The sequence below is a fragment of the Meles meles genome, chromosome X, assembly GCF_922984935.1.
Source record: "Meles meles chromosome X, mMelMel3.1 paternal haplotype, whole genome shotgun sequence".
NCBI classification, from domain to species: Eukaryota; Metazoa; Chordata; class Mammalia; order Carnivora; family Mustelidae; genus Meles; species Meles meles.
The window spans coordinates 113302793-113446971 of NC_060087.1; the positions used below are offsets into that span (position 1 = coordinate 113302793).

At 42.3% G+C, this 144179-nt stretch overlaps 2 protein-coding genes and 1 pseudogene across 2 annotated transcripts; 1 reads left to right on the top strand and 2 right to left on the bottom strand.

Moving 5' to 3' along the window:
- Positions 1-12397: 12397 nt before the first annotated feature.
- Positions 12398-65136, top strand: STK26 (serine/threonine kinase 26). The gene is made up of 12 exons (XM_045996517.1): positions 12398-12575; positions 12676-12826; positions 44680-44910; positions 52756-52812; positions 57298-57406; positions 57490-57647; positions 58847-59032; positions 60158-60306; positions 61373-61466; positions 61903-61965; positions 62048-62184; positions 63332-65136. Exons 2-12 carry the CDS (start codon positions 12785-12787, stop codon positions 63354-63356), a joined length of 1251 nt encoding a protein of 416 aa, XP_045852473.1. The 5' UTR covers positions 12398-12575; positions 12676-12784; the 3' UTR covers positions 63357-65136.
- Positions 65137-67388: 2252 nt separating this feature from the next.
- FRMD7 (FERM domain containing 7) lies at positions 67389-92395 on the bottom strand. The gene is made up of 12 exons (XM_045995585.1): positions 92292-92395; positions 92097-92201; positions 91244-91286; positions 86486-86519; positions 83895-83992; positions 76091-76205; positions 75753-75900; positions 72930-73025; positions 71398-71561; positions 69973-70041; positions 69786-69861; positions 67389-68526 (listed from the first exon to the last, which is right to left on the bottom strand). The coding sequence occupies exons 1-12, from the start codon at positions 92376-92378 to the stop codon at positions 67444-67446; spliced, it is 2118 nt and encodes a 705-aa protein (XP_045851541.1). The 5' UTR covers positions 92379-92395; the 3' UTR covers positions 67389-67443.
- Positions 92396-127901: 35506 nt separating this feature from the next.
- Positions 127902-128095, bottom strand: LOC123935609 (annotated as a pseudogene).
- Between the last annotated feature and the right edge of the window lie 16084 nt (positions 128096-144179).

The following is a 144179-nucleotide window of genomic DNA, read 5'->3' on the forward strand; positions in this document are numbered from 1 at the left end:
CTTTTTAAGAATTTTTTTTTATACATAATCATGAAATGTCAGTACTGGAAAGAACCTTACAGATGGCCCAGTTGTCTTCCGTTTACAGTGAGGAAACTGAGGCCTAAAAAACTTCTGCCAGATGCATTTTCCCTTTCTTGGTCTCTTAACAATTTGAGTAAAAATTCTTACTTTGGCTCACACTAATATGTTTGGGGCTCAACCACAGCTGGGGCTCAATCTCACAACTGAAGCCAAAACCGAGAGTCCGTGGCTTGAGTGACTGCACCATCCAGGCACACCTCCACAGTCCACGTTCTTAATAAGCACACTCTCTCTACCACCTTGCAGAACTGATTGTTTTCGGCAGCAATGTCAGTGGCTTCCTGATGGTGACTTTGTATTTGACCCTAACTGCACTTATTTTTGTATTTTTCCCTCATTATATATCACCCCTTGCTCTAATACATATACACATGCGCGCATGTATACACAGGAAAATGCATTGATGACATAATTTCCCTGCCCTTGCCATCTCTTTTTAATGCCCCTCTGTGTCCGTCAGAGATGTCCATGGTGAATTTCCCCATGAGACTAAAGTATATAAACCCTAACCTGAAACTCGAAGAATATTCTCATCATTAAAGGAAAAAAAACACCCTAAAAATCCTTGCAATTAATCTCTAAGGGCAGAAATCACACTGGAGGGGGCCTGGGTGGCTCAGTCGGTTGGGCAACAGACTCTTGATTTTGGCTCAGGTCAGGATCTCTTGGTTTTGGAATGAAGACCCTCACAGGGCACCGGAGTCTGCTTGAGATTCTCTCCAACTCCCTCTGCCCCTCCCCCAGCTTGTGTTCTTGGTCTCTCTCTGTCTCTCTGGGTCTCTCTAAATAAAGAAATAAAATCTTTAGAAAATCACACTGTAATTTTTTGTTATAACCTAAACATTTTAGGGGTTCAAAAAAAAATCATGGAATGAAAGAAAACCTTTTAGGCACTGGATTCCAGCTGACTCAACCACTGATTGCTATGCAACTTCTGAGTGAGGGAAGACACTTTTGTACATAAGCATTAGATTTTCAAAGATTCGCGGGGGTTGCTGAGCACAGTGGGGGCTCTGGGGAAGAGGCAAATGGACAGGAGAACAGAAGTACCACTATTCATGGACCATCAGTTCTGTAAAGCAGTTTATGTTCATCATCTCATTTAATCCTGTCAGCATTCGAAAGAAGGATTAATAACTCCCATTTTGCAGATGAAGAAAAGGAGGCTCAGATATCAAGTTCACAAAGTTAATAAGGTCTGTGCTCCAAAGCCCATGTTTATTTTTCCCATTAAATTCCCATGTTTATTTTTCCCCCATTAAATTGTACTATCTTTCAAAAAGTAGATGCCACTTACTCTGTTTTAGAGTAAAAATTTCAAAGTAGGAAGACAATGGTGGGACACGGCGGTGGTTCAGTAGGTTAAGCATCCACCTCCGGCTCAGGTCATGATCCCTCCCAGCTTGGTAGATCCCGCATCTGGCTCCTTGCTCAGCAGGGAGCCTGCTTCTCTCTCTGCCTCTGCCTGCGGCTCCTCCTGCCTGCCCCGGAGCGCTGCTCGCTCGCTCTCTCGCTCTCTCTCTCTCTCGCTCTCTCAATCTCTCTCTCATAAATAAATAAATAAAATTTTAAAAAAGAAAAGAAGAAAATGGTGTGAGTAAATTATCCTGTATTTTTCTTTTAGAAAGCTCTTACTCTTTATAAACATAAAGCTGCTTTGTGAAGGAAGAAAAATGGGTTTTGAACAACAGTACTTATCAGTTAATTCCATTTGTTGTAGCGAAGCACACTTTTTTTTAACCTCTCCTACTGGAGAGCATGGAAGGAAAAATTACCACTTTAAGAACAAAAATTCCCATTAAAAATGCTGTGCCCAAATGATATCAACAATCAGAATAAATTAAAAGAAATTCAAACTTGTAGACCTGTGATCGTGCCTGTGATATATTCATTAGTCATGATTTTTTTTCAATATTCCACATAGAGAAAATGAAGCTCTCTACCCCCCATTTCTCATAATCAGTAGAAGCATAGTGGTTAAAAGCATAAATTCTGATGTCACAGTCCCTTGGTTCAAATTCCAGCTCTACCCCTTAAGAACTATATGACCTTGGCCTGAAGAGTTGTCAGACTGAGCAAGTAAAAATATGGGATGGCCAGTTAAATTTGAATTTTAGATAAATGATGTTTTTCAGTATAAGTATGTCTCATGCATGACTATTCATTACTTATCTAAAATTCAAGTTTAGGGGGAGCCTGGGTGGCTCAGTTGGTCCGGCATCTGCCTTCGGCTCAGGTCATGATCCCAGGGTCGAGGGATCAAGCCCCGCACTGGGCTCCCTGTTCAGCAGGGAGCCTGCTTCTCCCTCTCCCTCTGCTGCTCCCCCTGCTTGTGCTCCCTCTGTTCAATAAATAAACAGAATCTTTTAAATAAAATTCAAATTTGACTGGGCAACCTGTATTTTATCTGGCACTCCTACCTTGGATGAGCTACTTCATCTTCCTGTGCCTCAGTTTTGTCACTATAAAATGGGAATGATGTTACAATCGTAGTACCAAGCCCATGGCGTTGTGAGAATGACATGGAAATATATGTAAATTGGAACCATGCCTGACACAGAGCAAGCATTACATGAATGATAGCTCTTATAATTACCTAATGTTCTAGTTACCTTAATACAAGTTGGGCTTGGGCTCCTGCTTTAAAAAGGACAATGAAAGAATAACTTTATATCTCATTTACTAGGTGCAGAGCCAGAGTGGAAGAGCAATACTGAAGTGTATTGTTATGCATACTCACATCGAATACCTTACTTTTTTACTAGGAAACGTATTCAATAACTCAGCATTTTACAACCAAGACACTGTTTCTTCTGTTATTGTTCACATAAATGACTTTCCAAACAGCAATAACCTTTTTATGTTTGAGAGTCTGGAAAAAAAATAAGAACATGTCTTTTTTTTTTAGTATATACTTCATGAATTAAATCCATCCTTCACAACATACTAAGCACCCAATTCTCTGAATTTGCGTAGCAGGAATCTGTAAATCGTCAGATGCAAAAGAAACATTAAAATTTAAGAGCTGGTATGTTTCAGTTTCTTGTAACACCTGAGAAAAACCCAAACACATAATAAAATGCATTGTACAAAACATTTAGAATATAATCTATTTGTATCTGCTTTCATGATTTCAGACTGTAAATGTCTACCGCTATTTTCCCAATTTATATGAAAAGCATGATTTATCTATGTTAATTTCAAGTTCGCATTTAGCCACTTGAATGCTTACCTTCACATATGGTAAACTACAGGGATGTGTGAAGTTTCACAAAAGGTCAATAGCACAGAAAGAATGGAAGAACCAGAATAGTATGAATGATTCTGAAAAATTGGAGAAATATTAACTAAAGTTGCTGCGCACTTCCACAGCAGGCAAATAACATGGCTTTGCCAGTAATCTGCGCTTTAGATTGCAATAAATTCTTCCTGTTTTTCTTTCCACTGTAGAAGACACTAACTTGGCTTCACGAAACGAGGCATGCATGTCATCTCCCACCTCATTTTCGTTTGAGTGTAGGAGGAGAAATCTAATACAAACTGCTCTGGTGCACAATAATCTGTTTTACAGTTGCATGCAAGAAAACTGTCCCAGAAAACCTGGCAACGTAGCATTCAGATCTCTTCATGTCACTGCTGTCCTTTACTCCACTCTTTTTTTAGCTGTCATTATCATGCATTCAAAGGGTTATCTAGGTATGCAGGGACACAGCAGAAAAATTTAGTAGCATAATCTTATAGAGATGAGATTAATAATCACTGCTCTGAAGAAAATGGTATGCTTTCTGCAGATAGATCTGATGTCAGTTGGCACAGGCAGCATCTCACTGGACCAAAACATGGGACAATTATTCAAGAAGTGACTCTCTAAATAGGAAGTGAATGATTCCAACTTGGCTTCTACTTTTTATGTCCCTTATTGACAACTTGCCATCAGGTTACAAAGGATTCTTCTCTGCAATTCTTGATCTATATTTGCAATCTGACCTCTTTGTTATTTTTGACGAGCTTCTGGACATCCACGCTTGGATATCACACAGGCACTTCGAACTCAGCGCACCCAAACTGAACTCCTTATCTTTTCCCCAAACCTGGTCCTCCTCCTGTATTCCCTGGCTCAGCTCCAGGAATCAACATTTACCCATTTCCCTAAGCTAGATGTCTCTGGCATTTTATTTATTTATTTTTTAAACCTCTCCCTCTGGTCCTGGCCACTTGCAATCAATTGAATGCTGTTGATTCCACCCCCAAATTGTTTCTGGAATCTATCCCCTGCTCTTAATCCTCATAGCCATAAATTTAACTCAGTCCTTCCTCTGTACTATTACAATGGCCTCCTAATGGCCTCTTAATAGGTCCCTCTGCTTCCAGGCTCTCCCATATCGAATCTATCCTTTATGTACTAACCAGAGGGGCGTTTTGTTTTTGCTTTTTGAACATTCAAATCTGGAGCAAATTCCTCTCTTCCTTAAAACGACTCAGTACCCCTAGGAGCTTACAGGATCAAGTCCAAAGTCTTTAGCATGGCACACAAGGCTCGCTGTCTGCCCCTCACTTCCCCTTCCAACCTCATTACTAGGATGCTTCATGTACTCTGTATTTTTGCCTGTTAAACCAAACTACCAGCTAGTCCTCAAAGAAAGCTTGTCATTTCTCTAAGCTAGTGATTCATAACCAAGAGGACACATCATAATCACCCAAGGATTTTTTTTAAGATTTATTTATTTATTTATTTATTTGGGGGGGGGGGAGGGGCAGAGGGAGAGAACCTTTCAAGCAGAATCGTCGTGGGGCTCCATCCCGCAACCCATGAGATCATGACCTGAGCTGAAACCAAGAGTTATACACTCAACTTACTGAACCACTCAGGAGCACTCCTCTCCCGCTCTTTTTCTGTGTTTTGTTTTGTTTTGTTTTGTTAATAAAATACACACAAGCCCTTTCTCCACCTCAGATCTACAAAACCAGAATCTCTACAAATGGAGCAGAGTACGTAGATTTTAACTAGATCATAAGGTGATGGGGGATACACATGCCTGGCTTAGGCATTTGTTTGTGCTATTCTTTCTATCTGGAATGTTCTCTCTACTCCCTCTCCCCAGGGCTTGTCCTGGCCACTTTTCAAGGCTTAGTTCAAATGTCACCTTTTTTGTGAAGCCTTCCAGGATCTACACAGGTCAAATGTACTTCCCTCTGGTGCCTACTGCGGTAACATTCAAATGTAGTGTTATTATAATCATGTATCACTTTGAGTGCTCCTTGTTTTTTATGGTGTTCTCCTGCAAGAAAGCGAACTCCTTGCGTTTCTTTGTATTCTCAGCACTTAGCACAGTTCCTAGCACTGTGCTCAAGAGATATGTGAGAAAGAGAAGAACAGAGGAGAAAGAAAAGGAAAAAGGGAAGGGTGGTGTGGCCTTGGCTGGCTCTGGAGCCCAAGTGCAAACATAAAAAGACATCCTGTCTTCTATTTCTCAGCAAAAACCCCGTTACAGTCTACAGTTGGGCCCTGTGGTGGGCCTCATGGGATAACATACTGACTTTTTACTAATTTTCAACTTTCAATTTGGCACAGGAAAGAAACAATGAGTAGGGTGGAAGCTTTGCTTGTCTACAATGTCGAGTTTCTGCCCCCAGAAACTTCTGGTAGTCCCTGATAATAGTCCTGCAAGGGCTGCCTGTTATTCCGCGGCTCTGTTCATGTCCTCTTGAGAACAGCAGTAACAAAACCATGGGAGCTTTTACCACAGGGTGACAGAACCTCACGGAGCAAGCTGAAGGGCGGTAATTTGACACAACTGCCTTTCTTAGAGGTCCTGGCGACAACTTCCTTTTCCTCAGTGAGAGCTGATGGCATAGTCACTTCCTATTTGGTCTCAACTGCCAGTTTTTTTTTTCCTGTTTTTAACTGCCACCTTTGACTAGAACTGTTTTCTTGAGGAGCCTCCAAATTCAAGAACAAGGGGTCAATTCATTCCATCCTAAGAAGTTAACTCAGAGGGGAAAGTATCACCCCGATTGGTTGTTCAGCGTCATTTCATGGTAACACATGAAGGGTTCTCCTGTGGCTAAAACCAGCATCTGAAGTGCACAGAGAAGTTACCTGACTCCATTACAAAGAGCCCAGTCTCCCAAAGACTCCCTCCTAAGAAACTCGCCAGTCTTCAGGTTCCCAGTGGCACCACAAAACCCTCATTATGGGATGACTGGTGTGGAAGCAGTGTCTCTGTCACCCCCACGGAGGCTGGGAGGGAGGGCATGCTGGGTTCTGAGGCCTTTGCTTTAGGTCCAAGGCCCATAAGGATCCCCAGGGGAACTGTGTGAGAGAATTCTAGCACCCAGCACAACTGGAACCAGGAGGAAACCTCTTCTTGTTCCATCTTTTGACTCCTACCTCGACATGGGAAGGACACTGTCTGGGCCGCACTTACCTCTCGGCTCTCTAACTCATCAGTGAGGCCAAGAGGTAACGAGCTCAATTCTTTTGGTACCTAAATGCAAATATTTCGAAGTGAGTGTGTGTACATGTAAAGAGATATTACAAGCAGGAAACCACTGAAGCAGCGTCTGCCTCCACCCACCTCCTCTGCGGCTCTCTTCCCCTCAGTAGCATCAGGAAGTAAATCTAGCAAGACCAATTCGGCCGGACCGGGTCTTAGACACTAGTGTTTGTTATAAATGATACTGTGCTAGAGTCCTGTGCAAGTCCCCAAAGGCTTAACGCTCCTTGACCGAGAACTGATTCTCTAGGCTTTTCTCCGGATACTTTGCTGGAACAATAGCGAGGCTGCAACCTCTACAAGAACTGTTATGTCATGGTTTCCAGCCTGAGGCCCGCAGACAGTAAAGAGGAGACTGGAGGCATCACATATGTTTTTACGTATTTTTAAAAAAGGACCCTTGACCATCGTCCTTCCAAATATCAGTACGGAGTCTGGCAGCTTGAATCCAAATCTTCCTACCCCTGGACGGTGAGCTTCTGGAATTACCAAAATAATTCCCTTTCATTCCCAATATTTGGATAATTGAAAGAAATTCAGATAACTGAAACACTCTGTCCTTGCGCTTCATACATTGACACACATCATACATTTCAATGTAGTTCTTAAGGAAGGCTCAAACGGTTAGAAGTCCCAAATGTGAAACCCTACCTCTAAATTTTGTCAAGTGGAGTAAGAGGTCAAATTTACCTCAGCGAAGTCATATATTTGAAGGTTCCTAGGTAACGCCTAGTGCACTACAACCTGCTCCATGATGAAATATTTTTTTAATACGTGGTTCCCACTTTATTATTTTTTAAGATTTTATTTATTTATTTGACAGACAGACATCACAAGTAGGCAGAGAGGCAGGCAGAGAGAGGGGGGGGAAGCAGGCTCCCTGCTTTGCGGAGAGCCCAATGTGGGGCCTGATCCCAGGACCCTGAGATCATGACCTGGGGCGAAGGCAGAGGCTTAACCCTCTGAGCCACCCAGGTGGTGGCTCATCACCCCATGATGAAATATTTTTAAGTCAATCATTAAATTTTTCTTAAAGTTATTCTCTGTTCAGTATTACTTTTTACTAAGTAGTATTCACTCTTTGGGGGTAGATGATCTAGGGTTTCATACGGAGGTGACATAAAAATGACTGCTTTGTTTCCAGTACTCTCCCTTGATGGGGCCCAATACCTTTTGGAGTATTTTTTGTTGGTGGTGGCTTTTCGGGCTGTTTTTTTGGCCTTTGTTTTTGTTTTTTTGCCCCAGCCACCACACTGAACTGCAATGCTCAGGGAACAGTGTTTCCCAAGTCTGTTTCTTGGTTAGTAACCCTCAATGCAAAGAGTACAGAGCATGGTTCTCAAAGTTTGGCACCACTGACATTTTGGGCTGGGCAGTCCCTTGTTGTGAGGGCTGTCTTGCCCACTGGAGTATGGATAGCAGCATCCCTGGCCTTTACCCACTCCCGATGGCATCCTCTCTTCCCCATTTGTGACAACCAAAACATCTCTAACAGGCAAAACTGCCCCTGGTTGAGAACCAGAGCCCTAATACATCATTACGTCACCACTGCCTACATCAAAGTTTGTCTGGCCATTTCTATCTCCCTACACTGTAGCCATGAACCAATTCACTCAGTAAATATTTATAAACATGGGTAAAGTTAAATATTTAATATTGAGGGTATGACACATGTCAGGAAATTGAAACCACAGATTGTAAATTTAAATTATTAAGTTTTGGTGGGCTCAAAGATAACGTCTAACTTCACTGATTTTGCTTAATCTGTATACGATCTTACTTTATTTATACAGTTATTAAGTATTCATAGCCACTCAGGTCCCAATGAACAAGCAGGTAGCAAATCCAATCTGAGGCACAATCTTGCATTCTATGGGGCTACCAAAGAGCATACGATGTGGTGTCTCCCCTCAAGGAAATTCTTCCATCGAGTTGTGGAAATACATGTAACATATCACTGGACTCTGGGCTGACATTTTGAAGTATTCAAGTGTCCTTTTTGGTGTGGGGTAACAAAAGCACACACGAATTTCTTTTTATTTTATTTATTTATTTATTTTTATTTATGTCATTTTATTTAAATTAAGAAATATAGGGCACCTGGGTGGCTCAGTTGGTTGAGCGACTGCCTTCAGCTCAGGTCAGGATCCTGGAGTCCCGGGATTGAGTCCTGCATCAGGCTCCCTGCTCAGCAGGGAGTCTGCTTCTTCCTTTGACCTTCCCCCCTCGTGCTATCTTATTCTCTCTCTCTCTCAAATAAATAAAATCTTTAAATTAAGAAATATATATATGTATATATGAAAAAGCATAACCAAACCACAAGGAACTCCATGTCACAACTCAAGCGATCACGATCAAGTATAATTACGACAACAGATTATAGTTTATTTAATAGCAGTGGACCTAAATAAGGGTCGGAAAGTTTACTAAGATTTCAAAAGCAGTGTTTTTAAGGAAATGTCTCATAGTTCAGGTCTCAAAATTTAGCATTCAGTCTTCCACAGTTTGGCTCAGAAGGACGTCAGGGAAAGTCCCTTCGTAGATGGGTGTAATTCACTTATTTATTAAAATTACACAACTCACTCTTAGGCAGTTGGGAAATTAAAGTAACTGGAAAGAATTTATAGTAACATATAGTAAAGTGACATATAGTAAAGTGAACAATTTAAAGATTCAACAAGAGCAGTGACCAGGAGGTTAGCCAAGCATCAATTAAAAATACAGTGTACCCATTACTAGCCTAGCACTATACTAACCTCAGTGAGCAATTCAAAGGAATAAATCATTCATTCATGCATTCATCACTCATTCATTCAACAAATATCTCCTGAAGGCTTATTATGTGCCACACACTCTTCTCGGCTCTGAGGATACAGCACGGAACAACCCCGACAAAAATCTTGCCCTCAGAAAGCTGACGTTCTACCTGAAAAATTTCTAGGTAAGAGAAGCTGGATCTCTGGCCTCAGGGAGTTAATCACCTTGCTGGGCAGACCAAACAAATCAAACCCATGAAATAAGAAGAAAGGACTACAATGTTGAGCACTACTTCCACCGATACGCAAGAGGAGGAGTATTGAAGGAGGATCTGGAACAATGAGGACGGTTCAGAAGGGCTGGGACTTGAGATTTAGACCACTGCTACTCAAAGCATCACCTGAGAATCACCAGTATTGGCACCACTTGGGAAACATTTAGCAATGCAGAATCTTGGGCCCATTCCAGACGTGCTAGATCAAACTCTGCAGTTTAAAAAGAATCCTAGGGAACTTCTTCTTTTTTTTTCTTTAAGATTTTATTTATTTAGGGGCACCTGGGTGGCTCAGTGGGTTAAAGCCTCTGCCTTCGGCTCAGGTCATGATCCCAGAGTCCTGGGATCGAGCCCCACATTCTGCTCTCTGCTCAGCAGGGAGCCTGCCTCCTCCTCTCTCTCTCTCTCTCTCTGCCTGCCTCTCTGCCTACCTGTGACCTCTGTCTGCCAAATAAATAAATAAAATCTTTTTAAAAATATTTTATTTATTTATTTGACAGAGAGAGAGGTCACAAGTAGGCAGAGAGGCAGGCAGAGAGAGAGAGAAACAGGCTCCCCACTGAGCAGAGAGCCCGATGCGGGGCTCGATCCCAGGACCCTGAGATAATGACCTGAGCCAAAGGCAGAGGCTTAAACCACTGAGCCACCCAGGCGCCCCTAAATAAAATCTTTTTTTAAATAAAATCTTTTTTTAAAAGATTTTATTTATTTGACAGAGAGAGAGAGAGCACAAGCTGAGGGTGAGGCAGAGGGAGAGGGAGAAGCAGACTCTCTGCTGAGCAGGGAGCAGGATGCAGGGGCTCCATCCCAGGACCCTGGGATCATGAACCAAGCCCAAGGCAGACGCCTAGGGCAGAGCCACACAGGCGCCCTCAAAGGCAGATCCTTAACCAACTGAGCCACCCAGGTGCCCCAAGAATTCTAGGGAACCTATAAGGACATTAAAGTTTAGGTGGCACTACAGATTTCTGGCCAGGCTGGCATTGTTAAGTGTGAGCTAGGCTGGTGGAAAATGGAGAGTGGACTGGGGCCTATCATCAGGTAAGAAGTTGGGAGGGCCTGGACATGGGGAACTAGGAGTAAGGAGAATGCAATTATATCCTTTATCATCTGAATGGATAATGAAATGTGATGGCTCTACATGCAATGGAATATTATTCAACCTTGAAAAGGAAGGAAATCCTGCCATTTGTGACAATATGGATGGACTTCGAGGGCATTATGCTAAGGGAAAGAAGTCAGAGACCGAGAGAGAGAGAGAGAGAGAGAGCCTAAATACTGAATGATCTGAAAAATACCAAACTTACAGAGAGTAGACTGTTGGTTGGCAGGGGCAGGTGAGAGGGGACACAAGTCAAGGTGGTCACAGGGTACAAACTTCCACTTAGAAGATGAGTAAGTTCTGGGGATGTCATGTACAGCATGGTGGCTAGAGTTTACAACAATCTATTGTATCCTTGACAGTTGCTAAGAGAGTAAATCTTAAAAGTTAGAGGGACTTGTGTTTGGATTCTCAGCTCTACCACTTAACTGTGTGATATTTGGATCAAATTATTTAACCCCACCGAGGCCTTTTCATCACCTGTAAAATGGTGAGGGAGGCAATATGACCTCAGAGGACCCTTGTAACGATTCAATCTGGTTACGCGTATCTAGCACTTGGCAGTCCCGGCACAAAGAAAATGACACCCATTAATAATAATTACACTGATAACAATAAGATGCTATCTTTTGAGAAAGATTCAAAAGCATCAAAACCACAACAACAACAAAAGAAACTTTTAGCGAGTGTCTACTAGAGCCCCAACACTGTGTTGGGTATAGACCTATAATAACCTGCAATGTAAGGAACTTCATCCTCGTCTTAAATTGGCACTTGGATATGACATTTTTAAATGTAATTAACCCCTGTTGGTCCGCAAAGGTGCCTTCATGATGAGATTTCTGTAATTGTTACTATTATCATTGTTAACTGTTATTATCATTGGGGTAGTCTCAAAAGGCCTCCTCTCCCTGCTGGAGTGGAATTTAAGAGCGCACAGAGGCAGGGAATTGCTGAAACCACGGCTGCGTATCTGTCAAGTTTGGTAAGGCGTACTACTAATGATCCAGTCTCATTTTCCATGCCTCTGTCATCCTCATTAATTTTCTGTTGATGTACTATCTCTTTTCCAATCCTCCCCCCCTTCCACGTGCAAACTTGGGAAGAGAAGCCCCAGTCTGGCCGCCGTCCACGAACTGACAGCCCAAGAGGCAGGGGTAGCCTCAGGTTCAAGTCACCTGAAGCATGTCTGGGGGCGGGGAATCCAGAATGCGAGCGAGCCGCTAGGGATCCCTCCAGAGGCGCCGCCCCACCCGAAGGGGTGGGGGGCAGGGACCCGACTGCGAGAATGAGTCCACCGACTCGGTGGTTTTCCGTGCCTCCACCCTCAACTAGATCCGGGAACCTAGAGGGACTTCCAACACTCGCCAACTTTCAACTCAAGTCGTCTCTGAAGCTGCGTGTGCCCCAGCTTCGAACGCTTGCCTGCAACGTGGCCGCGTCTGGGACGCCCTCCTACCCCCAGGGTCACCCAGACTCCTCCATTCCCTTCCCAGGCCGAGCCGGGTGCCGGGTCCCCCAGTCCCTGGCTTCTCCTCTCCGTGTGCGCGGGGGGAGCCCGCCCCTCCGCCGGCTAGCCCAGCCACAGCCCTGCACCGCGAGGAGCCCCGGAGCTCCTGACACCGCCCGGCCGCAGGGCGGGGGCAGGGCCAACAGCGGAACCGCCCCCAACCGCCTCCCGGGCCCGGCGGGCGGGCGGCTTGCTGGGGCTCCTCCACCTCCTCTTCCTAAAGCGGCGAGGCGCAGACGGGCGGCATCACTCGAGCCCAGGTCCCGGCCACCGCCACACGCTGCGCCCCGCGTTCAGGAGGAGGAGCGGCGGCGGAGGCGGCGGCAACAGCGGCGGGCGGGCGCCAGAAAGGTAGACTGAGTCCCGGGCAGCCGCGCCGCCAACCGCCCACCCCCCAGCCCAGGGCTACGTGCCACCAGCCCCTTCACCCCACTTATGTGTGTCCTTCCAGGCCCCGGTCGAAAAGCCTGGGAGGGCCGCCGAGCTACCCCCGGAGGAGGAGCCAGTCCGAGCCCCAGGCGCCGCCGCCGCAGGAGCAGTGCGAAGCAGCAGTCGCCTTCATGGCCCACTCACCGGTGGCTGTCCAAGTTCCCGGGATGCAGGTGAGGAAGCCCAGGCAGCCTCTGCCGACCACGTGACTGCCTCGGAGCCCCGTGCGTGGTCCCCGGCCACCCGAGGCGGCCCCGGGACTCTCCTGAAGGCAGGGTCGAGCGCAGGGGCCAGGTGACCCTGGAGTAGGGCTCGAAGCGTTTCCCGGCGTTTAGGCTGGCTGGTGCACTGCGCGGGGAGGGCGGGGAGGGACGCGGCGCGCGGCGCGGTGCGGGGGGAGGGGGCGGGGGAGCGTAAAAATAGGCCAGATCCAGACACCTGCGCGTTCAGAGCTTGGTCCGGCTGGAGAGTGGAGGTGGGAGGTCTGAACCTGGGAGAGATGGAGGTGTTTCGGAATTTGTGGGGTAAAACGCAAGTCGTCCCCCCCCCCCCCCGCACACACACAAGTTGGGGCGGAGCAAGACAAGGGGGTGTCGGTGGCGGCGGCATTGAATTGGGCTCTTCCTGTGTTCGTAGAGCGAAGAGCGAGGTGGCTTCTTTTCCCTTTTTGCTGTTGCTTCTTAAGGGCGAAGTTCTGTCTCGCTCGCCCCACCTGGCCCATCCCATGGTGTGGCGTGAGAAATGCAGGGTTCTGTGTCGGAGTGGCCAAGGTGATGACTCCCCAGTAGCCCCCCCCCCCCCGCCTTTCCCACAAGAGACTGTTGCATGTGGTTAAAGGAAGTTTTTTGTCCTGGACAAGGGACTAATGATTGGGACCCATCTCCTTACTCCAGATTAACCCAGACCCCTCCCCTTCGTTATGTTTTTATTTTTATTCAAGAAGAAATAAGCGATGTGTCCCTACACTTTTTACATGGTTGGGTTTTTAAATTGGTTCATTTCAAGCTATCTGCTGAATGTTACTCAGATGTACTAACTTTTAAGCGTTCACTTTTTTTTCCTTTGCTAGTCTAAACAACCCATTTGTAGCTTCAGTCCTTCATTATCTTCTAAAAATGTGAAAGCAGACTTTTTCAAGTTAAGAAAACACGATTAGAGTAGTAAATAGACACCTTATGTTTCTAGTAAAAATCAAGCGCTGTGGATTGGGGACTCAATTTACTAATTGATGCATGGAGTTCATCTTTTTTTTTAAGCAATAGGTCATATTTTATGCATGATCACAAAAAAGGAATTTTAAAAATACTTTATCACAAAAGGACCATTTGTGTGGGACATACATCAATCCTAGGACTCCCGTGTGTACTAAGCACCAGGCCTTTTAGCTGAGTATAGAGTATGTCTGTGTTGAGTCCCAGGAAGTCGGTGTGTATTTTATAAAAAGAGAGAGAGGGAGGGAGGGAGGAAGAAAAAGGGAAATGAGAAATATTGGGGCTTTTTAAAAGGTTAATCCATTCAGGCTTTACAGAATGCTTCAAACTTTTTTCTGAGACCACCCCCCTCCCTGCCTCGCTCATTCCCCCATCCACCCTGCCCCACACCCCATTCATTCAGTCTGCCTTTGGTTGTCGCCAGAGATCCGTCGTTTGCAATACTAACTCCCAATTTTGCGCCGTCTGATGTGGAAGAAGTGCGAAAACTTCTCACTCTGCTCTGCTTTCCTTTATGTGGAGAGTAGAACGGTACAGATGGAAAGTTTGTCTCTGGGGGTCTCCATGCTTGTCTCCATTGTGTGCGCCTGCGTCAGCACAGAGAGTGCCTCGCGTTCATCAAGTTTGCGATTCTGGGGAACTCTGTGTGCTAAGGAGAAAATGGTTTCTGGTCCTTATTTGATTTGTGTTTATTTGATTTATATGGTTTAGTACCTTCGTGCTGTTCAGTATTTCTTACTGTTCCCTGCTTTGTTTCATTATCCGAGTTCCCTGTGTCTTGAATTTTAAAATCTTAAGGTAGTTTAGAATGTGAATCACATCTTTTAATTTATAAGTTCTGCCGTTCACTGTGCGCCTTCTCAAGGTTGTGGTTACTTAGTCCCACATTATTTGGGGAGGGCAGTCATCTCCATATTAGCAAAGAAGAGAGGGAAATTTGTCACTTTCTCCTTTGTGATGAAATGGTAAATTCTTAACTGCTTATTTCTACTTTATTTATAGATGTAGTTCTTAAGCATTTGATGCAACACAAAAGTTTTCTGCTGTTAAAGTTGTACAGTACCCTAAAAATAAATTTGATGGCATTCAGAGTGACCCTTGAGCCTAGACTACTTTGACTATTCTTTTGTTCCAAAATACTGCAGATGAGATGCAGAAATATATCATGAGCTTGTAAAATTCTCCTGGACTTTTGTTCAAGAGTTAGGAGCAACTTTTAAACCCTTAGAGTAGTAAGAAAACTTGAGTAAGCCATGTGTTCTTGAAATTAATGTATAGTATTTCCACAAGTCAGGGTGAAGTGGTTGACCGGCCTATAACTTTTTAACAGTTTATTTTAGAGAATTATGAAGATTGATGGAAAAAATGATTTTTCCAGAAATGAAAACAAAATTACTTTATCCGCAGTGTTTTTCTCCCCGAGGAGAGACGTGAAGTAGAGGCCGAGCTACCTGTTCTATCACTTAAGACTTCCAGCATTCCTGACTTTCGAACAAAGAAATTTCTGTTGCCACTAGGTTTAAAATAGAAAAGAAACTTGGAGTGACGAAAGAAAATCCAGGATTTGGTCCAGTTCAAACTCTTCCTTATGAATTAGTTATTCAAACTCATATTGTTGATGTTTCTTAATATTGTGGGAATGAACATTTTTGCCCTATTACGCCAAATGTTGAGGGTATGAATTTGTTTTGTACTTAATTTGTGCTTACTTTGTTAGTGTATACCTAAAGGAATTTTCCATACCAGGAGCTAAACTCTTGAAAAACATTTAAAGCACAACTTTAAAAAAAAAAATAAACCAATAAACTTGTTTCTTTCCACTCAAATATTTACTCTTTAATGATTTAAAACATATTTTTCTTTGAAGTTTTCAGTTACAAGTTATACTTAAGTTTAAGATATTTTCCCTTAGAACCTGCATTAGTATTTATTAGGCAAGTATTCTAAATTGGTTGTTAAATCTTCCATAAAATGTAGGTGGGAGAATAAAGTTAAGTGTTGACTTGGAGTACTCAGTGGTATTATGTTATGCTTTATGTTAGGTCTCTTGTGAAAGCTTTTTAAAGTTTCTATTAAAGAATTTAAAAAGTAGCCTTCATCTATCCTTATATATGATAAAGGTGGTATGGTTTTGGTTTTTGGTTTTGGTGTTTTTTGCTTTGTTTTAAGTCCTTTCCACACCCAACGTGGAGCCCAGTGTAGGACTTGAAGTCAATGACCCTGAGATCAACAGAGTCTTAACTGCCTGAGCTACCCAGGCACCCCTAGGTGGGACAGTTTTTAAGCTGTTATTAATTGAGATGTGAAATGGAAATGAAGTTTAAGAATTAATGAACACTTTATTAAAGACTTTTGTCTACAAGGTGGAAGTTACTGTCTTGCATTGCTGAACCTCATCATTGGGTTCTGGGAAGGACACAATCATACTACATGATCTCTAGCCCTTGAAGGTCTTACGATATTGAGGAGTTAATTCTAGTACATGAAATATAAAATAATATAAAAATCTATAAGGCTTATTCTAGAATAGAACTTACTGAGTGGAGGAGTTGAAGGCTTACAGAAGATAAACTAACCGCTAAGGATTATTGGGGTCCATATTAGGGAGGGTGTTTCCAGGCAGGGACGTACCCTGAGCAAAGGCATGTAGGCAGGGAAAAGCACACCCCCCCACAAGTGTGCATGCACACACAGTCTTTGAGAGGGAGATAAAATCATTTGGATTATGATGAATTCCTCTAGAATAAGAGTTGAGATTGGAAAACGTGGTTAGGTCTAGATCATGGTGGTTCTTAAAGGCTAAGGAAGGACTCTGGCCTTTGGACTGGCTGTGGAACATCTCTAAGTGAAGGAGGCTCAGGGAACAGTTATATATAGAAAGAGATATCCCAAGATGGGGTGAACTGATGACATGGAGGTTTGAGAGTCTTGAGGTAGTTGGATCTGCTGAGGCTATTTCAGTGGGATGATCATAATCTGTACAGAGGCAATGGACCTTGCATTGAGTGATTGCTTTCCATATGCCTAGTACTATGAAGAAAAAAAATATGATTACTAGACTTAATAATTAGCTAATTACAGAAGGAGGCTTCAAAGGTGTTGTGGTGTTGAATATGGGAAACTGGGAGTTACAGTACATATATGAAAGAAATTGGAAAATCAAGAGGAAGAACCAGGTCCGGTAGGAAGTTAATGATTTCCGTTCTACAGTTGGGAAGTTGGAGGTAACAATGAGATGAGGAAGTGAAAATGTGAAACAGTAGTCTATTACCTTGATTGTCGTGATGGTTTCACAGGTGTATATGTATGTCCAAACTCATCAAATTGTATGCATTAAATATGTACAATTTTTTGGTACAACAATATACCTTAATAAGGCTGTTTTTTAAAAAAATGTCCCGGGGCACCTGGGTGGCTCTATTGGTTAAGCAGTCGACTCTTGATTTCTGCTCAGGTCATGATCTTGGGGTTCTGGGATTGAACCCCGCATCTGGCTCCACAGTCAGCGGGGAGTCTGCTTGAAATGTTCTCTCCCCCTCCCTCTGCCCCTCCCCCCAATAAATAAATAAATCTTTTTTTTAATGTCCAAAAAATATTTGAAGATACAGATCTGGAGCTTTAGTCATTCATCGGGCATTTACTGAGCATTTACTATATGCCTGTCTCTTTACTTGAAACTGAAGAGGAGCCACCAAGAAGGGAGAAGTTGCTAATGCCAGAGAGAATATGTGGCGGTTGTGGGCCCTCACGGGACAGGAAGCGTAAGTGGGGGACTAGCTTGTAAGAAAAGGAGGGGTGACTTCAAGATGCATGGGAGGATGAGAAAATGTGTCAGCACCAAGAAGGGGTTAACTGGGGGCAATCCTTTAACTAACTCTTATCTTGAAGAAAATTGGAGAGGAATTCAGCTTGGTGCCACAGTCTAGTATGTGTAGTTCTTACCTCCCTCACACCTTCCAAAGGTGTAATTTGAGCTTTGCAGTTTGAGGTGGAAAGAGTTTTCGAAAGCATTGGCTTGGATTGATAAAGCCATACCATTGTCCTTATTGATGAGTGGTTGATACAGAAAAGTTGAATATGCTAATGATAATGGCTAAGACCAACTGGAACAGAATAATCAGAAACAGCTATTAGCTGGGAGAGTTGGAGGTGGGTGAAAGGTGTAGAGTTAGAGGGCCAGGGGCTAGAGGGAGAGTAACAGGAATGGGGATGGTTGGATACGTGTCTTGAACACTAATGAGGGTCTGGAAATGGTACTTGAGGACAGAGATCCATCATGTACATCCCTTGCTTGAGTCATAGTAAATAAGAGAACATAATTTAACTGGTACTTAGGAACCTATGGACATCATGATACTGTGGTTTTTATTCTGCCTTTTATTTATTCAGTGACCTTGAGCAAATCATCTCCAAAATGGGGAATAATAAAAGCTGCCTTTCCTTTGCTTCAATGAGCTGTTATTAGGATGAATTAACCGTCATCTGTGGGGTATATTTCCAGCCCCTTTATAAAAGGTGTTATGATGTATATGGGCTGTTCATCCTGCAAAACAATGCTAGACTAATCACATGAAAACACTCTCATCACTCTCATTATCTTATCTCTCTCCTACTTGATAACCCACATTTTTCTGTTGAAATCCTGTCTTCCTCTTCTCTCCCCCACACTACCAGTACCATACCCAAAGTCTTCTGCTCAACTTTCCAGACTTTTCTGTTATCTGGCTCTGGTCTACAGATGCAAACTTTGCATTATCACTATTTCCCCGGCAAGAAATCCCTTTTGTTCCACCATGCCACTTACCTTTTAGCAATTACTGGCTGACCAGATCCTACCTGATTCTCAAAGTCTGCAAACTTACTATCTCCATGAACTTTGCCTGAGTGGTCCAGGCTACAGAAATTTCTGGTATTTCCAGGCACCCATTATATCTCTTGTCAGTAGTAGGCAGTTCAGTCCTTGATTCATACACTGCCTTAGATTTTCTCTAACATACTTGTCTTCCAAATGGGGTTGTAAATTTCTTGAATTTTACTTTTTTATACTTTATTTATATTATACTTTACTATATTTATATTTTACTTTTATTTATACCACTAGGCATGAATTGTATGTAAAAGTTTTGGCTAATGAGTCCCATGTAGACTAGACTTTCCTAACTTTTTTTCCATTCTGTGTCTTTGAGTATATCGTGTAATGCTTGAATTTTTAACAGATCATGGAGGTTGATTTATGTGTACACGATGTAGACTTTTTATACTTACTAAAATGATTTTAATACATTATATGTAACATGTCTAACAACCTATACTTATAACTAATAAGCTGTCCACACAAGGAAATTCTCATTTCTCTTTACCTTCCAGGGCCTTTGAGCGAAAAAGGAGACTCATTGCTTTTCTTGTAACTTGGTCTGATTGCAGACAAATTTGTGTCTTTATGAGAAATTAACCATTTGTCTCTTCTCTCTGTTCCTCCCCCCACCCCACCATCCTCAAAAGGCAAACAAATAAAAGAAATTGTTTCGCTTCTCTGTCCCAGCTGTCACATTAGAAAGAATCTGATAAATTTCATATTAAGGTATTTTTGATTAATGGCTCAGTGAATGACCTCTCCCATGGATTTTCACATTTTACAGGGAATAATGTCTAAAAAATTTAAAAAAGGAAATCCAGTAGTAGAACTTTAGATAGCTTGATAGCTGTTTTTGACTGAACTGTGTCTTCTGAATGAGTGATGGTTTTATTCATTTTATTCGTTGCTAGAAAATGGAATTAGGAGAACAAAATTAACAGCAGTAAACTGCTTTTTATTTCTTGTCACTAAGACCCAAACAATTTTCACCACAGGTACATGTAAAGAAATTTCTCTGGAAGAAAGCCGTGAGGTAATTTCGCTTTTAAGAGAACAAAAATCAGTAAAATAGGCACTACTAAAATTTGGACTCCATCTTATGTATGTTTCTCATTTTGTCATCTGCCATTTTAGACTACAGTGTTACATGGTCATCTTTGAATTAATGCTTGTGAAATCAAACATTTAAAAAAATATATTGACTAATCTGGGGCGCCTGGGTGGCTCAGTTTTCTGCCTTCAGCTCCAAATCATGATCTTGGGGTCCTGGGATAGAGCACCGTGTCGGGCTCCCTGCTCATTGGGGTGTCTGCTTCTCCCTCTCCCTCTGCTGCTTGTACTCTGTCTCTCTCAAATAAATAAATAAAATCTTTTAAAAATATATATATTGAGGAGCGCCTGGGTGGCTCAGTGGGTTAAAGCCTCTGCCTTCGGCTCAGGTCATGATCCCAGGGTCCTGGGATCGAGCCCCACATCTGGCTCTCTGCTCCTCGGAGAGCCTGCTTCCTCCTCTCTCTGTCTACCTCCCTGCCTACCTGTGATCTCTCTCTCTCTCTCTGTCAAATAAATAAAATCTTTAAATTAAAAAATATACATATATATTGACTAATTCCTCTCAATAGTCCTGTGAGCTAGGAAGAGCTATCCAATCGGAAAATGCCTTTATATTTGGATTTTAAAATAAAACACATCGCTAGCCAGCTCTACCCATCATCCTCTTTGATGTCACTCCCCCAGATCCCATGTAATTCAGGCGGTTTACTTGACATGCCCATTCAGAGAAGCCAGGAAACCTAGTGCAGCCTGATCCCGTCCTTCTCTATTTTGCCTGTGTCTCCCCACCACCTGTCACCAGCATTTACCTAACTGGGGATGGAGCTACACACCCCCCTCAGCCTGTTCTGGACTTGGTCCAGCATTTCCCTGACTGTACCCTGCTGGCTTTTCTTTTCCCTCATTTATCATGCATACCATCATGGATTAAAAATGATGCATGTCCTGAAATATCAGATTCGTCATTGGTATGGCAGAGCTTCGGCCCTTCTAGCAAAATGAGAACAGAATTGTGGTTCATACTTCCTGAGAAACTAACGTAAGCAAAATTGCAGACAGCTTTAGGTGAAAGAGTTGAAAATACTCTCTTTAAAGATTTTATTTATTCATTTGAGAGGAAAAGAGATGGAAAGAACATAAGCACGGGGAGAGGTGAAGGGAGAAGGAGAAGCAGACTCCTATCTGAGCTGGGAGCTCAGTGCACAGGACTCGATCCCTGGACCTGGAGCTCATGACCTGAGCTGAAGGCAGATGCTCAACCATCTGAGCCACCCAGGTGCCCAGAAATACTCTTTTGTTAAAGTGGCTACTTTCCTCCTCTTCGGTCAAGTCACTTCGAAAATGTGCTGCTGAGGAAATGGAAGACATTGTATTTTTGTCTTTTTCTCATGAAAAAATGTTTACAGAAAAACTTTTCAGTCTCTTTGTCATCCTGGTAACAGATTGTGTGTTTTTTGTGGTCTTTTTATGCCCTCTCCTCCTTTCACCTGTTTAAAAAAAATAAGTAGGGAAGAGAAATCTGTGTAAAACCCTATCAATTTTAAATGCAAAGGACAGAGAAAAGCAGTGTTCAAATCAGCCACCATTGGAATTTTCAGTTTGTCCATTACAGAACAATAGGGTGTCTAGCTGAAGAGTAACAGTTGCTTTGAATTATAGAAACAGCTCACCAGTACCAACTTAATGAAGTTTTACTGGATTTGAAATCCATACCACACTAGATATGTTAAGGAATTTCAAAGCACACTAGTGAATTACTCTACCAGGTTTCAGTAGTGCCTGGTAACACAATCCTAGGAGTGAATTTTTGGCAGGTGGAGGAAATACTTAAAGGACATCTAGACGCATCCAGATTTTTTCTTTGAAAATGCATTTTTGAGTTGCTCTGTTAGTGCCCGTTTTATCCCCCTCCCCTCGGCTTTCCATTAAACCTTTGGCTTTGCAACATATCACTTTACGGTATGTTATATTAAGCTAGGACTTCACCGCTTGATGCGGTGTCGTATGAATAACACAGCAGTGGGTGACGGGGAAGGGATGGACAACACAGATCATCAAATGGGGCATAAGTTGTTTTTATAAATGCAAGAAAATGTGGGGAAGCCAAGCCAGTAGAAACCATAAAGTCATTATTTCTTCCCAGAGCCTCTGCCGCCTCGGTGTCACTGCCCACTAGACCTGGGAAAGTTTCTGGACTCCCTGGTCTCAATTTCCTGCTGCCTGCCTTCACTCTGAGCAGAAACACAAAAGAAACCAATCAGCAAAGCATGCACACATGCTACCAAGTATGGTGACAGAAAATAGAACTTTGACCTCTTGTGGTTAAGGAGACTACCGTCAGTGTGTCTGGCGGCCTCAGGGAAAGAAGCATTTTTCAAATATATGCTTTTAAAGTGCTGCTGACCCCGTGGGAAGAACAGTTAGCAAGCTCATTAATTAGGGTCCTGTTTGTTTCTGTAGTTTTAGTTGAAATCCTTTGTTCGAACTTTTTAACTCTGAGCTTTCCTGTGTGTTAATGGTAACATAGTAGACTTTCCCAAGCTGGACACTGGTGATCCAGGTTTAATGTTTTTCCGCCCTTAGTTGTCGTGAAACAGCTGGGTGTGATTTAAGTTCGAAAATTATCAGCAACAAAGTTTGGAAGGCCTCCTTTGTGTAGGACATGGTACTTGAAGCCTATCCTTGAGGTACAGAGAGTATAAAAAAGAGTCCCTGGCCTGGAGAAGTTTTTGCCGTACCTGGAGAGACTAAGACACCTACACATTTAGAAAGCTGGCAGTGTGGGACAGTGGCGATGAATCGCGGACGGGATAGAAACTGATTTAGGAGCATTCCAGGGTAGAGCAGACTGAGGAAGGGAACAGTTATTTATAGGATGCCATTAAAGGAGAACAGGAGATAATGCAAGGGAAGAGGTACAAAGGGAGAATGCACCAGGTTCCCTCCATCACAGATTTGAGGTAGGTGCCACTGGCATGAACGCTTAGGGCAAAACTGTGATAGGCCTTGAATGCCAGACTGAAACAGTTTGTTTTTTTTTTTTTTTAAAAACTCAGTCTACAACAAGGACGTTTTCAGCAAGAAAGTGAAGTGATGAAAGCAGTGGTTATTTCGTTTGTTCTTTGTTTTTGGAAAGTTGCGTTAAGCTTCCAGCCCAATGGGATGGTTCGGAGAGGGGGAAGGTTGGATAGAATCGGCAGATGTTGAAGTAGCCCAGGCTCTCGTTAGCAAGGGTTTGACTTAGGGCCGTGATGGTGCCACTTGAGCATGCATCAGAACCACCTGGAGGGTTTGCTAGACTGCCAGGCCCAATGGCCAGAATTTCTGATTCCGTAGGTCTGCACTGGGGCCTGTGTGTTTGCATTTCCTTTTTTTTTTTTTTTTTAATTTTTATTTATTTGACAGAGATCATAAGTAGGCAGAGAAACAGGCAAGGGGGTGGGGGAAGTAGGCTCCCCGCTAAGCAGAGAGCCCAACGCGGGGCTCAATCCCAGGACCCTGAGATCATGACCCAAGCGGAAGGCGGAGGCTTTACCCACTGAGCCACCCAGGCGCCCTGTGTTTGCATTTCTAATGCATTCCTAGTTGCTCCGGTGATCTGGCGACCACTCTGAGCACCACTCAAGACGGGCAGACCTTGATGAGTAATTTGGTAGGGAAAGGAGAGAAACATGATGGGAGGAGCTGAAAGCAACTTTGTGTTGGAAGTGCTACAACTTAGCGAAATCTCAGTGTCACCCATCACTTCTGTTTTCCTTGATCCAGGTAGATCAAGGTAGAAGTACTCTTATCTTCAAATGCGAATACATTTATCAAGAACAGGAAACCTATTTATGCTTGTAGTTGTGAAAATGCATCTTGTCTGAAGTGAAATAAAATGCCAGTTTCCCAAATGCTAGCAAATGGTGATATTCCCCCCCCCCCAAAGATTTATATTCTTAAGAATATTGATGCAGGGGCGCCTGGATGGCTCAGTGGGTTACAAGCCTCTGCCTTCAGCTCAGGTCATGGTCCCAGGGTCCTGGGATCCAGCCCCACATCGGCCTCTCTGCTCAGCGGGGAGCCTGCTTCCTCCTCCCCCTCTCTGCCTGCCTCTCCTCTGTGATCTCTCTGTCAAATGAATAAATAAAATTTTAAAAAAAGAATATTGATGCATCATATCAATTTTTTTTTAGATTTTTAAAATTTATTTATTTGATAGAGAGAGATCACAAGTAGATAGAGAGGCAGGCAGAGAGAGAGAGAGGGAAGCAGGCTCTCTGTGAGCAGAGAGCCCGATGTGGGACTCGATCCCAGGACCCTGAGATCATGACCTGAGCCGAAGGCAGCGGCTTAACCCACTGAGCCACCCAGGCGCCCCTCATATCAATTTTTATTGTTCAGAATCCCCCGTTTTTTTTTTCCGCCCTGCTATTGCCCCCTCCCCTCCCCAAAAATACCCTGCTGGATGTAATAACTCTGGGCTGCTATTATGTCAAAAAATGCCCATCCGTGGTCATGACAGTCCAAAGCCAACTTGTGCTTACATATGTAAATTCCTGGGGTGGGGAGAGGAAGTTACTTCTGAATCGTTAAGGAAATACCAATTCCTAAATGGCCTTTCTGGGTCCAGCTGTTGCTCTCTAAATTGTTCTCTGTACCTGTCAGATTAATATATTCCCATTTGCCAACAGGTACCATGTAGAGAAGCTCAGAGCTTAGTTCAAACAAAGGATTAGGAATGAAAATAAGAGAGGCAAATAGGGCCTGCTTAATGAGTTTGCCAACACCAAACAATGTGAGCAAACTTGATTGTGCACCTCATTCCCCGGCCTTGGATCTAAATCACTTTTCAATTTCTAAAATGAACACAAAACCAACAGAAACAAAATTATCCTTCAGAATCAAAGATTTGCCCCCAATGACCATGTTCAAAAGCATGTACAGAAGTGTACCTCTGAACACATTTAAAGCAATGATTATCATGAAGATAAATTCCTTGGGTCGCTAGGTAACTTGCTCCTCCTTGAGGGAATTCAGTTTCTTTGGGTGTAAAAATTCTGATATTTTTACCCTATACTTCTTACCTCTTTATGTGCTGTCTCTTTTCCAGGATACTTAGTTACTCTTGTGACCCATTTTTTCCATTGTTCTGGGTAGTAGATTAACTTTTTGTTGAAGAAAATTGATAGGGGTTGTATATATGCACTCACAATTTGTATTGTGCACAAAGTGTATTTTGTGTTTGATAACACTTGTGCTCTCTTCAAGAAGATGAGGCTCAATGCTTGCCATGGAATTTTTAATCAGCGATATCAATTTTAGACATAACTGTTTTTAGAAGGTAGAAAAGTGGGGTACCCGGGTGGCTCAGTTGGTTAAGCATCTGACTTCTGACTCAGGTCACAATCTCAGGGCCCTGGGATGGAGCCCTGCCTCAGACTCCCCACTCAGCAGGGAATCTGCTTGTCCCTCTCCCTCTGCCCCTTGTCCGCCCCGCTCTTCCATATAAATAAGTAAAATCTTTTTAGAGGGTATGTGCTATGGTGAGTGCTGTGAAGTGTGTAAGTCTGATGATTCACACATCTGTACCCCTGGGGCTAATAATACATTATATGTTAATTTATTTTTTTTAAGATTTTATTTATTTATTTGACAGAGAGAGATCACAAGTAGATAGAGAGGCAGGCAGAGAGAAAGGGGGAAGCAGGCTCCCTGCTGAGCAGAGAGCCCGATGCGGAGCTTGATCCCAGGACCCTGAGATCATGACCTGAGCCGAAGGCAGCGGCTTAACCCACTGAGCCACCCAGGCACCCCCATTATATGTTAATTTAAAAAAGGAAAAAAAAATAGGCAATAAATTTTAAAACATAAAAAGTAGAAAAGTGCATTGTTGAAATAAAAAAATGAATAAATGTTAGGATGGTCACTAAGGTCAAAAAGCAGGAAATTATTATTTGGCAATATCATTTAAGAGGGTCTGTGTATGGGGCACCTGGCTGGCTCAGTTGGTAGAATGTGCAACTCTTGATCTGAGGGTTGTAAGTTCGAGCCCCACGTTGGGTATAGAGATTACCTAAAACAATTTCTTTGAAGAATTAAAAAAGTTTTGTGTATAAGGGGAATTCAGTAAAATACATGTAAAAATTATGTGTTCAGTAACATTATGATATCCATGGATTTGCTAAATATTTTTATTAGATAGAGAATACATAGAATTCTTGGCTTTCAAAATATTTACTCTAAGGTAAATACGTATGTATATGTGGGCTTTTGTCTAAATATATAACAGGGTTATCAGGATGTAACACATACTACATTTTTATCATGGCTACTTCTTCTTTCTGCCTTTATGGCTTAAACTATTACTATTCCTGAAGAAATTGGGCTCACAGCAGTCCATTCCATACAGGATACAGATCATGGGAAGTGACTTTTTTTTTTTAAAGATTTTATTTATTTATTTGACAGATTTCAAGTAGGCAGAGAGGCAGGCAGAGAGAGAGAGAGGAGCAAGCAGGTTCCCTGCTGAGCAGAGAACCCGATGCGGGGTTGGATCCCAGGACCCTGGGATCATGACCTGAGCCGAAGGCAGAGGCTTTAACCCACTGTGCCACCCAGGCGCCCCGGGAAGTGACTTTTAATGAAATCCAATACCAGTGTTAAGCTGTTTTGGTGAATTAGGGTTGAATTGAACATTACAAAGGATTTCAAGATTCTCAGTTCTCTGCTTATTTCTCCCGTAGAATAGTTGTACAGAGCATCATTGCATCAAAGGAATTGCTTAGGATACATAAATACCAGTTGATTTACCTGTGAGGCATGTGGGTAGTACGCAGATGACTTCTGGTTAACAGAAACTTGTGATCATTGTGTGTAAATTCTTATTTTGAAGCTAAAATTGCTATAAGTACTTTACACTATAGATTCTGAGGTGATAGAGAACGGAGGAGATGGGACATCTGATTCTGTTTCAGGGACCAATAAAATCTTGTACCCAGAGAGCTGCTTTTTTTTTTTTTTTTTTTTTTAAAAAAACTATTTATCTCTTCATGAAAAATGTGGCTGTCACTGAAAGATCTTTTTTCCTCTGTCAAAGCTTTCCAAAGGGCACATAAAATGAAAATGCGGGATTTAACTAGTTAAATAATGAATCGGTTTCGAGGATTTTGCATAAGTGACACTCCATGGTCGTCCTTTTGGACTGTGATTTCTGGTAATGGCAAGTGGAGAAAAAAAAACAAAACTATTAACTGCTGTTGCTATGGCTTTATCTGCTGAGTTTCAGGCATCATTTTGGAGGCTGCAGTGCAAACCCTGCTTGAGGAAGGTAGAATTTCATAATACCAGAGGCTTCTGCTGCCTCACGAGCAGACAGAAAATGTAGGTGAGGGGAAAGGTGCGGGCTCTGGAAGAAGAGAAAGACAGTATTTCCAAGGAAGGGGAAAAAAAGTAGCCTCTCGCTTTAAAGATCGCGAATTCTCTGTTTTTGAGAATGGGAAATTTCTCTACTTTCTGCAGAGAGGAGAAAGAGCTAACAGAAAAGGAAGTTGGGGAGGTAATAGTCATTCATTTCTTTCTTGTTGCTTATGACTTCTGTGATAAAAGTTACATTTACATAATTGATTTGCTGTGGCAAGGGACCTTTTGTAAAGAGTCTTTTGGGTCGGGAGAAAGCTTGTGAAGGATCTGGGTGGGGGAAGAGCTGACATTGTAGGGATGGGGAGTTCAGCTGCTTTTCTGTTTAAGATGTGCAATTTTGGTGGCATGTGTACTGGGCCAATAAATTGTTTCTAGACACTTGGAGTCGTTTTGCGTGGCCTTTTACTTTTTTCCTTCTGTAGGCAAAATGAATACCTTTCATTAACAAGGAAAAGCGCTAGATTATCACTGGGTTATATTTGGCTCATTTGGACTGTTATTTGGGTGGGGCGGGGAGCAAGGCTAAAGAGAAGGAAGCTTGCTTTCAAATGACTGGGTTTAATATTAATGTTACTTTTCCAGTAGGTGCTGGCCTTAAAAGTCTCCTTCAGGGAATGATTAAAACTGTTCTTTGGAGCATTGCAAGGCTGAATGGCATCTCAGATTTACTTTAAAATAAGTTTGCTTAATGACTTTTTAGCACTACTTGATTTATGTCTTGGCTCAGAGAAGAGTTCTAAGTGGTATGTAGTTCAGTTGCTTTTTTTCTAAGAACACTTACCGGTACTGAATACCGTGTGTTTCTATTGTTGGCTTTTAACTTCTCAGGAGTTTAAAAGGTATAAATGTCCTCATACCTAAAAATCCAACAAAGATTGTTTTCTGCTCAGGGATTACAGCCTCCCCCCACCCCAGGTTCCCTGGTTCACTCACATGCCAAGGTTCTTTGGGAGAGTCCCATCTGTATAACTAGGAGCGTTTTCATTTCTCTTGTGTGTCTTTTTTGAGCGCAGTGTATCACACGGTGATGGTGTAAGTACGATCCTGATTGAAAGACGAAGCACGGTTTTAGACAATTTTTTAAAAACTCCTCTAACTGGAAAGATGATCTCTATGTTGTGAAAGAATATTTTTATTTAATATGGGCAAGTGGTTCCAGAGCTTGAGAATTTAATGATTTTTTTTTTCCTGGTAAGACACTAGATCATTTCCTCCTGGCTACTAGAATGAGGAATGTAGTGTATTCTGTTCCTCTATACTATGAAACCATGCCTGCATGCCTGTCCTCGAATGTAAAGTGAGATCTGAAACTGTGAATGTGGGGGATTCTGCTCAGGAGACTGGACTAGGTTATTGTTTACAAAGATAAAACATGTATGACTGTGTATATATGGAAAGGATCAGGTACCTGTTCAAACACATTTTGAATTAGATGTAATTAATTTTCTACTGAGGCAATTAATGTATAATTACTTCGCTTCTGTATGTAATTATAGTGAGGCTGTAGTGTTTGGCTTATGCTTTGGACAAAAGTTTCTAGAAACTTTTGGATTTTAACTTCCCCGCATTAAATATTTTGGAATGCCTGTGTTTTGTTTTGTTTTTTAAGATTTTATTTATTTGACAGACAGAGATCACAAGTAGGCAGAGAGGCAGGCAGAGAGAGGAGGAAGCAGGCTCCCTGCTGAGCAGAAAGCCCAATGCGGGGCTCGATCCCAGGACTCGGGGATCATGACCTGAGCCGAAGGCAGAGGCTTTAACCACTGAGCCACCCAGGCGCCCCTGAATGCCTGTGTCTTTTGAAAATAATAACGATCATCTTCTTCGGACCAGTAGTGTTTTTGGACCTTTGTTAATCTAATGCAGCCTTTCTCAACCAGGGTTGTCATCTGAACCACAAAGCCGAGAAGAGGATTTAAGTTAATGTTTTCTCAAGCTAAGACCATTCTAGATGTATCAGAGCAGAGTTTATGTATTACATACACCCGGTGGATTCCTTAAAGCAGCTGTTGGAGAACTGTAGCCAAGGGCCAAGCCCCGCCTGCAGCCTGTTTGTGTGTAGCCTCCAAGCTAAAAAATATTTTTTCATGTTTTTAAAGAGTCATTGAACGAGAAGAGGCATATATGACGGGGGCCACAAAATGTACCTGGCCGGCAGAGCTTGAGACATTTACTGTTTGGCCCTTTACAGAATAGTTCACTGACCGCTGTCTTAGGTTATGGGACCACACTGAAATTGCTGATCTAAATAAAGGAAACGTTTTATGGCATTTGCTCGGAGGTTAGGGATACAGTAAGATAATGGGAAAGTTGCTCTTTATGAAAGTAACTGACTTACGTATTGGTCCCATTACGGTGATGCTGAATAGGTAGACATTTTTGTTTTCTAGGCAGAAACTTTCGTGGTTGAATTATATGGAAAGTTGTGTTGGTAATGATAATACAAATTATATATGTGTATGTATACAGGTAAATTTTAATATTTTTCTTAGTTTCTAAAGCAAGAAAATAAAAGTGGGAGAATTTCATACAGGAACATCATAGAAGGCGCTGATTGCTTTCATCACTATTTTAAATTAAAGGATGGTATCTGTTAGAGAAGAAAGTGAATAGAGTGCTGAGTGTCAGACATAATCACATTTGTTTCCTCCTTGTACTGAATGAGTGCCTTCACCCTACAATTAACGTCTCAGGTTTGTCAGCAGTAAGGAGAATAGTACTTAATCAAAAATGCATTAAAATTATTAGATCATAGCATATGAAATAATCAGGCTCTACCAAATGCCGCTTAACTACTTGATTTAGTGGGGGAGGTGCTATCGGCCATAAAACATATATTGGTAAATCACAGAATTATCAAGGGAGAAAAAGACTAGCAGGCATTATTTGCAATTTGCCGCTGATTTCTTTTATCTCCATATTCAGTTAATCATGAAGATCTGTGAGGGCTCCCCCCTCCCCCTGGAAAGTGTCAGACATCATCTCTTCTTTTATCACGGTACTCGAGCCTTTGTCACAAAGTAGGCTCGGGGCTAGGTGTAGACATGAGGGAGCTACCTGAAACACAGACTTGATTTTTCCACTTGTCTGCTGACAGCTTTCAGTGACTCCGTCCTAGCCTGTCCAGAAATTCCTAGGAATTGATGTGTCAAGCCAACCTGCTGGGATGGTCAAGAAAGGCATCACTGGGTAGCTGAGCTGGCTTTAAGACAGGGTGGGAAGAAGGGAAAAGGAAGGGAAAGAAATTCGCCAAGGCAAGAAAGGACAAAGGGATTTCTAAGGTTGTGTTTTTCAGAATGTTTTATGGGTCCTTTCGGGGTGGGCAGTAAGGATTTGTTTGGTGAGTGGTGCTTTCTCTCTGGTTAGGGCTATAAAATGATAGGGTACAAGTCAGCTCAAGTTGTAGATCACAGATCTTTTTGGGTAGCACACTGTTCAAAGCATTTTAATTACCTTGAATTGCTCATCAAGCTTATTTTGGCTGTGGCAGTTCAAGAACTAATTAAGGAACTTTGTCATTTGTCTCCATCTTGAGGTTATATGTTTGTTTACTGTCCCTCCCCACCCTGCCCCCAGCTGGAAATCACTTGTTATAAAATCAAAAACCTAAATATTTTATAAGGGTTCCTCCCAGTTCTAAAATAAAATGACACTTTAACATTCCTAAAGAGACCATATAGCCTATTTTTTTGGAGGAAAAACGTTCAGATTTTGTACATGTGTTGAAATTTGGTACTGGATGTTGATTCTCCTTCTTGGAGAATCGCAGTGTTGTTGATTGGTAAATGAGCAAAGGCTATAGATTTTTTCTTTTTTTTTTTTTAATTTTATTTATTTATTTGACAGATAGAGATCACAAGTAGGGAGAGAGGCAGGCGTAGAGAGAGAGAGAGAGAGGAGGAGGAAGCAGGCCCCCTGCCAAGCAGAGAGCCCGATGCGGGGCTCGATCCCAGGACCCTGGGATCATGACCTGAGCGAAAGGCAGAGGCTTTAGCCCACTGAGCCACCCAGGCGCCCCGAGGCTATAGATTTTAACTAATAAAATATCCCAGACACAGCTGTGTCAAGAACACGTAAATAGCCTTATGTTTATAATGGTATTCGTTAAAAATTAAAAGATTCAACTGATGTGTGTAGTATCTCATTATGTCAGTAGCATTCCCCCCCCCCCCCCTTTGAACATTGAATTTGTCAAATGTTTTGCTTTGGTAACATGAACAGGTGTCAGCACAAATCAGTGGGGGTTCAAACTGGTGAATCTCTACCTTTAGGGATAGGGATTAGGATATTCACGCAGGCTTTTGACAGTGGAGTGTAGGGTAGGATGGAGATGGGTTGAGAAATTTCAGTTTGGGAAAAGTTGGTAAACTTCAAGAGGAGATTAATTTACAACAAAAAGCAGAAGAGGTCTCCAAGCTGGAATTATTTGGAGAAATAGAAATACTGTGATAATCAGGGCCTTTTTTTTTCTTTTTGCAAATAAACTGGTATTCCCTATGCAAGCGGGAAAGAGTAATCGTAATAAAATCCTCAGTGAGGATGTTGAAATCCAGCCCCTGTTTTGTTAGTGTAACAGATTTCTTCCCATAAGCTATTTTCTCATATATGTTGGGTGCACCACAGTGCTGAGCTCAGAGCCAACTTTTGTGTTCATTTGTAGTAGCTCTTCTTGCCTTAGGTTTTCAGGTACAACTATGACCCACAAAGACACCCCACTTTACTTGATTCCTGAATGTATTGTTTATGAATGCACTGCTTCAGATTCTTTAAGGACGTAGATAGGAGGTAAAAATAACAAAGCATTATTCTTGTAGCCCTGCACCTGTACACACACACATAAACAGATGCTCTGATATTTTTCACTTAGAGAAACTACAGAGTGGACTATTGAAAATATTACAGACTATCCTTTTAGAGTATTCTAGAATCTCTTCTCTAGTCTTTGTATTTGCCAGGCTTAAAATTCTTTGCTGTTGATACCCATCATGCCATCAGTATCATTTTCTTGGGATCATAGAATGTTAAAACCAGTAGGACCTAAGAGGTAATTTTCCTTAGTCCTAAGATTCCATTGGGTAACTCCTTGCAAATACAATTTGATTAAATCCGTTCAAAGTATAGATTTGATTAAAGAGAAAAATGTTGGAGGGAAATTATACTGCAGCCACTTTCTCATTAAGAATGAAAAGGTAAGTCTATGTAAAATTCCACTTTTTCAATCAGTGTTAATTTTCTAAAAGAACTCGTGTTGTTAATAATTTAGTACTGTGCTTACAAGCTTCAAACCTATTGATTTTAATTGGAGCCCCCATCTCAAAGGAAGATAGGCAGCGAGCAAATCAATTTCGTTTTAATCTGATGCATTTTAATAAGTGTGCTAAAGATTCACAGTAACATTATCTGCAATAGCTCAATATTTGCTATAAGGTGCCTCTGCCTTAGATTCTATCCAAAGATGTGTATTTCTGAAAGTACTTGAATGGCACCCTTTTATTTCACCTCCAGGATGGATAGCGTAAAATGAGGCTCTCAGCGTCCATCATGTTAAAGTGCCCTGTGTGTGGGTTTGATTAAATAATGGCCTGAATAAATTAGGATACCTGTTTTATCATTTCTGTATTAGCGGAATCTTTGTCTTCCTTTCACTGTATGGCCTCATCCCCCTTTCCAAATGAATATTTTATAGTAAGAGCTTGTTACCAATCCCAGGCCATCTTTATGTAACATCCTGTCTAGTGAGTAATAATCCCTTTATTTTAACATTAATGCTTAAGGTTAAACCTGATCCCTGATGGAATTGTGTATTTCTATATGTGTTTAGCCCAGGTAAATTAAAAGAAATATACAGCCAGAATGATACACCAACTGCCACTCTTCAAGACCTTTAATGTTTGCCTTGGAGTATGAAATTGTGCTACTGTCCAGGACACACTATTAACTCTCGTTAATAGTAATTGCCGATGTGCTTCCAGAATCATATTTGCATAGACTAGTGATATGCATCCTTGTGGGTATGGCTACTACCTACTCCCCTTTGTATGGCTCCATATTACATTAAGAACTGCTATTTTGCAACCTAAAGAGCTCTCCAAGTAGAAAAAAAAAACTCTCAAAGTTGTCATTTTGGAAAGTTTCTATTATGTTAATCACATGCAACAATAGGGATTAACTTAAAGAATCTCATACCTATTTTAACATCCTTCAAGTGTACCGAATGCACTCTGCCTTGCACCAAAAGTCTGAAATCAAAGTACAAATGAAAGGATCGCTTCATGCCAAAGATGGCAGGTAAGTTTGAAACACCTTGCAGACAACCAAGGACGACAGCCACCAGTATGCAAGGCGCTGCCCCGAGTGCTGTGAGGGTACCTGGTGCTTACTGAGACAGAGCCCCATCCTTAGGGAGCTTATTCATTTGAAAAAAGAATGATCATGGCAGTGAAAGAGAACGTAGAGATAATAAAATGTGTGCTGAGTCCCAGGCTCCAGCAAAGAGCTATGGGAGGGCAGTGGATGAAGCAGTTGATTGTTAGGTGATCAGGTTACGCTGGGGAGTTGGGAAGGTGTTTTGTTTGTTTGTTTGTTTGTTTGTTTTTAAGAGTTGTGGTATTTCCAGAAATGGGGGGAGAGTGAGGGTATTGTTGGCAGAGAAAATGGCATGACTCAGAGGCTCAATAATAAAGTAAAATTGTTCTCCGATGGAGCACTGCCTTCAGATTTTTATGTCCAAGCTACTACTCACTGAGGCATTGTGTTTGATATATGAGAAGCTACCCCTGACGTTTTCCCCTTGGGCACTTAGTTTTGTTGGGTGTTCTAGTTCTGTATATGGGCAAGTACAATTATGTTACTTTTCTGAATATTACTTTGGGAATGAATTTACAATGAAAAGAGAAGGCGACGAATATAACCTTAGGTCCTGTATTAGCTGAACTTCTGGCTCCCCTGACTTCCTTAGAGCAGTCACTCATACACAATGGGACCTGGTCAGTGTGAGGGGCGAGAGGGCGGTCTGGACAGTAACTCACCCTGTTGCTCTTCGTCCGCCCTCGGCTTCTGAGCCTGCTTCGTTACAGTATCAGAGAGTTTGGACTCCAAGGCAGTCTGCGAGTGAGATTCTGAATTGCTGGCTGCAGCAATGGGGTAGCGTAAACTTCCCATTTGAGCCATCGTATACCACTACGGAATTGCCAGTTTCACCCCCTACCTTCATGATTGCTTCAAAACTAGAGTTGGCAATTGCCAGTGATACAAGGAGGGGAACAGAGCGACTTGGCTTTAATACCTAACAAATTCGCAGTGTCAAAACAGGAAGCGATTTAGAGAACACGGAGCCCACCTCTTTCCCTCATTGTACAGATGGTGTAGCCAACATTTAATTGCTGAGTTCTCGTAATTTCCAGGATAAGCAAAATGAAGGCAATTTTGCCTGACCTCTCTGCTTTCTTTACCTCTGCAGTACTTGTAAGAAACCAGACCTCCTTTTTCCTCTGGATAGCTGTAAGGTCAGAGAGAAATGAACTAAATGATGCAATGGCATTTTGCATCCAGCATTTATTGTGATGATAGCCTTAGACTTTTTGGTTTATTGAGAAAAGAATGTGATTGTTTGCAAGATGTCTCCTGCCCCTTACCGTGGTTATAATTAAAGGTTTAAGGGAACTGCAAATCCCAGAAAGTTAGTCAAAAAGACAAAATTAGTTATTTCCTTCCATTGAAGTGGCCTTAGACCCGAAGATGATTTACCTGGCTGAACAGAATAATCTGATGTTTCTACTTTCAGTTAAGATGGCAGGAATTTCAAGATCTATCTAGGAAATAGAGCTAATAAAAGCGCCTCCGGCTAGGATTCTGTTTCTTAAGGATTTCGAAGAGGGGAGAGGCTACGGTGAAATTTCTTTTCATGCTTTTCTGCATTTAATTTTTTTTCTTTAGAAAAAAATGTGGTACGTGGGAAAGTGACAGTAGAATCAAAGAGATGTTTTATTCTTCTTTGCCGGATTGTAAATTGAACTGTCTTACCAACATGTGTAAAGAACTTCATTCTTCACATCCCAGAATGTGTCCCGCTTACGCCTTTGTTCTTTCCCTCTGCTCTGAGCTTAAGTACAAAGAAGATGCACATTAGGAGGGCAGAGGAAGCTCTTCCCTTATCCTCTGTTGAGTAGGAGGAATTCAGATGGAGTATCTTCAATTATTCTTTTGTTCTTAGAGGTGAAGTAGACTCAAAATTGATAAGGAGAAACTCCTCAAACTGCTCTGTTATTCATGCCGCTGTGTCAAAACCTTTTGTAATAATTTCAACGAATTTATCCTTTGCTACAATATTTTCCAAGTATTTTTGCTAATGAGGTACATTTAAAAATAGGAATAATAAACTAAAGGAAGGATGAAAAAGTACTTATAAACTTAATTTTATTTCTGCCTTATGAACACATTTTTCTTGTTGTTGTGCACAAAATTGCTGGAAGTTTAAATTGTTGCTTAAGAGTACAAAATAATACTGTACGAGACCTTCGACTTCATGCTTTTTGCCAGTAAGACCAGGGCTGCCTCAGCCGTCTCAAAACTTCCTTTTAAGTGGTAAGAAAAGAAGGAGACGCTGCTGTGAGTTGATAAAATGCCGTGTGATGACCACAAGGAAGACCAGGGTTGTCTTAACGACCTTTTTTTTTTTTTTTTTACTACAGTTCATTTATTTTATTGCATATACGTAAAACTGGGCCGTTTGACATCTGCGGTATGTTGCAAAAGCAAATCATAATGACCTTTGAGAGAGATACAAAAATGTGAGTGTGGCATAAAAATAGGCAAACTAGGAACATTTTCTGTATGCACTTAGATAAATATTCTGAGCTCTCAAAACATGGAAATAAAAACTCAGACGACTGACCACCTCAAGCCCAACTCTCCATGTTTAACTTGAAACACATACAGACATAACAGTTATTACCTTGGTTCTTAGTCTGTCACATACGAAATACAGTGAAGCTAAATATTTTACTCCAGAAATCTAAATCACAGAGGTCTCTTAAGAATTCCATCAACTTTGTTATCAGATACTTGTAATATGAACCCGAGGTTGTACAAAGGAGGAAAACACTGTGCTAACATCCCATCCTTCAAAAGTCTAGAAAAAATTACGAGTTTCTTTTATTCTCATTATTAAAGTAATCTGAGTGTTCACATGGTCATGTGAACAGTCTCTGCCCTGTATAAAACCTAGAACAAAAATAGTATTTTTATTCTTGGGCCATTTCATCAACCTCAGGGTCTTTTTAAAGGAACAGAACTGAAAGCCTTAGTGTTAAGGGTTATGAAAGTGTTAAGGGTTACAGTAAATCACTGATAAAGCTGGAATTGGAGCTCTTGGTTTCCGGACACTGGATCCTATGGGACTCATGCTATGGAATGCCATCACCACCTTGCCTCCCACACTCCAGAGGCTAGCCCATTCCAGATTAGTTATTGACCTGGAAAACAATGGGCCAAATATAGTACCCTTGCCTGAAAGTCAAGATTACGTACAGGTCACTTCTCTGTGGAATTGTAGCATGAAATATTTGGTAATCATGCATATCTGCAGGGATCAGTCAATTGCAGAGTAATTCCAAAATTGTAAGAAATCATATCATTTGGAGGAGAGGAAAATTCTACCTTTTTTTTTTTTTTTTTTCAAAATCTTCTAGGTTTAAAAGTTTTCAGACTCTTTAAATGTAGGGATATTCCAAAGTAGACATTCAATAGTTACGTCCTCTGCGCGTGATGGAAAATAATTTTGGTTTTATAGCAGAAGAGTATAATTTAAGTTACAAATTGGTCCAAGCTGTAGTGAAAGAACCTTACCCTTAGGAGTCAGGGGACCTGGGTTCAAGTTGGGGCTTTGCCATTAGTTAACTACCTTACATCCTTGAACAGTTTCTAACCTCCATAAGCTATGGAGTTTTTTCCCCTGTAAGAATAGATTTTGGATCAGATGTTTGCTAAGTTCCTGTTCATCTCAAAGATCCCATCATTCTTTTAGTTTCAGGATTTCTGTTTCCCTTCTTAACCTTTCCCTACCTGTGCCATCATTTTGACATAAGTGGCCTTAAATTTCATAGCTTCCATTTGGTGGTATTAGCCTGGGACACAATGGGCATACAGTAAATGCTTGTTACTAATGGTGGTGATAAGGAGTTGGTCTGCATGACGTACACACTTCCTTCTAGGTGTAAAAGCCTGTGACTGTTCTAGTTCTATCCAGGGAGAAGTCAGTTGTGCCTGGATAATATATAGCACTTTAAAAAGATAGGTAGTGTCCTGTGGTCTTGAACACACAAGCAGTGCTAAGAGGTGTATGGCTGTTGATTTTAAATCTTTATACTTTTTTTCTGGCAGTATCTTGACTAGGAAGCACTCAGTATAACTTTTGAGACAATGTTGATAGGGTAGTTGACAAATCTTAACATAAGCAGGCATCATAGAACTAATTGCATTTGAGGCTCATGGAGCCCCTAGAAAATGATTTCTGTGCATTCTCCTTGTTAGATGACAAGTAGTAGTGTAGACAGGGGAGTATTCCAGAAAAGCATTTCCTCTCTAGCTTGGGAGAACTAACCTGAGCGATTTCAATAGGTAGACTCGAGTCTTTAGTATATTGTTAGGCTATAGTTTTTAGTTACCCTCTGTGACTGTCCAGGCATCCTGAGTTCACTGCAGGTCACTCCTGGTGTTACACTTGAGACTTTGAAGAGAGTAAGAGGTCTTCTTTTCAAAGCGGGTATCATTAGCACATTCTTTGCTCATTATTTCCTGCATACCCATCTTCATCTGTGAGTCACTGGTAGGCCTCTACACAGATCAGTCTTTGTAAAGTGCAGAAAGTATCATATAACCAAGAGCATCCATAGTATGGCTTTTATTAAGGTAGGGAAGCAAGTGCAAAACCTATCTTGAGCTCAGCTTTGCTCAGCTGGGTTCTTAGTTCTTGAAGGTTCTTTCACTTGAGCTCTACCCTTCCTAGTCAAATTCTCCAAGAAATCTACCTTCTCTTCCCTAAATCTGTTACGTTTTTACTCTCAGCTGCAGACTGGAGGTTTTACTTTGACTGCCTCAGATTCAAAGAAACTAGATTTTGTACCTTTGGGTTTTTTACCACACCTTTGGGGTTTTTTTGTTTTTTTGTTTTTTTGGTTTTTTTTTACTGCACCTTTGGCTTTCCAGGTCTCCATTCTGTTAAAACCTCAAGGTTAATTCTAATTCTGTCCACAGTTTTCTTGTTTGTCCAGATTCATTTAATCTTAATGCCCCTGATGGGGTTCAGGGTGTGCTACCCCAAAATACAGCACCTTGGCATATTGAATATTTTAAGCTGAAGGAGTTTGAGGAAATAGAAGCAGGAAGGTTACTCTGACTGACTCTCCTCCTTCCATTCCTCCCTGCCCCTCTCCCCTGAAGTGGGTCTTAAGACCCTCATGTGGGAGGTGTTCTCATAGTACCTGGAAGAAAGGAGTATCTTTACCTCCAAAGACAAAGGGATGCCGGGAAGAATCTGAACAAACAGGCCTTGCTATGTTTCCCCCAGTTTGCTACATTTAGTTCATACTCTTTGCCCTTTTCCGCATTTTTTTGCTCTTTTGTCAAACCTAGCATGAAAACACACCAGTTTAGGGGCGCCTGGGTGCCTCATTCCGTTCAGCATCTAAGTCTAGGTTTTGGCTCAGGGCATGATCTTAGGGTCATGGGATGGAGCCCCGTGTTGGGCTCTGCATTCAGCTTGGAGTCTGGCTGTCCCTCTCCCCTCTGCTCCTCTCCTGCTCATGCCCTCTTGCTCTCTCTTTCTCTCTCTCCCAAATAAATAAATTATTTATTCTTTTTAAAAAGACCCATCAGTTTAACCATTTCTTTGAGTCTTCATTTCCTTATGGAGGCTCCAGTATCATGTAAAACTTATATTAAACCAATGTATGTGCCTCTCTTCTGTGAATCCATCTTTGTGAGTTGAATTTTCAGACCCAGCCCAGGACCTTAAGAGGATCAAGGAAACCTTTTTCCTTCCCTCCATCCTCCTCCACAATTTGTACCCATTTTCTACTAGCTAAACTTTTACTCTTTGCCAGGATTGACTATTAATTCAAAACGGTCATCAATTAGATCTGAACCTGTTATGTACCCTATTATTACATAGACCATATTGTGTTTAAAAAAAAAAAGTGTTCAGGGCGCCTGGGTGACTCAGTGGGTTAAAGCCTCTGCCTTCGGCTCGGGTTATGATCCCAAGGTCCTGGGATTGAGCCCCCCATCGGGCTCTCTGCTCGGCAGGGAGCCTGCTTTCCCCTCTCTCTGCCTGCTTGTGATCTCTGTCTGTCAAATAAATAAATAAATAAATCTTTTTTTTTAAAAAAGTGTTCAAAGATATATACACCAAGAGTACGGGAGATTGCGCTCTGGGCTATCCTGCCTCAGTTTTGTGGCACTTCTGGGGCCCTGGCCTCCAGGTAGTAAAGGAATAAACTGAAGTAATTACCCTCCCCCCCATAACAAAGGTACGGCTACATTCTGTGTGTTTTGGTAAATATTACTTTTCTGCTCTCATTTGAGGTTAGGCACTAATTTTAAAGATGTGTCCTTAGAAGTATTACAGACTAAATTTTTTTAAATACAGCTATATATATAAATACCAAAGTCCCTTTGGTTTACTTTTAATCTCTAAGTTGTCCACTTTTAGTTTGCACAGTTAGAAGAGAGCCGGAGGCTTGCCTGGGAAAAATAGGGGTGATGAGTTTCCTATAATCAAGGATACAGATTTCAGATGTCTGCTCTGTTGTTCCCAACGCCGATGTCAGGTCTGGTGCCAGAATGACTGCATAGGAAGCAGTTCGGAGTACTTTAAAACAAGAACTTATTGCTGGTCCCTAAGTTTAGAGACCCCCAATCAGTACTTTGGGGATGAGGCCTAGGTATCTGCATTTTAAAAGTTAGTCTGCCGGCTCTACTGTGTAGCCAGGACTGGAGAGCCCTTAGAGAACCCTTAAGAATATTTCTAGCCCTCTGATTCTGTGATTAAAGTGTGCAATAAGCCTTCTTCCATCTGCCCCTGACTTTCCACGGTTAAGATGTCCCTTTTGGACATGCTGTCTTTATCTGCCCCTAGTCATATTTCCATGTTATTTATTCCATAGTTAATTCCATAACTATTTCCATGGTTAAGATGTCCCTTTGGGACATACTAAGAGTATTTCCATACTGAAAGCTTGTTGCTGCCCTTAGTTACTGTTTTAGTAGTAATGACAACTTATAAGACTTAAATATGTAACACTGTACTTAGAGCTGAAGAGTTCAGATCCAAGCATAGTTCACTGAAAATCCTGAGGTGGACCTGTGAGGTTCCCATGTGCACAGACCGGTTTCTGTGGGGCCATATACGAATTGTCTACCATTAGTTGTAAAACCTCTGGAGTTAACGTAGCCAGTCTTCCTCCTCTTTGCCGCTGCTAACCTGAGAGCTCCGTCCTGTGCCATGGCTTTGAGAAGGCAATGCAAATACGGATCTAGTGGTAAACTGGGATTTTGCAGTAGAGGTAGGAAGATTAGGAGATTTTAATATTCTTTGGAAATTCTTAATATTCTCTAATATTTTAATATTCTTAAAATTTGATTGGGATGCAGAGGGAGCCGACTTGGTTTTCTTAGAGACTCTGAAGAAGAATGATGTGAACAAGTGGGCAGATCCATTTCTTCATATAGGTTTTTTCAACTGCATTGCTTGAGATGCTTACCATGTATTTGCTTGATTTTGCCCTTACACAAAAAAAACAAAACAAAACAAAAACAGGAAGAATACCTGTCCTAATAAAGATTTGGTATACTTTGGCTAAAGAAGCTAGTGAGATAGAAGAGGAAAAGAAGGGAACTTTCGTATTATCTATCCAAGATCCAAGATTCAGGACTTGATAAGCAGGGCAGGGATCTCTATCCTTCTGAAGTCAAAGAGGTGAGGTTCTACCTGGGAAAAGTTGTTTTCATGGTCTCACCCCCCCCCCAAGATATTGGGGTTCTGAGTGACAAGTTTTCATCCCAAAATAAAGGAGTGGAAAGTGCAAGCATTGTGTAAAAGCTTTCTCTTTTCCTTTCTCCAATTTGGTATTCCTTGATTTAAAAATCAGAAACTATCCCTGAGTGAGGATTCACTTCAGAGCTTGTTTAAAATGCAAAATGTGACTTGATGTTTAAATCTTTGTTTACATACTTTCTGGAACCCATTTTATTATAGAACAGCTGTGTTCTTCCAGGGGTTGATTGTTTCAGTGAAATCCTTTTAAAACATGAATTAGGGAGATTAGGATTTAATCTTTGTTGCTTACAACAACAAGAATCTTGTTACAAAGTAAATGAATACACTTCCTAGTCCAGAATGTGTTACCAGAGAGTGCATACTGTGTAGTTTTTAATCAGTGGTAGGCTTAGAACTTTCAGATTTGTTTTGTGATTATATGAGAAAAATGGAAAGATTTGTTCCTTTTATTTTTCCAAATCCACTGTATTTAGCAACTCACAGAGAGGTGAATCTGTCACCGACCTTGGCCAGTATTTTTGCCACAAGATACTGAAAAGACAAGAACCATCACCAAAAGTATGAAGAGGTAACTGGTGGTTTTGCTACTATGTGATATTAATCACAGCAAAGTATAGTGTCTCGCTAAGGGAACACCAAGGAAATCAGTAACGATGGTACTAAAGTGTTAGACAAGGTATATAATAAAATGTAAGTAGTAAGGACACATTTGCAGCCTACTGGAAATCTAACTTATTTTTAAAAGCCAGTATGGGAAGCTCAACATACATTTGTTCTATGTGGGTACTGGAGATGGGTGGGGATAACAAGTAGCTCCCAGTATCAAAAGACTACTGCATGATGCTGCCAAGGGTACAAGCAATTTGATGAGAGAAAAAAGTAAACTTCGATGATCTTGTTGTTTAGTAACAGAAAATCTAAGGGACCACGCTAACTCTGTAATTGTCTCCTGAAATTGTTGATCAGGTGAAATTGTAGTAAATGAGCAGATAATGTCTGTCCAGTTGACAGATTGGATATACAGCTTACCACACCTAGATAGCATCCTTTTATATTTTGAATCATTTAAGTACAAATTAATAACGTGCCTTTTGGGGGAGGTTTGGAAATCCTGTGTTTCTTCTTGATCAGCAGTACGTATTCAGCTATAGGAGTTTTAAGGAAGGATATAAATATTGTGAGTCTTAAGTGCAGCTGTATGAGTTTTAGGTAAGGATATAAATACCGTCTCGTGAGAGGAATATTTGAATTCAGAATTGTGCAGACATGGGATATTTCTGAATCAGGAAGGGACAGTGAATTTTTGAATATCCAAAGCATTGGTTAACCTAAAAACCCATGCTTCATTCCAGATCTTATTGTAGCAAAATGTTGACTTACTCTGGATTTCTGCTGCAAGATGAGTTGTGGGAGCTCAGCGTGTTACCATTTCCAAGTGAGCACTTAGCACTTCCGCCATTGATGACAAGGTCAGACAGATAAGATCCCAAGCTAAGAAAAAAGACTCCTAGATTCTTGAGTCTTTTGCATTCCGTGATTACATGGTGGTTCAGGAGAACAGGTAGGGTGACTAGAATGTCAGAGCTGGAAAGAGGAGAGTGAAACGTGAATATTCTGCTGGCAGAGTATTAGAATTTTAAGCAATTCACGTACTTCCCGCTCAAGTTAGCCGTTGTGTCACTGTCACTACCCTCGCATTACTGCACAAACTCTGTCTAGTCAGGTGCTTCATTCTAAAAAGTACCTGCTCCCCCCCTTGTTTGGAGTATGTAATTCACATACAATGTTATAGTAGTTTCAGGCTTACAACATAATGATTCATTCATCACTGAGTGCTCACCACAGTAAGTATAGTCGCCATCTGTCACCAAACAGTGTTACTGTAGTATTGTTGACTCTCTTCCCTATGCCGGACTTTTCATCTCTGTGACTTTTTTCTTTTATAACTGGAAGCTTGTACCTCTTAATCCCCTTTCTTTCTTTTGCCTGCCCCCCAAACCCTTCTTCCCTGGCAGCCATCCGTTCTCTGTATTTAAGAGTCTGTTTTTTGTTTTGTTTTATTTAGGTTCCACATATAAAGGAAATCATACGGTATTTGTCTTTCTCTGTCTGGCTTATATCACCTAGCAGTATACCCTCTAGTTTCATCCATGTCGTCACAAATGGCAAGATCTGGCTGTTTCTTTATGGCTCTATCGTACATAACATCTTTGTCCATTTATCTGTCAGTGAACACTTGGGCTGCTTCCATATTTTGGCAATTGTAAGTAATTCTGCAATAAACAGAGGGGTGCATATATCTGTTAGAATTAGTGTTTTCATTTTCTTTGGGTAAATAACCAGTAGTGGAATTACTAGATCATATGATATTTCTTTTTTTTTTTTAACTTTTTGAGGAACCTCCATACTGTTTTCCATAGTAGCTACACCAATTTACATTCTCACCAACAGTGCCCAAGAAAGAGTTCCTTTTTCTCCACATCCTCGCCAACACTTGTTATTTTTTGGGTCAGCCATTCTGACAGGAGTGAGGTGATATCTCGTGGCAGTTTTGATTTGCATTTCCCTGATGATTAGTGATGTTGAGCATCTGTTCACATGTCTGTTGGCCATTGGGATGCCTTTAGAAAAATGTCTATTCAGGGGTCACCTGGGTGGCTCAGTGGGTTAAGCATATCAGACTCTTGATTTCAGCTCAGGTCAACATCTCAGGGTCCTGGGATCAGAGCCAACATTGGGCCCCTGAGCTCAGTGGGGAGTCTGCTTGAAATTCTCTACCTCTCCCTCTGCCCCTCCTACCTTCTTGCATGCATGTGCATCCATGCTTGCGCTCTCTCTCTCTCATAAATAAATCTTAGAAAAAGGTCTACTCAGGTCCTTTGCCCATTTTTAATCAGATTATTTGGGGGTTTTTGATGTTGGCTTGTATACGTTTTTTAATGTAATTTCAGTATTAACCGCTTATGTTAGGCATATCATTGACAGATCTCTTCTCCTGTTCAATAGGTTCCCTTGTCCCTTGGTTGATGGTTTCTTTCCGTGTACAAAAGCTTTTTTATGTTGTAGTCCCAATAGTTTATTTTTGTTTCTGTTTCCCTTGCCTAAGGACATGTATTTAGAAAAAAATGTTGCTAAGGCCGTTGTCAAAGTAAAAAGTACCTGGCCCTTTGGCAAGCAGCAGAGACAGCATTTGTTACAAGGGACTGTTGGTGGTAACAGGATCAGCTAAGCCCAGTTACAGTGGGTGACCCTGTAGAATATGGACTAGCTGGCTGTTTGGGATTGTAATTGCTCTAACAAAGCACATGCGGAGAGTCAGGGGAGTTTGTATGCTTTTAAAAATGTGTTATTGTCTTATGTGATTTATTTTCCTTTCATGTAAAAAAAATTGATGCAAAACATTTGTGTTCTTTTCTTTCTTTCTCTCCCCGCCACCCCCCCCCCCCTTAGAATAACATAGCTGATCCAGAGGAACTCTTCACAAAATTAGAACGCATTGGGAAAGGCTCCTTTGGAGAAGTTTTCAAAGGAATTGATAACCGTACCCAGCAAGTGGTAGCTATTAAAATCATAGACCTCGAGGAAGCCGAAGATGAAATTGAAGACATTCAGCAAGAAATAACTGTTTTGAGTCAGTGTGACAGCTCATATGTAACCAAATACTACGGATCATATTTAAAGGTAATGTGTGTATTGTATTATTTAAGTCATAAGGTATTTTCATTAGAAGTTTTTCTTTCTTTTTTTTTAATTCTATTTTTTGAAAGGCAATGTCTTAAATTAGGATTTGGCAGTCTTTGGCCTGCAGGCAGAATCCAGCTCCATTTATAGTGCCAAATAGACTGTTTTTAGATTTAGCAGCTGTATCCTGACTGCATCCCAGCACTCAGCTGCACCGTCAACTCCACACCTGAACTCCGGGTTGACGGGGGAGCAGAAATGCAGCTGGTCCTTGAGACGGATCCTTTGTCAGGAAAGAGCTTTCCCCCTGGGCTTTCACACATTATTCTCAGTGGTCCAGTCTGTCTCAACCTAGAATTGATGGACTATGTAAATATGTCACTTACTCCATTGAGCTGTGGTGATTATATACATATCTTTGTCTCCCTCCAGATTATGAGCTCCTTGATGGCAGGGAATTTAGCTCAGCGAGGCTTGGTTTTTACATCACTTAGCACAGGACATGGCACATCTTAAGTCCATGATAAGTATCTGTTGAAGTGGAGCCAAATGGAATACTATCTGTTCTCCTCTCTCCCCCAACAGAAGTTGGAATTTTAGTTTCCAGGATCATGGAATTAGCAGACACCTGAGGTCATGGCAGGTGGAGATGGGATTGCATAACACAATACTCTTTGGTTAGTAAAACCCAAGAATTCTTGGGTTCCAGAGTTAGAGGTCAGGATCTAGGGGCGCCTGCCTTCGGCTCAGGTTATGATCCCACAGTCCTGGGATCAGTACTGTGTCAGGCTCCCTGCTCAGTGGGGAGTGTGCTTCCCCCTCTCCGACTGCTGCGCCCCCTGCTTGTGGTCTCTCTCTCCGTCTCAAATAAACAAATAAAATCTAAAAAAAAAAAATCAGGATCTGTGTCTATTGAAATGTGAAGAATAAATAGAAAAATCTAGCTTTGGGTAGAGATACAATTATTTTAAAATTAAAAATCTGTATCCCCATATTGTAATTTTTCAGAGGAAGGCAGTATTAGTTCTTTGCTTTTCAGGGTTTACGGGGCAGGGCAGAGGAGTCTCGTTGGTTGGTTGGTTGGTTGGTAGTTTTTTTGTTCACCTATTTCTGGGCCAAAAAGGGTGTATTTATAATTCGTCAGGCTACTGGCCTGAATAAGAATTAATGCTATCTTTCTATATTCTGCTGACCGAATAAACCCTAGGATAATCTAGCTATATTAGTTATTACTTATTTAGAAATCATAAATTTCACTGCCTTTTTACGAAGCCTGTTTATTCTAATATTAAATGAATTAGATGAATGTGGAATGAAAGCATAGTAGAATAAATCCTTAAACAGGCTGTTACTGTGTGTCATACACTGCATTGGGTGCTGGAGATAGAAAAACGAAGAACCTGGATGGCTCAGTCGGTTTAGCCTCAGGCTCTTGGTTTCAGTCCGTCAAGCCCCCCCCCCCCCTGGCTTCACGCCCAGCAGGAGTCTGCTTGCTGATTTCTCTCTCCACCCCTTCCTTCCCTCCTTCTCATAGATAAATAAATCTTTCTAAAAAATGAATAACTCAGCCCTGCCTTTAAGGAGCACACGATCCCACACTGCACTAACAGGGTGCAGATTTTGTGATTAAGTATGTACAAGGAACAGACGGGACACAAATAAGCATGTCACTTTTCTTATTTGGAGGGGAGGGCGGTGGCGGTTCCAAGAGGAGATGGTACTATTCATTTTATTTCTCAGAGCTGGCCATTACTCTCTCTAATTGTACACACAATTATTTGATTCTTTGTGGCATATTTTGCTTGTGAATTCTTACCTACGAAACTTACTTAGCAGGTCAGATTCTTTTTAAGGAATCCTGAAAGGTCACTCAGTCTCAATATATTCAGGTCTCCCTCCTGATTCCCATAGCACACTCGTTTTGAGGCAGACTCGGGAATCTGTTGTTGTTGTTGTTGTTGCTGCTGTTGTGTGTGTTGTTTACAGATTCTGGGTTACTCTTTCTGGATTGAACCCTGGTAATTTCAGACCTACTCTAGAGCAATCCTAAACGTTTGCTATTCTTAGGCACCTGTAACAACAGATAAGCTCTCTTTGGTAACTGACTTAAAATATTAAATAAGCCCTATTCCAAATGGGTTATTCTATATTATATTGGAAATGGGTACCAACATGGTATTGACTGTTTTCATTTGTTGTTTATAGCCTTTGTTGAATCAGACTCAGTACTCTTATGGAAAATGAACTATAGCTCTGTTTTTATTATTTATTCCTAAGATTTCATGTTTTTAAAAAATTCCCTTTATAGTGTACATGTACCAGTCACCCAATAAATACTTAATATTTAAAGAAACAAAACAGATTGTTATGCCCAAATCTTGATTATAGAATGTTCTCAGACTAGTGAATGAATCAGGGCCATTATCCATGATGTCTTCTTAAAGGATTAAACTGAATAATTTTTACCCCCTTTACCATTATTAATTAAAGTCTACAATATGAAAGACTACTTTGAAAAACGTGGCACTTCTTGATAGAATTGTAGAAATCCACAGCCGGCTGATACTGATTATTCGTATCCAGAATTTATTCACATTAGAGTAAATAAATGGATGTGTACTGTCTCTCTCTGTATGTGCATATATACACACAGAAATAGCCTATGATTTTATAGCCTTGTAATATTTATTGAAATGACCAACTTAAATTGACTGACTTATTTATTTTCCATTTATTTTAAAACATAGTGAGAGTCTGTAGGCTTGCTTTTCTTTAAACTAAAATCACATCAGATGGAACAGGGTTCTGTTTAATGCAGTCAATATAACTCAAGGCTACATCCTCTAAGTACCATCAGGGGCCTGCATTATCAATCGACTTAGGGTTTATTGTGGCGCATCCTTCCATTTCAAAAGACATGGGGGTTTTTGTGACTCAGGTTAATTGAGTACAGTAGGATAAGGGTTTTTCTCAGGTTGTCTTTACACAGGATATTATACATAACCAAGACCTCACTGTAAGCTGGAGGAAAAGTTACTGCATTTGAGAGAAAATTATATGCTCTCTGAAACTGTATGCAGTTGTAGTGATTTCCTTGAAACATGCCGAAATGTACAAGGTATTCATTTTGACTGAGCTCACTGTATAACTTCATTTTTAAAAACAAGAGTAAAAACCAGACAAACATCAGTATGACCACAGTATTTTCCTTTAATTTTAGTTCACTGCAGATTTTCTTGAGAGACAAAGTTGGTCTTTATGAAGAGTGCTAAAATAAGCAAACCCTCCCCTTCTGATCTCATAATATTGGAAAAATCTTTTATAATCTTTAAATATTTTTCTAGTTCGATGTAAATCTTAAAACGAAGCTCACTCAGGCATTGAATAGAATTTGAATCATGCCTTTATTTGCTGCTGAAAATCGCCTTTAGATTTCTGTTTATGTTAAGGAAATATGCCCCCCCATACCACCACCTTGATACCAAAAAAAAAAAAAAAAGAAAGAAATGATAGAAGTAAAATATTCCAGAACAGAGTCCAGTTTTGTGGCCTTCTCACTGTTTTTCCTGAGACTTTTGTGTGTGTTTACTCCCAGGCTATGGTGAATATTTCTGGAATGTTCCTTAGCTAAAAATTGTGTTTTGGAGTTTTCTTATAAAACTTGAAGGAAATTGAAGAGGGAAAAATGTTCTCCTTCTTACAATGTTTTTTTTTGCTCAAAACAAATACAGCTTTAAACTTGAGATAACACAGCTCTAAGGAGCCCCATCAGTTTAGCAGACATTTGCTTTTCGAATGCCCTACTATGTATATTCCTTTCATTCTGCATATTTCATTCTGTCGTGGTCAGTCTCATCCACTCTGTTGAGACAGCTTCTTTCTTTTTTTAAGATTGATCGATTGATTTGAAAGGGGGCAGGGAGAGAGTCTCCTGCAGACTCCATGCTGAGTGCAAGCCCCACGTGGGACTCAGTCCCACAACCCTGAGTTCATGACCTGAGCTGAAATCGTGAGTTGGATGCCTGACTGACTGAGCCACCCAGGCGCCCCTAGGGCAACAACTTCTGAATTGATGTCTCTGGTTCTAGCCTCTCTCCTTAACCCCAGGTAGATACATCTAACTTGCTTCGTATTACCCACTTATCTGTGGGTACATGAAGTACAGTAACCCTGACAAGGAGGAGTAGCATTTGAACAAGAACTTGAGCATAATTTTGGTGAGGGTGGAATACAGAGAAGGGCTTCCAGTTTGGAAGAAAAGAACTCAAGGGTGGTAAGGCATGTGGCCAGATGATCTCTCCTGTCCCTTGTGGTTCTATAAAATTTTATGTGCTGTTTCTTCTTTATTGCGGTAAAATATACATCATAAAATTTACCATTTTAACCATTTTAAGTGTACATTTCTGTGGCAGGAAGTACATTCATGTTGTGCAGCCATCACCACCATCATCTCCAGAACTTTTTCATTTTCTTCAACTGAAACTCTGTACCCATTAAACTGTAATTTCCCATTGTCTCCTCTCCACAGTCCTTGGTAACTCCCATTCTACTTTCTGTCCCTATGAATTTGACGACTCTGGGTTCCTTATATAAGTGGAATCAGACAACATTTGTCCTTTGATAACTGGCTGACTTTAGTTGTCCATGTCGGATTATGTGGTCAATGTCATGATTGGCTAGGAGATTCATAGACCAGCCCATTTAATTCAACATGTATTTAATACGTAGTACAATAATCATCTCTCAGATACATATCATGGGCATTCAAAATTTTTTTTTTCTATGAACAAACGAATCCCAAATTTCACAGTAGCCTTTCTCCCTGCTTTGGCCAAGTGTCTGTTTAGCAGCCAACAGTGGGGTTCAGTGGCTTTCTTGTGGGGTGGCAGAGATAACTTGTTAACACTAGGCTCCAAGTTCTTCCCAGTAAATAGTACGACTCTGGAGTCCTTACTCTTTAGGCATTCTGAATTTTGGAACAGAGAGCCATTTCCTAACCCCTGACCACCCCTGTTGATGCAGGACTTTAAACTTATTCCTCCAACCTGTTGTGAAACTGTGTGGGTCACTTTGTAAGTGGAGAAGTGGAGTTTTTCCTTCAGGGACTTCCTCTGTTTCAGTGTGCCGGATGTACGGTCATGGTTTACAGTCCCTGGCTCTTTGGGAATTTTCAACCGGTATGTAGATATCATCTCAGCCTTTTAAATTATTTAAAAGCAAGCCAAACATACTTATTTGCATTCTCCAACACAAACATCTTTTCCCAGAAATCAAAGGTAGAAGTTGTAGTCCTCCAAAAGGACACAAACATAGAGTCTAGGCTTTTCAATTTTGTTTGGTTTGCAAGTGGTGTTTTCCCTGAGGCCTGCTGTGGACAAGGAACCTGTCAGAAAAGGCTCTGTGGATGAAGCACTTCAGTCCCCACACCTGCGTAGCAATCTCTTGAAGGGCCAGACCTGTGGCCATCTTCTAGTGAGGCTTGTCTCCAGAAGTGGTGATCAGAAGGAAGCAGGCAGAAAATTCTGTCTGGCAGCTCTGGTTCCTTCCCTGCTGTTTCCAAAGGGTCCTGGTCCCATCCAGTGGCTTGCTTGTGAGGAGGAAGCTGCCTTTTTCAGATCTGGAAGTTGCTTACTCATAACTTCAATAGCATTTTGAGCTCCTGTGAATATGCTTTAGCGGAGAACAGACGGTAAGTTTCTATTTTGAGTCAGTATCCCGCCAAAAAGGACTCATATTGTTTCAGACTCGGAAAACAGATGCTTTCATTCATGAAGAACTGTGTTTAATAAGATCTTTTCGTTTGCCTTGTAAGTATCAGGCGAATGGGAAGCATTCTGAATTCGTGAGGTAGAACGTAGGGCTGATTAGAAACAAACTATGGCAAAAGAAAAAATTCTCAGGCCATGCGGCGTTGTGAGAAACACTTCTTTCTTCTCTCGAAAATCAGCTATAAAGACAGATGAGGTTGACAATTTTCAGGTTCTGAGGGCCTGATTCTAGACATAAAAACAAGTCACCTGAAGCACTCCTAGAGCTCTTTCCCCTTCCCCACTGTTAAGAGAACATATTTCCTCTGTTTCCTACCCTAGACACTGCCACCAGCAAAGATTCCTTCTTACCTCAGTTCAAGTTGTGATAGGGGAGTGGCTGTCAGGACGGGTTGGAGGGAAGACGACATTGTTGCCCCCCACACCCCACCGTGCATCCTACCTGGTGTCAGCATCCAGAAAGAAAGGAGGAACCTTGCATATTAATTTAACCAAGCCCTTCCTCCCCGGGCCCCAATACTAAGCCTCTTCCCAGTCCCTTCACTATAGTGTCACCCATTGTCATATTACTGGGGTCCATTCTCTTGCCATGCTAAAGCCCCAGCCTCATGGGGACGTGTAGACATTTTGATTGGAACTCCTGAATACTTCCTGGGGAGTTTAGAGTTTGAAGGCTCCTGGCAGTAGCTCGAGAATCTTTATCCCACAGCTGGGGCTGTAAGGGTAAAAAATGTGTCCCTGGCATCCCGAGTTGAAGCACGATAGTGAATGTGTTTTTCCCCTGGAAACATTATGAGGGTGTAAACAGTCGTTTCTCTGGCATTCTTTCTGCTACACTGTGGAGACCTTCGTGTTCAACTCTCTTTTGTGGGGGACTACCCTAGGAACTACGACATTATTTTTTATGGGAAAAGTGCTTGCTTTTCAAATTTGAAACACCTTACTTAAAATGGACTTTTAGAACACCAGCCATTCACAACTTGGCCCCTTGCCAGGATAGTAAAATCAACCATTCCACTTGTAGTCAAATCTGGGGTCCCACAAAAATGCAGAGAATATCGCTCATGAAATGATTTGGGGAGAGAAGTGTCCCTCGTATTTCAGGCTATCGCTGAAAGAAAAGGTTTAATGGTTGATTCCAGTTTTTATCTGACAGAGCTGTGTGGTGTGTGTGTGCACCTGATTGAAATTTACATACTTCAGGTAACTTGCCCCATTCCTTCCTGTACAACTTAGAATGAAGTTAATTCTGGAATAATCAAGTAATCCTACGCTTTTCAAGCTACACATTCCCTTTCTCTTAGCCATGTACCTCGGCAGTAGGAGTTGGAGGGACAGTATCCTTTCTAGGCTCCACATGTGTCCCCAAAATGCCCATTAATCATGGCTGGTAGAAGTGGTACAGTACATGAGAACAAAAGCCAAAAACGGCAATAAGGCAAGCTAACCAGTGTACTCCAACTCTAAAATCACATGGGAGGTACCCAGAAGCTCCATTTAAAACTTCTACAAGTCTCCATATACCTCCCTGTTCCTTAATGTGACTATCTTTTCCTTTCAGAGTCATCCAGAATAGTAATTTAAGGCTATGGTTTCTTTATTCTGGGTTTTATAAAAATTGCTAATAGTTCAACAGTTAAAAAAATAATAATTTGTTCATTTAACCGTATCACAGGCTGAAAAGGTTGGGAGGAAGGTCAAGACTCAGAACTTTACTTTTATTTGTAATGTTCTATGGAAAAATCTATGCTGGGTGGCGCCTGGGTGGCTCAGTGGGTTAAAGCCTCTGCCTTCGGCTCAGGTCATGATCCCAGGGTCCTGGGATCGAGTCCCGCATCGAGCTCTCTGCTCATCGGGGAGCCTGCTTCCCCCTCTCTCTCTGCCTGCCTCTCTGCCTACTTGTGATCTCTCTGTCAAATAAATAAATAAAATCTTTTTAAAAAAATATGCTGGGCTTCAAACAACTAATTTTAAACTTGTGTTTTAAGACCAGTACATTAGTATGTCAGATTTAACATTTTATGCTAGTTATTTGGCTCAGGTTTCCCATGATTAAATTGTTTCATGGATTTTACAGGGTTCAAAATTATGGATAATAATGGAATACCTGGGTGGTGGTTCAGCACTGGATCTTGTAAGTATTTTTAAATAATTACACACTTACACACCTATACTTTAACTTTTTTCTTTTAACTGGCGTAAGCAGTGGCTTTTGGGTGAGCTGAATGGTTACTCTGGTAATGTGTTCAAGTTAAACTCTTAATTCAGGCCCCCTGCCCTTATGTAGATTGAGCTAGATTGCAGGATTGGGCATATTGCTGATATTCTTAGCGTGTGAATGAAACATGAATATCTTAATGAAATAAAGCTCTGCAAATTAGGAGTGCATGTGGCCATTGATACCAGTTCAGAGTTTTACTTCGCAAGGATTTCCCTGAAAAGACAAGAGTGTTCTTGGATTTTTAAAAATGTGATTAAACTGGTTCTTGGGTTCGCACTGAAGAGGCCTACAGACCCAGTTCCCTACAGAATTCTCTCTGCCCCTCTATAGGCCATTTGGAAATGTGATGGTATTTTTGGTTGCCATAATGACTTGGAATTGCTAGGGCCATTTTAGTGGGCAAAGATCAGGGTGCTGAAATCCTCCGATGGGCAGAAGTTTCACCCAATGAAGCTGTGATCACACACATAATCCCTTTGAGAAACACAGGTGTTTTTCCCTAAATTGGTGTGATTCTGTTATTGCTGCCCCCCCTCTTAAATCATTATTAATATGACGTTGTATTTAAAATTTAGTATGCATTACTAAAGGCAACTTTGTGTAGTAAGATGACCACTGAGCTGGCCTAAAGGAGTTTGATCTTATGGGGCTGTCTTCATAACATAAAATCTGTGCCTGTGAACCAGACACATAAATTTCTTAGACTTGGATATCCTATAAAACGAAGAAGTTATTTCTAAGTTCCCTTCTGTCTTTAATATTATATGACTTATATTTTCTTATCATGCTTCTGCTTTTGAAATTACAGAGTGTGCTGTTTCTAAAAATAAAGTGTTTTGATGATTAAGATCATCAAGTAATATTTTAACTCTTATTTTCAAGTGGAGATGAGTTTTCCCAACCGTGAGTGATTAAATATTTCTAAAAGGGTTTAATCCTCCCTGCCAATGACTCCAAAGTTGCAAATAATCTTATGAACAGAAATGACTGTAAGAGATTTTCTGTCCTTTAAACAGAACCAAATTTAAAGCATTCTAAAGAAATGGTAATTAAACTTGACGGAGAGTCTCATCTCCTTCTAGGAATTCATTTCATTTTAATCAGTTGCTGAGTCCTAGGTAATCCCTCCTTGTGTCTAATCTAATTCTTACACCCTAAAGCTTGAGTTCGTTTTTTCTTTCTCTCCTCTCTAGTGATAGAACACAATTGGTGTTTCTTTGTATAATAATCCTTCATGCTTATGGAGTTAGATCTCATTCTTCTCTTGAAGTTAAATGACCCCATTTCCATTTGTCTTGTCACAGTTTTATTCCACAATAGTGTTTTCATTAGCGCTACAAGAAGCCTGCTAGTTGCTCCACGATCCTCCTCCTTCTACTTTTTAAATAGTTAAGAGCCCTTTCCAAATTGATCACAGTTACCTTATCTGGTCCCCCAAGGTGCTCACCATATCCCTTCCCTGTTCCGTAAAAAATCAAGAGACCTGGGTCCTCGTCCTCGTTCTACCATTGACTAGCTGGCTAATAGTGGACAAGCCATTGAACCTCCTCTGTGCCTTGATTTCCTCAAATACTGAAAGAAGAAATTCAATTAATAATTGCTCAAGGTTTGTTTCTCAATTTCAAGAACATTGTGATTGAATGATAAAGTTCATGTAACTGGCCTTTGTAAGGAGGGTGCATGATGAGAAAATGTGCCATACAAACGAATGCTAGCATTTGGGGAATGGAAGAAAGGATTAGGTGGGAGGGAGGGCACTGCTATCAGGGACGAGAGGAAATAAGAAGGATGCTGGGCAGAGAGTAATTCTCACTTTAAGCTGGCGCCCAACTAAAGGACCATGATTATGACTTATAACTGAAATCAACATTTTAGAGTGTATACCTCAAGATTCTCTCCCATTGAAAAAAAACTGAGTTGTGTATGAACAGACTTTGTGCCTATTGTAGGTTGTTTTATGGAATTGATAATACCTGACTTCTTTCCAAGAAGAATTGGCGGTGACTCACAACAAAAACTCATCTGATAGGGCTAATAGAATAAAACAGGAGCACCAAAGAAAAAAGTTGGAAACAATATGCCAGCCTTAAGAGAAGACATAACACAATGTGCCTTGGGACTGGCTGATTAGGACCGGCTGGAAGTCTAAAGGAGTGGGGGAGAGCCCCAGGCCCACAAGTATATAGTCTGAAAGAGCAGATGTCCCTCTCTTGCACGCTCTCAGTGGACAATAGAGGCATATTACCCAAGGCCGGTATGCAGCCCCGAAGGCATGGGTATTAGCTGTTAGAGACATTGTCACCGTCTTCAGTTACTGAGGAGAAGTTCAATTATGCACTCCAAGGCCAGTGAACCAAGATTTCATCATTATCTCTCCCAAGGTCATACGACCAAAAAAAAAAAAAAAAGTCTCTGTTACATAGACTTTACCTTTGGTTTCTTTCCCAACTCCCTTTTTCTTTCTCCTTTTCTCATTGTTGTCAACATGGCTAAGGAAACATTTTAACCACAAGCCTTGAAATAGTTTTATGTCTGATAATGAACCAGAGAAACCCAGCTGCAGCACCCCATTCCCATTACCCTGCCATGGAGTCTCCCCCTCTCAGCCTCCCCCAGGAGCCCGTTCATCGAGAGTGTATGTTTCCTATATTTTAAACCAGTCCTAAATATACCCAATAAGCTAGTGGGTCGGTAGGACCCCTTCTTTGTTTGTTTTTTAATGGAAATACATAGTTTTTAATTTCTTACTTAATACGCTGGCTTATCCAGGCCGCTTTTGGAAGTCCTTCAGAATGACAAGTAGTATCCTTTACAGATCTTGCCTGATTTCTTTAACTGAGGGTATACCTCTTCTGCCCCCGTCAACATGTTACGATCAGTGATACTAACTACGAATCCTTAGTATGACCTTGGTCTCTCACTTACTTGGTAGTCCCTCAGAATTTCATTGCTAGCGATCAATAAAATGCCATTTTCACCTTTGAGAACAACTTTAATCACTCCTCTTTAAATGGAAACTTTTGGGGTGGAAGTTGATAGATTTGTAAGTAAATAGATAATGTTACCTAGGAAAGGCACCCATTGAACTACAGACATCCCCGGAGTATACTGTATATCCAGACCACAGTTCATATTCAATGGTGAGACTGAAGTACAGGATCTATTTTAAGCTGTTAAATTTCAACATGAAAGTGCCCTTTATTCAGAATAAATATGGTATTCATGAAAGATGAAATACACAAGGTGCCAAAGAGCTGTGAATCCCTCCCAGTGTGAGGCAGAATGGGCGATGTTTGATTTTCACCACCTCTTCCCTCCTTCCAGCAAACAGAACTCTACCTCAGCTCTGACTTTAGATTCCCACCCTTTCCTGTAATAATATTGTACAGTCCACTGTTTGTGCTTTATGAGGTACCAGAACTTTAAAATAACCATTTATTTTAAAGAGAGATTTTCAGATATTCCATTACAAGTTCTCCTGAAACCTAATCATTGCTTTCCTTGTATTCCAGTTGGAACTATTGGCTTTGGTACAGGGATGGGGAAAGAAAGGCAAATGTGTTACATTTATTTGAAAAACCGTATCCCTTCACAATTTGATCTGTTTTTTTTTTTTTTTTTTTTTTTACAGTGAAAGTCTGAATAGATTAATTATCATATTCCTGGCTGACTTTTAAATTTCAGTCTCAAAAATTCTCTCTGCTTTCCGAAGTGATTGAGATCCACAAAAGCTAAGAACCGTACTCTGGGCCAACTTACCTCAAAATCAGTTCAGTGTAAATAGTTAATCATTTAAATAGCCAACACCAAAATTTAAGTAGCTGATTTTCTTTATTTATAGCAAAAAAAGCAAAGAAACCTAGTTCTGTCATTGTTGAAGCTTATTTCTTAAATCTTTGAGGTAAATATTTAGGAGCCCTGGGACTTGGAGCTAGTACAGAGGTCACACTGCTTATATTATCTTTGGAGATTAAGTCTAATCATTTAAAAACCTTTTCAGGGGGTGCCTGGGTGGCTCAGTGGGTTAAGCCTCTGCCTTTGGCCCAAGTCATGATCTCAGGGTCCTGGGATCAGACTCCACATCCGCCTCTCTGCTCAGCGGGGAGCCTGCTTCCCCCTCTCTCTCTGCCTGCCTCTCTGTCTACTTGTGATCTCTCTCTCTCTCTCCCTCTCTGTCAAGTAAATAAAATCTTGGGAAAAAAAAAACCCTTTCCTTTCGACTTAACTTATTTACTCTCTTCCCTCACCTTTTAAATTATTTCCCCACTTGTTTCAGTGTTGGCTTAATAAGCAGAATTGCTTCGTATATCTAAGTGATTCCCTGATTTCACAGATAATACCAAGTTTGAACTAGATTGTTCAGTTGTGTGTAAAAGTGTGTGTGTTTTCCCTCCTCAGCTTCGAGCTGGTCCATTTGATGAGTTCCAGATCGCTACCATGCTAAAGGAAATTTTGAAAGGTCTGGACTATCTGCATTCAGAAAAGAAAATTCACCGAGACATAAAAGGTATACAGAAATCTTATATGACCCTGAGAAACATAGCTATATTCTGAGGAAGCTGAGAGGTTTTTGTTTCTTTTTCCCCCCAGCTGCCAACGTCTTGCTGTCAGAACAAGGAGATGTTAAACTGGCTGACTTTGGAGTTGCCGGGCAGCTGACAGATACACAAATCAAAAGAAATACCTTTGTGGGAACACCATTTTGGATGGCTCCTGAAGTTATTCAACAGTCAGCTTATGACTCAAAAGTAAAGTGTTACCTGTATAAAACTGTTTTGTTTTTAATAATAGCTATTATATCACATGCTATTCTATGTAAAAAAAAAAAAACTGCCCTAATTTTCCTTCTTTTAAAAGTATTTCAAAAGCTAGTGTTTTATCAAGTCTTCTGCTAAATCATAAGTTCCTGTATTTGGAGTCTATTCCTTCCCTTCAGTAGCCTTCCATCCCACTTAGAATAAAATCTAAGGTCCTTAACTATCACATACATAGCTGTCTATGATCTGGCCCTTGTCTGCCTCTCCCGCCTCATCTCCTTTCACTCTCCTCTATATTCTGTCTCCTTCAAGCACAGGGGCCTCACTGCTCTTCCTCAGACATATCAAGTATCACTCCGGCCTCAGGACCTTTGCACTCACCCTTCCCTCTCTCTGGAATAACCTTTCTTCCAATCAGGTCTCTGCTTAAACCTTACCTCACAGTAGGGGCACCTGAGTGGCGCAGTCAGTTGGATTTTCACTCTTGGTTTTGGCTCAGGTCATGATCTCTGGGTTGGGGGATCAGCCCCACGCTGGGCTCGGCACTTAGCATGGAGTATGCTTGTGATACTCTGCCTTTCCCTCTGTCCCTCCCTTCTATAATAAATAAATAAATCTTTTTTAAAAATGACCTCACAAAGCAGTCTTCCCCTAGCCATCCTGTGTAAAATTTCCAGCCCCTTGATCCCATCATTCATTATTCCCTTCCCCTAAATTTTCTCTTTTCTTCACAGAACCTAGCACCATCTGACATCATACTATTGATTCACTCATCTGTCTCTTCTGTTGGAACACAAGCCCCAGGAGAGCGGGGATTTTTTTTGTCTGCTTTATTTACCACCTGAATTCTCAGTGCTTAGAATGTGGTATCTGTCAAAACATAAGGAAATTTGGTCATTTTTAAAAGAATAAATGAATTCAATTAATAAAAATTTATTACATTTACATTACATTTCTTGAGACCCTTTGTTTTTTGTTTGTTCGTTTGTTTAAGATTGATTGATTTCCTCTCGATCCCTAACGTGGGGCTCGAATTCACGAGCCCAAGACCCAGGAGTCACATACTGTTCCAACTGACCCAGCCAAGTGCCCCTCTTAAGACCCTTAAAGTCTGGTGACCCATAGGCTATTTCATGGCAGTCTGTTGGAATGGAATGTCAAGCTAATTTTTTTTCTCTCTCTTATATCAGGCTGACATTTGGTCACTGGGAATCACTGCTATTGAACTAGCCAAAGGAGAGCCACCTAACTCTGACATGCATCCGATGAGAGTTCTGTTCCTTATTCCAAAAAACAATCCTCCAACTCTCGTTGGAGACTTTACTAAGTCCTTTAAGGAGTTTATCGATGCTTGCCTGAACAAAGATCCGTCATTTGTGAGTATATATTGCTATTACTACTGTTTGGTTTTGATTATTAAATCTACATAAGCAAATGGGGTTTTTCTGCAGTGAGGAAAAGTGCATAAAACTGAAAGTTGCGTAAGATCCTTCTAGGAACCAATTCTTCCTTCTCTCTTGCTAGTTCTGTTCTTCCTTTTCTCCATCCCCTGTGTCTTTTGCTCCTTCCCATGGTCCCTAGCTCCTTTATTCTGTTGATCATTTCTTATTTCAAAGGGAAAGAAATTTGAGAACTAAAGTTCCTGTTACAGGAAGTTATTATTAAAGTACACGTGTAGCTATCCACAGTGACTTTTATTCAACTGTATTTTCATTTTTCTTGAAAAGTGATGGGTGCATTTCACTTTTTAAAGAATTTAATGTTGAGACATTCCAGCATATGAAGTCGTATGCTTTTACTAAAGTCTAGCGAACTCTACTCATTTATCTGGCAGAATTGATCACAGTTGCTTTATTGTTTCTAAAATAAAGCTGCCTGGTGACTTCTAGAAGCTTAGAACTGTACAAGAACTAAGTTCTTGATGTAACTGTTTTAAATTGAGAGTGAATATTCTGATATTAACAAAGCCCTAGGGGAGAAAGAGCCCTTACAGCCCCCGGTATTTGCATTTAGATGCACTATGAATTAATGGGTGATGGAGAAAGGATTAATCTGGGGATCATATGTGTGTAGTTGATGATAAAATTACAGGCTTGCTAGTTGTCATCCATTTTTTCAACTTACAGTAAATATAATAAGAGTATTTGAAAGCACTATTTTGAAACGTTTTTCAATTTTTAACTTATCTTCAAAATCCTGCCATGTGTTTCTCTGCTTTTGAGAGATTCCTGCCTGCCAGTTTGCTGGTAGGTAGGCTACCGCTTTGCCCACTGGCTTGAACAAATTGATACCAAGATAGTAAATGTAATTTGGTTGCCTTGAACCACTTCAAAAAGCAGAATTAGCTGTTTATTGCCCTATAGCATTTTAGTTGTCCTCATGTGTGTAGACCTACTTTCCAGGTGTACCTTTTCTGCTTAATAATTGAAATAATTTTTTACCACCCCTTGTAATCATAAAGAGCCTGGAAGTATTCATGCATCCTTATTATTTTTCCCCAGCGTCCTACAGCAAAAGAACTTCTGAAACACAAATTCATTGTAAAAAATTCAAAGAAGACTTCTTATCTGACCGAACTGATAGATCGATTTAAGAGATGGAAGGCAGAAGGCCACAGTGATGATGAATCTGATTCTGAGGGCTCTGATTCGTACGTACAAATCATTTAATTTTTTATGTAGGTAGCTCATTCTAATATTGCCTGTCTTTTAACTAGTATCCACTGTGCCTTCTCTAGCATAAAATACAAACCTTACTTTAGAGTTTCACTTTAGAAACTGTGGAAATCTTTTAAAATCACAGTCTGTGGAGTACAATGAATTTGGAAACTTTTTTTTTTTCTTAGAAGTGAATTGCTCTTGATTTAAATGGTCTCGGTCTAACCCCTAGTGGATACTTGAGTATATTACAAAATTTTGGGGGAAAAGTCAATCAAAAGTGTTATATTAGTTTGCCTCAAGCGATAAGGTGCTATGTCTTCTCATACTTAGCTGGGGGGGGGGCGAGAACCTGCAGAATCCTTCTGGAGAGCTGACCTCTGGGCCTTTCCCACCCCTTGGCCACATACTAAACTGTGATCAGACTAATAACATTTAAATTTTCATCTACATATGATTTCTACCCCCCTAAAAAAGTTCCACTGTTTTTCTAACTGCAGCATTGACATTGACATCTGAGATTCTAAGTCCGTAACTTAATGTAGACCAGGGAAGTCTGTAGGTCACACCAGAATTTACTCTTCCACTGGCTGAATCGGCACAAAGGCAACACGAAATTTCTTCCGATAATATTCTCAGAGTCCTGCATTTATGAGAAATTGCCCTACCTTTGAAAAGAATAAAAAATACCAGGCTGATTCTTATGCCCTGTTGGTTTGTTGGCCATGGCTGTCCATGAAAGTGGCCCATGGAACTTGAAAAATGAAGCAAAAGTCACACTCCAAGAGATCCTGATCTGGTCCGTGGGGAGGGGTGGGGGCAGGCCTTTCTATGTGGTGAGAGGTCTCCACATGCCATTCTGATGCACGCTTAGGATGTGAGGACCACTGCCCTTCTTCAGTAAATAGTCTCCACCCAAAACTGAGAGCAGATGCTTTTAAATATTGTGATTTTTAATATATCGGAACAACTCTTCAGAGTCTGGCTGCATTGATTGGGTATCTTCACCAAGCTGAATAATTTAGGAACTTATATTAGTATTTTGGACCATCTCTTTAGGGAATCCACCAGCAGAGAAAGTAATACTCATCCCGAATGGAGCTTTACCACCGTGCGAAAGAAGCCTGATCCAAAGAAACTCCAGAATGGGGCAGTATGTGCATGGCGGTGATCACTTCCTCTCGATAGGACTCTTGTGGACTAATGTAGTGAGATTGTGATGGCCAAAAATTACTAGAATTTAATACCCCTAAGTGCCATTTACCTCACTGTGTCCATAGAATGCTTCATGTGCAGTTAGTTTTGAGCTCATTAAGTAACGGTCATGGGAGTCATTTAAGTGGCCATCGGTATGTTTTTAAATGCAACCTAGACATGTATAAACCCAGTGGAATCGTGGGTATCTGTTGTAATCCTAGAGGTTAGAGGTCTTCTGGATGATGGATGGGTGGGAAGGAAGCATGGAAACGTGCCTTATATTGGGTCTTTTGGGAGAGAGGTTTCCAGTCAGTCCTCACTTGTTAAAGAACAAGAAAACCATGACTACTTATGTCAATTTCATCTGCATAATCTATATTGTTTGTTCCAAGGAGCAAGATCTCGTGCAAACACTGAGCTGTTTGTCTATGATAATCACACCTGCGTTTGCTGAAGTAAGTACAGATTCATTAGCTTTGGATATCTATGTTAAGAAGTCTGGCGATTTCAAATGTTATTACTATTGATCTTCCGCAGCTTAAACAGCAGGATGAGAATAACGCTAGCAGGAATCAGGCAATTGAAGAACTTGAGAAAAGTATTGCTGTGGCTGAAGCTGCCTGTCCTGGCATCACAGATAAAATGGTGAAGAAATTAATTGAAAAATTTCAAAAGTAAGCTTGAAATGTCATTTAAGAAATTATTTTTACATTTTCTCTGGGATGTTTATGTTACAATATGATTACCTTGATTCAGTCATTTCGGCTATTCTTAATTATTAAGTTCCTTCTTAATAGTTGTATGCTTAAAACTATTTTATTTGTTGTCCATCTTAAACACGAGCTTTTGGAATTGTTATCTTTGGGCATTACAAGGAACTTTCCCCCTGAAAGAAATGACCTGTTTTGTTCTTTTCTCCTTTTCCCGCTAGTAGGGGTACAGACAAAAGGTCACGGAGCATATTTTTATTTGGGCCCTTACAAATACCATTTAGGAATGCGTTCATTCTTGCCACTACCCTCATCACACTACTATTCACGTAGTTTCCAGTGCTGAAGTTCTTACATTTAGCTCCTGAAAGAAAAGTTAAGGGAAGGATTGTAGGTAGAGGAGGTCAGTACAGCCTACAAAAGGTTCTTATTGATTGACTTTAGTTTCCACACTGTCTCAAATTGTTGGTTTAACTTTGTTCCCATTCAGTAAAGTTCATACATTTAATTTTTAAGTTCTCTTTTGAAGCCAGACTTTTCTTTGCATGCACGACAGAATAAAGCAACCCTAATTCTACTCTCAGTCCCATTATATATCACTTCTCGGTGCATCTTTCTACTTGCTTGTATTTGTGATGCCGCTGGGATCAAGTTGGAACAAACTATCCGGCCTATAAAATCACACATTCTGATAGATCTTCTATCTGATGAAGCCCATGTGTCCTCATACACTAAAGCTCCTCTTCAGAATCCCTTAGATTTTCATGGACAACTCCGCACTCTTTTCCAGTTTGCAAGCAAGTCAGTTGGAAGTTGTCAAATCAGAAACAGAAGGGATTTTGTTTTTAAGTGGGCCCCACACGGAGCCTGAACTCACAACCCTGAGATCAAGACCTGAGCTAGGAACAGGAGTCAGACGCTTAACCACCTGAGCCACCCAGGTGCCCCTACAGAAGAGATTTTTGAACTTCTTTATATTTTAACATCTACCTGATAAAATTCAGTAAAAGAATTTAGTTTGCTGAATCAGTATGTTTATTGCAGAGTTCATACAGATGAGAAGTACAAATGTGTATTTGTATATAGGTTTAAGTTTTTCTTCATTTTGTAGGTGTTCAGCAGATGAATCCCCCTAAGGAACTTCTTACTGGCTTCTATTTCATACGGACCCAGAGAAACCCACCAAAGCTACTTCAAGCTTAACAGTGCTTAACTCATGAGCTCCACGTGCCTTTTGGATCTTTGCAACATTGAAGATTTGGAAGAAGCTCTTCAACTATTTTGTGATGGTGTTTATCATTTTATATTTTAAAGCGATTATTTTGTAAGGAATAACTTTTAATACTATAGTTTCACCTGTATTCTACTAAATGTTGAGATACAGTTTTGCTTTTAGGTTTCATTATTACTTAAGTTACTGGGATGAATACCTTTCATGTTTTGATCTTTAGTTAACTGTACACTCACGAAACGTACAGGTCTTTCAAAGTCATCCTAAATACCGAATGTTTGCAAATCATCAAGCATCAAAACTCTGTAAAAAAAAAAAAAACACAAGCATATTCTAAAAATGACTATTGGTGGGGAGGTAGAAACAAGTCATGTTTTCTTAAAACTGAAGTTTTTAATAAGCTCTTGGAAATGAAACCTGAAAAGTATTGACTCCCTCTACCAAGTTGGGATGATTTTCCAGGCAGCTCAGTGATGATCGCATTTGAGAGCCCTGTGTTTGAAGCATGTCTAGGCAACATGTAGCAGCGGAGGTACCTCTTGGTGTGTAGTATTGACGTTCTCTTACAGAAGAGGCAGTTAACCCTTATTTAACATGGTTGGAAATTTCAAGCAATACTAATTAACCAAGGATGGATTTTTGGCAATCCTGGAGGAATTTGTCAGGCTTCATTTTTAAAATCTTCAACTCATATCACGTACTATATGCTTGGGGGGAGCTTAAATAAGAGCTGTTACTCATGTGATTAAGTACCTGATCAACAGGTATGAATATACCTTAGACACCAGCATATTTTCGTCATGGTAGTGAAATGTCCTATAAACTATTTGTACATTTTTGTTCTTCGTAATCATCCAGTACAGAAAGCATCATTTGTTCATTTTTGAAAGGGTATTTAAATAAGCATTTTTCTAGTTCATAGGAAAATAACCATAGTACAGGATGACCTATGTCCGTAGAGAAGTTGTTAGACTGTACAGTTAATTTTCAGTTATATTTATGGTACTGTTACATGGGTAATACATTTTTTCTTTAAAGTCTAGTATATATATATTATGCCTGCCTAAGTTCCAAACTGGGGCTGTATTTCAGTAGTTGTAGAATTATTGATATTAATTAGTTTTGGTAGTTAACGTTTTGTTGTTTGGATCTGCACAGTTTGGTTTTTGCACCAAAGTCATTTCTAAAAACTGAATAATTGCCAAATATTAGAAGAAAGGTGTTCTTCAAGTAGAGAATACCGTTTTTACTCAAAGTGGCCATTACCTCTTATCTTTCTGTAATAATTCAGACACTTGAGTAAGTCATGGTCATGTCATATGCCAAGAAAGTTCTTTTCATTGGTGCCTATACTGTAACAATTACTTTTAAAGCATTGTATTTTGAAGTAATGGTTCAGTTGAAATTTTCACCTTCTATGTGACTGAAACGCAGTTACAGTTCGTAATCTATTAGAGGTCTAGAAATAATTTTGCAACTCATATCATGGGTTAAATGAGTATTTTTGTAAAAACAAAAGCAGTGAATTTATAAGTGGATTATTTGAAACTTTACAACACAGCTGCATCATGGATAGGAATCATACTGCTTATGCATTAGAGTTATTAGTCCTATAAATTGTGTCTCGGTGAAGTATACTCCAGTGTTGTGGGGGATTTAAAAATAAATATTTAAATTTCATGGTCCTCAGCGTCTGTTTTCTCCAGGTGGGGGTACGTGGCTGATTTTTATTGTTTGAAATTTTGTCTCCTCTGCCTTTTTATTTGTTGTTGGAACTTTAACACCCACATCTCCATTGAAAACTAGAAGGTATTCTTCACCCTGAAGCACGGATGATAGTTACAGTGCGTGTCTGTCCCCCGTCCTGACACAGTTATTGGGAGAGTCGTCTTTCACTCAGAAATGCCCTAGGTTGGACAATACATTGTGTGGTCACCCCAACTATCGTTTTATTAGGAGGTCATACACAGATTTGAACCCTGTAGTTCCCTGGGGAAAAGAAATTTCACAAAGACTTCCAGAAATTGAGAGCTTAAAGGGATTTGAGTTTTTCCTAGGGAAAAAGTCAAGGATGAACTTACTGTAGCTCTGAGAATCTATAGGATTGGGGCGCCTGGGCGGCTCAGTCGTTAAGCATCTGCCTTCGGCTCAGGTCATGGTCCCAGGGTCCTGGGATCGAGCCCCATACTGGGCTCCCTGCTTGGGCGGGAAGCCTGCTCCTCCCTCTCCTACTCCCCCTGCTTGTGTTCCCTCTCTTGCTGTGTCTGTCTTTGTCAAATAAATAAATAAAATCTTTCTTAAAAACAGAATCTATAGGATTAACATATAGGTGACAAGGCTTCAATATATTCTTACGTTTAAATCGCTTTTTTATATTCATGTTACTGGGCAGGAGCAGGGAAGAACGTGCTAGAGTGTGGGAAAGGGCTAGAGAGAGGTGTATTAAAAGGAATTTTTCTGATACAAGGACTAGGAAGGTAATACCATGATGCAAGCTCAATATACATTTATATATTGTTACATATAATATATATTTATATTTATACATATTTATTTATATATTACATAAATGTATATTGAGCTTGCATATTGGCACCTGGGTGGCTCAGTCGGTTGGCTGAGTGGCTCAGCTGGGTGGCCTAGCTGAAGTGCCTTCAGCTCAAGTCATGATCCCAGAATCCTGGAATCAAGCCCCGCGTCACTGGGCTCCCGGCTCAATGGGGCATCTGCTTCTCCCTGTCCCTCTGCCCTTCCCCCTCCACTCCTGCTCCCTCACTCATTCTCTCCCTCTCAAATAAATAAATAAATTAAAATGTTTTAAAAAAATAGCTTGCTTATATAATTGCATCATTTCTTTGAAGTTAGTACCTACCATTATCTTGTAAATATGTTGTACTGAACTTTAAAATCAATAAACAAAAGTGCTCAGATGGAACACTGAACCTTCCAGGGGGCATAGGGAAATTTTGAATGGGTCAAGAATGGAATCTTGGTTCATGAACTCAGTCTGGTTTTAGCACTATCCTTTTTCTCATCAAGTACCCCAATTCTATGACTTCCCTTCCCCGACTCTACATTTTCACCTGTCCCTTTCCTTGATAATAGACCAGAACCGGTCATTTCTGAAATTGACTAAAACAAAATGAAGATCATACTTGCAATTTATTTTTTTTTTTAGTAAATGGATTTCCATCACTCTTTATTAAAATACCATTCATCTCATTTCCTTGCCTACATACATGCAGCAAGAGATGGCAAAACAACAAAGTCTTACAGGAGAAAGTAGAGAAACTAACATGTAAACTTTTATCTGTCACTACATACAATAGTTAAGAGTAGAGAAGTAGTAAGTCAAACGTCATAATATCTTCATTGGGCATCTATCTGGCTTTAGAAATTGACCAATTCATGAATTTCCAGGGTTTAGAATGCTTCCAAATCCTAGATGAATCTGATGGGAGGTTCTATGCCACCATCTTGTTCTTGAGGTATAGGATGGCCATGTTCCCCCTTATATATGTTACAAAAATTGAAGTCTTTAACATACAACAGGACCATTTTTAGGGGAACCTTTAGTCACAGTATGGCGTAAGAACAAAATGACCAACACAGTCACAATCTACCAAATCACTAAAGGACATCAGAGGCCAATGCTATCCCAACCCATACTGTCAACATCATACAGTGTTGACAGTCACCGATGTCTCTATGGGGAAATGTATAATGCAGATGACAAGTAGCCACCTCGCCCCACCACAGTGCTGGTGAGGAGAGGGTATGTTCTGGAGCCCCTTCAGAGGAAACTGAAGAGGGGAGCTTGAGGAACGAGGCATCAGCTGGATCTTTTCCTGAGCCAGGTGCCCAAACATAGCAGATCCCTGCAATACCAATGAAGGGTAACAAAGAAAATGGTTTGTGCAGAAGGTTCCTTATTTTTTTACCTAAGTTGGCAACGTGGAACTGGCCCAGAAACGTTCACTGATTTCACACTTTCAAGCTAAAAAGTAATTACATGGTTTTAACAAAGTCCTGTCTTCAGCAGTTGGTGTATTGAAAGAAACACCTTCATCCTCTTCATCAAGCTGTAGACTACCAGAAGACAGGCGGATTCTGGCCATGGGCGACCTGATTCCTTGGCCATACAAAGAGTAGTAGTCTGGTTTAAGAACTTCTGATTCCGAATCACTGGATTCACTAGCTACGTACCTTTCTGCTGCTCCCTGATCCATTAAAACTGTTGGAAACTCCTGCTCTGCAAACATATATGTAAAAAGGTCAGCTTTACGACTCAGAGTAGGACAAGGCCCTAAAGGTCTAAATTCGGACCCAAAAGGAAAACGGATCGTTTTCATGTCTGACTGGCTCTGCGATCGCTTCGGGGTTTGGTCTTGAATGCCGTATGCAAACGCATCTTTTAAATTTGGGTCTTCCGCTTCCAGATCAACATTGATGTTGCTCCTCCCACTAGTCCTGGCCATAGCTTCTTGGAGTTCTTGAAAGTCTTGCTGAAAGCTCTTCATTCTGACATTCCTTGGACTTCTTTTGGCTGGCTTCATTGCAGTGGGCTCTAGACAGCTGTCTGGCCTTTCCCTTTCCTCTGCCATGATCGGAGACCGTCTGGGCACCTGGGGTGGTCTGTCCACATAAAAAAAGACTTGGGGAGGCATAATATCGACCTGCTGACCAGTACAAGGAATATAGGGCACATCTGTGTAAGTTAGCTGCCTTGCTGGACTCACTTTGCTTGCAAGGCCGGAAGATGTGCTCACGTGCTTGTCAGCAAACTTACAGCTTGGTTGGAAGGAGCTCAGAGGACTCCTTTCCTCAAAGTAGTCTCTGGGATCTGGGTCAGTGCCAAAGACAGGGTCTGTATAAATAAAAGGGAAAGAGGAACTGCTTTGGGACTGGTGTAACAGTGTGGGATCCGCCTCTGGTTTGGAACGCTCCAGCTCGGCTGCAAAGGTCACCTCCACGGCCGAGTTCCTCCTCCTACCGTCTAGCACCGGCTCCGACGCATGCCCTCCATTCCCATTTCGGTAATACCCACCGCCGTACGCTAGTCTCAGATCTTCCACCTTGAGAAAAAGGACATGTTGGTGAAAGAAGAGAAAAGCCATTTGCTTGGGGGTGGGTGGGGCAGGGATCTCAACTCGCCTTGAATTTCACGGAGGTCATCTCGACTCCATGTTCTATTCTAAGGTTGATGAATGTATACAGAAAGGGAAATACCTTGTACCACATCCCAATCCTTGTGCTAAAAAAACACCCATGACAGTCTCCTTTCTCACTGCCATCCCACTCCTTGCCTCTTGAGTTCTCCATGTACTTCCGCTGGCATGGTACTTCAGGCAGAATGGCTTAGTAGCTCATTTATAAATGAGCCAGGGTTTCTGGTTTCTGGTTCTGGCTCTGCCTTGGGACTTTGGGCAGATCTCCTGACCTCCCTGCTCCAGCATCCTCCCTATTCTCTGTAAAATGGTGGGAAGGAGGGCCACAAATGGCACCAGAGGGTCACATAGTTAGATGGCATTATACCTCTGTGATGCCTTTGAGATAAAACTGCCTATGAGGGGTGCCTGGGTGGGTTAGGTCACTGCCTTCAGCTCAGGTCATGATCTCAGGGTCCTGGGATCAAGCCCCGCATCTGGCTCTCTGCTCAGCGGGGAGCCTGCTTCCCCCGCCTCTCTCTCTGCCTGCCTCTCTGCCTACTTGTGATTTCTCTGTCAAATAAATAAATAAAATCTTTTTTAAAAACCTGCCTATGATTTGAATGAAGATGAGAGGTTGTGAGACCTATAATTTTTTTTTTTTTTTTTAGGGAGAGCAAAAGAAAAATAATTAACATGGTTAATGCTTATAAAACTCAAATGAAGCCATCATCTCACAGTTCCAGGAGAATAGCATTTTGTTCTTTAATTAAGTGACAAAATTACACGACAAGAGTACTTTAAAACATTAACCCAAGACCTTAAAGCTTCTCTAAGCCTTAAAATTTTTCATTAGGTTAAAAAAAAAAAAAGAGCTTTTAGTTTAAAAAATTCAAAGCCATAGAAATTCACTTGGATCCGCATTTTATATGACATTAGCGATACAAGTTGCAATTTAGAGATGTGCCAGATCCTTTCAGTCCATAAGGTGCACACCAGTGGTAATTTATTAAATGGTCTTCTATTGGCAGGAAAGATTGAGCTAACAGACCTCCTGAGGTTGCCAGCCTACTGGAGTCACCTTTTCAGCACACCGGGAGATTTCTGGCAGAATCAATTCTTAAAAGCATTTGACACATAGATGTAGTACATTTATCTAAAGAAGAAGGAATTCTCAGAAATCTTACTTGTTTTGACACATCAGAGAGGAGGTCTGGTGAGGACCTGCACTGTCGCTCATGGTACTGAGATGGGTAATGTTTCCTGTAATCCATAAAAGGAAGGAATTGAAATGGTCTGCAGGCACATAGAGCATACATAGAAATCTCTACATTCGGCTTCAAATCAACATGAGAGAGAGAGAAAATCCCGTACCTCTCAAATGGCAAGCTCGTCAACCTCCCTTTCTTTCCATACTCCAAAAGCTGCCGTTGGGTCCTTCCACTGTGATTAAGAATGAAATAGATATTTTATTAACACCACTTATAAGCCAGTAGACTACTAAAACTCCAAAACTTCAATTACTATTGAAGTCAAGCATCCCCATGAATGACATATGCCATGAATCGCTGACCATCATAGTAATAACTACCCGCTTTTTCAACTATCAGGCCTAAAGCAACCTCAACTACTCAGAACCCAGAAGATTTTTAAAAGCCTCGGAACAGGACTATATCACAGTTAAAAATTCTGGCCTGGAAAACAAACTGACTTTCCTATAAAGGCCGTTTCCCTACCTGCAAATTTACATACAATTTCTAATAAGGCTATTTGGCTGGTTTTTCCAATTCCTGACAGAAGAAAAACAGCTAACTAAATAGTAGAAGACATTTGCTCCAGCCAGACATAAACCAGCAAAGAAAGCCAGCTGACAGCCGGGAGAAACACAAGAGCCAAAAAAGAAATCGGGAAAAATAATAAAACCCAACAAGTCTGAAACATTTATCACTGAGGTACAGGGACTGACATGCCTCCCCCGCCCCGACCCAGCGGCCATCACTGGACCACAGCTGCCAGTAGAGGATCATAAGTGATGTTTATAATAACTCTGGTCGTTAAGAAAAGGGCAAAATATGCCCGGTATCGTCTGTTTAAGAAGGCGGGGATTTGTAAAATACATTTTGGAAAGATTCCATCCAAAAATACCTATGTTTTTGAGATCTCAGTTCCTAGGAGGGCTTCCACTGTTTGAAAATCCCCTACGGGAAACATTCAATTAGGAGGGTTTTGTTTTGTTTTGTTTTGTTTTAAATCTTAGCTAAGAGTTTTGAAGGCTTCTTCCAAAGAATTCCTAGGCTGGTGCATTCATGTAAAAATGAGATCTTATTTTGACCTTGCTTCCATTCCTCCAAAGTGTCACCTGCGCCGAGGAGCCTCTACCCCCGTATAGCTCGGAGCTGGGCCTCCCTGAGCTCTTCCAAGACTGTCTCCCCACCTCTCGTGCCCAACCACCACCAAACAGATGGTATTGAGCTTTCCTTCCCATACCTTGCATGTAAGTTGCAATATAAGGAAAACTATAGGTTCATTAAATGCATCTTCTCAAACAGCATAAGCCCCCCCCCATCCTTGCCAATATCCTGATCTAGCCACTAAACTAGGGTGCTTCCCTCCTCCGGCCTCCCCCTGAGGAAATATGGACCTCAGGTGTCACACAGAGAAGGAGCAGTAAAGGGGATCACCCTTTAAATGACTGAAATGGATTCTTTATTGCTTCTAGAATTTAATGCCTCCCACTGCCTTCCACACTACTGAAAAGAAGTTGTGTGTACCGTTTGCTTATGTGCAATATTTCATTACCTATAGCGGAAACTGGAGCCCTTGCTGCACAGTAGGGTTTTGGGCTTGGATTTGGGCTCTTCAGAAAGTCTGAAGAAAGCATGGTACTCCACACAGGTCTTCCAGAAAGCCTTGCAGGCATCTCGGCTGGCCATGGTGAACTCCAAGGTGTCCTTGCACAACACCTGTGTAAACCAATTTCCATCAAGCCAAACATCCTTCAAGACTATCAAAGAACTTCGATTCCTAATGCTTTCCAAACGATTGGTCCAGGGGCCCAGGCAGCTTCTGATTTTCCACTTGGCTCCCTACAGTCTTCACACCTACTAAAACCAAACGATTGGCAACCTTCCGAGGAACAGACATGGCCAATGCTCGAAAACAGAGCCTTCTCTCAGAAGCCAATCTTGCTCTGGAGCCCCACACCTCAAACGCGTTTTTACCCCCTCTTCTCTGCCAGGAACATTTTTATGAAGTTGTAAATTAGGTTAAAATGAACATCAAAGGACATCCTTTCAAGGTGACCAGAAGTTATAAATGACCAACAGGAAACAGGGGGAGGAGGCGATTTCCTTATAGATGGTAGGCTTTATAGGATGATTACATGTATAGCAGTCTTTTCAACATACCAGCTAGAAACACTTCGCCCTCCCTATGCTGCCTTGTTCTGTGATGCTCTGTGTTGCTCATTTAGCATGCTTCATCTGCTCCAGAGGGAGCTTAGCCTTTCAGACCTAAAGGTTAAGTTTTCCCCATACTCCAATCCACTTTATGACCCCCATTTGTGCATGTGTACATGCAGCCCTGTTTTCTGCTGATTCCCCCTCATTCCTTTCCAGGTTCCCACATGCAGCCCTGGGACATTCCCTGAACTTTACACTGGAGACAGTCTCCTGAACTGCTCAAATGAACACTTTTGTGTGAGGCTAAGATCCAGAGAATGAAAGCCATACTACAGCATCGTCTGAAAGTCAAAAAATGAGCTGATACACATTTTCATTTCCTTTAGAGTCACAAAGAACATCCTTTCTAGCACCTGTGTCTTACCCTGTACAATCCAGTCTTGACCAATAAGAGCTGCTTTTGCCTAATCTATACCCCAACTCCGCATACCGCATCCTGCTTTGGCAAATAATAGGTGTTCAATTATTTGGCACGTACTCAGTGTTCAGTTATTTTTGTTTAAGGAAAGGAGACGAAAATATAAAATGGGGCAGATAACAGCAATTAAACATCTCCGTAGTCCTAGATCTGGTCACTTGAATTTGACTTATCAAATCGCTGGGGGGAAAACATGGTTTTTAAGGAGACTTGGCTTTCATTTCAGCCACCCCATTTTCCTACTTAGTTTATTCATTCTGAACTGCCGATAGGATTTCTTGGTGTTTTGCCTCGAGTAAAAATATGACTAATGCTCTGGTTTATTTATGTAGAGGCAAAAAAGGGAGTACCTCACCCCTCAGCTTTCACCACTCACATTCAGACCATTTGCTGAAACAACCAAGAAATCCCAAGGGAACAGAAAGTAAAAGAATTTATTAGAAACTACTTACCAAGATGTTGGCATGAAGTTTGATGAGAAAATGCTTTCTCTTAAAACTCAACTTGCGAATTTTAGCCCAGTTGAAAGTATTGATCTTTGTATTGCCCTGTAATGACACGCATGGCAGATGTCAAGGTGAGTGTCAGCACAAGCTGGTTTGGAAGACAATGAGAACCTGTTAGAAAATGCGCTTCCTCCATGGGACCATCCCACCGCCTGCGCAGGCTGATCCTGTTGTACTAGGTAGGAAGGCTGTTCTGAAATGCAGACAAGAAGGGGTTCACGTGGGAGGGTTCTCCAGCCAGGATAGGGAGACCACGGGAGGAAGGGATAACTAGTCAATTCTCTAACTGCACCCCCTTCCTATGTTTCCAGATTCAACTGCCACTGCATTTACTCGATTACGTTCCAGAACTTCTCACTGCAGGCATCATCAAGTCTAAACACGTTTGGCTGGGGTGTCCTGCCTCAGCTGTATTGAACATCCAGCCTTCTATCCCACTGATCCTAGAAAACACCCTTCCATCCAACTCTGTACCTTCCCTCCCAGAGGGCTCGTCATTCTCCTTACCCAAAATTGCCTTCCCCGTAGTCAAGCTGTCTTGCCAGTCTGCTAGCACCCCCTTATAAAATATTCTGTATAACTATCCATTTTTTAAAAATATTTTATTCATTTGACAGAGAGAAACCACAAGTAGGCAGAGAGGCAGGCAGAGAGAGAGGAGGAAGCAGGCTCCCCGCGGAGCAGAGAGCCCGATGCGGGGCTCGATCCCAGAATCCTGGGACCATGACCTGAGCCGAAGGCAGAGGCCCCAACCCACTGAGCCACCCAGGTGCCCCTAACTATCCATTTTTAACTGCTCTGAACGCCTTGGGCTCTTCTGCACTGCTCCAACCATTTAGCTCTTTTGGGTGGTTGGTTGGTTGGTTGGCTGGTTGGTCAGTTGCTTGATGTTTGTTTGTTTAAATGGTCCAAAAATCAAAGGTATACAAAAAATATACACATCGAGAAGTCTCGCTCCCACCACCACCATTCCTATATCTGTCCCTCTGTACCCATCTATCCATTCTCTATGGATAACCGCATTTATTAGTTTGTTATGTATGCTTGTTGTGCATCTTCATGTGTGTAGGATAGATTAGTTTTGGATTACTTATCACTGATTACTGATATTGATCAGTATTTCTCTGGTCTCTCCAAATTGTGAGAATCTTAATGACCTGAGCCATAGGTCATGCTTAAAGTTAGTTTGTTGACCGTGACATCCTTTACCCTTCTCAGGGCCTTTGTCTTTGTGCCCTTTGTCAGGAATCCACGCCCCCGCCCCTGCCCCAGCCAACCCTATCTCTTTGATCTGGACAACTTCCTCAGGTCTTGGCTTAAATTTTTTTAAGTTTATTTATTTACTTATTTTTAGTCATCTCTCCACCCAACATGAGGCTTGAACTCATGACCCCAAGATCAAGAGTCACAAGCTCTTCCAACTGAGCCAGCCGGGTGCCCCCTTAAATGTTAAACCCTTTCACATGCATTACCTTAGCACCCCATACTTCCTCGAAAACAAATACACGGCATTTGCATAAAATCACTTGTTTCATTGTCTGTCTTCCCCCTATTAGAATACAAGGTCAGTGGGGGCACCTGCGTGGCTCAGCCAGCTGAGCATCCGACTCTTGATTTTGGCTCAGGTCATGATCTCAGAGTGCTGGGTTTGAGCCCCATGTCAGGTTCTGCACTCAGCAGGGAGTCTGCTTGAGGATTCTCTCTCCTGCCCCTCCCCCTGCTTATATTCTCTCTCTCCCTCTCTCTCTCTCTCAAATAAATACATCAATAAATCTTTTAAGAAAAGAAAGACTTTGTCAGCATCTCTCCTGTTTACCTCTGCAGCTCTAGTATCCGGCACTGGCTAGCTATACAGTAACTATACCGAAGGAAGGATGAATGAATGAAGGAATAGTTGCCGCCAGACTCTGTAAATAGACCCAAGCCCATTGAATTGAACAATTAAACCAGATGAATTATAGATTATGCAAATTACATCTCAATAAACCTGGCTTTGGGTTTTGTTTTGTTTTAAAGAATAATGCAATACTGAACACATACAAAGTACGCGGTACACAAGTATTCTTAGACTGCGTTTGGGGTAGGACAAAATAGATTGGCTACTTTATTCCACACTGTCCACAGAAGTGCTGGGGCTGGAAGAGCTCCTGACTAACATGACGGCCTTGCTCCCCACCCCTTCCCCATTTTCTCCCACGCAGTAGGAAATGGCAAGGACTGATGGGGGGCAGTTAGAGTAGAATGGGTCAAATTCCTTCCTGGGGGAACACTTATTCCTGTGACCCACTGGGTCTTTTGCCCACCTGTGTGACTCTCATGCTGCAAAGTTTACAACCTGAAACACGAGAAGGCCAAGATACTTCTAGCCAAGTCTGCACCTGACCTATTTGTGACTTTCTCCGGAGCACTCATTTGGTCTCTTTGGGTTGTTTCTGGTGGATCTGGACAAGGTGGGTGCACTTAGTGTCACAGCCGAAGCTTTTAGGATGCCAAAATCCATAGTCATATTTAGGGTCTAAGAGTTCCAAAGGGCCTCTTGACTTTCTCCGCCACGCCGGCCCAATCCAATGTGTGAGCTCCTCAGAGTCAAATCAGTCCGTCAGAGACCACAAATGGAGGCAAAGCCCATGGAGGCAAGAAGATGGACGGGGGACACTCATAAGCATCCCCTCCCTTTCTGGCCGGTGGTAGGACTGAGGGGCAAGGTCACCCAAGTTTGAGCCAAGATAACCCCCAAAGCCGCAGGACCGGGAAGGAAATGGTTGTTACCCGTAACACCAGTACTCCCATGTGAGCGACAGCCAGGTGGATCTGCGTGCCTTCGCCGTCACTGGCAGGGTGAGGCCTGATGCCGTACATATCCAGCTTCCTCGCTACGTCCAGTAGCAGGATGTCAGACTCCGCGGGGCTCCTGCCACTGCAAAGGGAAAGAATTTATGAGCTTAATAAATGCAGCAAGAATACCACCTCCTCCCTAAGGGATTCGGGAGGAGCTCAGTGTTTTCTTGAGCCCGGAGCTTCTCTGACTTAAGGACTTGCTTTTAAGAGCCTGGCCCCAGCTGTCCCATTCCCTGCTGGTAGAAGCGGGTACTGGTTAAAGGACTCACACGTGCTTCTGATGAAAGTGCACGATCTTGCTCTCTAAACAGTCCTGGTTCGGTAAGTAGCGGGTTTGTGCCAGGTGTTTCTTGTCTGTTTCTTCATGAAAGTCTCCCAGTTCTGCTGCATGACGGAGAAGTGACATTTTTCACATTAGCATTGAGGGGGTTAGCAACGGAGCACTCAGCAGACCCTCCAACCTCCCCAAACAGCCTTTTCTTTGCAGCCAGTGCAGGCCTAGGCCCCCTACTCCATGCTTTATATGTATTTATGTTTTAGGATAGGGGGGAATTAACTTGGTCTTTTTCCTTTTTTTAAAGATTTTATTTATTTACTTATTTACTTACTTACTTATTTACTTATTTATTTGACAGAGAGAGGGACAGACAGACAGATAAGCAGGGGGAATGGAAGAGAAAGAAGCAGGCTTCCCTCTGAGCTGGGAGTCCCACGCAGGGCTTGAGTCCTAGGACCCCGGGATCATGACCTGAGCTGAAGGCAGACACTTAACGACTGAGCCACCCAGGCGCCCCATAACTGGGTCTTTTTCAAATCAGAAGCAGTGGGTTGCCATGAAGTCTCAGTATAGTAAATCATAGGCACAGTGTATGTCTTAAAGGCTCCAGGATCACAGATGAATATTTCTTTGGTTCCTTCTAAAACACTCCGTTTCTGATCTTTTTCTTCTCACCAGTGCCTATTATAGGTTGAGCTGGGTGCCCCCGCCCCCTGCCCACCACGCAAGTGGGAAGTCCTAAACCCCATAGCTCAGAACGTGACTATATTCAGAGATAGGGCCTCTAAAGAAGGGATTAAGTTAAAATGAGTCAGAGGGTGGGCCCCAAGTGAGTTGGACCTAGTGTCCTTAGAAGAAGAGGAAATTTGACCCTGCAGAGAGACACCAGGAACCCAGTGCCTGGAGGAAAGGGCGGGTGAGGATGCGACATTTCTGCCGTTTAAGCCACCTGGTTCCTGGTGTTTTATTATAGCAACCCTCGCAAACTCACACGAGCCCCTAATCTCACTCTACCCTGACTGTGCATTATCAGAAAAGGAGACTATGAATGCCAAGTACAAATGCAAGCCAGCCACAGCCATTCATCACTGTGGACAAAACGAGTAAAACCCCAGCTATCCAGAATGCCCGGTAAATGAATCATTTTGGAAATCATTCTGGCTTTCCCAAATCACTGGCAGCTTATCCCTGATCATAATCTACTCATTTCTAGATGTCTCTAGCTTATTGTTATAAACACCTGTCACAGCACAATGCCTACAAAGGTGATGGAGGTATACAGGATTATCTGCTCCTATAGTTAATGGCTTCAAAATCTTTCAATTTTTGAATTATTGGGTCTTCCGTATAATTTTTATGCCTTTTCCCTCTCTGTCAGATTGATATGAATCATTTCTTGGTTACTGACTTCTCCTGAAAAGGTCTCCACACTTGGTTATAATTATGACTCCTAACCAAGAACATAGATATCCAAAACGATTGGCATTTTATGAATTGTAAGAGTAAATACATTCTCCATGGAATCCTGTGACTAAATTATATGGATATGGGACACTGATTTTGAGTGCTGGAAACATACTTCCTCTTTTCTCTTTTTTTCTATTACATTTCTTTAAAGGATTTTATTTATTTATTTGACAGAGAGAAACACACAGCAAGAGAGGGAACACAAGCAGGGCGAGTGGGAGAGGGAGAGGCAGGCTTCCCGCTGAGCAGGGAGCCTGATGGAGGGCTCCGTCCCAGGACCCTGGGATCATGACCTGAGCCGAAGGCAGACGCTTAACAACTGAGCCACCCAGGCACCCCTCTATTACATTTTAGACAGATGACATGTTCACCAACACGCTCATGACAGATGAGGTATGTATGTATATTAGTTGCATTGTATAAAAATCCTAATAAACAAGTTTTTTTTAAAAGGCCAAATCAATGGCTTTTAAATTTCTTTTTTGCCAAAATTGATAAATGTACAAATCTCATTAAAACACAATCAGGCCCATATGATTTCACTGATTCATTCTATCAAATATTCAAAGAAGATATGAAGACCAATTCTTCACAAACTCTCCCAAAAAATAGAAAAAATACTTACAAAAAAAAAAAAATACTTACTAATTCATTCTATGAGGGCTGTATTACTCTGATACCCAAACCAGACAAAGTCATCATAAGAAAACTATGGATCAATATACCTCATGAATACAGAGACAAAAATCCTCAACAAAATACTAGTAAACATCTGATTCTTGATTTCAGCTCAGGTCATGATTTCAGGGTCGTGGGATCAAGCCCGGTATCCAGCTCTATACTGGACATGGAGCCTGTTTAAGATTCTGTCTTTCCCTCTCCCTCTCTCTGCCCCTCACCCACCCTCCTGCTCTCTCTCTTTCTTTCTCTTGCTCTTTCAAAAAAAATTATAATAATAAAAAATTTTTAAAAATCCAAAAAAACCCCCCAGAATAGAAGGGAACTTCTTTCAACCTGATAAAGGCTATCTATGAAAAACCTACAGCTAACATCATAATCATACTAAATGGTGAGAAACCGAATGCTTTCTCTTATGACCAGAAATGAAACAAAGATGTCTGTTCTTGCCACTTCTATCCACCATTATACTGGTGGTTCTAGTCAATCCAATTAATCAGAAAGAAAAAATATCAATAATTTGCCCTGAAAAGGAAGAGATAAAACTGTCTTTACTTGTAGTCAACACAGTAGTGTGTGTGGAAAATTCTGGAGAATCCACAAAAAAACTCCTAGAATATAGGAGTTCATCAAGGTAGCAAAATAGAAGATCAATATACAAAAAGGACTTGTATTTGCATACACTAGCAATGAACAATCCAAAAATGAAACTAAAAAAGTTCCATTTCAATAACGTCTAAAAAATAAAATGCTCAGGAATAAATTTAATGAAAAGATGTATAAGGCTTATATACTGATGATTACAAAACATTTTTAAATTTTTAACAGATTGTATAAATGGAGAGACATTTTGGGTTCATGCATTATAAGACTCAATATAATGAAGGTGGTAATTTTATCAAAATTGATCTATAGATTCAATGCAATTCCCACATTTTTTAATAGAAATTGATAGATGATCTTAAAACTTACATGGAAACACATAGGATGTAAAATAACTAGAACAATTTTGAAAAAGAAGAACAAAGTTGGAAGACACACACTTCCCTATTTCAAAACTCAATACAAAGCTACAGTAAATAAGACAGTGTAATAATGGCATAAGGACATATAGATCAATGGAATATCATTAGGAATCCAGAAATAAACCCTTACATTAATGGTCAATTGGTTTTTTATAAAGACACCAAGACAATTTAATGGGGGGAAATGATAGTCTTTTCAACAAATGGGGGAAAATGGACAACCACACGAAAAAAAAAATGAAGTTGGATCCCTACTTCACAACATACACCATACAAGCAGACAAAAAAAATAAAATAACTCAAAACATCATATAACTAGACCTAAGAGATAAACCTGCACAGGCTCTAGAAGAAAACAGAGGAAAATCTTTGTGACTTTAGGTTAGGCAACAAGTTCTTAGGTACACTAAAAGCATGATCCACTAAAACATATTGAGAAAGGGGAATTCTGCCAAAATTAAAAACTGTTCCACTCCAAAAGCCAGGATTAAGAAACAGAAAGTCAGGCCACCAAGCTGGGGGAAAAAATTTTTCAAATTACATATTTCACAAATGATTTTTAATCAGAATATATAAAAATCTGGGGCTCCTGGCTGGCTCGGTTGAAAGAGCATGCAACTCTTGATCTCAGGGTCATGAGTCTGGGCCCCACATAGAGATTATTTATAAAAATAAATAAATAAACTTTAAAAAGAGTATATAAAAATCTCTCAAAATTCAGTAAGAAGACAACAATCCATTTTAAAATGGACAGAACATCTGAAAGGCATTTTGCCAACAAAAAGGGACTGTTAATAAACAGATGAGAAGGTGCTCCACATCATTACTCACTAGGAAAATGCAAAGTATAATTGCAGTGAGATAGCTCTTCATACCCACTAGAATGGCCACAACCAAATAAACACACACACACACACACACACACAAAACCAAAACCCAGATAATACCAACTATTGGTGAAGATGTGGGATATTAGAGATGTGATATGCTTCTGGTTTTACTGTTAGAATTTGGAAAACAGTTTGGTAGTTTCTTACCATTTTTAACATAAATTTACCTTAAGATGAGGCAATTACCCTCTTGGGAATCTATTCAAAACATATGAGAACGTGGGGCGCCTGGGTGGCTCAGTGGGTTAAAGCCTCTGCCTTCGGCTCAGGTCATGATCTCAGGGTCCTGGGATCGAGCCCCACATCAGGCTCTCTGCACCGCGGGGAGCCTGCTTCCTCCTCTCTCTCTGCCTGCCTCTCTGCCTGCCTCTCTGCCTAGTTGTGATTTCTCTCTGTCAAATAAATAAAATATTTAAAAAAAAAAAAACAAAACAAAAAAACATATGAGAACGTGCCCAAACAAAGACTTGTACGTGAATGTCCATAACATTATTCATATTAGCTAAGCTGGAAATAATCCAAATGTCCACAGCCAAGTACAGTGATGAACAATATGTGGTATGTCCATAAAATGGAATACTACTCAGCAAAAGAAAGGAAGAAATTGCTGGGATTCATCGTAGAACATGCATGAATTTGTGTGAAACAAAGCCACATAGATGCAGAAGACCACCTATTCTATCATTCTGAGTGAAATGTCTAGAAAGGGCAAATCTATAGAAACAGAAAGTGAATTAGTGGTTACTGGGGCTGAGTGTGGGATCAAGGAGTCCCTGCAGATGGGCAGGAAAGGCCTCTCAGCGTGATGGGAGAGTTCTTAAAACTGGATTGTGGCCATGGTTGCACAACTTTGTAAATTTATTAAAAATTGTTTAGTTGTAGCCTTTAAAAGGGTGAATTTTATGATAAGTAAATTATACTTCAATAGAGCTGCTTTTAAAAGTCAATTAGAGAGGGGGCGCCTGAGTGGCACAGTCAGATGAGTGTCCAACTTTTGATTTTGGCCATGAGTTCATGAGGTCATGAACTCAGGGTCCTGAAATCTAAGTGGGGAATCTGCTTCTCCTTCTTCCTCTGCCCCTCCCCCCGTTCATTCTCTCCTGCTCCCTCTCTCAATTAAATAAGTAAAACCTTTAAAAATTAAGTTACACACACACACACACACACACACACACACACACACACCCCCAACCCTACTGTTTATTAAGCACAAGACCCTGACCCTATGTTGACCCTTGGAAAACACAAGAACACATAAGACTGCTAGTTTTTCACTCCATGCAAGACTATGACAATCTAGGAAGAGACCTATAAAACTCGCACGAGTAAATATGAGCAGTACAAAAAGGTAGCAAATGTTATGAGCATATTCACTGTTACCATGCTGGCCCAAAGTCCCATCATCTCTCTCTACTGCTACAGCCTCTTCTCTGGTCTCCCCACTTCCACCATTCCAGAATAAGGTTTTCACCCTGGCAGCCAACAAGTTCCCATTAAAACCTAATTCCAATAATCCCATTCCTCTGCTTAACATGCATCAATGGTTTCCCGTTTCACGTAATGTTCTAGGTCTTTAATAGGTTTCTAAGGGCTTCCATGATTACTTTCCCCCCAGCTCCAGCCAGCCACAAAGCCTCCTTAAATGTTTCTGAACACTCCTGGCACATTCTCACCTCAGGCCCTTTGCACAGGATGTTATCCCTGCCTGGAAAAACCTTCCAGCAGATTTCTGTAAAGCTTGCCCTCTCACCTCCTCCAAATCTTTGTTCACCTGTCATGTTCACAGTGAAGCCTACCCTGACTACTTTTTTAAAAAATTGAGTACCCACTCCCTGGATTCCCCATCTTCCTCCCATATGTGAGTTTTCCCTGATGCACTTAAAACTTTCTAACATACATGCTATATTTCCTTATTTAGGTTGCTGATTGTCCTCCACTGCCAAAAGGTGAGCTCCATGAGAGCAAGGCTTTGTGTTTGTCTAGCTCACTGCCGAGTTCCCCGTGCCTATAACAGCACCTGCCATGTGGTAGGCACTCAATAAGTTTTTGTTGAATGAATGACAAAGAAGTTACTAAGAGCGTTCTCAAAAGGGATGTGTTAGAGAGACTTAGGCACATGAGGTCAGCATGTGGAGATTCTGGAGTGCCTAGGATGTAAATATCGGATGAATGATTAAATGAGCAAAAGAATGAGCCACCTGCTGATGTTCTGGGCACTGCCCTAGCGTCCAGTGACTTGCCCTGGGAGGAGCAGGACTCATTGAAACTTTAGATTTTTCCCTATGGAAAGAACTTGTATTGACAAAGTATTCTCTAGAAAAGCAAAGTCCTCAGTGCTATGCCTCAAATGGCCACTAGGGAATGCCCAAATCCATAATGCTCAGCTATTAAAATTGAAATTGGGCTCCCCCACAGCCTCTCCTGGCTGTGGGGGAGCCCCAGTCATTAACAGGCTGATAATGAAAAAGGATAAGTCTTCCAGCATTGTTTTGTCTATCCGCCTTACCCCGCGCCCCTCCCCACCAGCCGAGCATTCAAAGCCCATCCGTACGACTTGTAGTTCTCTGTCACTTCCCCTAAACAGACCCTATGCTTGAGCTGTACCTGAGCTGTGTCTCTGCCTATCACTACCTATACGCTCCTTTAAGGTCCAGCACAAAAGCCACCTCCTCCAGAAGCCTTTCCTGATTACTATTGTTCTCACTGCCCACTGCATTCCTGATACCCTGGGGCTGTGGTCACCTATCCCAGGCAGGCATCCCTGAGATAAACACTGATTTCGACAATGTCTCTCTCCAAGCACTTCATCCTGGTGCTCCCAGTGAAATCAGAAATCTAGCAGCTCTGGCCTGTCAGAATGGTCAGGGACAGAGGTCAACACCGGACTTATAAAACAAGCCCAAAAATGATGTTATGATCCCGCAAAAGTGGTAAAGAACAGCCTGTTCTTGGAAGGCCTCTCTAGAAAAGAGAAAGAGTCCACTGGCCATAGGAGCTGAAATACTGTCTCCAGCTGCTTCGACCCCGCTGTTAGGGGTGCAGGAGAAGACTGGTTTGCCCTGCTTCATCCCCTCCCAAGCAGATCCCTGCGGTTCCCCGGGTCTCCTTCTCCCTGCCTTCATTATTCAGCCTAGTCCAACTACTTGGCTGCCAGCAAATGAGGGACCTTAGTAGACCCCTGGGGCCTTTTTCCCTTTTAGCCTCTTTTACCTGCTGTACTCTGTGCTTTGTTCCCCAGACTCAGGATAAAGAGCACTGCAGAAATCCCATCAAACAGGATGGTGTGCTACAGAAAGCACGTACCAGAAATGTATCCCGGGGCAAGCAAAGGGAGTGAAGCTCGCCTGGCAAAATCCATGCCTGGACAGATGAGTCCAACCCGGCTCCTGGACAGCAAGCCCCAGGTGGGGGTGGGGGGGGGTGGTCAGGGGGAGGTTACACCATGATGGAAGAAAACCCGCATTTACTTTTAATCTACATAACCACTCCATGAGAAGCACCGACAGGTGAGGGGACTTCACCCAAGCCTACAACAGCTAGAACATAGCAGGGACCGGATCTGGAACCCAAAGCTGAGTGGCTATAATGACCAGCCTCTTTTTACTGGCCCATGTGGATTCCGGACACCTCATGCAGGCTTTCTCTCCTCTGTAAGTCCTAACACAGGATGGGCACAGGGAGGGGTGCTCCGCTCCCTTGCTCGGCTCTCGCCCCGAAGCCGCCGTTTGCTACTTACACTGTAGGATGTGAGATACCATCAACGCAGTACAGTTCTCACTGCATGGAAGCCTTCCTAGAGCCAAATCCTTCTTTATTTGAAGAGTAAAAAGATACCTGAAAAGAAGTTGGGGGGGAAATCTCTTGAGAAAGAAACAGGAACAAGAGAGAATAATTTCCTTTCTCCCCGATCCAAGATGTTTCAAGAAAGAAACGGCGCCCCCAAGACAGTGAGATGCCTTTTTGGGAGGGTGACTAAGGCAGAGGATTTGCTTCAGCCCCAAGCCAGCACCAGACCACAGCTCGGCTGAGCCAGCATTTTGGCAGGCCTCCCTCGCAGCCGTTAGGAATCACCCTGGCTAAATCCTCCCGCCAGCTTGGGGGAGTTGGCCAATCGTCCTCTCGTGGTTTCTGCCACGGAGCAAAACCACAGACCCAGGCCGAGAGAGAGATTCAGCAATGCAAAGCTCGCTCGGCGGCTCTGTTAAGCAAATGCTATCAAGCCCTCTCTATCAAACAGCTTAGGTTGGTGGGGCAGGATCGATCAGGCCTATTTTACAATATAGAAAGGCAGAGGTTAAGGGATTTTAAGCAAGGTGATTTTGCCCCAAGATAGCAAAACTGCGGCCAGATGTCAGGTCACCCACTGAATTGAGGCCTCCTCCTATCCAAAAGATTGTGTTGCGGAAATCAAGGACGTGAGGCTGGGCTTCACCTGCACCACCTTCTCTGTATCCTCAGAGCCCGGCCCAGCACTTGCCAAGGGGCAGGTGGGAAATGCCAGTGTTCTGAATGGGATGAAGCCGCACTGCCCTTTTGCCCACCGAAAGCTCGTCAGGGACCCAGAAAGTGCAGGTAGGTATCCAGCATTCATGAGTATCTACTGTGGGCATTTCCCAATATAAGATGAGCCTTTCTAAATAACATTTTTATCTGGACTTTTAAATTTAAATCAATTAAGCCTTGAAGACAATGTGGTAAATCAAAGTTAATTGCAGGTGATAGAAAAAAACAGGCAAAATTAGTAGGTGATTATTCAATTTATAAACGCACTCATTATAATCCTTCAAATTATGAGCTCCCCTAATGGGCTAGAAGTAACTCAATTAGAAAATTTATATTTGCAGACCACTCTCAGAAACTCACGGATTGGCCCCAAACAAGGCACCCTTGTGAAGTCAGCTGTGGTTAAGTATCTTCAACGGACCACCGAGGAAAAAATAAAGGAAGTCTAACCTTTGCCATGGCCTGCTTTCAAATATAGATGTGAACGAGAATAATAAGCCTCAATTGCTAAAGGGAAAGAGAATCTCATTTTGCTCCTAGCAAGCAAGAAAGGAAACTTCTTGTCATTTGACACGTTCCTTGCTATTAAGAGGGCAGCTGCCTGCTACAAATACCAAATCCTCACTCTGAACAGCTGATGAATCATTTATCATCGCATTGATTTTCTCATTCTTTTTTTTTTTTTTTGGCGGCGGGGGGGAGAAAGTTTATCTCCATTAAAATTGGTCATAATTTGAGACTCAAATGGGTTAGCTAGTGCAAACCGATACAGATACCAAGATATCAGGTTATCTGGGAAAGTGGCCTACAACTCACAAATGTGGGCGAGGGGGCGAGCCAGTGACAGACTTGTGAAAGGTGATGTCTGCAGAGACCCCTCAGAAAACAAGGGGCGATCCGTGTGGTGAACGGGGGTGGGGGGAGTCGGGGGTGCGGAAGGCCCGGCCAAGTCCCTCTAGCTCCCGGAACCATCTCCTCCTCTGTAAACCAGGAGGGTTGGGCTAGATGATAACATGCATCCCTCGCAGGGGAAGATTCTAGAGTCTAGCAAGCACATTCAGGTTTGCAGGAGTGTTAGGTTGACAGTGCATGTTTGGAGAAGCAGGGTTACATTGTAATAATGAAGGGCATTGTATGTGAGTATAAATATACTTTAAAAAATGTTTTATACTGGTGATTTTAACTTTTTTATTTTTATGAGTATAAAATATTTTACCTATCTAAAATTATGAATACTGTATAATTATAAATGGTTGTCAAAATTATATAAAACAATGAATAATTTATAATTATTAAAGAATTATAATAAAATTATCAATGATTTATATTATATATGATAAATAATTTATATAAATCATTTTTTAGACTTTTTATTTTTTTACTTTTTAAATTTTTTACAAGTACACGTCATCATCACTCGCTACCTATGGGATGCACACGCATGTGCACGCGCACACACGCGTGCGCACACACACACGGTTTTCAACATCTAGGGAAATTAGCTGGTATCACACTTGTGCCGGAACACAGATGCACTGAAGGCGAGTGCTCTTATTGTAGCAATTAATGGCAAAACCCCCAAGTGGGCACCCAGGCCGGCTACCCTGCTAGAATGCCACCCTTCTTTCTCCCTGAGGTCCCCACTCTTTGCAAGATTAACACTTTGGGGACCAGCCAGGCCCACCTTCTCTCCAGCATCTCACGATCTCCCAGAGAGAGAGAGCCAAGCTTTCCAAAGAAGGCTGGAAGCCTGTTCTCTGATAAATGGAGAATAATGATTCTTAAGTAACATCATGCAGCAGACACACAGGGAATTTACTCTACCTTGTAAGCTCTTCTCGAAGCTGTCCGGGGTCCACTGGGAAAAATTTCACCATAAATTTGAAAACAACCTCCTTAGGATCTTAAAACACAATATCTCCATAAGTTTTATTTAAATGTCCATCACAACAGTTACAGGTTTTTACACACACACACACACACACACACACACATGCTTCCCCCTGTCCTCTCTGCACCCCCCCGCCCCATCACTCCCTCCCTCAGACTTTTCTTTCAAATCTCAATCTTCCACTTTTCTAATATGGTGCTATCTCTGGATTGTGTCTTCATGTGGCTATCAATCGGGAAAGTTCTCCTGCCCCTCTTTCTACCCTCTTTCCCTCTTTCTTTCTGTAAAGCTGGCGCCTCTTTCGGAGACCTACTGGGTCCTCTAAAAGTGTCCCATTTAAAAAGATATATACCACTTGCCACTGGGCTTCTGCATTCCCAGCTGAGAGAAGAGCTCAGCTTTAAAAGCAGGTGATTATCACCTGGCATCAAGCATCTTATAAGGGGAACTAGAAGTGGACGGACTGCTGCTTCTTTGTTGCTTAAAATCTGCTTTAAGAAAACACATCAATTTGCCTTCACTCCTGCTCGCGCGTTTGAAAAGGAAAAAAAAAAGAAAGTCTGCATCAAAAGCAAACTCATCCATACACCATTAGCACCATTCATTCAGCAAATATTTGTCAAGTGCCTATTATAGGTCAGGCATTGTACTAAGTGGGCACGGGCACCGGGAATAGAAAGACAATTAAGCCCTCAGAAGCTGCAGCCTGGCGAACGGCAGACGGTTGAGAGCACTGAGCACCGAGCAAGCACGAGAGGGAGGACAGAGGGCTCCCGTTAGATCGAAATTGGAGATAAACAATCATAACACAAGGACATACTTACGCCGAGAAATTATTTCTTTCCTAATTTGAAATTCCGATTTAGGTGGACACGTTTTCTTTTCTCTGAGAGCCCTACACCTGAAGTTAGTTTTGCCACAGACAGGAGAGGTAGGAATTCAAAGGGATCAGTGGCAGAGGGAAAACTAGACCAGCAGGGGCGTTTCGTGGCTCATGCGAACAAGTTCGGACTCCATTCTAAGGGCAATAAGGAGCCACGGAAGCCTGTTGAGCCAGAGCGTGATGTGGTCACCTTTGTATTTGCAGTAGTTCCCTTTGGAAGTAGGGTAGATGACAGATCAGGAAGTCAGTTAGGAAGCAGTTGGAGTAATGTGACAGATGATTATGATGCGGTGGGAGTAGACAGAACCAACACGGAGAGGGCAGGTGAACCAGGGGACACCATATGACAGCGTTTCTCAAAAGTGTTCACTGAAACCCCCCTGCCTCAGAAACACCTGTGGAATTTAACATGCAGGTTGCTGGCCCCCCCACCCCGGGAATGAGGCCCGGGAATCTGCATTTGAACAAGCGCTCCTACTCCCCACTAGAATCTCAGAACCGCCGCACTAGGTGCTGAAATACAGGGCGGGGTGTGGGGGGAGGTTTCGTACACTGTGGGCACTCGAACGTGAACTGAAACAAATGGACAATGTCTGTAACATGATAAAACTAAAACATCTTCAGGCAGAGGGTGAATGGCATTATAAGTTACAAGGTCAGACTGCCTAAGACGGGAATTAAGATTGTGTTGCATTCATCTTCAATGGGAAAAAGCTTGCAGCCTTCCCGTTGAGATCAGGAACACGACAAGGATGCCCACTCTCACCACTCTTGTTCAACATAGTATTAGAAGTTCTAGCAACGGCAATCAGACAACAAAGAGAAATAAAAGGTATCCAAATTGGCAAGGAAGAAGTCAAACTCTCTCTCTTCGCAGATGACATGATTCTTTATATGGAAAACCCCAAAGACTCCACCCCCAAACTACTAGAACTCATACAGCAATTCAGTAACGTGGCAGGATACAAAGTCAATGTACAGAAATCAGTGGCTTTCTTATACACCAACAATGAAAATACAGAAAGGGAAATTAGAGAATCGATTCCATTTACTATAGCACCAAGAACCATAAGATACCTGGGCATAAACCTAACCAAAGAAGTAAAGGACCTGTACTCGAGGAACTACAGAACACTCATGAAAGAAATTGAAGAAGACACAAAAAGATGGAAGACTGTTCCATGCTCTTGGATTGGAAGAATAAACATTGTTAAAATGTCTATACTGCCTAGAGCAATCTATACTTTTAATGCCATTCCGATCAAAATTCCACCGATATTTTTCAAAGAGCTGGAGCAAATAATCCTAAAATTTGTATGGAGCCAGAAGAGACCCCGAATTGCTAAGGAAATGTTGAAAAACAAAAACAAAACTGGCGGCATCACGTTACCCGATTTCAAGCTTTACTCCAAAGCTGTGATCACCAAGACAGCGTGGTACTGGCATAAAAACAGACACATAGACCAGTGGAACAGAGTGGAGAGCCCAGATATGGACCCTCAACTCTATGGTCAAATAATCTTCGACAAAACAGGAAAAAAAATACAATGGAAAAAAGACAGTCTCTTCAATAAATGGTGCTGGGAAAACTGGACAGCAATATGTAGAAGAATGAAACTCGACCATTCTCTTACACCGTACACAAAGATAAACTCGAAATGGATAAAAGACCTCAACGTGAGACAGGAATCTATCAGAATCCTAGAGGAGAACATAGGCAGTAACCTCTTCGATATCAGCCACAGCAACTTCTTTCAAGATATGTCTCCAAAGGCCAAGGAAACAAAAGCAAAAATGAACTTTTGGGACTTCATCAAGATCAAAAGCTTCTGCACAGCAAAGGAAACAGTCAACAAAACAAAGAGGCAACCCACGGAATGGGAGAAGATATTTGCAAATGACAGTACAGACAAAAGGTTGATATCCAGGATCTATAAAGAACTTCTCAAACTCAACACACACAAAACAGATAATCATATCAAAAAATGGGCAGAAGATATGAACAGACACTTCTCCAATGAAGACATACAAATGGCTATCAGACACATGAAAAAATGTTCATCATCACTAGCCATCAGGGAGATTCAAATTAAAACAACATTGAGATACCACCTAACACCAGTTAGAATGGCCAAAATTAGCAAGACAGGAAACAACGTGTGTTGGAGAGGATGTGGAGAAAGGGGAACCCTCTTACACTGTTGGTGGGAATGCAAGTTAGTGCAGCCACTTTGGAGAACAGTGTGGAGATTCCTTAAGAAATTAAGAATAGAGCTTCCCTATGACCCTGCAATTGCACTGCTGGGTATTTACCCCAAAGATACAGATGTAGTGAAAAGAAGGGCCATTTGTACCCCAATGTTTATTGCAGCAATGGCTACGGTCGCCAAACTGTGGAAAGAACCAAGATGCCCTTCAATGGATGAATGGATAAGGAAGATGTGGTCCATATACACAATGGAGTATTATGCCTCCATCAGAAAGGACGAATACCCAACTTTTGTAGCAACATAGACGGGACTGGAAGAAATTATGCTGAGCGAAATAAGTCAAGCAAAGAGAGTCAAGTATCATATGGTCTCACTTATTTGTGGAGCATAACAAATAACATGGAGGACATGGGGAGATGGAGAGGAGAGGGAGTTGAGGGAAACTGGAAGGGGAGATGAACCATGAGAGACTATGGACTCTGAAAAACAACCAGAGGGTTATGAAGGGGCGGCAGGGGGGTGGGGGGGGGTGGGAGGTTGAGGAACCAGGTGGCGGGTAATAGGGAGGGCACGTACTGCATGGAGCACTGGGTGTGATGCCAAAACAATAAACGCTGTTATGCTGTAAATAAACAAATAAAATAAAAAAAAAAGATTGTGTTGCATTAAGGAGTGCCTGGGTGGCTCAGTCAGTGAAGGGTCTGTCTTTGGCTCGGGTCATGATCTCGGGATCCTGGAATCAAGCCCGGTGTCAGTCCTCTTGTCCCTTTCCCTCTGCTTCTCCCCCTGCTCATTCTCTCTCTCTCTCTCTCAAATAAATAAAATCTTTTCTAAAAAGAGTATTCTGAATTAAAAGCAATCAAAACCCAGTCAATTCAGGAAACACTCTTTACCGCCCAACCCCAACAGGCTAAACCTACATCGCAAAGGAGAGTCTGTACCAGGAAGAGAGCTATCACCTTAGATAACTACATTATAATATGAACTAGGTGTGGTAGACAGGGAGGGACCTCCCAAGGCCTGTTTGATCAAAGTCCTCCTGTCCCATTGTTTCTGAGTGGCCTAGCAAACATTTGTCTACCAAACATTGACTTTTCCTTTTTTCCTGCGAATTGCTTTCTTTCGCTTTGAAGTCCCAGACCCCTACTCCCTTCTTTGCTCAGGATGTCTGACTGTCTTGCAGTTTCCAGGTCTGTGTGGCCTCCCCCTATGTATGAGATTAAATTTGAATTTCCCCTGTTTATCTGTCTTGTGTCAATTTGATTCTAAGTCTGTCTAGAAGGACCTTGAAGGGCAGAGGAAATTCTTCCTTCCCTGGGAACGTCAAGGATGCTCCAAGATCTGAGCCGATCCCCAGGATGCTGTCGTTATCAGCATTCTTCCAATCTCCCCAAAGATCCCGCAGCATGATTTTTTCTTCATCTTGGACATTACAGTGATTTTTTAAATTGCTAAATTCACTGGACCTGTGAAGGATTAACATCATGCTTCGAAGCCCTTTTCTCCACTTATATTTGGTGAGGAATAGCATGGTGTCACTAAAACCTTTTCAAGTTGTAACTGGGAATTACATGCCTTCGGTGATTTCCCATACTTACTTTTCACTTGCTTTGTAATTGGCTTCAGCAGTTCCAACCAGACCTGTGATAATATTAATGAAAAAAAAATTGGTAGAACATGGCATTGAGTACAGCTTTTTTTTGGGGGGGGGGAGTAACAAACAGAAGTCAGCATAAAATAATCAAATACCAAACTATTTTGGCCCCCTTCTGAAGAAAGTTAGAAACAGCCATGTCAAAGAGATGATGTATCTCCACCACACTCAATCAGCCCCCTTGTATTTTTCCAGTGACAGTGAACGCTGTTGATCTATAAAGTCTTTGTTGTTGACATTTGAATCACTGCTCCCCTGCCTAAGTAGGGTGACAAAGGTGTCCCATCCAAGGCTCATTAGTTACTACAAAGACTAATGAAGGCATTTGGCTCTGCATTTGAATCCTACATCCCCCAAATGCCAGCTTAATCGATTTAATGAGCCTTTCGGGAAGGTGCCAGATAACAGATATGCCAAGGCAGGAGACAGCAGGAAGAACACAGAGAAGGGGGGGGGACTGAGAGAGGGGAGAGAAGGATTCACTGAACCCTCACTGATGAGTTAGGAGTCTTCATGGTGGAGGCTGAAGTCCAGCCTCTGGGAAATCAGAACCGATCAAGCAGAGGTTCCCGTTCTCGGGGGTGACAAAAGAGGAGTAGAGGGAGAAGAGTTTGGGAAACTGAGGTGATTTTAGATAGGCAAGGAGGGAGGAGGGGAAATTGATTATTAAATCCAGGCATTTTGCAAGGGTTCAAACGCTTTTTCATTTTTCAATCTGATTTGAGCCCTACATACCTAGCCGCCAACTGCATTTTAGAGGCTATACATAAAAAAACCCTGTAATGAAACCAACTTACATTATTTCCAGAATGGCTACAGAATTCTAATCCGAAGTACTCCTTTTCAGCGAGATTTAGGTGGCTGCAACTCAGGTTAAACAGCGCCTTCCCGGATGACTTTTGCTAAACAAAACAGAGAGAGATCATAGCACAGTCTGTGCTCCTAACCTGAGACTGTCAGGCCGCGTGGAAGAGAGGGTAGGAGCCACCCACCTCTTGGTAGACACCGTTTCCTCTAAACACCCTTTGGCGGTCCTGCATCCTTTCAAACCGTGATGTTTTACAGATAAATACACGCATCTACCTGTAGCTTGTTTTAGCCCTTCCTGCCCTCCTCCCCAAAGCCCCAGACTCATGACAAATCCCCTTGGAAAAAGAGAGTCTTACACTGAACTCTGGCAGTTTTACCCTTTCAGTGGGATTCTTTAATCAATTCATCCCATGGGCAATTTGAATGATTTCCCCCAAATTGACAGACAGCTTAATCAAGAAGCAAATCTGACCTGCTTAAAAATCCTTCTGTGGCTCCCCTCAGTTTACAGTCTAGGCTCTCCGTGGGGATCCTGGGCCCTCTCTCCCTCACTTGGCCCTGACCGCCCCTCCAGCCTCTCCTCTTGCCCCTCCCCCTTGCTGGCACTTTCCTTTCTAATAATCGCAGCCCGCATGCTGTTCCCCACACCTGTCAAGTGGTTTCCCGCCTCACCCTTTTGCTCCTGTCATTCCTTCTCCACAGACCGCCCTTCCCACCTTTCTTTGGTTTGGCTTACTCCTGCTCAGCTTAAAGGCTGTCCTCCCGGGAGAACTTGCCCTGATCCTATCAGCTACAGGTTGAGACAGGGGCGACCTCTGTGCTCCCAAGCACCCTCGCTTGCCTCACACGTGGTACTCTCAACCCAGGATGTCTGTCTTCCCCATTGGACTGAGTCCCTTCACAGAAGGGACCTCGCTTCATTTCTCCTGTGACTCACCACGTCTAACTCAGAGCCTGGCACCTTAGTAGGGACTCTTGAATGTCTGTTGCTCTGACGTGAAACTGACCCAGTGACTCAGGGGAGCTTCTTGAGCAGACTTCACTTTGCAGCCTTTCCCACCACATCTCCCAGCAATTCGTTTCCATAACGCCACACATCATGTTTCCCCCACTAAAGCCCGAAGACACTGAGAGCACAAAAGAGCCCCTTTCCCAGGTTTCTCTGAGAACAGGAGCTTTTGAAGATCTCTTTGAAAATCTCTATAAGCGGAGCATGGCTTTAAGCGGAGCATCAGACCATTTCAGACTGATCTCCAGCCACATCAGAGCTGAACCCGAGGGTGGCTGTTGCAAGGAGGACTGTGAAGGGAAAATTGGGCCCTGGAGGATGGGTGCAGAGACACGCCGTTGAAAACCCCTAGTTAAAGCCAAGTCACGCAGTGCCCATGGTGCCGCTCAGGAAGCCGGGTGAAGGGAAATGTAGCTGGAAATCACCGACCCGTAGAATTCACCGCAACCTTGAGAGGTCAGAGAGTCTGGCCACCCTCCTCCGACCCCCTACCCTCTCCCTCCAGGCAGTGCCACGCTGAGCAGGGGCCCACATCTGGGATTTAATAGCTTCCAGGAAGGTGGCCTATCCCACCCTCTTCCCCCAGTGACCAAAAACCCTCCCTTCTCCCCTGGACCTCGCTCCGCTTGGTTTCACCGTCCAAAGCTGCACCGACTCAACAGGCACTTGGGTTAACCAGGGTCCTATTTTGAAATGCAAAGAGGCCACCAGGGGCGACACCTACTTCATCCCCAACACCTGGACAGAGCCTGGGGCGGGTGGGTGGGTGGGGGCTTGGATTTTTATGTTCGAGGTCACATTGGAGCTGTGGTCCTGGAGAGGGGGGTCAGCCCACACAGAGTTGGGGGTGGAACACAAGGGCGTGAAGGGCCTTGGGGGGCGGTGGAGGAGGGGGCGCCTGGGAGGGAGGAGGGAAGGGGGAGTTTTTGCCTATGTGGCAACCTTGCCTAGGGCAAATGCTGACACAGACCATTCCAGACAGATGAAATCGCTCCTATTTTTAAAGTCGTCCAGACAAGGAGCTGCCACGGGATTTTATTATGAGAAAAAAAAAGAAGAAGAAGAATTTCTAAAGAGAGATACGACAGCAATACTTTTTCCGACACGAAGGAAACATTTCAGTCATGAGGACCAAATTCCGTCACAGACTCCAGTTTCTTTGCAAACAACTTAAGAAACTCGAGATTTTCCTTTCTCCTCCTCATTTTTGGATTCTTTTTTTTCCATCGAAGTATTTAATCCTCCCCATCAAGGCTGCCACATTCCATGTGTTTGTATATTTAAAGGTTTCTGCTGTCACAAAGAATATATAGCCGTCTTGTAAGGATGCCAGTCAAGGCTTCCTTTTTTGCTCCCTTCCATAAGATTCCCATACCATGTTTATAAGAATAATCTCCTGATTCTTCTGTCCCTGCACATGTTGCCAACTGGCTCTAAAAGCCTTTGGCAATAATGCATTTGGAGGTCAGGTGCTCACAAGGCTCTCCACCCCCACCTCAGGAGAGGCATTTCCCTTCAGCGCTCCATAATGTACTTCGAAATTGGCCAGCCTTGTGGAACGTGTTGCATAATAGGCAAGCTCTTGGTTCTGTCTCAGCGTGCAGACTTTAATGTTGTTTAACCATTACAATCCAATTCTGTGATTTTTAAGTTGCGATTATTTTTCTCATAATAACTCTTTACACGCAACTTTTCAAGACTTTTTTTTTTCCTTTCTGGACTTCTGATTCTCTTTTCCATTGCAAGTTTTTGTTTAAGCTGACACTGTCAACATTCTAACCCAGTTCTTTCGTGGATCTGAAGTCTTTATTACCAGTCCTCCCACTCAAGGAATTGGAACTACAATCCTGAATCTTGTTTAACCTTCTCCCCTGACTGCAATAGAACAACGTTTGCCTTAAACACACACACACACACACACACACACACACACGACACAGAACATACAAAATATGTATTGATTGTGTTATTGGTAAAGCTTCTAGTCAACAGTAGACGAATAGCAGTTACGTGTTGGAGGAGTCAAAAGTTATGCATGGATTTTCAACCGCGTAAGGGGTCAGCACCCCTAACTCTTGTGTTGTTCAAGTATCATATCTAAATCTATAGATATGATACTTATATATAATTATTATATTATATATATATTATATATATAAAATTAAGAACTTTTTAGAACTTCTATCTATAATCTCCAATTTACAAACTGTGTTTTACTCATGACACTGATTTCTGGGGGCTCCAAACTCGTCTTCTCATGGGAACAACAAATATTCAAGGTGGTTTCCCGTACAAAATAATCTACCACAGCTTTTCGGCAGCTAGAGCTGTCATATAACAATTTGTTAACTCAAACCCCAATTGTAATCCTGCTCTTCCCACTTACTAACTGGATGAATTGGGGAAAATCTTTTAGCTTACAGATTGACCTGCCTTTTCCAGGTACCTGAAGACAGAGGCCATGTGTTTGAATACCCGGCAGTACGTACAATGCCGGGTAAAGAGTGGACATTCAATAAATATTTGCTGAATAAATGGACAGAGCCAAACGATTAACTTGATTCCTGTGCATTCGTAAGACAGCTCTCTCAGGAGGAAGAACAAATTAGTCACTATGTGACCTAGGGCAAATTACTGACTCTTTCTGAGCCTCAGTTTACTCATCTGTAAAATGGAGATAATAGTAGTATGATCCCATAGACTTGTGAGAATTAAACAAGATAATTCACATCATACGACTTAAGCAATGCACATATATAGATAAATGCTTAGGAGAGTCTGGAAAGAAACACAGCAAATGTTAATAGCATTCTCCTTGGAGCAGGAGGATAGATTAAAGGGGAATTTTAACTTTTTACTTTGTGAATATCTCGATAGGTTTTTAACGAGCACTCAATGATGCACTCAGAATGTTTTACAGTCCCTCTTTACTTATTTTCAAGCTTTTATTTTAATGTAATCTCTACACCCAACATGGGGCTTAAACCCGCAATCCTGAGATCGAGAGTCCCACGCTCCACTGACTGAGCCAGCCAGACACCGGTACATTCCCCCTTTAAAACACGGACAGGGCCCTATGTCATGATGAAAGCCCATGACCAGTAGGCTACTCTAAAGGTTGTGTACTTCTACACCCATCAGTTGAGTTCCATGCTCAATAATAATTGTTTTCTTGAAAGCATTTTTGATAATTCTACTTGTTAATGTAATCACACCATTAAACTGCATGGACCATGCAACAATCATTAAATTGTTTTCTAAAAGCAAGCATTGGGGCGCCTGGGTGGCTCAGTGGGTTAAGGCCTCTGCCTTCGGCTCAGGTCATGATCCCGGGGTCCTGGGATCGAGCCCCGCATCGGGCTCTCTGCTCTGCGGGGAGCCTGTTTCCTCCTCTCTCTCTGCCTGCCTCTCTGCCTGCTTGTGATCTCTGTCTGTCAAGTGAATAAATAAAATCTTTAAAAAAAATAAAAATAAAAAAATAAAAGCAAGCATTGTTTCTATAAAAACTAAGTTCATCACTTTGTGAAAACTCAATAGAGGGGAATCCCCAAAACTGTGCTGTCAAATTAGCTTTAGATATAACAGCAGTAAAATATGGGGTAAGAAAACACCGGAAGGATTCTGTACTCAAAATGCTTTGCAAACATCCACATTCTTTCTTCACATTAAGTAAGCAAATGCTGGAAATCATAGAGGATGCATTATGGGTGTGGTTTATGGAAGAAAGACAAAAGGAATCAGAAGTCCTTACTCAAAAAAGCTTTGACCCTATAGCAAAAGATTGGCAAATGAATAATGATGTATATGTTTTATGTCAAGATTAGAAGTTTAAGGGGCACCTGGCTGGCTTGATTGGCAAAGCATGGGACTCTTGATCTCAGGGTTGTGGGTTTAAGTCCCCTGTTGTGTGTGGAGATTACTTTAAAAAAAATAAAATCTTTAAAAAATAAAAGTGTAAGGTGTCTGTGTGTGTGTACTTATGATTTTCTGCTTTAACAAATTTTATTGATTGACTGACCAACAGCCACCTTTGACCACATTAGGTAAAGGAGAGCCTAACGTATTTACATCTTGAATGTGTACTTTTAAAAAATATACACTGTCATTAAGGTTTCGGAAAAGAATGAAGTGGAACAGAATACAGCATATTTTTAACAATAGCATAATCAATTATTTTCACTTTTTCCTTATAGTTACATTTTTCAGAAAGATGCAATAGACAGCATAAAATCTAAAAGTGTAGTGCCATACAAAAAGTCTTATAGATGCTTTTCCTGTTTCCAGGGCTGATTCCCACATTCAAAATATTTCTCATGTTCCCCGCAGGAAATTGTTCTTGAAGTCACAGATGGTTATCACTCATTCTCCTGACTTTATGGTTATGTCTTACTTTTATCCCAAAATATGACTGGATTAGATCTGGCTGCCATCACAAAACACCACAGACTGGATGGCTTAAACAACAAACATTTATTTCTCATTTAGTTCTGAAGGCTTATTTGAGATCAGAGTACCAGCATGGTAGGGGTTCTGGGAGATCTCTCTTCCTGGCTTGCAGATGGCTGCCTTCCCACTGTGTCCTCGCTTAGGGGACTGGTAACTCTCTTGTCCCCCTCCCCCCCCTCCCCCTCCCCCTCCTTCCCCTCTTCCTTCCCTTCCTTCTGCTCCCCCTCCTCCTCCTTCTCCTTAGGCCACCAGACCCATTGGATCAGTGCCCCACCCTTATGATTCTATTTAACCTTAATTACTTCCTAAAAGTCGTGTCTCTAAACGTGACCACCGTAGTCCCATTGGGGTTAGGGACTCAACAGACAAATTTGGGTGGGACACGATTCTGTCCACAGCATTGACCCAACTGCATGGCCCACTTCAGTTACCATATCTGCTCTTTATGACTTTGGCTCTTTCCGAACATTAAACCACTCTCAAATAACGAAGATTTATGAGGCATTTTGGAAATAATGTGCCCAGTTACAGAAGGCCAAAACAGAGTTCCAAGACTGTGCTGAGTACCTGTAATCAATACGAGGAGGTGGCTAAGAATGTGGGCCCTGGAGCGGCCGGCCCTAGCTCTGCCTGCTGCCTGTTGGACGGTTGATCTCGAACAGGCTATTTCATCGCTCTGAATTTCAACTCCTTAATTGTCAAATAGGATTGTCAGAAGCCAAACACAAAAGGCCATATGTTCTAAGATTCCATTTATAGGAAATGTCCAGAACAGGCCAGAGAGACTGAGGTGTGGGGGTGTGGAATGGGGAATGACTGCTAATTAGTATGGGGTTTCTTTTGGGAAGGATGGCAATACTCCGGAATTAGGTAGTTGTGATATTTGCACGACACAGTGAGTCTACTAAAAACCACAGAATCGTACACTTTAAAAGGATGACTCCTGGGGCATGTGAATTGCGTCTCAATTTTTCAAGATTCGTAGAGAGCATTTCATGAGAATATTGACGTTGAGTGCTTTACACGGTGTCAGGGCCATAGGAAGAGCTCAAAAAGAAGTGTTAACTGTCAGAGGCCCGTCGTCCAAATTGGCACACTCTCAAGGGTTGACAGGGGTCTGATTGTTATATCGTCACGACACGACAGCTGCAAACCAGGACTGTCCTGGACGAAGCCTGGTGGATGTTCACCTAGCTGTTAGCACCTGCATCATCCAAGGGGTCTGGGTTGGTTTTTTTTTTTTTTTTAGATTTTATTTATTTACTTGGAAGAGAGACAGAGAGAGAAAGAGAGAGAGAGAATGAGAAGGGAGAGGGTCAGAGGGAAAAGCAGACTCCCCGCTGAGCGGGGAGCCGGATGCGGGACTTGCTCCCAGGACCTTGAGGTCATGACCTGAGCAGAACACAGTCGCTTAGCCAACTGAGCCACCCAGGCACCCCCCCCCAAGGGGTCTGTTTTGATGAGGGCAGCATTCATCTGAATATTCAAGATCTGGAGTATTAAGGATCACCCACGTAGCGGTAAGTGTCATAGAAGCCAGTGCCTGTGGATCAGACCTTCGCTGGCAAGTGAATGAATTGCTTTTGGGGCCTGTTAACCCTCTGACTCCACATAACAGCCACGCAAAAAAAAAAAAAAAAAAACAAAAACCCAAAACCAGGAAGAGAATGCCTTCATCAGTCTTAGCCTTCTTCATAAACCCTCTAAAAGCTAATCCCTCACCTCCCCTTTAGCATGTTTTTCTCCATTCTTTAGTCTCTTTACCCAATTCTTTTTTTTTCTATTGTAATTCCCCTGGCCCCAACTCCGGGCTTACTTCTCATGCCCTTGCCTTGGTCCTTCTATGTATGCCTTTATTCTTTTGTGACCTTTCTCCCGTCTTGTCAATGCAGTACACATTACTGAGCACCTGCTCTGTGCCAGGTACTTTCTGGGGCTCTAGGGATCCTGGGGTGAACTGGACACAGGCATTACCATGAAGGAATACAGAACAGGTTGGCAGGCCAGTCAGGCACTTCAACAGGTAATCACAGTAGCTGGGGCTAAGTGCCCTTGTGGCAGCACGTAAGCAGGGGGTAATACAAGATCACATCCAATGGGCCCCTAACCCAGAAAGATGGGAAAGGGCATAGCGCAATGGATTCTGACTGTAGTGGACACCTAACCCAAGACAGCAAGCAAGAGTTGGAGTTAGCCAGGTGAAGAGGAGGGTAAGAGAAGGATGTCAGAGGCAGAGCCCAGAAAGCCTGGTGTGAACGAAACTGTTAGCAGTGAGGTGTTCTGAAGGGAGAAGCTGAGACACGGGGACTGGAAAAGTGGGTGGGAGCCTTACCAAGATGGGCCCTTTGTGCCAGGGGAGGCCATAAGCCGGAAGGCAAGGCTTGAGGTGGGTGAGGATCGCTGAATGACTTCAAGTGGAAATTGACATGGTCAGAGCTGGGTTTCCAGAGCGCCATCTGGACAGTGGTTAGGGCAGAGGCTCCCAAACTGTAAAGTGCATATGAATCACGTGGGAATCTTGTTAAAATACAGATTGCGATTCACTGGGTGGGAGGAGGGGCCTGAGAATCTGCATTTCTCACAATTTTCCAGGTGAGACTGGTCCCTCTGCTGCTCCGTCACCAGCACCTTGCGGGATGAGGGTGTAAGGAACAGAGTGGGTGGGGGGCAAAAGAGGCAACAGGTGGAGCCGGGGTGGGGGCTCCTTCCACAGCTCGGGTGAGAGAAGATAGATGGTGGCCTGGATATTGGCAGACAAGGAGGTGAGGTGTGAGACACGTGTCCGCGGCCAGTGCAGTGGGGCTGGGGAGGTAAGGGAGAGTGAGAGGCCTGGAGGTCCTGGTGTTCCCTTCGCTTGCCCCGCTTTTGCTCTCGGCCAGGGCCAGAGTTTGCATCAACCATGGCCGAGCTTAGTCTACCTTCTGCTGCCTTTTATGCGCTCTTTGGCATCACCCTGCTCATTCCTGACATCTGTTTCTTTGCCGGTTGCCCCACCGACCACATGTACAACAAGGGGCTACCCCCGGCAGCTTGCCTCCCTCACTTCCCACCACTCCTTGCCACAGAATTCTTTCCAGACCCACCTATTTGAGAGTGGGGATGCTTGGAACATTCCTCACCAATGTCTGCACATACTTGAGCCCCTCCTTGGACACTCCCTACCCTGTGCGTCAGTCTGGAAAGAAAATCATGGTTGGGTGTCATACCAAAGCTTTCTGCCGATGTACACTTACAAAATGTCTTCTTGACACTCCGTCTCTCTTTTTTTTTTTTTTTTTTAAAGATTTTACTTCTTTATTTGACAGAGAGAGCGCAAGCAGAGGGAGCGGCACACAGAGGTAAAGGGAGAAGCAGGCTCCTCGCTGAGCAGGCAGCCTAATGCGAAGCTCGATCCCAGAACCCTGGCATCATGACCAGAGCCAAAAGCAGATGCTTAACCCACTAAGCCACCCAGGTGACCTTGACACTCTGTTTCTGATGTTCTCACTGGTTCCTCCTAAAGTCACCCACTTGGAAATTTTTTTCTTATCTTTTATGGAGCACCTGAGAGCTTTCTTATGTATTATCCCATTTGCAACTTACCCCAATCACCTGCTCTGGAACTGGCTGAGAATCAGGTCTGTCCATGATAGTATAAGCACATTGCCACTCGGCATCTTTATGTAGACGACTGTGAGCTAGTCCCTTCTGGCCAACCTGATGGCTAATTTCCATCTCTCCTTTTCCTCTTCATGTACTGAACTCCAAATGGCATTTCAGGACCCAGAACCACAAAGGCACTCTAGTAAGAGTATCTGATTTGTACTGAGTAGAATAGTCTGGAGATACTTCTGGATTTGGGTACCATTTGGTACAGTTCCAGGGTTCGAATGTTTTCAGTGACGCTGGTTTAATTTCAATAATGGAAAATCTTGTTCTGCATCTTGGTCTACCCTCCTTCACCTCAGTCTAGCTCTTTGTTTATGAACAGCAACAGGCATACATCTCATTTACAGAGAGTGTGGGTCCCTCCAGAGGTAAGTCTTTTTGTTTCCCTGTCATGCACAGGCTATATCCAAAAAATCTCAGAACCCCTTAGAGATTAAACCCTGGGATGGCCCCTTTTAAAAGGCTGTTTCATTTTTCATTAAAAATGAAAATATCCTGGGGTGACTGGGTGGCTCAGTCAGTTAAGCTTCTGCCTTCCACTCGGGTCATGATCTCTGGGTCTCTCTGTCAAATAAATAAAATCTTTTTAAAAAATGCAAATAACCTGAAGTTGCAAAAAAAAAAAAATAAAATAAATAAGCCCATGTCTCACACATTTACCCATGGAGTCAGATGCAACATGATTTCTAAGAAAGACATTGAACATGATTTCAGAGTATGCACAGGGTAAACTCCCCAGGAACTTAGGAAATGGAGTTCCTCAGGGGAAGGCCGATGAAATTATTGGCTATGCTGTAACCCTTCTGTGGGGGGTTGAACTCCTGGTAAAAAGAAAGAACCATTCCGTGGGTTGCCTTTTTGTTTTGTTGACTGTTTCCTTTGCTGTGCAGAAGCTTTTGATCTTGATGAAGTCCCAAAATGGATAAGGAAGATGTGGTCCATATACACAATGGAGTATTATGCCTCCATCAGAAAGGATGAATACCCAACTTTTGTAGCAACATGGACGGGACTGGAAGAGATTATGCTGAGCAAAATAAGTCAAGCAGAGAGAGTCAAGTATCATATGGTCTCACTTATTTGTGGAGCATAACAAAACACGGAGGACATGGGGAGATGGAGAGGAGAGGGAGTTGAGGGAAACTGGAAGGGGAGATGAACCATGAGAGACTATGGACTCTGAAAAACAACCAGAGGGTTTTGAAGGGGCGGGAGGGTGGGTGGTTGAGGAACCAGGTGGTGGGTAATAGGGAGGGCACGTACTGCATGGAGCACTGGGTGTGGTGCAAAAACAATGAACACTGTTACGCTGAAAATAAACAAATAAAAAAAAAAGAAAGAAAGAACCACTGAGAGGCTGATTTCCAGGTAGCAGCCATTCATTCTGAAACGGAGCCCTCTCTGCAGGCATCTGGTGGAGAGCAAGGTGCAGTTAGACACATCAAAGAGCAAAGAATAAGTAGGAAGTCAACCAAGGCCTTTTCCAAGGAGCGCAGAGGCTCAGCCATAAACCCTGGAGGGAAGCACACTTTAACTGGGTACTTAAGATTTCCTGGTGGGGCTACACGTAGAGAACCCCCCTTGTATTTGCTTGTGCACGTGTGACATTCACACCAAGCTACAACTGGTTTTTATTTTATTTCTGAAAACACAAGGCAGTTCAGAGTACTGCGTGTGTGATAGATGGGCGCTTAAAGCTGTGTAAGATTAAGTGCTCAGCGATTTCCAGCCCACGTGGCTGCCCCGGCAGGGAGCGGTCCAAGAGAATCAAGGAGAATCAAAGTGAATGGCCGCCTGACTGCCGCCCTCTTTGCCGGCAGCCATATTGATACCGACCAAACTAAGTTAGTCTAGTACCTGATAGATACTTTCTGGCAGACACCTTTTTGAAGCTACGAGAAAATGGTTGGTGTCATTGCCTGAGTCCTTACGGAGGCCTGGCAATGATCTAGACAGGTTGCAACTGATTCACACTCTTTGCTGGATGGTGTCTCATTGCTCAGAGTTAGCCTTCATACTAAAGGAAAAAAAAGAAAAAAAAAAACCCAAGAGTACCACTCTAATAGCAATCTTGCCCCCACTCCTGGGATACTGTTATTACCATGCCTATATTGGCTGTTGAAAAGTGACAGGGTAATAACAGCATTCTCAACAGTGCTCCCAAGTCTTGTCGAAATTGCTAGCTACTCTGGGTAATTAAAACAATGATAATTGTTTGTTTCCATGTAATGCTTTTGCACTAAACCCGGGTGGTGTGCGTGATGCACAACCAGATTCCAAATGCTAGCAGGAGTTTTCTTAAAATCTGAATTCGAGAAAACATTCTGTATGTATCTAGCAATACGGGATACTCAGGACACAAGAGAGACCATCAGATGTCATGTAGTCTGGCTCCTTCATTTTCTAAGTGAGGAGATTTGGATCTGGAGCAAGGAAGAGACTCACGCAAGGGCTTTCAGCAGGTTAAAAGCAAAACTGGGGTTGGGGGCACCTGGTTAAGTGTCTGCCTTTGGCCCAGGTCATGATCTCCAGGTCGTGGGATCGAATCCCACATCCAGCTCCCTGCTCAGCGGGGAGTCTGCTTTTCCCTCTCCCTCTATCCCTCCCCCCTGACCGTGCGCTCTCTCTTTCTCTCTCAAGTAAATAAATAAAATCTTTAAAAAAAAATAAAAGCAGAGCCCATTGCATTACACCAGGCTGTCCATGGAGGACAAGAAAGAGATAAACACCCAAAACGCCTTCCTTTGATCCCCTCTTCCCTTTCATGGTCACTCTTTTTTCCAAACCTCATCTTTTCTCACCTTTTGACTGTACTGTTGACTCCTGTTTCTGTGCTGCTTACAACTCCAACGTCTCTCCATTTCTGTCTCTTCCTTCCTAGAATTAGTTTTATTGCCTTTAGAAAGAGTGCTCAGTATGTCGCCCAGCGGGGCTCTGAACTGGTTGGAAGCCACTCTGTTCTGACAGGTTGTGAATTTCACAGAAACTCTATAAAGAAGCCATTAAAGAATAATGCCCTTTAAAACATCTACTTAATAAGAGGCCATGAAACACAACGTATTAAGGTTACCGTGGAGAAGCTGTGTTGCCTGAACAGAGAATCTTTTAAAAATATATTCAGAAAAGTCTGCTAAACTAAATGGAGTGGGGGAGGCACACGTGAAGCTTGGGGATCCCTAAGAACATAGTAGATCAGTGTATAAAATATATACCAAAATGTTAAAAATCTAGGTGATGGAATTCTATTGGGATTTTACTTTTTTCTTTTCGTTGCCAGAATTTTCTAATCTTTCCATAATGAATGTATATCTTACCATGTATTAAAGCTGGATGTGAAAATGGAAAAATAATAATGAACTTCTAAGGGCTTCTAACTGATTAGCAAGATGTGAGGTCATATGAGCTATCACTCAGGCTAATTTCCCTGCCACCGAGTGTCTCATTCCCACACCCTGTCAACACCCCCCACGTTAGCCAGGTGTGCTGGCTTTTTCGACACCTGCAGACTACACCAAGAGACCAGCTCTGCCCTGCAGCAAGAAACCTGTAAGGGGCTCCTGACTCAGACCCAACTTGGCGCCTTGCCAAGCTCCACACTCGAAGTCATTTAGGACCTGTTCTTTTGTTCCTCTTTCCCTACCTAGACATCTGTCTGAGTTCCTGACCCTCACTCACCTAGACTTTGACTTAGGCTGCTGCGATTTGCTGCTGGCTCCCGCCGTGGCAGCTGGCTAGGTTCCACCAGGCTCCGCCCTCCTCTTGCTTGATCTTCACCTTGTATCGTGCCCACAGGTGAGATTTGCTGAGCCTTTGGCTTAGCGGTATCACCGAACTCCTGGGCCTGCCGGCTGCGTTCTGCCCCTTTTTCTCCTAGTCTACCCTGCATGGTTTCACTTGCAAAATGTAGAATTGGGGGAAGCTGGGAAGGGAGTAGCAGCAGGAATTGTCATAAGCCATCTTCAGTGGGAAACGGGGGTCCCAAGAGATATTAACCTTTGGGTCTTAAAATTAGTTGCACAGTTCCAAATCCCACACTCCCATATCTTGCTCCTTATTTCTTAGGTGCAATTATCTGTGCAGAAGGATCTGGTGAAGCTGACGCATTGATGTTTATAAATCGAAACCAAAAATACGCCTCCCTTCTGAATGTTGAACTTGACATCTGCTCGTCCCAGCTGAGGGGGCTCTAGCCCACATTCCTACAAATGTGGAATCGAACAAGCATGTTGGTGGCATCTCCAAACAGACTTGGAGAGCTTATGTAGGCTATCAGGAGAAGACACGACCTCTCCTTTGTTGAACTTTGGGGAAGCCCAATCATAACATTTCTCATCTCTGGCAGTCAGTGAGGGTTTCCCGTGACCACATGGTTTTATGTGGGTGCAGATTTAGTCCAGGGAAATTCTGTGACTGTCGTATACAAAAGGTTTGTGCCACATTCCCCCTGACTTAAGACTTGACTTCCTAGAAGGTTTTCTTACCTGACATTTTATCAGTGAGCTCATCGGATCAGGAATTAGCTGCCTGGCAGCTGAGAACAAGAAGAGAATTCATTCTTTCATTGCTTCAGCGGATAGTTATTGAGCATCTACTATGTTTCCAGGCACGTGCTAACCATATACTACAGACAGTCCCTGACTTCACCAGATTAAGACAACTAACAGTGCCCTTTTGGAGGCATACCCCCCACAACACTGAGCCCCAAAGAACGACCTATCCTTATTGCCTCATGCAATTCTCAGACACCCTAAACCTTGTCTCTCTAACCCTGTCCATTTGTGAGAACCGTTTCCATTGTCCATCTGTCCCATGAAAGCTCCTGACAGCCATGTCAGGTCCTGCTTACCCCAAGTCATTTTCCCCCGAAGCTGCTGAGCTGGTTTTCTGCATCACCACTCCGAGCACACACACAAGCCCTAACCGCTGAGGCATCAATACCAAGATAACACCAACACAGTGACTCTTGAAAGACAAGCTGTGAAGACTGGTGGTCAACTGAATGAGTTCTTAACCCAGAGGTCCTGTGCAAATTCTGTTTCAACCACTCACTATACTTCTCTGCCCAGATTGTCCATCTGTCAAATGGGGATATTAATAGCACCGATTTCACTGAGGATTTCAATGAGCTAATATGTGTAAAATACTGATACTCGTGCCTAGTACATAAATGTTCTTGTGATGTGTATTAGCTTTGATGATTACTTTTTAGATTGGTAAGGAGTTGAGTAGTAACTGTGGACTACTGGCAATGGGGTTGATATTTTGAGGCAGGTGTGGGTGTGAGCAGATTGGAACATGTGACCCAGCCATTTTGAGAGGAGTCCCCTAATTTGATTGCTTATGAGGGAAATGGACCTCATACAGCATCATTATTATAGAAATGGAGTTTCTTTCATTGTTTTCTTTTTAAGTGGGATCCGCGCTGGGCACTTGAATTCACCATCCTGAGATCAAGACCCGAGCTGGGATCAAGAGTCGGACACTTAACTGACTGAGCCCCCAGGCACCCCCTTTTCATTGTTTTTGAGGGTTCTTCTCCCCTCCTCATTCAGAATCAAAATACGCTCATTAAAAAATCAGGGTAAAAAAGAAGCAGAAAAGGAAGAGGAAGAAATGAAGTATTTATAATCTTATCCATCAAAAGACAGACAGTATTAGGACCTTACGGTAAAGCTTTCCAGATAATTCCCAATTCACGTGATATAATAACACTTTCTGGTCACTAGATTTTTAAAAAGTTAGCATTATATTATAAATATCATCATTAGTAGGGGCGCCTGGCTGCCTCACTTAGTAGAGCAGGCAACTCTTGATCTTTGTGTTGTAAATTCGAGCCCCACGCTGGGTGTAGAGATTATTTAAAAATAAAATCTTATATAAAAAAACTGAAGACCATCCTGTATGTGATGTATGTGATGGACACATACATCGTTTCCTCCTGTTAGCTATTGCAAACACTAGGAAGACGAACCTCCATCTTGGCACACAACCTTAATCATTCCTTAGGAGATGTTTATCCAGCAGTCGAGTTCCTCGGCTAATTTAGGTTGCCTTGTTGGCTGTTTGTCTTATTTTTGTCTGAGACTTTCTTTTTTTAAATTAATTATTTTTATTAACATATAATGTATTTTTATCCCCAGGGGTACAGGTCTGTGAATCGTCAGGCTTACACACTTCACAGCACTCACCATAGCACACACCCTCCCCAATGTCCATAACCCCACCTCCCTCTCCTTACCCTCCCTCCCCCCAGCAACCCTCAGTTTGTTTTGTGAGATTAAGAGTCACTTATGGTTTGTCTCCCTCCCGATCCCATCTTGTTTCATTTATTCTTCTTTTCATTATTCTTCTCCTTGGAAGCACTTTGAGAACCCAGACTCGCTGCTGGGCCTGGGAAGTCTGGAGGCAGCAGGCTGTCGGGGAAGGCGGGGGGCTCTGCAGTCAACACAAGTACTTACTTGCAGTTGTATGAACTTGGGCTCGTTTTTAACCTGGGTGAACCTTAGTTTCTTCATTTGAAACATCCCTTTGTATGACTTGGCCCATGCTTTTCTCTCCTAACTCATCTCCGCCTCTCATGGCTCTCAGAGAACCCTCTGCCCTCTGCTGCAGGATCCAGTCAGACTGAACTCCTCCCCGGGCCTTTCCCTGTGTTTCTCCCTTTGTCCGGACCAACCTTCAACTCTAGTCCATCTCCCTCTCTGTCGCGCAGTAATTAGTACTAATTATGATGGCTTAAGACAGAGATCATCTCCGTCAAGGAAACCTTTCTGACCAACCCCTCAACACGCACACTTCGGTCTGGGTTAGTTGCCCCTCTTCTTTTATGCCATTCAAACACTATCCTTGCTGCTGTCATTTGCACATGTCACACTGTAGTGCGGGTAGCTGTTTGCATTTCTGGCACTTCCACGAGTCTTTGAGGTTAGGCACTGTTTCTTACTTTTCTCTGCATCCTCAGTAGCCAACACGGTGCACGGACGCATGGAAGGCTCCTAAGAACTTGTCAACTGATTGATGAATGAACGAAGTGGTGTAATCGTACCTATTTACCACACTTATTAACTCACAATTGAATGACATAATGTAGTGGAAATTCCTGGAACACAGGTCAGGAAATGGTATCTCACAGCACTAAAGGCAATTGACAGTAACTTTGTGATGGATCTCTTGCAATCGCTTAAAACGTTCTGGTGTAAAATTCTGGAGAACCTTTGTCTTTGTTCAAGTCTGTTGAAAGGTGAATTTCGTCATCATAGAATGAATCTCAGAGGACAAAGGACCTTTTGTTTAAGACAGCTAAGCCCAGCGATTAGTGGTGAGGCGCCGAGCCTAACTGCTTCCAGGGCCTGGGGTCAGCTCACCCAGACAGACCTCCCCTCTCTGGCCCCACACCTTGGATCCCGAAGAGAAGGAGGAAGTGGGTAAAGGAGAAGAGAGGGACTAGAGCAGAGGGGGCTGGAATAAGATCCTGTGGGGGTAAATAATTGCAGCTTTTGCAGAGCAGCTGTGTTTAGAACAGACAAGTTCTACTTCAGAGAGTAACACAGCCCCCGGAGAAGTGCCCCCCTGAACGCCTGTCACCTTCCATTCTTCTGAGCTTTGCAGATCTTCCCCGCACTACCTCGCCTAGACACTTGATTGGCCAATCCCCCAGGACCTCCCCAGGGGCAAATGATCGGCTAAGGGTGGATCTCTCCCAAGGTAGAACTGGTCTAACCGAATGTTCTTCCAGTTTTGACGGTCTGGGACAAACGTGTTTCATCTCCAGAAGGCCAGCACTGCTCTCAGCAGCTGGGACGGCAGGCCCAGGGTCCTTTTAGGGAATTACTGGCTCAGTCACGCCACCTCCCAGGTGGTTCTGCTCCTCAGGCCGTCCCCTTTTGATCCCCAGATGGCACTGAGCTCTTTGAAGAATTGCTGTGGGTGCAACTGACAACAGCCTTGGCTTCAAGCGCCAGTGAGGGCTGAGCTCTTATTCGGTAATGGGTTGGGATTCGTGACAGGCCCATGATGCAACTGCATGGTCAAGGGCATTTGAAAGAAAGCGAGAAAATCCTACAGAATTCAGGGGAATCTTGCCCTTTAGCGTTGCACTCAGAGAAGCTCCCGGAGGGCTTTAGCTGCGGAGCGGGAAGCCTAGGCTAGTCCTCCCCGCAATGGGGAGGGGGTGGTGCACATGGTGGACCAGGCAGTGTACCCGAATGAGAGGTGAAGGGGTGGCAAAGCCCCAACTCACTGAAACTCTTTGCAGAGATTCCCACGAGTGCAGACTTGAAGGAGCACCTAACCACCACCCACCAGGTCCAGAAACAGTTCCCAGTTCCCGCCCCCAGTGCCTCCAGCGCTCTGGAGTTCAGGTTCCCTCCTCCTCTCAGATGCAGGGATGGGGAGAGAGGGGCCTGGCAGCAAGCAGCGGGGGTGGGAGGCTTGAGTTCAGGCCTCTCCTCTGAGATGGAGCATCTAGAGGGCAGGCTGGCAGCCAGGTGACAGCAGAAGGCCCGGGCCCCCTAGAGGAGTGGGCGGGGCAGCACCTAAACCCCTCTTGGCCTGCTGCTCAGCCTGGCCCTGGGCCAGACAAAGCACAAGCACTTTCTTTCTTTTTCAGTTCAATTTATTCTCTGAATCAACAAACCTCAGGCTATGAGGGGCAAAGCAAACTCAGTAGTTTAAACAAAGGCATTCATCAGGCAGCTGGGGCCCCCTGTAACGACAAATAAATCCCTGGCAAAGAAACGGCCTCCATTGGCTAGTCTGGGATGCTATGAAGATTGCAGTATAGTTTTTCTGACGTGGTTTGGACGCTCCTCGGAGTTCTTTGCACAGGCATGGGGTGGTATGAGTTGAGATGCGCAGTCTGTCGTCTGGTACTGATGGAACGCCTAGCCTCGGCCAGGCTGCTCGGAACTAGTGGGTACATCACGAGGTTCTGGACAACCAGGAAGCTTCACGACACCTACAGCGACCCCACTCGAGCTGTAAACCACACCTGCAGCGACCCCCCCGCCCGACGTGAGCCCTAAACCACACCTAGAGTGACCCCACTTGTGCCGTAAACCTATCACCTAAAGAATGACCAGCCAAGGTTTTCAAGCTACACAGACTGGGGCTTGAACCCTGGCTCACCCATGAACTTAAATAGCACGGTGACCTTGGGAAAGTTGACCTCTCTGTACCTCACTTTACATGCTTGTAAATTCGAGATTTTTATTATTTTTATAATAATAGTCCAGGCCTCATCCTCATTCCAGACCTTCCTCCCGCTTGGACATAAATATCAGTACATGTGTTCACCATCTAAATTTGGAGCCAGGTTCCATAAGGCATTGGTGTGGCAAACACTTTTATAGTACTTACTGGTGTTGTTCTAAGTGTTTCATGTGTATTAATTCATCCAACCTTTGTAGCAATCCTATGGAGTGGCGACTAATGTTATCCTCATTTTACAGATGAGAAAACCCACTACGACAGAGAGGTATGTAACTATCCTAGACAGTGCTACTTCTTCGATTTGTGTAAAAATTACACGCGATAGTCCAAGCAAAACACACGTACAAGGTAGGCTGTGGATATATCAGATCTGTGGTTATTAGCCAGGGGTACTGTTATCATGATTAACTACCTTAGCATTACTATGAGTAGTTACCACAGACTAATTTAAAACGTAGGTAAACACAAAGGGTTTGCCATTTCCATCTGCTTCCTTAAAGGAAGCCTAACATTATTTTAGGTAACTCTAGACAGTTCTTATGGACCCTCCCAGGATTAATGGTTCCAGGGGGAAGAGCAAATCCCCTCCCCCACCAGGGGCTGCTGACTAAGCAAAGGGCAAACTGCTAGAAAGGCAGGATAAATTAACCCCAGGAAGTCCCAGAGGAAGGCAGACCTGGGGAAAGAGCTATTTGCCTGAAGGTGGGCTGTAAAATCAGGGCTGATCCCTGTCGATTTGCCAAGTGTAGAAGTCGAGAGGTCTGTAAGCAAGGGCAGGGAGGGGGCGGAATTAACATGCTTTGACTCTGTACTTTGGGTCAGCAATCTGGACATTTCATTTATCTTCACAGCGGCTTCATGAGGTAGGTGCTATGATTATCCCGATTTTAGTGATAAGGGCACAGGCTCAGAGAGCTAAGGGAACTCACCCCGAGATCATGAGGTTCCTCTGCTTAAGGCTGCCAGGGCTGGGACCAGAACTCTTTCTTTCCCTAATTCCATCGATAAATCCAAACAGAACTCATTATTGCCCACCCTAAACATGCTCCTTTCATTCTGTTCTCCATCTTGGTGAATGGGGACCCCCATCCAACCGGTCACCTGAGGCAGGAATTTGAAGGTCATCTGGAAGCCTTCTCACTCATCTCCTGTATCCAGACCAGCATCAATTGCTTCTAGAAATTCTACCTCATTAGCATCTCTGCATCCCTCCTTCCTGTCTCCACCATTCCCTATCAGGCTGGAATACTGTGATAGTGGGCAGTATGGGTTAGCACAGAGGCTGACTAACATTGGCACCGCTGAACTTGAAACTATCATCCAGACTCTCCCTGCACCTCCAGCTTGTAGAGAGTGAGCATGATCAGGGAGAAGGGCAGAGGGAGAGGGAGAAGCAGGTACCCCGCCGAGCAGGCAGCCCAACATAGGTCTTGATCCCAGGATCCTCAGGTCATGACCTGAGCCGAAGGCCGCTGCTTAACCGACTAAGCCACCCGGACGCTCCAGTCCAAGTTTTCAGACTCAACAGAACTGCTTCAGATAGGCCAAGTGACTTGCCCAAGGCCACACAGCTTGTAAGGGGCAGAGTCTAATTTACCCTGTTTTATGAGATTCCAAATGCACATTATATAATTTCTATGACTTCTCACAACAGCTCAGGGAGTTAAGGGGTTCAGTGACTGGACCAAGATTACACACTAAAACCATGCAGTTCTTGGAGCCCTAAATCCAGGTACGCTCTACTTACACTGGCGCAATTCCATCTCATTGGGAGTTTGCAAAGCTTTGCCTTAGGAAGGGGCGGCATATCTATTGACATATAACATATAACTGTTGACGGAGGTACAAAAGATCCCTCTTCATTGTAAATTGAAAAACCACCTCCTGGACAAACAAGCAAAGGTAAATACCACTAACAAAAAAAAAAAAAAAAAAAAAAGGAAGAAAAATTCCTGGACAGTTCTTTGCTTTCTTATTTAGCTTGAATAGTGCTCAGTCCTGGCACTGCCTGCCCTCTGCCTCTTCCAGGGAATGAGCCCCGGTGGCCTTTTGAGGGGTTCCCAAGGGATTGAGGTAAGCTGAGTCATTACCTTCTCTCGCTGGGTAAGCCACGAGGTACCCACTGCAGTGGTCAATGCTGTCACTTAGCAATTGGGTAAAATGTAAGATCTGAGAGGTTCCAAACCTCTTCTGTGGACTTTGGGTTCTAGAAACCATTGAAACAAAGTGTGCTTTTGGAAATTCACCAACAACAGCTTTTCTTCCCCTCCGCCATGCTTCTACCAAGGTAGAACTGTGTCAGGTTCAGGGAGGGGGGGAGGGGGGGAGATATCAGACAGAAATTTGTCAGATATGGTGGTGGGATTACTGCCTTGAAACTCACCGTCTAACCCAGAGATAAACAAACATTAGGCTTAAAGGAAGGTCAGCCTCCAAGGACACAACTGCACCTGGCACCTGTGGGTGTTGGGATGATTCAGCCTCGAGCTGGACACCTGACCTCCTCTACTTTTTCTGAGAGCTCAGAAGGCCTTAGCTTTGGTCTCATCCTCCCTTTTTCTCTCACGAAGAGTCCTGGCCCTCATGTTGAAGAGGCAAAACTGAATTTACACTAAAATCTGAAATTATTTATAAAAAGTAATGACCTTGTTTCATTTCTCCTCCTGCCTGTCCACTCCCATCATCATTCTGTAGATGGAGTCCTTCTCTGTCATCTAAGGATGCAGCCCAGGGTCAGTGCAACACTAGGGATGGTGTCCATATTTGAAAATGATCAATTTTATTAAATAAATATGACGCCTTAAAAAGTAAGATGAGGTTTCTTTTCACTAAACACATTTTTCCTCATTGGATTACAGTTTAGTAGGCACATGCCAGCAATTCTAAAGTCCCGTGTCTACACTGCATCACCCCAAATACTCTTGCAAATGCATAAAGGAAAGGTTTAACTTATATTTTCAGACAGTTCATCTATAAAATCAACACACAGAACCTCAGAGATATGCAAAGAAACTTCAAAGAGCCAGGCTGTCTCGGGGGCCAGAACAGAGACTAAATGAATGAATGGGTTACTGGAAGGTTTCAGTGACAGGGCCTTGGAGGAAATGGCTGCCCTATCAGCTCATCAGGTATTGACATCTCGGGTCCGATTCCCTTAAATCGGACTCTTCTGACACTTGGCATCAGATGTAACTGAGGGGAGGATCCTAGCGTCCCCGGTCCCACTGTAAATGGTGCCACTGGCATCCCAATTGTAAATATCAAGATAATGTTGGGGGGGGGTAGGAGTAAAGAACAGAGGGTTCTGGATGTCAGTCTCACCCAGGAGACATTATCCTACCTGAGCATGCTGTATTTCTACCACGCCATTTTCTGTAAAATCAACACCAATGCCTAAGACACCATTATTTCCCCCCGTGCAGCCAATTCTTTTCTTAAATTCTATCTCAAAGAACAATTCTCCCCGGGACTGATCCATGCCTCTTCTGTGTGGCTTTCTGTCACTGTTAATGGTTCTCTTTACTATGGGTCCAAGCATTTCTTCACCTGTTTTAGATATTAATACTAATGGGAACACCTGGGGAGCTCAGCCTGTTAAGCTTCGGGCTCTTGATTTCAGTTCAGGTCATGATTGGGCGGTGGGGGTCTGCGCTCAGTAAGGAGTCTGCATCTCTCTCCTCTCTCTCTCTCTCTCTCTCTCTCTCTCTCTCTCTCCTGCACCTCCTCCCACTCACACTTCCACTCTCTCTTTCAAATTAATACATAAAATCTTTAAAAAAAATGATATTAGTACTAATGGAAGAGGATGTTTGGGTTGCTTTTTTCCCCCTTTTCCCACTTGAAGTCTCCCAAAGTATGGTGCTGGGGTGCATTTTAAGGAATTATTAATACGATTGAGGGACTTTTTAAAAAGATTTTATTTTTAAGTAATCTCTTCATCTAATGTGGGGCTCAGACTCATAACCCCGAGCTCAGGAGTTGCATGCTCCACTGACAGCCAACCAGGTGCCCTTGAGGGACCTTTTTAAGCTTCTGAGTCAATGAAAAAATTCACACCAGGGTCTTCCCGGCCTCTAGGAACCACTCTCTCTCATAACTCCTCAAATACGGGTAAAGAAGGAAGGATCTACTCATCGGTTTACAATTGTCATAAAAGGCTCACTGTATGTATGACCTTTGAGGGCAACAGAAAATAAATAATGTTCATGAGCAGTAATACAGGATTAGAAGGCTACTGACAGATGTGTCTTCCGGAACAATTGTATATGAACTGGCGGAGAAGACTTCTGCATTGGAAGTCCTGCATTTATCTGCTGCGTAATCTAGCCCAAGTCACTTCAGCTCCCAAGGCTTTACCTGTTAATTTGCAAAACGGGCAAAGATGAACTTTTCCCCTACCCTCCCTCACAGGGTGGAATGCAGGGTCAAAGGAACCCATGGATGCGAGATTGCTTTATCTATTTTAAAGTGGTAGCCACTCGTGACTCGATGCTGTTGCTGTCATCATCACCATCGTCTGCATCATCATTACCGCCCCCTCCTCATCAGTCTCCCGTCGTTAAGAAGAAAAGACGGTGTTGGACGAATGGATGCTAAGTTAAGGTTCCACGCCCCTCGGGACGAAGCTGCCCGTGGGATTGCCGTCAGTGCTCTTGCCACTCTGGGTGACACCACGATTGCTACTTACGGAGGAGCCTTCCCGGGGCAGAAGGGATCAGATGCTGTGACACCCGAATTGCTGGGTATCAAATCTCTCCCATTATCTTCCCAAGGAACACAATGTGCCGCAGCTGGAAAGAGACAGACTGACTCGAAGCAAAATCAGGCTGGCTTCCAGTTGCTTTTACTGGTTCCCCAGAAGGTGAATTTTATAAAGCTCTGGTATTCTGTCCTCCTCCCTCCCCACCCTCTCCATTTAACTGGATCTGAATTTAAGCTACACATTCAGAAAGCTCTTCTGTCATTTTTGGTCAAAGATTTCTCTTTGAGTCGCTTGAAATCTCTATTAAAAACTTAGCCTAAAGCAATGTCTTTTGAATTCCCAGCTCACTCATTCAGGTCCGGGAGCACGGCGAGCCTACACCACCAGCCTGCAAATGGATAAACTACTCAAAAGATATTTTCCACCCTTTAAATAGAGTTCCAAGAAAGACTAGGAAATGCCTCATCCTTCTAATGGAAGCTATTTGCTACAAAAACAAATCATTCAGGTCCGTGGACCTAGAAATGCCTTTTGCAAATAGAAGTGAAAGGAAGAGACGGCCATGAAGTCATCACCCACGAAGCGCATGATTCAAATAAAAATGAAATACTCATTTGAAAAATGGGTTACCCACACACCCAACAGCCGTTGTTAGTTTGTGTATAAAAGAAAACAAGCGGCATTTTGTACGAATTTCAAAGAACATGAACTGCTTGTTCCTTGTTAGTAGCTAATATAAATATGAGAGCAAAATAGCATCTTTTGTTCCAATAAAACCACAGAACATTTCAAAATGCTCCTACATAAATCCTTACATCAAAATGTACGTATCTTAAGATTCTGGAAGATGAGCCCCAAATGATGTGCTTAATACATTTGTTCTTCCTTGAAGAGATGAGGTATAATTGTACGCAATCATCTCGTAGCTAGGAATTATATTAAGAACCCTGAACTATAAGTACTAAATCAAACTAAATAGTCTCTTATCCTATTTTTCTCTTCATACTTGTCATTACTTCCTGAAGTTCTCATTACGACTGCATAATTCTACCCCCCTGCCGAACCCCCCAGGTTTCCTTCAGAAAAGGAGGGTAGCCTTCCCCTTCTCCTTTCCCTCACAACCATACTTTTCTCCCCACAAATGTTCCTGGGGTGAGACTCACAAATTATTTCCGTGAGCACTAATACCGTTCAGGGTAAGACGAATAAGTTATTGCTGCTTTGTCCTTTTACAAATATTTAGCATCTCTTCCAAACTCGCTGTTGTTGTCCCTTGAGGAAAGAGAACCTGTTCTAGAAGAAAGGTTAATGGGAAAACACAAGATACACTGTGATATTAAGCACAGATTTCTTTTTCCAAAGCTAAAAACCACAGTCCTCCTTCATTTGGTCCTAAAGAAGACATAACATCGCCAGCTAATGGGCTGTCCACAAATGACCACTATTGAATGAATAATAAAGGAATAATAGCAATGTGATTTCCACTTACATCAACCACAAAAATCTTCTGGGAATCATCCAAAAACTGTACTTTTAAATGTAGCATTCTCGGCGAGGCCGTTGGGCTGCAAGCAGGCTTGGAGTGCTGTGGGAGCTGTGACAGGAAGAGGGGCTTTCTCCAGCTGGATGCTGTGCGCTTGGGGGCCCCCACCCCCACCCAGCCCCCCCCATCCCAGCAGGGCGTTTGTGCTGCACCGCGCTGGTGATCGATAGCATCTGGGCAATCTCGTCTATTTGGTCAACATCAAATCCAACTGGACTCTCTCTAGCCCTCTGAAACTAGTTCCTTTCTTCAAAGGAAAAGAAAAAGAGAAAGCATTCGCAACCCCTGGGGATTTTCTTTATTTCACAAGAGCATAGTCTGAAATCCTGAGGTGAAGCTTGAATAAACTGAGAACAGCTCTTCTCCAAAGTCAAGGGATTAGGTACTCACCTTAGTCTCAGAGGGTACTAGGAAGCTCATAGCCAAACTAGGAAGCTTTATGTTGAATGATTTTAATTGTTTTCAATTTACATGATCTAGAAACAAAAAGTATGTGAAAGGGAATACACCGTAAAGCTTTGTTTTCCCGTCTGCCCCCCGTGTTCTGGGGGCTCCTCATGCACTCCTATCAGTAACCAATTTTATTAGGGTTCTGTTGCTGTTAGTTATTTAGCCTTCAGTGTTTCTTTAAACAAATGCTGTACAAGCACATCATTTCTATTGACAGCTCTGTGATTTTGCACCGCGGAGGTAAAATATAGTTTATTCAAATGGTTCCTCATTGGTGGCCGTGGGTTGTTTCCAACCTTTGGCTATTATAAACAAGGTTGAAATGAATATCCTCATCCGTATGTCATCTTATATGTGTCAGCTACAGTGGTCGGATAACTTACCGGAAGTAAGATGGCTGGCCAAGAGTTACATGTTGGTAATTTTGATAGCGATTTCAAAGTTTTCCTCCATAAACTTGTTACTGGTTGAATTGCATCCCCCTAAATTCATGTGTTGAAGTCCTAACCCTCAGTTTCTCGGAGTGTGGCTGTATTTGGAGGTGGGGTCTATAAAGAGATAATGAAACTGAAATAAGGCCATTAGGTTGGGCCCTAATCCAATCTGACTGGTGTCCTTCTAAGTAGAGAAGATGAAGACACAGACACGTACAAGGGGAAGACCATGTAAGACATGGGGAAGAGAAGATGGCCACCTACAAGCCAAGGAGACTGGGCTCAGAAGGAACCAACCCTGCTGGTCCCTCAATCTCAGACTTCAAACCTCCAGGAATGGTGAGAAAATAAATTCCTGTTGTTGTAAGCCACCCACCTCATCTCTGACGGGAGCCCTACCAAACTAGCACAAGAGTTGTAGCAGGGCACAGTCCCACCAACAGTGTATGACAGGACTTCTTTTCTCCAGGTTCACCGACAGAGTGTGGTATCAAACTTTGGGGTTTCTGCCAAGTTGATAAGTGAGAAAAAGAACCTCAGTCCAGTTCTTTTTTGTTTTGTTTTGTTTTCTAAATAGTATACATGCCCAGGGTAGAGCCCAACATGGGGCTTGAACTCATGACCCTAAGATAGAGACCTAAGCTGAGATCATGAGTTGGACATTCAACTGACTGAGCTACCCAGGAGCTCCCCTCAGTGCAGTTCGAAGTCTGAATTTTAATTTTTCATTTTATGAGAGAAGTTGAGCATCTTTTCAGGTTCTTAAGGGCTGTTTAGATTTCTTTTTGTGTGAACTCTCTATTCACACAGTTCCATAACCCCTCTTTAAAATATTGGCTATTGTCCTTTTCTCTTCGATCTCTAGGAACTATTTTAACACTGGCCCTTTGCCCATGATGTGAGTTACCAATATTGTCCCCTATTTGTCCTTCATCTTTCAACTTTGCTTATGGTGTAGGTGTGTTGTTTGCCATGGCAAGTTTTTGATTTTTGTGTTGTGAAATTTGTCTATCATTTTCTAAATGGCCTCTAGATTTTGAGTCATAGTTAGAAAGGTCTTCTTCACTCCAAGGTTTTCTTTTAGTACTTTTATGGTTTTGTTTTATCTTGATATATGATGTGACTTATGGGTCAACTTTCACCTTTCTTCCAAATGGATACCTAATTGTCCTGATGTCATCGATTAGAAAGTTTGTTTCCAACCCTTTGATTTGAAAAGCTAACTTTATCGTACATTTTTTAAAGAGTTTTATTTACTTATTTGAGAGAGAGAGAGCACAGGGGTAGGGGCAGAGGGAGAGGGAGAGACAATTTAGAGCAGACTCTGCACTGAGTGCAGAATGCAATATGGGGCTCAACCTCCAGCCCCTAAGATCAGGACCTGAGCCGAAATCAAGAGTCAGATGCTTAACCAACTGCACCACCCAGGTGCCCCATGCCTTTATCATACACTAAATTTCCATATGCATTTGGGTCTGTTTAGAGATTTTTATTCTCTTCTACTCATGCACCAATTCCACACTGTTTTAATGTTTTTCACATTGTTTTAATTTTTGAGGCTCTAGAGTGTGTTTTGTTTTTTATTTTATTTTTTAATTTTTTTTAATTAATTAATTGATTTTTGGGTAATCTCTATACAAACTTGGGGCTCAATCTCCAGACCCTAAGACCAAGAGTCATGCACTCTACTAACTGAGCCAGCCAAGTGCCCTTCTGGAGTATGTTTTGATATCTAGCAAGGCTGTTCCACACCACATTGATCTTCATTTACAGAGCTTTCCTGGCTTTTCTTGTTTACTCATTTTTTCTATACAAGCTTGTTAAGAATTTGTTAAAATGATAAATTTGCTTGTGGAAAGTTGGTATATCTCAGACGGCAGGTCTTCTCATTCATGGGGCGTGTATGTCAATTTGCTCAGTTGTACTTTAATGTTCTTCTCTTCTGGAATGTTGTAAATAAATATTTTTCAAATATACACAAAACCAAAGAGTTTAGTACAATAAACTCCCATACACTCATCGTCCAGATTAAATAGTGTTATGAGATGAATTGTATTCTTCCATAATTCATACATTGAAGCTCTAACCCCTGGTTCCTCAGAATGTTACTGTATTTGAAGATAGGGCCTTTAAAGGGGTAGTGAAGTTAGAATGGGGCCTTTAGGGTGGGTCCTAAACCGATCATACTGGTGTCCTTATAAGAAAAGGAAATTTGTACCCACATGTACCAGAGATGTGTGTTCATAGAAGAAAGCCTATGCAAGGATGTAGTGAGAGGGGAGCCATCTTCAAGTCAAAAAGAGAGGGCTCAGAAGAGACCAAACTTGTTGACACCTTGCTCTTGGATTTCTAACCCCCAGAAATATAAGAAATAAATTTCTGTTGTTTATGCCACCCAGGTTGTGGTATTTTTTTTTATCCCTGCCCTAGAAAACTAAAATAAATAGTATCAAGATTTTGCCATTTCTTTCTCTCTGTCTACCTCCCAGGAATTGTTATTGTTAATCTTTTTTTAAAAGATTTTATTTTTAAGTAATCTCTATACCCAGCCTAGGGCTTGAACTCACAACCTTGAGACCAAGAGTCACATGCTCTACCCACTGAGCCAACCAGGCTTCTCTCCTAGGAATTATTTTAAAGCAAATGCCAGGCACCACGTCATTTCACTCCCTTCATATACTTACTATTCATCTCTTAAAAATAGGGGCATCTTCTCATATAACCCCAAGACCATGATCACAACTAAGAAAATTTTCTTGTTGTCATATTGTACCCAGGCCATATTCAAATTTCCCCAACTGTTTCAAAATTTTTTTTAAACAATTGGTTGGTTTGAATCAGGATCTAAACAAGTTCCCTATGTTGCATTTAATTGTTACATCTATTAATTTTCTTTTAATCTATAGCAGTACCCTTGCTCTCATTCAATGTCTTTGATTAAAGAAACTTGGCCAATTGCCCTGTGGAATGTTCCACGTTCTGGATCTGTCTGCTTGCTTCACTGTGTTGTCATTTTACTTGTTATCCTACTCATATTCCTTATAAATGGCAGGTAGCTATAAGTGCTTGATGAGACTCCCATCCAAACTTTTCTGGTAAGGAGACTTTGTAGTTGATACTGTATACTTTGTATTTCATCACATCAAGAGGCATATGTCTGGTCGTTTTTAGTGAGACCAGGATTGATTAATGGGTTTAACTAATGAACATCAAAGTGTTCAAAAGCATTCCTCACATAGGTTTTGTGCATTTCTTATACATTCACTCCTAAGTATTTATACCCTGTGGTTGCTTTTTAAAATGGGGATCTTCTCTTCTGTTCTATCTTCTATCTGGAAGCTGTTGGCACATATGAAGGGTATTTTTATATATTAATTTTCTATCTTGTTAACATATGAACTTTTTTTTGTTTTTTTATTGTGTTATATTAGTCACCATAAAATACATCATTCTTTTTTGATGAATGTTTGTAGTCATTTTTCATTTGATTCTTGAGTTTTCAGATATCAGACAATTAGGGGTGCCTGGGTGGCTCAGTGGGTTAAGCCGCTGCCTTCAGCTCAGGTCATGATCCCAGGATCCTGGGATTGAGCCTCACACTGGGCTCCCTGCTCAGAGGGGACCCTGCTTCTCCCTCTCCCTCTGCTGTTCCCCCTGCTTATGCTCTCTTTGTCCAATGAATAAATAAAAGCCTTTTTAAAAATAATACAATAAAATTCAAGTTTAACTGAATTTTAAACTTTTAAACTGTTCAGTGAGGAGTCTGCTTCTCCCTCTCCCTCTGTCTGCTCCTCCCCCGCCTCTACTCTCTCTCTCTTTCTCTCTCTGGCAAATAAATAACATCTTTTAAAAAAAGATATCAGACAATTATATTATATGTGAACGGAAATGGTTTATCTCTTCCTCTCCAATTCTTACAACATTAATTCCTTTCTTTTCTCTAATTGGATTGGCTAATAGCTCCAATGAAATGTGAAATCATAGTGGCAATAGTGAACATTCTTTTCTTTCTCCTGATTTCAGTGGGAATGCTCCCAGGGTTTCCACATTAGGTAAAACACTGGTTTTTGAAGGAGACATTTAAAAAAGTGCATTTCTGATTGGGCAAGATGCCCCAAAACACCAGCCTTTGTCTATATTGAACTAACTTATTCTATGTCACTAAATAAATAGGCTGGTAAAATTAGGCCAATGAAATGCCATCATCTGATGGACAAGAGTATATATACCTTTGCTAGGATTTTGACAGCTCGCAGCGCCGTCTCCTCAACAGCTCCAAGTGGGGAGGCAGCTGCAAGGCTGGTGGAAAAAGCAGTAGCTTTGGTGACCAAAGAATCTATTTTAAATCTTACCAGCGATGTGACCCGAGGCAGGTCACTTCAGCTCCCTGTACCTCAATTTTCTAACCTATAAAATAAGGCGACAGTTCTAATCCATAGGGTTGTGAGAAAGTGCCTGGTACACAGTTGGCACTCAACAAATGTTTGCCAAGCTGGTGAGTATTAAGGAAATAAATATGAATAAATCACTCTTTGCTGAAGTTTCAAATGGTAAATAAAGAAGGAGTTCTCTCTTTTCCTCTCTTTTTCCACCTAGACTTGATTCCTTCAGTTATTGCTGGCAACACATTATTAATAGACTGTGATCCAAAACAGGAAACTGTCCTAAAGGAAATTTTCAGATTCTACTTTAAAGTTAAAATCCAAAGTTGAGCTCACCCTTGGAAAAATTAGCCTGGCCGGTCTGTCTTCACTTAGTTCCCCCACACATAGGGAGGTGGAGAGGGAGAGCTGGGCAAGGGGCCAGAATAAGAGGGGACGGAGACTGGGGAATGGACTCCGGGGTTTGTGAGCTAGGATGGAAATCAAAGACTATACGATGTAGCTTTTACCATTATCTTGTTGAAATAAAGAGAATGAACCAAAACCAAAAATAAAAAGCACCATACAACTTCTTTCTCCTAAGACCCAAACAATGATCTGGGGCATGACTTAAGGGACAGAAGTTAAGAATTCTGACCAAAGGGGCACCTGGGCGCCTGGGCGGCTCAGTGGGTTAAGGCATCTGTGTTCAGCTCAGGTCATGATCCTAGGATCCTGGGATAGAGCTTCCACATGGGGCTTTCTGCTCAGCAGGGAGCCTGCTTCCCTCTCTCTCTTTCTCTGCCTGCCTCCCTGCCTATTTGTGATCTCTGTCAAATAAATAAATAAAATCTTAAAAAAAAAATTCTGACCAGAATTATGGCCCCAGTTCCCATCATTTCATCATCAGTGCCTTATTTCTCTGGGGCTAAGTTATTCTTTTTCAGGAATCCCTTATTTTTCCCCAAGTTTATTGAGATATAATTGACATCTCCCATTGTGTAAATTTAAGGTGTACAACGTGATGGCTTGATACACTTACATATTGCAAAATGATTACCTTAGCAGCGCTAGGTAACACCATTACCTCACTTAATAACCATTTCTTTTTTGTAATGAGGACATTTAAGATCCACTGTCTTAGTAACTTTGAAGTATACAATACAGTATTGTTAGCTATAGTCACCATGTACATTGGATTTCCAGAACTTACTCATTTTCTAATTGAAAGTTTGTACCCTTTGACCAACATCTCTCCACTCCACGTGCCTCCCAGCCCCTTGCAGCTACCACCATTCTTTCTGTTTCTGTGAATTTGGCTCTTTTAGATTATATACATAAGCAATATTATACAATATTAGTCATTCTCTGTCTGGCTTATTTCACTTAGCATAATGTCCTCAATGTCCATCCAAGTTGTCTCAAATGGGAGGATTTCCTTCTTTCCCGTAGCTGAATAATATTCCATTATACACACACACACACACACACACACACACACACACACACACAAACACATCTTCCTTACCTATCCGTCTATAGATGGGTACAGCCAAAACGTAGCTATTCTGAATAATGCTGCAGTGAATAGGGGGGTTGCAAAGTCTCTTTGAGATCTTGAGTTCATTTCCTTTGATATATATCTGGAAATGGAATTGCTAGAACATATGGTAGGTCTACTTTTCACTTTTTGAGGAAGCACCATACTATTTTCTATAGTGCCTGTACTAATTTTCATTTCCTCAAGTAGTGCACCAGGATTCCCTTTTTTCCCACATTTCTGCCAACACTTGTTATATCTTGTCTTTTTGATAATAGCCATTCTAATAGGTCTGACGTAATATCTCACTGTGGTTTTGATGTGCATTTCCCTGATGACTAGTGATAGTAAGCATATTTTTATGTACCTGTTGATGATTTGTAAATCTTATTTGGAAATATTCCTATTCATTTCCTTTGCCCATTTTTTAATTGAATTGGGGTGTGTGCGTGTGTGTGTGTGTTGGAGGGGTTTTGCTATAGAGTTGTATGAATTCCTTATATAGTTTGTATATCAACCCCTTATCAGATATATGATTTGTAAATATTTCCTTCCAGTCTATCATTTGTCTGCTTGTTTTGTTAATCGTTTCTTTTACTCTGCATAAACTTTTTAGTTTGCTGTAGTTTCACTTATTTATTTTTGTTTTGTTTTTGTGCTTTTGGTGTCATATGCAAAAAAATCATTACTAAGATCGATGTCAAGTAGCTTTTTCCTTATGTTTTCTCCTAGAAGTTTTATGGCTTCAGTCTTATCTTTAAGTCCATTTATTTTAATTTTTTTTAAAGATTTTATTTATTTATTTGACAGACAGAGACCAAAAGTAGGCAGAGAGGCAGACAGAGAGAGAGGAAGGGAAGCAGGCTCCCTGCTGAGCAGAGAGCCCTATGCGGGGCGCGATCCCAGGACCCTGGGATCATGACCTGAACTGAAGGCAGAGGCTTTAACCCACTGAGCCACCCAGGCGCCCTATTTTAATTTTTTTTAAAAATTTATTTATCTTAGAGAGAGAGAGAGAGAGCACAAGTCAGGAGAGGGACAGAGGGAGAGGGTGAGAGAGAATCCCAAACAGACTCCCTGCTGAGCATGGAGCCCAACGTGAGGCTGGATCCTAGGATCCCAAGATCATGATCTGAGCAGAAATCAAGAGTCAGGTGCTCAACCTACCAAGGCACATGGATGCCCCTTATTCCTGAATCCATTTGAAGTTAATTTTTATAAGTGGTGTAAGATAAAGATCAATTTCATTCTTGTGCATGTGATCATCCAATTTTCCCAACACCACCAATGAAGGTATTCTTTCCCTATTGAGTATTTTAACTCCCTTGTCAAATATTAGTTGACTGTACAGGCAGGGATTATTTCTGGTCTTTTGATTCTGTTTTAATGGTTTATGCATCTGTTTTTATGTTTTTGTGATACTGTTTTAAGCAGTATCACACTGCTTTGATAACTGTAACTTTGTAGTATAATTAAAGTCAAGAAGTGGGATGCCTCTTGCTTTGTGTTATTCAGGGTCATTTGTAGTTCCATATAAATTTTAAGATTTTTTTTTCTTTCTGGGAAAAATGCCGCTGGAATTTTGATAGGGATTGCATGGAATCTATAGATGGCTTTGGATAGCATGGATATTTTAATAACACTAATTCTTCTAATCCATGAACATGTAGTGTGTTTCCATTAATTTGTGTCCTCTTCAATGTCTTATAGTTTAAAGTTTACAGAGCATTCAGCACCGTAGTTAAATTTATTCTTAAGTATTTTATTGTTTTAGGTGCTATTGTGAATGTGACTGTTTTCCTCATTATTTTTTTTAGATATTTTATTGTTAGAGTATCAAAATGCAACTTTTTTGTATGTTGAGTTCCTATTTTGCAACTTTACTGAATTTGTTGATCAGTTTGAATAGTTCTTGGAGTCTTTAGGAGTTCTCTGTGTAAGATCATATCATCTGCGAACAGTGACAAATTTACTTTTTCCATTCTGATTTGGACACTTTATTCCTTTTTCTTGCCTGATTGCTCTGGCTGGGACTTCCAGTATGATGTTGACTAGGAATATGAGAGTGGACCACTTTTCTTGTTCTTTTTTTTTTTTTAAGATTTTATTTATTTATTTGACACAGAGAGAGAGACAGTGAGAGAGGGAACACAAGCAGGGGGAATGGGAGAGGGAGAAGCAGGTTTCCTGCTGAGCAGGGAGCCCTATCCCCTGAGCTGAAGGCAGACGCTTAATGACAGAGCCACCCAGGTGCCCCCAACTTGTCTTGTTTTTGATCTTAGAGGAAAAGTTTTCCAACATTGAGTATGAAACTAGCTGTGGGATTGTCATATATGGCCTTTAATATGTTGTTATGGTCCTTCTAAACCCAAGTTGTTGAGAGTTTCTATCATGAAAGGGTAATCTGTTTTGTCAAATGCTTTTCTGCCTCTATTGAGATGATCAGATAATTATTATCTTTCATTCTATTAACATGGTGTATAACATCTACTGATTTGTATATGTTGAGTCAACCTTGCACCCCAGGGATCAATTCCTTTTATTGTGCTGTTGAACTCATTTTGCTAACACTTTACTGAGATTTTTTTGCACCTGTATTTATCAGGGATATTAGCTTGTAATTTTTTGTGGTGGTTTTCTGGCTTTGGTATCAGGGTAATGCTAGCTTTGTGAAATGAGTTTGGGAATGTTCTCTTCTCTTCCATTTTTTAAAAGATTCATTTATTTGAGAGAGAGAGAGAGAGTGAGAGAACACAAGCTGGGGGAGGAGCAGAGGGAGAAGAGAAATCCTTAAGCAGATTCCCTACTGTGCATGAAGCCAGACATGGGGCTTGATTCCAGACCATGAGATCATGATCTGAGCCAAAATCAAGAGCCGAATGCCCAACAGACTCAGCCACCCAGACACCCTTCACCGCTTCAGTTTTTTAGACGTGTTTAGAAGGATTGGCTTTAGCTTTTCTTTAATAGCTTGGTAAAATTTCCTGGGAAACCATCTGGTCTTTGGTTTTTGGGGGGGATTTTCTTTCTTTCTTTTTTTTTTTTTAAGATTTTATTTATTCATTTGACAGAGAGAGAGAGAGAAAGAGATCACAAGTGGGCAGAGAATCAGGCAGAGAGAGGGAGAAGCAGGCCCCCTGCTGAGCAGAGAGCCCGATGCGGGGCTCGATCCCAGGACCCAGAGATCATGACCTGAGCTGAAGGCAGAGGCTTAACCCTCTGGGCCACCCAGGCACCCCTGTTGGGGAGATTTTCGATTACAGATTGAATCTTGTTACTTGTTATTGGTCTGGTCAGATTTTCTATTTCTTCATGATTTTGTCTTGGGATTTTGTTTCTAGAATATCCATTTCTTCAAGTTTATCCTATTGCGGTAATAAATAATAATTAATAATAATAAACGGTTCCTAGTAATCTCCTATGATCCTTTATATTTCTGTGTAATGTCTCCACTTTTATTTCTGATTTTAGTTTTTTAAGTCCTCTCTCTTTTGTTATTTAGTCTCACTAAGGTTTGTCAATTTTATTTATATATTTTTTAAAAAGAGCCTTTAGGGGCACCTGGGTGGCTCAATGAGTTAAGCGTCTGCCTTCAGCTCAGTTCATGATCCCAGGGTCCTGGGATCAAGTCCCACATTGAGCTTTCAGCTCAGCTGGGGAGCCTGCTTCTCCTATCCCTCTGCCTGCCCTCTGTCTGCCACTTTGCCTACTTGTGCTCTCTATCAAGTAAATAACTAAAATCCTTAAAAAAATAAATAAAAATAAAAAGTAAAAAGGAGCTTTTAGTCGCATTGATCTTTTTTATTGATTTTCTGGTCTCTGTTTCATTTTTTTCTTTTTTAAAAATTTTATTTATTTATTTGACAGAGAGAGATTGAGATCACAAGTAGGCAGAGAGGCAGGCAGAGAGAGGGGGTGAAGCAGGCTCCCTGCTGAGCAGAAAGCTCAATGTGGGGCTCAGTCCCAGGACCCTGAAATCATGACTTGAGCCAAAGGCAGAGGCTTAACCCACTGAGCCACCCAGGCGCCCCTGTTTCACTTATTTCTGCTATAGTCTTTATTTCCTTCATTCTACTATATTTGGGCTTAGGTTGTTCTTTTTCTAGTTCCTTGAGGTATAAAGTTAAGTTGTTTGAGATCTTTCTTTTTTCTTAATGTAGGTATTTATTGCTAGGTACTCTCTCTTAGAAGGGTTTTTGTAACATCCCATAAATTTTGGTATACAATGTTTCTATTTTTGTTTGTTTCAAAATATTTTTTCTTTTGATTTCTTCTTTGACCCATTGATTGTTCAGGAGTTTGTTGAATTTCTGCATATTTGTGGACTTCCCAGTTTTTCTCCTGTTATTGATTTTTGGTTTCTTAGCATTGTGGTTGGAAAAGATACTCAGTATGATTTCAGTCTTCTTAAATTTTCTAAGACTTGTTTTGTGACCTGTGATATGATCAATCCTGGAGAATATTCCACATAAAATTGAGAAGAATATACTGGTGCTGTCAAATCAACTGTCCTGTGTATGTCTTTTAGGTCTATTGGGTTTAGAGTATAGTATATGTGCGGCATTTCCTTATTGGTTTTCAATTAGCAATAATCACGCCCCGGATAAACCTCATTGGCTATGATACTGCCACTGCGCAAAGCTCCTTATTGGTTTTCTATCTGGGTAATCTATCTACTGTTGAAAGTGGCATATTGAAATCCTCCACTATTGTTGCATTGTCTATTTCTCCCTTCAGATCAGTTAGTATTTGCTTAAGATATTTACATGCTCTGAGATTAAGTTCATATATATTTATAATTAAAATTATAAATTTATACAATTTAAACAATTATAAATTTAAACAATTTATAATTGTTACATACTCTTCATGAATTGACCCTTTTGTCACCATATAGTGACCTTCTTTGTCTCTTGTTACAGTTTCTTGTTTTTGTTTTTCTTCTTCTTTTTTTTTTTCCTTGAAGTATATTTTATCTGCTGTAAGGACAGCCATCCCTGCTCTCTTTTGATTTCCATTTTCATGGACTACCTTTTTCCATCCCTTCACTTTGAGCCTATGTGTGTCCTTATAGTTGAAGTGAGTCTCTTGTAGGCAACATATTCTTGGGTCTTGTTTTTAACCCATTTAGCCACTGTATGACTTTTGAATGGAGAATTTAATCCATTTACATTTAGAGTAATTGTCGATGGGTAAGAACTTACTAATGCCTTCTTATTGTTTTCTGGCTGTTTTGTATTTCCTTTGTTCAAGTGTTCCTTATAAAAGTGCCAGTAGTCTTTGATGTTAATCACGTTATTACAATGGATTTAATAGAAAGTCAGAGCGGAAAGGAACTTTCTTAGGTGTATTGATTAATCATTTCCTGTATCTCTCGTGAAAATAATTTTTATGTACATACAAAAATAAATATTCATTTTTTTCAAAGTTAAAAAACATAAACAAAGAAGGAATTAGAGTTACCTGAATTTAATTAAACCTGAGATAATCACCATTAATCATCTTTTAAAAAATTATAGTAGCTGTTCTGGTTCTATCATTTGCCTGCTGGGTGATGGTTGATATTCTCTGAACCTGTTTCCTCACCTATAAGATAGGAATAACACACACTGGGTAGCAAACATTGACAGTGTGTCAGTGCTTTGCACCGATCCCTCAGGTACATTTTACTACTTTTGTGTACCCATCTTCCTAGCTTCTGTGCATTTTGCTCTTAAAGGCCAGCACTTGAAGCTCTTTTTAAGAGGGTGGCCCTTGGATGATTAGTGCCACTTTCCCTAAAAGAGCAGAAAATGAGAAAAGCCTAAGAGTTTACATCACCCCAGGGCAGCTCTTAGCCCATGGCTGGTGCATAAATATAAAAGTCCACCTCCAGTGGGTAGTTTACATGCCAGAGCTCACCTGAGGATAAAGCTAAGGCTGGGACTTAGTCCAAAATTGCACCATTTTGGCTTCTTCTGTATCCCACTTTCCTTATTCTTTCTGGTTGTTATAGGAGAAATTGCTTAATAAACTACATGCATGCATGAGAAACTTCATCTCCTTATCTTCTTGTGGCAAATCCTCATCTAAAACACTCCAGTTACTTACTTCATATGTTGTTGTCAAAATAACTCAAGAAAGTGAAAGTGACTATTCTTGCTAGCTTATGGGTGCTCCCATGACCATCCTTTCTGCTTTCCTCTTCAGGGATGAATTCTATGTAGGACTGACTTTCAGAACTACCATGCAGAACTACCTCTCTAGAAATGAAGCTTTGCCTCTGCTTCGAATTGAAGAAACGACCACTTTTTCTAATGCATTCTTTCTTCCCAGGCATTTTATTAATTTAGCTATTTGTAAAGATTTATTTATTTATTTGAGGGGAGCGCAGGGGCAGAAGGAGAGGGGGAGAGAGAGAATCTCAAGCAGACTCCCTCTATCCTACAACCCTGAGACGACCTGAGCTGAAACCAATGTCGATGCTCAACGAGCCATTCAGGTGCCCCTCTTTCCAAACATTTTGATCCCAAGAATACTAAAAGGTTTTTGTTTGTTTGTTTGTTTTTTGTTTTTTTTTAAGTTTAAGTTCACACAAGGCTTATTTGATTTTTTTTTAAAGATTTTATTTATTTATTTGACAGAGAGAGATCACAAGTAGATAGAGAGGCAGGCAGAGAGAGAGAGAGAGAGAGAGAGAGAGGGAAGCAGGCTCCCTGCTGAGCAGAGAGCCCGATGCGGGACTCGATCCCAGGACCCCGAGATCATGACCTGAGCTGAAGGCAGCGGCTTAACCCACTGAGCCACCCAGGCGCCCCAGAATACTAAAAGTTTTAACTTACACATATTGAGCTCTTCCCATTTTCAGAAGATCTGAATATGTTATCACATTTTATGCTCACAAAAGCCTCTGAAATAGGAATTCTTATTATTATTTCCATTTTACAGATAAGAAAATGGAGGTTCAGAAAAATTAACTGTCAGCAAATACCAATCCTGGGATGTTAACTCGGGTCATACATTCATGACTTCAGTGCCCGACTCTTAATTGCTACACATATTGTCTCTCACTTTTCACCTACCTTTCACTCAGGCAACTCAGGAATCCTGGTTTTTGTCCACAGAATCTCATCACAGAAAATATGCCTCCATTAGATCTTGACACTCTCCCCTGATCAAGTCTCTGAATTTCTGTAGTATCCATCTTTGATCTTTGCTTTGAGACTTCTGTGTAAACAATTTATCTTTAAATGATTGTTCTGAGACTTCTGGGAAAATGAGCTTTCTTTGAATGTTCATTATGAGTTAGATATTTCGCTCATCAGTTAATCACCTCATTTAATCTCCACACAACCTATCACGAGGGTACCATTTTTATCAGATAAGGAATAAAGATTGTTTCGCAAATGAAAAAAGTGAGGATCAGGAAGGTCTTACCCAAGGATCACCTAAGCAATAACTGGCAAGCCTGGAATTTAGAGCCAGTGGACTCTAATCTTTGAATTTGTTCTTTTTTCCATCAGGCTGTCTCTTAACTTTATTTTTTTAAGATGTTATTTATTTATTTATTTGAGAGAGAGAACACAAGCAGGCAGAGTGGCAGGTAGAGGGAGAGGGAGAAGCAGGCTTCCCGCTGAGCAGGGAGCACAATGTGGGACTCAGTCCCAGGATCCCAGGATCACTACCTGAACTGAAGGCAGATGCTCAACTGACTGAGCCACCCAGGCATGCAGATTTATTTATCCTATTCTTAAATAGAACTTATTGGCCCCAGAGCTGAATGTGTTGCCTCAGTTCTTCCTGATGCACTGTCACTGAAGAGGGTGGCATGCTTTGGGGGCACATACTCATGTTTCACCAGGAGCTCAGTCTGAATTTTGCAAGTTGTGTCATTTGCCCATAGGTTTTTGAGAAGGGTGGACAGAAGTGATGAGGCCAAAGTCATGCTGTCTGGGGTCTTTTGCTCCCTGCACAATCAACTCCCATTACACACTCAACTGTCCTAGGAGAGGAATGGCAAGAGGGGTGACAGGGTAGGTGGGTGACAAAGGAGGACATGTTTCTTATTCCAGTTGGAAGGTCTTATTGTCATACCAACATGTCACTCAATTTCTTTTAGGGTATTAAGTAAGAGGCATTAAGATTTTTTCAGCTGCCTACTATGTGTGAGCCTTCTTCACATGCTATTCACCCATTATTCATTCAAAAATATCTGTTGATAAAGGGCTAGTATCCACAATCTATAAAGAACTTATCAAACTCAACACCCAAAGAACAAATAAGCCAATCAAGAAACGGGCAGAAGACATGAGCAGACATTTCTGCAAAGAAGACATCCAGATGGCCAACAGACACAGGAAAAAGTGCTCCACATCACTCGGCAACAGGGAAATACAAATCAAAACCACGATGAGATACCACCTCACACCAGTCAGAATGGCTAAAATTAACAAGTCAGGAAATGACAGATGCTGGCGAGGATGCGGAGAAAGGGGAGCCCTCCTACACTGTTGGTGGGAATGCAAGCTGGTGCAGCCACTCTGGAAAACAGCATGGACGTTCCTCAAAAGTTGAAAATAGAGCTACCCTATGACCCAGCAATCACACTACTGGGTTTATTTACCCTAAAGATACAAATGTAGTGATTCAAAGGGGCATGTGCACTCGAATGTTTATAGCAGCAATGTCCACAATAGCCAAATGATGGAAAGAACCTAGATGTCCATCAAAAGATGAATGGATAAAGAAGATGTGGTATGTATCTACAATGGAATACTATGCAGCCATCAAAAGAGGTGAAATCTTGCCATTTGCACCAACATAGATAGAACTAGAGGGTATTATGCTGAGTGAAATAAGTCAATCAGAGAAAGACAGTTATCATATGATCTCACTGATATGAGGAATTTGAGAAACAACACAGAGGATCACAGGGGAAGGGAGGGAAAAATGAAACAAGATGAAACCAGAGACAGAGACAAACCATAAGAGACTCTTAACCTCGGGATACAAACCGAGTTGCTGGAGGGGAGGGGGGTGGGAGGGATGGGGTGGCTGGGGGATGGACACCGGGGACGGTATGTGCTATGGTGAGTGCTGTGAATTGTGTAAGCCTGATGCATCACAGACCTGTACTCCTGAAACAGATAATACATTATGTGTTAATTTTTAAAAGTATCTGTTGAGCCCCATTAATGTGAGTCACCGTTGTAGACACTGGAAATGTATCAGTGAATAAACCAGGCAAAATATCTGCTGCTCTAGTGGAAACCAGACCGAATCTTGCTTTTTGTTCCCCCACTGCAGTCCCAGCTCCAACCCCTGTGTCTTTGTTGTTCTTTATTTAATATATTGGGGTTCCAGGTGAGAAGTCATTTGAAAAAGGGATCTTGCTGCCTAGATTTAAAAAAAAGTTTGAGAAAAACCACTTTAAACAAATCAGATAATTAAAGCTAAATTAGAGCCATAATTTAAATACAACTCTTTAGATCTTTAGAAACTCCCTTTTGTTGGAAAGAAAATGGATGCTCTTTTAGCGAACATCACTCCAAGTATGAATCAGTTCTGAGTAAAGGCTTTTGTCTTAGCGAGGAAAAGATTTGAACTCTTTTATTGTCAAAACTGCAACAAAACCCCAAATAAATTACAATATTGTATTTTAAAATTACCCAGTGAGGGTTAATTACAGCAACATGGTGCTGTCATTTAATTTTCACTGCCACTGAATAAAGTAGCTGCTACGATTACCACATTTAGCAGATAAGGAAACTAAAGCTCGGCGAGACTGAGTTACTTGCTGCTAGGAAACCGCAGTAACGGGACTTGGGTGGAGACATGTGTCTGTGCTTCATCCACACAACCCGTACGTGGAAGCGCTGGGATTCGAATCTGAGTGTGTCCAGGCATTTTTCACTCGAGTAGGTCCTTTCCTTTAAGCCCGAATGTGCCTGTGTTTCTGCTCCTTGCACTGTACTGATGAAAGACAGTGTTTGAGAGACTGCGCCAAAGCTTTGGCCGAGAAAGGCAGAGTGGAGTGAATGCCACAGTATGGGTCTTGGGTGGGCTTTTCTGGGGGTGATGTGACCCAAGGTCCCTACGATTGACCATGCCAGGGAGTGCCTATATTTGAAGGAAGGCAGTCTTGTCTCCTGTCAGATTCCTGGGGTTGAATTTCAGTCAGCTATGAAGGAAAGGCCGGCCATTAATCAGTTCCTTTCCACTCCTTGAAAGTTTCCTGTGATCCCTGCAAAGACAATCCAGGTTCATGGAGACATAATGAAGCCCCCAAGGGAAGGGACACGGGGGCATATCGTGTTGCTGAGAAAAGCCAAGAAAGCAGTATTCATCGAGCCAACTGTGTGCCAAGGGTTTCGCTCAGAAGCACGAAGCCTAGGATATTCTTCCTTATTTGCCCCTCGGCTCTGGCTTCCTCAAATACCAGTCCCAGAGTCAGCGGACCGCTGAAATATTCAGCAAGTAATGGATGCCCTCCATTGGCAGAACACAGCCGGGCCTTTGAGAGCAGATACAGTGAGATCCAGCAGATGGTGATGTTTCCAAACAAGGTGACGTGGAGCGTGACCCGGAGCAGCCTGGGAGGTCCGAAGTGTTTACCGATGCCAAACTACAGAAAGTCTGCACATGCTGCTCAGAAGGCAAAGGGCACCTCTGAAAACCAGAAAGACGATGCGTCTATGCAGAGGGGAAAAAACAACTTGGGGAGGGCTGCTTGCGGCCAGAAATCAATCATTTCTCCTCTAGACAAGGAGCCCTTTAGCCTACTGGGGACCCAGTCTGCGCCCCTGCCCCCGGAGGGCCTCTGGAACTTTCTGTCTTGGAGGACAAGCTACATGACTAAAAATTAGAGCTGATGTCAGACATTTCGGCGAGAAAGCAAGTCCTAACGTCTGTCCTAAGATCAGCCCAGATGAGGCCCCATGTCCCACATGATCTATATCAGTGGTTGGCAAACTTTCAGGAAGGGCAGGCCACAGCTTTATTTAGTCCCTCTAATTTAAGGTTGTGCATGCCAGGAATACATTTGAGCATTTGAGGTCTCTTGACTCAAGCCTTCACATATGTACAGTAAATACGATTTCTTAAGGGTTCGAGGGCTTTCTTCTAAAATTCAGTGGCAAGGGCCATTTGGCCACTTTTGTGCACTTCTCCGCCTTGACTTTTCCTTGCAGATTGCCTTCTTGGATCCTTTCATCTACCCTGACAAAACGGAGCCTGTAGCTGTCACCTTCCCCTGGCCTCTCCCTCTGCCAGGGAGTGGAGGATTTGTCTCCAAAGGTCAAGCCACTGGTACGCTTTTCCCTGGCCCCCGAGGCCCTTCTCTCAATTCTGGAGCACACGCAGTCCTTCCCTGTAGCCTCAGTTCTTGCTAGGAATGTGGTGCAGCCGGCTGAGCGCTCCCAGCCTCCTAGAGACCACCACAGCACCGGGAGTTCGCTCACCCTCTTCCTCTTTCTCTTGGTCCTCTTCCCAGGCCAATTTACTCATTCTCCCTGCCACGGCTTAAATGTCACTGCTGTAGCAGAGATGACTTGCCTGATGACCTGGACTAGAACAGATGTCCCTCCTAAACATGCTCATAAGCCCCTTTGGAGCACTAATCACAACTTTCAATTAAAAATTATTTAAGGGGCGCCTGGGTGGCTCAGTCGTTAAGTGGCTGCCTTCGGCTCAGGTCGTGATCCCAGGGTCTTGGGATCAAGCCCCGCATTGAGCTCCCTGCTCAGTGGGGAGACTGCTTCTCCCTCTGCCTGCTGCTCCCCCTGCTTGTATTCTCTGTCTCACTGTCTCTAGCTCTCTGTCAATGAAATAAAAATCTTTAAACAATTATTTAAATATGGCCTAATGTCTGTCTTCTGTACTGGACTGTGCAACCCACGAGGTCAGGGAAGTGTCTGTTTTGTTCACCACTATATCCCTAGTAGGTAATAAAGTTAGTAATCATAATATTCACTAATATCAAGCGCTGTGTGTGCTTGGTGTATATTAATTCAGTCAATCTTTGCAACAATCCTATAAGGTGTGCACTATTATTACTACTGTTTGAGAGGCCAGGACACTGAAGCGTGCAGAGGTAGTAGGTTGCCTAAGGTCAGGTGGCTGGGAAGTTATAGACCTGGGATTTGAACTCTAATAATACGGCTTCAGAGTTCATGTTGTTAACTGTTAAGTCTATCCCTGAGCCTAATATGTGAACGAAAATGAGTGAAATGAAAAGATCCCTCTTGACCATATTCCCGGTTATGATCAAAAGCACTCTTCTTCATGGACCTCAGAAACAGCCTTTTGTGGGTAAACGTGGAAGCCGTATGGAAGTAAGCATGCATTTGTTGGCAATCTCTGCTTAGACGGGTCCATCCAAGTAGAATTGTCCTCTGCCAGGCCAGCTGGAGAATCCTTTGGGTTTAACTCTCTTTTTATCACACATTAAATAGTACATTTCTAAAAGTCCAACAGAGATTTAGGAAGACCTTGTCTTTAAGACAAGGCAGAGAAAGGCAGAATAATACCTTATTACTGGGATTTGGTTTATTATGAGCAATAGAAAAATCCCGAAATAACAGAAGTTCATTTCTCTTTCATGTCCAATAAATCCCAAGGTCGTCAGCACAGAAAGGGGGCATGGTGTTTAATGGTGATGGACAGAGGTGTCCCTCAGGGAGCAAGAAACAAAAGACTGGCATCAAGTTCAGAGGTCTGGGCTAGTTATACCAAAGGGAAAGTCATCATCATAGAGATGGTAACCAAAACCCCAGGAGTTGGAGCCCAAGTTCTTTCTTGTTGCTCTGCCACATGTAGCTTCCATTTTGAGTCATCTGTAGTCTAAGATGACAGCGCTCCAGCCACTATTTTCTGTTCTGACTAGTACGGAAGAGAAAGGAAGAAGAGCGCATGCCTTTTAACCTTTTACCTCTAAGGACACTTCCCGGAAGTTGTGTGTGTCACTTTTGTTTGTAGCCCATGGGCCAAATGGGCCAAATCTATCTGCAAGGGGAGCTAGGAAATGCATTCTTTATTTCAAGCGGTCCTGTTCCCAGCTTAAAATTGCAGTTGCACTGTTAAGGAATAAGAGGAGACCAGCTATTGTGTAACAAGTAGTGGTCTCAGCCATATATACAAGAAATGCTATACAAAGACCCAAGGAGTCTAAAGGAGCAAAGGCCGTATGTGGTTAAGGGATCAAGGAAAAACTTGGTGGACAAGTCAATGACTGAAATGGGTTTGAAGCATGGGAAGACTTTTGTTGGGGTGGATGTGTTGTCAGAAGCACATTTTGGATAGAGAGAAGAAGAAAAGCAAAAGCATGGAGATTGGAATGAGCAGAATGAGTTGTCTTGTTTGCCGCTTAAGGTCCAAGTTGGGGAGCGGTGGAAGGTGAGTCTGTCATGGAAAGATGGAATCATCTGGGGGAATGCTTTGAAAGTTGGGGCAAAGAGTCCGTAATTTGCTGGTCAAAGGGGAGTAACTAAAGACTTTTGTGCAGAGCAGTGATGTATTCTGAATGCTACCACAGCAATAATGTTGCAACTATTGAGCAGAAGCAGGATGGGATCTGAAGAATATAACATCAAAAATATGTAATTTGGAATAGAAGAAGCAGAAACACAGTGAAGCTGCTGTAATAGTCAAAGCAAATGTAATTAAGCCTGAATCAAGCAGGTATCGTGGGAGTGCAGAGAAGGCGACACATATGAGGCACAATGGAGAGAAGGAATCTGCTGAAATTTACTGTTGGCTGTGGGATGGAAGATGAGTGAAAGATAATCCTGAGATTTCAAATCTAAATGTCTGGAAGGAAATAGAACTATTCATCAATTAGAGCAAAGAAAAGAAGAGGAGGTCGGGGTAGGGCAGAGAGGCGAAATGGTGAGGTCAGTTTGAGGCATGTTGAGTCTGAAGCACCTTTGGGATACCTAGATGAAGATGTGTATCAGGAAGTAAGCTATAAGCATCTACAGCCCAGGACAGAGGGCTGGAGTACAGATAGAGATTTGAAAGTCTTCGTTATAGAAGCAGTAACAGAAGCCTTTAAAAGCAAAAGATTTCAGAATTTGAACGTAAAGGGGGAAGAAGATAGGACAATAACATGAGGTTTCCAAAATAAGAGATAGTTTCAAGGAGCAGAAGGAATATCAATAATGTCAGCTGCTATAGAGAGTTCAGAGGATGAAGACTGAGAAAGGAACACCGGGGTCAACTAGCTTAAATCACACCGGACAGTCTTGGGTGGTGAGGCGCTAGGAGAAGTGATGGGGAAATGCGGCTGAGGAGGCCATACAAGGCAAGGAAGAAGGGGAATGACCCAGACTGCAAGGTACCAAGTGTGGGTGAATGGTCAGGAGGTTGGGGTGCAGGCTGTAGACCATACATGAAGACTGTGATGTGAATATGATGTGAATATGGGCATCAGATATGCTCACTTTTAAGAAAAGCATAGGATGTCAGAGCTGGAATCACCCTTAGAAGATTTATCTAACTCTCAACTGAATACCATTAAGAACAAAATCTATGTCCACAGAGGAAAACCTAAGTGCTTCTGCCCTGGACTTTTACTAACCAAGGGATCAGGCTTCCCTGGACCCCATAGGAAACCATGTGAACAGGACTTGCAAAAACACTCCTCAAGCCCATTTAACAATATATAGAATATTTCCTAGATTCAAAATCTCACACCAGGGAACAAATGGTACTCTTCTTGATGGAGATACAATAACCCCTGTGGGGGCACCTGTAGAGATAAATGTTCCAGTTACTACTTTGGTACCAGAAAACATTATTCCAAGGCAGACAGAATTTTTGGAGACCTAATGGCCTTGAAAACTGGAAAGTGGACTCAGCTCACTTACCACAACTTACGAAAAGTCTCACTCTCATTAGTCCTTGGATATCAATGAGGTAGTCGAGGACAGAAACCTCTGTGGGTTTCCAGAAGACACTTCCATCTGGTTCATGAACGTAGGACCCAGAGAGCAGACAAGAGCTTCGTTCTTTACACATGTTTCTTTTTGAGAAATCGCAAAAGAAAGAATCAGACCTCAAGGTCCAGCAGACCTTGATAAAAGACCACACATGCTCTTACAGGCTGAAAATAAAGGCCACACACAGGAAAGAGCAATGTAATTTCTTTTAATTCAGAAGTTTTCCACTCACCTGATTTTTTTTTTTTACCATTTAGAAGAGGAAACATATAACCTCTATCAAACAACAAAAAACATACCTTAGGTGACCCTAAACAGAGGCTCTGTACCCATTAAACAATAACTTCCCATTGCCCTCTCACCTCAGCCCTGGTGACCTTTAATCTACTTTTCATCTCTGTAAATTTGCCCATACTAGATATGTTCTATCAATGGCACCACAAAATATGTGGCCTTTTGTATCTGGGTTATTTCATTTAACATCATGTTTTCAAGGTTCAGATGAGGGGAAGAAAGTGAAATTTGCAATGGGGGTGGGGGTCACAGAGTGAGAGAAAGGACACGCAAGACCCTAAGGGAGATGGAAGGAGAGAGACAGAGACAGATTTTACAAAACAGAGACAGAAAAAGAGGAATGGGAGGGAATTCCATCTTGGAGTTGTGGAAGGGTATCGGTCTATGGAGATGGTAGCTAAAGATAAATGCTAGTTCCAGACTTAGCAAAGATATATCAGAGTCATCACTTGACCTCTAAAAGACCCACAGACTCTACAAAATTTCAGGAACCATCTTTTTCCCACTGGGAATGGACTTCTGCATTTATTTTCAAACTACAGGTTTATTTTGTAAATTTTCTTCCTACTTTTAAAAATTAATTATTTTTATTAACATATAATGTATTATTTGCCCCAGGGGTACAGGTCTGTGAATTGTCAGGCTTACACACTTCACAGCACTCACCATATCACATGCCCTCCCCAATGTCCATAACCCAACCACCCTCTCTCATACCCTCCCACACCCAGCAACCTTCAGTTTGTTTTGTGAGATTAAGAGTCTCTTATGGTTTGTCTCCCTCCCCATCCCATCTTGTTTCATTTTTTCCTTCCCTACCTTCCAAACACTCCACTCTGCCTCTCAGATTCCTCACATCAGGGAGATCATATGATAATTGTCTTTCTCAGACTGACTTATTTTGCTCAGCATAATACCCTCTAGTTCCATCCACGCCATTGCAAATGGCAAGATTTCACTTCTTTTGATGGCTGAATAGTATTCCATTGTATATCTATACCACATCTTCTTTATCCATTCATCCGTTGATGGACATCTAGGCTCTTTCCATCATTTGGCTATTGTGGACATTGCTGCTATAAATATTTCGGTGCACGTGCCCCTTTGAATGGCTACATTTGCATCTTTAGGGTGAATAAATAAATAAAGTGTGATTGCTGGGTCATAGGGTAGCTCTATTTTCAACTTTTTGAGGAACCTCCATGCTGTTTTCCAAAGTGGCTGCACCAGCTTGCATTCCCACCAACAGTGTAGGAGGGTTTCCTTTTCTCTCTATCCTTGCCAGCATCTGTCATTTCCTGACTTGTTAATTTTAGCCATTCTGACTGCTGTGAGGTGGTAGCTCTTCGTGGTTTTGCTTTGTATTTCCCTAACGCCGAGTGATGTGGAGCACTTTTTCATGTGTCTGTTGGCCATTTGGAAGTCTTCTTTGCAGAAGCATCTGTTCATGTCTTCTGCCCGTTTCTTGATTGGCTTATTTGTTCTTTGGGTGTTGAGTTTAATAAATTCTCTCTCTCTTTTTTAAAGATTTTATTTATTTATTTGACAGAGACCAAAAGTAGGCAGGGAGGCAGACTGAGAGAGTGGGGGGGAAGCAGGCTCCCTGCTGAGCAGAGAGCCCAATACAGGGCTCGATCTCAGGACCCTGGGATCATGACCTGAGCCAAAGGCAGAGGCTTTAACCCACTGAGCCACCCAGGAACCCCGAGTTTAATAAATTCTAAATAGATTTTGGGTACTAGCCCTTTATCTGGCATGTCATTTGTGAATATCTTCTCCCATTCTGTCAGTTGTCTTTTGGTTTTGTTGACTGTTTATTTTCAAACTACAAGTTTTTTTCTGAAATAAATTTTTACTTACCCACAGAATTCTGAATGTTTTCCATATTTATGTAAGAATGACTAGAAATCTCCTTTAGAATCTTAGAGGAGCATTTTCTAGGTTAGTCTCAAATTATGTATTCCTGGAAAGTTTATTTCTTAAAACAACTGAGATACCACAACACACCTATTAGAATGGCTAAGATCCAAAACAGAGATATCACCAAATGCTGATGAGGGTGTGGAGCAACAGGAACTCTTGTTCATTGCTGATGGAAAAACAAAATGCTATAAGCCACTTTGGAAGTGAGTCTGAAACTTCTTACAAACTAAACATACTTTTACCATTCTGCCCAGCAATAGCACTCCTTGGTATTTACCCCTGAGATGAAAAGTTACATCCACACAAAAACCTACACATAAATGTTTACAGCAGCTTTATTTATGTATGACTGTCCAAACTTGGAAGTAAGCAAGATATCCTTTGATGGGTGAATGGATAAACTGTGACACATCCAAACACGAGAATATGATTCAGCATGAATAAGAAATTAGTTATCAGGCTTCAAAAAGACAATTGCATTACTGGGTGTTTAACACAAAGATACAGATGTAGTGAAAAGAAGGGCCATATGTACCCCAATGTTCATAGCAGCAACATCCACAGTAGCCTAACTGTGGAAAGAGCTGAGATGCCCTTCAACAGACGAATGGATAAAGAAGATATGGTCCATGGGGTGCCTGGGTGGCTCAGTAGGCTAAAGCCTCTGCCTTCGGCTCAGATCATGATCCCATGGTCATGGGATCGAGCCCTGCATTGGGCTCTCTGCTCATCACGGAGCCTGCTTCCTCCTCTCTCTCTCTCTCTGCCTGCCTCTCTGCATACTAGTGGTCTCTCTCTCACCTACTTGTGATCTCTCTCTCTGTGTCAAATAAATAAATAAAATCTTAAAAAGAAAAGAAGATGTGGTCCATATATACAATGGAATATTACTCAGCCATCAGAAAGGATCAATACCCACCCAACTTTTGCATTAACACGGATGGGGCTGGAGGAGATTATGCTGAATGAAATTAGCCAAGCAGAGAAAGTCAATTATCATATGGTTTCACTTATTTGTGGAACATAAGGAATAACACGGAGGACATGAGGAGATGGAGAGGAGAAGTGAGTTGGGGGAAATTGGAGGGAGATACAAACCATGAGAGACTATAGACTCTGAGAAACAAACTGAGGGTTTTGGAGGGAGGTGGGTGGGGGGATGGGTGATCCAGGTGATGGGTATTAAGGAGGGCACGTATTGCATGGCATTGGGTGTTATACACAAACAATGAGTCTTGGAACACTATATCAAAAGCTAATGATGTACTGTATGTGACTAACATAATACATAATAAAAAAACTTCAAAAAGACATGTATTTAAGTTATCTTAAACACATATTGCTAAGTGAAAGAAGCCAACCTGAAAAAGCTACATACTCTATGATTCTAACTACATGAAATTCTGGAAATGGAAAAACTATAGAGACAGTAAAAGTATCATCGGTTGCCTGGGGTTCTGGGGGAGAGAGGAATGAGTAGGTGGAACACAGGGGATTTTTAGGGCAGTGAAATTATTCCTTATGATACCATAACAGTGGACACATGACATCATCCATTTGCTAAAACCCATAGAATTGTACAACACACAGTGAAGCCTAACGTAAACCAGAGACTTTGGTTAATAACTTACTGCTATTGGGTCATCATTTGTAACAAAGTTGCTAATAATAGGAAAACTGGGGGCACCTGGATGTCTCAGTCAGTTAAGTGTCTTCCTTGGGCTCTGGCGATCTTGGGGTCCTGGGATCGAGCCCCATGTCAGGCTCCCTGCTTCGCAGGAGTCTGCTTCTCCCTCTCCCTCTGCCTTTCTCCCCCACTCATGCTCTACCTCTCTCACTTGTGCTCTCTCTCTCACATCAATAAATAAAATCTTTAAAAAATAAAGATAATAGGGATAACTGTAGCAGAGAGTGTTGGTGGTGGTGGACAGAGTAGAGTATATGGGAACACTCTGTACTTTCTGCCCAATTTTTCTGTAAACCTCAAACTGCTCTAGAAACAAAGTCTGTTAATGAAAAAAGATGGGCAGATATAAAGGTCATTCACCCGCCCCAAAAGTTTATTTCTCCTTTACATATTTTGTGGTTGTTGCTATTTATTATCTCTGCAAGGATACTAACTCCTCCAAAAGTCTGGATTCGACTGTGAGAAATTACCCAAAACAAAGACACCAATTTTTTCCCTTTTTTTAAAATTTCTTTTCAGCAAAAACAATGAATACTGTTACGCTGAAAAGAAATTTTAAAAAAAGACACCAATTTTTTTTAATATTTTATTTATTTGACAGAGAGAGAAATATCACAAGTAGGCAGAGAAGCAGGCAGAGAGAGAGGAGGAAGCAGGCTCCCCGCGGAGCAGAGAGCCCGATGCGGGGCTCGATCCCAGGACCCTGGGATCATGACCTGAGCCGAAGGCAGAGGCTTTAACCCACTGGGCCACCCAGGCGCCCCAGAAAGACACCAATTTTTATTTCCAGTTCAGACTTCAGAAATTGAGCAGTATCTTCACTCTCTCCAAGAGGAAAAACCATCTAAAATCCTTGGAATGGCACCCAGACATCCAGCTCTCTTCACAGCTTATCAATTCTTCTATCAGGTGGTCCGAGGTTTGAGTCTGAGCGGATCTTCACAGCAACCCCTCTTGTGAGGGCTTATTCTCTTGGCTGGAAGCTTGTCCCTGGGGCAGTGGCATTCTTTCACACTGGCTAACTGTATTTGTTCCTGAGGGCTGCCCTGACAAATCCCCACAAACTGGGTGGCTGAAAACAGCAGAAATTGATTCTCTTTTAGTTCTGGAGGCTAGCGGGCTGAGATCGATGTGTCAGCGTGGCCACACTCCCCCGACACTCTGGGGACAATCCTCCTTTGACTCTGCCCAGCTTCCGGTGTGGCCACCAAACCTCGCCGTTCCTTGAGTTAAAGCTGCAGCATCGGCTCTGCCTCTGTTGTCACGTGGCCCTCTCTTGTCCTCTTAAGAGGTCGCTAATCATATTGGATGAAGGGCCTACCCTACTCCGCTATGACTTCATCCTAACTGGATTACACGATCAACAACCCCATTTCCAAACAGGGTCACATTCTGAGATACTGGGGGTTAGGACATCAACCTGTCTTTACTGGAAACAGTTTAATTCTTAATGCTAACGCAGTGGTGAGGTCAAGTTGTGAACAGCTTTTGGCCTTTGGCCTGCAGCAAGGCCTTCTCAGAAATGACACCTTCTGCTTAGAATAGCCTTGGGACTCTAGATAGACTGAAAGTTCAACTCTCTTTTTTTTTTTTTTAAAAGATTTTATTTATTTATTTGACAGAGAGAGATCACTAATAGATAGAGAGGCAGGCAGAGAGAGAGGAGGAAGCAGGCTCCCCGCCATGCAGAGAGCCTGATGCGGGGCTCGATCCCAGGACCCTGAGATCACGACCTGAGCCGAAGGCAGAGGCTTAACCCACTGAGCCACCCAGGCGCCCCTGAAAGTTCAACTCTTATTATGCTGTCCAGTCTTGCTTCTTCAGACATCAGGCTGAACACTCATTCAGAGGTTCCAGCTAAGCCAGGAGCTCTGAAGGGGCTCTTCTTCTCAGCCTCACTGGGCAGGA

Coding starts and splice junctions, on each gene's coding strand:
- FRMD7 (XM_045995585.1), bottom strand. CDS start 92,378: ATGCGTGTATTTATCTGTAAAACATCACGGTTTGAAAGGATGCAGGAC. Junction 76,206..83,894: donor GGTATCTCACATCCTACAGT/GTAAGTAGCAAA, acceptor TCCGTCATGCAG/CAGAACTGGGAGACTTTCAT. Junction 75,901..76,090: donor CACTTTCATCAGAAGCACGT/GTGAGTCCTTTA, acceptor TTCCCTTTGCAG/TGGCAGGAGCCCCGCGGAGT.
- STK26 (XM_045996517.1), top strand. CDS start 12,785: ATGGCCCACTCACCGGTGGCTGTCCAAGTTCCCGGGATGCAG. Junction 12,827..44,679: donor TCCAAGTTCCCGGGATGCAG/GTGAGGAAGCCC, acceptor CCCCCCCCTTAG/AATAACATAGCTGATCCAGA. Junction 44,911..52,755: donor ACTACGGATCATATTTAAAG/GTAATGTGTGTA, acceptor TGGATTTTACAG/GGTTCAAAATTATGGATAAT.